At 48.6% G+C, this 144,179-nt stretch overlaps 2 protein-coding genes and 1 non-coding gene across 3 annotated transcripts; 1 reads left to right on the top strand and 2 right to left on the bottom strand.

Annotated features, from left to right (window-relative positions):
* The first annotated feature begins 54,577 nt into the window (after positions 1-54,577).
* On the top strand, positions 54,578-128,610 carry LOC139272251 (matrilin-4-like). Its single transcript, XM_070888582.1, has 13 exons — positions 54,578-54,599; positions 65,662-65,805; positions 70,767-71,066; positions 71,191-71,400; positions 74,575-74,721; positions 80,038-80,607; positions 84,349-84,471; positions 86,914-87,036; positions 107,848-107,970; positions 113,939-114,352; positions 122,685-122,837; positions 125,090-125,182; positions 128,555-128,610. The coding sequence occupies exons 1-13, from the start codon at positions 54,578-54,580 to the stop codon at positions 128,608-128,610; spliced, it is 2,478 nt and encodes an 825-aa protein (XP_070744683.1).
* A 4,240-nt stretch (positions 128,611-132,850) lies between these two features.
* rpl30 (ribosomal protein L30) lies at positions 132,851-139,920 on the bottom strand. The gene is made up of 4 exons (XM_070896666.1): positions 139,703-139,920; positions 137,646-137,791; positions 133,918-134,048; positions 132,851-132,951 (listed from the first exon to the last, which is right to left on the bottom strand). Exons 1-4 carry the CDS (start codon positions 139,721-139,723, stop codon positions 132,902-132,904), a joined length of 348 nt encoding a protein of 115 aa, XP_070752767.1. The 5' UTR covers positions 139,724-139,920; the 3' UTR covers positions 132,851-132,901.
* LOC139279992 (small nucleolar RNA SNORA72) lies at positions 133,542-133,675 on the bottom strand. Its single transcript, XR_011596576.1, has one exon. It is a non-coding gene; the product is annotated as a small nucleolar RNA SNORA72 (small nucleolar RNA).
* Positions 139,921-144,179: the final 4,259 nt, after the last annotated feature.

The following is a 144,179-nucleotide window of genomic DNA, read 5'->3' as shown; positions in this document are numbered from 1 at the left end:
CGGTTGTTGTTCACCCGCTACTTTGGCTTGTTGTAAAGTACCCCTGACCCCATACAATGGTACATCATTGGCCTCAAAAGACCGCTCGCAAGGGTTACATGGGGCACACAATTTATTTGAGCATTGTGGGTTCCTGGCCTTCACCGTGGCTGCCCCTTTACCTTTGCCCCAAACCCAGTCATCTTCCTTGCTGGGTGACACATTCCTCCATTCCGTTGCGGCGACCTTCCGTGGTCTGGACACTTTCTCGTCCCGTGGTCTGGATGCTCTCTCGTCCCGAGGTTTGGACGCCCTCTCATCCGTGTCCGTGATGCCGTGATCTTCCTCCCCAGGTATTTTGCCTCTGGTGTCGGGAAGACGCATTCGGATCATTTCGGCCGGAGTCCCACTCCACATGATTGACCTGGAGCCTCTTCCATCGTCGCGAAGGGGTCGCCGGCTTCGGGTGGTGGGTACCGCGCCTGTACCACTGCTCGGTTGATCTTAACCAGCTCGTAATTGTGACGAGAGGCCTGTGCCTCGGGGATCTGCAAATGGATCTGCACTTCGATGCTTGGTTCAGCTGGAAGAGGGGGTTTGTTTGGTCTTTGGGAAAGGGAGGCCTCGTTCGCCGGAGAAGGTACGAAGAGGTCTTCCCAGTTCTATTAAAGCTTCCCCATCCACCTCCTGCCAAGCAGCGTTGGCCCATTACCTGAAACAATCCACAGTGGTAAATCATGCACCGCTCCCTCATGGAATACTCTTATGTCCGCACTACCAATAACTGGTATCAGTTCCTTGGTGTAGGTGCGCAGCTTTGCCTGAATCGGGATCAGCTCGGGTCGCTGTGCTTTGTCGCTCCACTCGAATGCCTTCTGGCTCATGACTGATTGACTCGCCCCCGTGTCTAGTTCCATGGAGACTGGAGTGTTGTTAAGTTCAACTTTTAACATTATCGGAGGGCTTTTGGTGGTGAAGGTGTCTATCCCATATACTTCCTCTTCATCCTCAGGTTGAGTTGCCTCTCCTGCTCGTTCAGCGTGATCCTCACTGGATCGGTCGTCCTCTCCTGACTCTGCCACGTGGTGAGTCAGAGGTCGTTTGCACATTCGCTGGAGGTGCCCCATTGTTCCACAGCCCTTGCACACAGGGCTTGAATTGACATTGATGATCTCTATGACTGCCCCCGCAGCGCCAACATGGTGCTAATGGATACGTATTCACACCCCACGGCGGACTCTGAGTCACTCTAGGCCTAGGTCTGGCCTCTGCAGTCATGTGGGACCTGCCCTGTACAGTTCTGCCTGCTGCAAACATTATTTTGTGTACGGTGCTCGCCAGTGAGCTTCGATTCTGTGAAGTTATCTGTTTCGTGTTATCGCTGGTGGATATGAAGGCCTGGGCTATCGTGATGGCCTTGCTCAGATCTAGAGATTCGGCAGACAGCAGTTTGCGAAGAATGACCTCGTGGCCGATTCCAAGCACGAGAAAGTCCCACAACATTTCCCCCAAGGATCCTGCAAATTCACACTGTCCCGCAAGGCGTCTCAGGTCGGCGACAAAACTCACCACATTCTGGCCCTCGGAGCGACGGTGCATGTAAAAGCCGTACCTCAGGGTGCTCTCCTTTGGCTTGAGATGTTCCTTAGCCAGCGTACACAGCTCTGCGTAAGATTTGTCCCTTATTTTGACCGGTGCCAGCAAGTTTTTAGGAGACCATATACCAATGACCCACATACAGTGAGGAGAATCACCCTGCACTTGGCCGCCGTCTCAGCCTTGTCCAATTCGTTGGTCATGAAGTACTGGTCGAGGTGCTCAACGAAGGCTTCCCAATCATCACCCTCAACAAATCTTTCAAGAATACCAACGACAGCCATTACCACGTGAAAGTTCGTGATCCGTTACTCGTCGCCAATTTGTTATGTTCAGAATAAATCCACAGGACTATATCGCAAGCTCAAACTGTTGTGACCTTGGTCTCTTTATTTCAGACTCTAGAGTGAGGAAGCAGCATGGTAGATTACCTTTTATACCTGCTTGCCCCAGGGTGCGCAGGTGTGCCCCCTGATGGCAAGTCTTACATTTGGGTAAGGTCTACATACATACATAACAGGGGGTATGAAAGCAGAGACGGTGGTTGTACGGGTACGGGAGCGGGGGGGGGGTGAGTGCTGAGGGGACAACATTCTCTGATCCAGAAGCAGGATCTTGGTCCTACCTCTCATCTGTCATTCGCAGTGGTGCTGTGGAACCCAGGGGTGGAGTGCCGCGCTCAGGGAACACTGGGAGGTCTGTGCCACCAGTGTTTCTGGATATCGCTTCCAGGGCCTCCACCATCTGTGGAACGTACTCAGTCATGGTGGCCAGCTGACGGGATATGCCCCCCAATGCTTCGAGGAGCTGGTCACCAATATCTACAGTCCTCCTGGACAACCGTACCATCTCTCGCTCGTGGAACAGACCTGCCGCATCCACGAGACCTCCGCGGGGTCGGCGCTGTCCTGGGGACAAATGGGGTGCCCTGTGGCAAGGTGCTTGGGGCCGGAACCTCCAGAGTGGAGGCGGGAATGACTGGAGGAGTCCTAGATGGCCTTGGGGTGGAATGGCTTCTGGAGCCTGCCGATGCAGGTTCCTCAAATTCTGCGCTCTCATCCATAGAGAACAGACCCAGGGATTGACGGGTGAGAATCGGAGCTCCTCAGCACCAGAGATAGGATCGTCCAGTAAGACCGGCCCCACGCCCCCACCTTCTGGCCTCGGTGGTCCTGCCTGGGGCCGCGCTGCTGGCTGAGCTGCAAAACACAAATTAAGTTATTAGAGGAGAAGTGGGTGCTAGGGTCACAAGGTGAGTCCAACGCTATACACAGCATATGCACGACAAAAGCACCACCATTCTCAAAATCATCGCAGACATCACATTTCATGACCATCAACACATGGTGCATTGCAATGATTTTCATTAGGCCAGCATTATTCTATGACACTTTTAAAAATTATCTATCATATATGATAGTTCAGATATGAGTGGGTGTGGCATCTATTGACTTTACATAGAAACATAGAAACATAGAAAATAGGTGCAGGAGCAGGCCATTCAGCCCTTCTAGCCTGCACCGCCATTCAATGAGTTCATGGCTGAACATGAAACTTCAGTACCCCCTTCCTGCTTTCTCGCCATAACCCTTGATCCCCTGAGTAGTAAGGACTTCATCTAACTCCCTTTTGAATATATTTAGTGAATTGGCCTCAACTACTTTCTGTGGTAGAGAATTCCACAGGTTCACCACTCTCTGGGTGAAGAAGTTTCTCCTCATCTCGGTCCTAAATGGCTTACCCCTTATCCTTAGACTGTGGCCTCTGGTTCTGGACTTCCCCAACATTGGGAACATTCTTCCTGCATCTAAGCTGTCTAAACCCATAAGAATTTTAAACGTTTCTATGAGGTCCCCTCTCATTCTTCTGAACTCCAGTGAATACAAGCCCAGTTGATCCAGTCTTTCTTGATAGGTCAGTCCCGCCATCCCGGGAATCAGTCTGGTGAATCTTCGCTGCACTCCCTCAATAGCAAGAATGTCCTTCCTCAAGTTAGGAGACCAAAACTGTACACAATACTCCAGGTGTGGCCTCACCAAGGCCCTGTACAACTGTAGCAACACCTCCCTGCCCCTGTATTCAAATCCCCTCGCTATGAAGGCCAACATGCCATTTGCTTTCTTAACCGCCTGCTGTACCTGCATGCTAACCTTCAATGACTGATGTACCATGACACCCAGGTCTCGTTGCACCTTCCCTTTTCCTAATCTGTCACCATTCAGATAATAGTCTGTCTCTCTGTTTTTACCACCAAAGTGGATAACCTCACATTTATCCACATTATACTTCATCTGCCATGCATTTGCCCACTCACCTAACCTATCCAAGTCACTCTGCAGCCTAATAGCATCCTCCTCGCAGCTCACACTGCCACCCAACTTAGTGTCATCCGCAAATTTGGAGATACTGCATTTAATCCCCTCGTCTAAATCATTAATGTACAATGTAAACAGCTGGGGCCCCAGCACAGAACCTTGCGGCACCCCACTAGTCACTGCCTGCCATTCTGAAAAGTACCCGTTTACTCCTACTCTTTGCTTCCTGTCTGACAACCAGTTCTCAATCCACGTCAGCACACTACCCCCAATCCCATGTGCTTTAACTTTGCACATTAATCTCTTGTGTGGGACCTTGTCGAAAGCCTTCTGAAAGTCCAAATATACCACATCAACTGGTTCTCCCTTGTCCACTTTACTGGAAACATCCTCAAAAAATTCCAGAAGATTTGTCAAGCATGATTTCCCTTTCACAAATCCATGCTGACTTGGACCTATCATGTCACCATTTTCCAGATGCACTGCTATGACATCCTTAATAATTGATTCCATCATTTTACCCACTACTGAGGTCAGACTGACCGGTCTATAATTCCCTGTTTTCTCTCTCCCTCCTTTTTTAAAAAGTGGGGTTACATTGGCTACCCTCCACTCCATAGGAACTGATCCAGAGTCAATGGAATGTTGGAAAATGACTGTCAATGCATCCGCTATTTCCAAGGCCACCTCCTTAAGTACTCTGGGATGCAGTCCATCAGGCCCTGGGGATTTATCGGCCTTCAATCCCATCAATTTCCCCAACACAATTTCCCGACTAATAAAGATTTCCCTCAGTTCCCCCTCCTTACTAGACCCTCAGACCCCTTTTATATCCGGAAGATTGTTTGTATCCTCCTTAGTGAATACCGAACCAAAGTACTTGTTCAATTGGTCTGCCATTTCTTTGTTCCCCGTTATAACTTCCCCTGATTCTGACTGCAGGGGACCTACGTTTGTCTTTACTAACCTTTTTCTCTTTACATACCTATAGAAACTTTTGCAATCCACCTTAAGGTTCCCTGCAAGCTTCTTCTCGTACTCCATTTTCCCTGCCCTAATCAAACCCTTTGTCCTCCTCTGCTGAGTTCTAAATTTCTCCCAGTCCCCAGGTTCGCTGCTATTTCTGGCCAATTTGTATGCCACTTCCTTGGCTTTAATACTATCCCTGATTTCCCTAGATAGCCACGGTTGAACCACCTTCCCTTTTTTATTTTTACGCCAGACAGGAATGTACAATTGTTGTAATTCATCCATGCGGTCTCTAAATGTCTGCCATTGCCCATCCACAGTCAACCCCCTAAGTATCATTCGCCAATCTATCCTAGCCAATTCATGCCTCATACCTTCAAAGTTACCCTTCTTTAAGTTCTGGACCATGGTCTCTGAATTTACTGTTTCATTCTCCATCCTAATGCAGAAATCCACCATATTATGGTCACTCTTCCCCAAGGGGCCTCGCACAATGAGATTGCTAATTAATCCTCTCTCATTACACAACACCCAGTCTAAGATGGCCTCCCCCCTAGTTGGTTCCTCAACATATTGGTCTGGAAAACCATCCCTTATGCACTCCAGGAAATCCTCCTCCACCGTATTGCTTCCAGTTTGGCTAGCCCAATCTATGTGCATATTAAAGTCACCCATTATAACTGCTACACCTTTATTGCATGCACCCCTAATTTCCTGTTTGATGCCCTCCCCAACATCCCTATTACTGTTTGGAGGTCTGTACACAACTCCTACTAACGTTTTTTGCCCTTTGGTGTTCTGCAGCTCTACCCATATAGATTCCACATCATCCAAGCTAATGTCTTTCCTAACTATTGCATTAATCTCCTCTTTAACCAACAATGCTACCCCACCTCCTTTTCCTTTTATTCTATCCTTCCTGAATGTTGAATACCCCTGAATGTTGAGTTCCCAGCCCTGATCATCCTGGAGCCACGTCTCCGTAATCCCAATCACATCATATTTGTTAACATCTATTTGCACAGTTAATTCATCCACCTTATTGCGGATACTCCTTGCATTAAGACACAAAGCCTTCAGGCTTGTTTTTTTAACACCCTTTGTCCTTTTAGAATTTTGCTGTACAATGGCCCTTTTTGTTCTTTGCCTTGGGTTTCTCTGCCCTCCCCTTTTCCTCATCTCCTTTCTGTCTTTTGCTTTTGCCTCCTTTTTGTTTCCCTCTGTCTCCCTGCATTGGTTCCCAATGGTGTAAGCTTTACTCACGTGGCATCACTTCAGGGTCTGCAGATGCTTCCGTGACTGTCTGGGTGTGCTTCCCCACGAGTGCGAGCACCCGCTCCTCCATGTCAGTGATGTCGCTGGGGACTGGTGGCCCCCCACCCGTTCGCCTCTACACGGACCTCATCGTCAATAGCTTCTTCTGTAAAAGGTGACAGGACGACATGGCATGAGATCATTGCGTGATATCATTGCTAGGTACTGTCACAGACACTGATACAACACATAACCGACAGATGTAATCATGATTATTATGATTCTTTACCTAAAGACGTACAACGTGACCGCAGGCTTTGAGTAAAACATTCCCGGTAAAAGTGCAAGACCTCACATCTGCTCATAATCACTCATGACTGTGACAAATCAAATTATATAAATGCATAAGTACATGTAAATAAATGTAATATTTACTCTTGCGGATCCCACAAGGTCGTTCCATCGTTTGCGGCATTGGTTGCCCTCATACACCTCGTTGGTTGCCGACGAGACCACCTCTGCTATCTCGGTCCATCCTCTGGTAGGCCTTTGGGGAGGGCTTCCCACACACTCCTTGTGTCAAATCACCCCAGCATAACTCGACCTCCTGCAGGCCTCATTTGCCTCATCTGAGAACCTCCTCGCTCTATTGCGCCCTCCAATGTGCTCCTCTCTCAGCTCACTGCTCTCGTCAGTGTCAGTCTCCACAGCGTGCTGTGTCACCTCCTCTTTTCCCATTATAGGCCAAATTCGGGCAAATATCTGGCTGGTAACAGCTCATTTTTGTTTCCCTATTTGCTCTAAAGCTCTAAACTCTCTCTTCCTCCTTCCAAAGCATCCACACCACACCCACACACGCCTTCAGTACCTCTCAGCTCCCTCTCTCTCTGTCTCCTCTTCTGCACATGCCATAAGAACATAAGAAATAGGAACAGGAGTAGGCCATACGGCCCCTCGAGCCTGCTCCGCCATTCAATAAGATCATGGCTGATCCGATCATGGACTCAGCCCCACTTCCCTGCCCGCTCCCCATAACCCCTTATCCCCTTATCGTTTAAGAAACTGTCTATTTCTGTCTTAAATTTAATCAATGTCCCAGCTTCCACAGCTCTCTGAGGCAGCGAATTCCACAGATTTACAACCCTCTGAGAGAAGAAATTTCTCCTCATCTCTGTTTTAAATGGGCGGCCCCTTATTCTAAGATCATGCCCCCTAGTTCTAGTCTCCCCCATCAGTGGAAACATCCTCTCTGCATCCACCTTGTCAAGCCCCCTCATAATCTTATACGTTTCGATAAGATCACCTCTCATTCTTCTGAATTCCAACGAGTAGAGGCCCAACCTACTCAACCTTTCCTTATAAGTCAACCCCCTCAGCCCTGGAGTCAACCTAGTGAACCTTCTCTGAACTGCCTCCAAAGCAAGTATATCCTTTCGTAAATATGGAAATCAAAACTGCACGCAGTATTCCAGGTGTGGCCTCACCAATACCCTGTATAACTGTAGCAAGACTTCCCTGCTTCTTTATTCCATCCCCTTTGCAAATAAAGGCCAAAATACCATTGGTCTTCCTGAACACTTGCTGTACCTGCACAATATCCTTTTGTGTTTCATGCACAAGTACCCCCAAGTCCCGCTACACTGCGGCACTTTGCAATCTTTCTTCATTTAAATAATAACATGTTCTTTGATTTTTTTTCTGCCAAAGTGCGTGACCTCACACTTTCCAACATTATACTCCATCATGATGACCCTTGAACTCTGAATCGTGGGAATCAAGCATTGCCATAGAAACATAGAAACATAGAAAATAGGTGCAGGAGCAGGCCATTCGGCTCTTCGAGCCTGCACCACCATTCAATATGATCATGTCTGATCATGCAACTACAGTACCCCACCCCAGCCTTCTCTCCATACCCTCTGATCCCTTTAGCCATAAGGACCACATCTAACTCCCTCTTGAATATATCTAACGAACTGGACTCAACAACTTTCTGTGGTAGAGAATTCCACATGCTCACAATTCTCTGAGTGAAGAAGTTTCTCCTCATCTCGGTCCTAGATGGCTTACCCCTTATCCTTAGACTATGACCCCTGGTTCTGGACTTCCCCAACATCAGGAACATTCTTCCTGCATCTAACCTGTCCAATCCCGTCAGAATTTTATATGTTTCTATGAGCTCCCCTGTCAATCTTCTGAATTCCAGTGAATATAAGCCTAGCCGATCCAGTCTTTCTTCATATGTCAGTCCTGCCATCCCGGGAATCAGTCTGGTGAACCTTCGCTGCACTCCCTCAATAGCAAGAATGTCCTTCCTCAGATTAGGAGACCAAAACTGTACACAATATTCAAGGTGCTAAGGACGACGACACTTTACGTCAGAAGGTCAGAGAGATTTAACGCTACCGTCCATTACATATTGCTCGTGGTAACGCCCAATTTCAAAAATGGAGACTAGGTACTTTGAGAATGAGCGACAAGCCGGTGATCTGAAAACCCATTTTTACCGCCCATGCCTGAAATACCGCCCAATTTTGGACGATCTGCACAAAAGTGTAAAATCTAGCCCGATAGCTCCGTCAAAGAGCCGGCACACAGGGCTGAACGGCCTCCTTCTGTGCTGTTATGATCCTATGGCTTGAAAATTAGGAGCGTGTACCCCTTGCCCAATTGTCCAATCTACTCTCCCTTCGAGCAAGAGTCTGAACTGGGACTGCGGATTCGTGAAACTTGTTAACTTGTTTGCATCTTCTCAGGGCCACGCAAACCGCGGGGGCAATTCCACAGTGGTAGGGAGGGGGGGGAGGGACAGTCTGGACAGTCTGAGCTCTCGGCCTAACGTGCCCTCAGCTTGCCACCACTGGTCTCTGCGGATCTCGTGATGAGAGTCCGCCCACATCTCCGCACCATCACCAGCACCACCCACTTCCACCTCCGTAACATCGCCCATCTCCGCCCGTGCCTCAGCTCACCCACTGCTGAAACCCTAATCCATGCCTTTATTACTTCTAGACTTGACTATTCCAAAGCACTCCTGGCTGGCCTCCCACATTCTACCCGACGTAAACTTGAGGTCATCCAAAACTCGGTAGCCTGTGTCCTAACTCGCACCAAGTCCCGCTCACCCATCACCCCTGTGCTCCTTAAATTCCAGGCGTATTCAATATTCAGGAAGGATAGACAGAAAGGAAAAGGATGTGGGGTAGCGTTGCTGGTTAAAGAGGAAATTAATGCAATAGTAAGGAAGGACATTAGCTTGGATGATGTGGAATCTATATGGGTGGAGCTACGGAATACCAAAGGGCAGAAAACGCTAGTGGGAGTTGTGTACAGACCACCAAACAGTAGTAGTGAGGTTGGGGACAGCATCAAACAAGAAATTAGGGATGTGTGCAATAAGGGTACAGCAGTTATCATGGGTGACTTTAATCTACATATTGATTGGGCGAACCAAACTGGTAGGAACACGATGGAGGAGGATTTCTGGAGTGTATTAGGGATGGTTTTCTCGACCAATATGTCGAGGAACCAACTAGAGGGCTGGCCATCCTAGACTGGGTGATGTGTAATGAGAAAGGACTAATTAGCAATCTTGTTGTGCGAGGCCCCTTGGGGAAGAGTGACCATAATATGGTAGAATTCTTTATTAAGATGGAGAGTGACACAGTTAATTCAGAGACTAGGTTCCTGAACTTAAGGAAAGTTAACTTCGATGGTATGAGACGTGAATTGGCTAAAATAGACATGGCAAATGATATTTAAAGGGTTGATGGTGGATAGGCAATGGCAAACATTTAAAGATCACATGGATGAACTTCAACAATTATACATCCCTGTCTGGAGTAAAAATAAAATGGGGAAGGCGGCTCAACCGTGGCTAACAAGGGAAATCAGGGATAGTGTTAATTCAAGGAAGAGACATATAAATTGGCCAGAAAAAGCAGCAAACCTGAGGACTGGGAGAAATTTAGAATTCAGCAGAGGAGGACAAAGGGTTTAAATAGAAGGCAGAAAATAGAATATGAGAGTAAGCTTGCTGGGAACATAAAAAGTGACTGCAAAAACTTCTATAGATACATGAAGAGAAAAAGATTAGTGAAGACAAATATAGGTCCCTTGCAGTCAGAATCAGATGAATTTATAATGGGGAACAAAGAAATGGCAGACCAATTGAACAAATACTTTGGTTCTGTCTTCACGAAGGAAAAAACATATAGCCTTCAAGAAATACTAGGGGACCGAGGGTCTAGCGAAAAGGAGGAACTGAAGGAAATCCTTATTAGTCAGGAAATTGTGTTAGGGAAATTGATGGGATTGAAGGCCAATAAATCCCCAGGGCCTGATAGTCTGCATCCCAGAGTACTTAGGAAGTGATCAGCAGTGGATGCATTGGTGATCATTTTCCAACAGTCTATCGACTCTGGATTAGTTTCTATGGACTGGAGGTTAGCTAATGTAACACCACTTTTAAAAAAAGGAGGGAGAGAGAAAATATAGATCGTTAACCTGACATCAGTTGTGGGGAAAATGTTGGATCAATTATTAAAGATGAAATAGCAGCGCATTTGGAAAGCAGTAACAGGATCGGTCCAAGTCAGCATGGATATCTGAAAGGGAAATCATGCTTGAGAAATCTTCTAGAATTTTTTGAGGATGTAACTAGTAGAGTGGACAAGGGAGAACCAGTGGATGTGGTGTATTTGGAATTTCAAAAGGCTTTTGACAAGGTCACACACATGAGATTGGTGTGCAAAATTAAAGCATGTGGTATTGGGGGGTAATATATTGATGTGGATAAAGAACTGGTTGGCAGACAGGAAGCAGAGAGTCGGGATAAACGGGTCCTTCTCAGAATGGCAGGCAGTGACTAGTAGGGTGCCGCAGGGCTCAATGCTGGGACCCCAGCTCTTTACAATATACATCAATAATTTAGATGAAGGAATTGAGTGTAATATCTCCAAGTTTGAAGATGACACTAAGCTGGGTGGCGCTGTGAGCTGTGAGGAGGATGCTAAAATGCTGCAGGGTGACTTGGACAGGTTAGGTGAATGGGCAAATGCATGGCAGATGCAGTATAATGTGGATAAATGTGAAGTTATCCATTTTGGTGGCAAAAACATGAAGGCAGAATAATATCTGAATGGCGGCAGATTAGGAAAAGGGGAGGTGCAACGAGGCCTGGGTGTCATGGTACATCAGTCATTGAAAGTTGGCATGCAGGTACAGCAGGCGGTGAAGAAGGCAAATGGCATTTGGCCTTCATAGCTAGGGGATTTGAGTGTAGGAGCAGGGAGGTCTTACTGCAGTTGTACAGGCCCTTGGTGAGGCTTCACCTGGAATATTGTGTTCAGTTTTGGTCTCCTAACCCGAGGAAGGACGTTCTTGCTATTGAGGGAGTGCAGCGAAGGTTCACCAGACTGATTCCCGGGATGGCAGGACTGACATATGAGGAAAAACTGGATCGACTGGGCCTGTATTCACTGGAGTTTAGAAGGATGAGAGGGGATCTCATAGAAACATATAAAATTCTGACGGGACTAGACAGGTTAGATGCAGGAAGAATGTTCCTGACGTTGGGGAAGTCCAGAACCAGGGGACATAGTCTAAGGATAAGCGGTAAGCCATTTAGGACCAAGATGAGGAGAAACCTCTTCACTCAGAGAATTGTTAACCTGTGGAATTCTCTACCGCAGAGAAATGTTGATGCCAGTTCATTGGATATATTCAAGAGGGAGTTAGATATGGCCCTTACGGCTAAAGGGATCAAGGGAGATGGAGAGAAAGCAGGAAAGGGGTACTGAGGTGAATGATCAGCCATGATCTTATTGAATGGCGGTGCAGGCTCGAAGGGACAAATGGCCTACTCCTGTACCTATTTTCTATGTTTCTATATGCTCTCTGACCTACATTGGCTCCCGGTAAAGCAATGCCTCGATTTCAAAATTCTCATCCTTGTTTACAAATCCCTCCATGCCCTCGCCCCTCCCTATCTCTGTAATCTCCTCCAACCCCACAACCGCTCCCCCCCGCCACCGCCTCCCCCCCACCCCCACCCCGAGATGTCTGCGCTCCTCTAATTCTGCCCTCTTGAACATCCCTGATTGTAATCGCTCAACCATTGGTGGCCGTGCCTTCAGCTGCCAGGGCCCCAAGCTCTGGAATTCCCTGCCTAAACCTCTCTACCTCTCTTTCCTCCTTTAAGACGCTCCTTAAAACCTACCTCTTTGACCGAGCTTTTGGTCACCTGCCTTAATTTCTCCCTATGTGGCTCGGTGTCAAATTTTGATTGATAACATTCCTGCACAGCGCCTCGGGATAACGATTATGATACAATTGGGATTACGGAGACATGGCTCCAGGATGACCAAGTCTGGGAAATCAACATACAGGGGCATTCAACATTTAGGAAGGGTAGACAAAAAGGAAATGGAGGTGGGGTGGCGTTGCTGGTTAAGGAGGAAATTAATGCAATAGTAAGGAAGGACATTAGCTTGGATGATGTGGAATCTGTATGGGTGGAGCTAAGGAATACCAAAGGGCAGAAAACGCTAGTGGGAGTTGTGTACAGACCACCAAACAGTAGTAGTGAGGTTGGGGACAGCATCAAACAAGAAATTAGGGATGTGTGCAATAAAGGTACAGCAGTTATCATGGGCGACTTTAATCTACATATTGACTGGGCGAACCAAACTGGTAGCAATGCGGTGGAGGAGGATTTCCTGGAGTGTATTTGGGATGGTTTTCTCGACCAATATGTCGAGGAACCAACTAGAGGGCTGGCCATCCTAGACTGGGTGATGTGTAATGAGAAAGGACTAATTAACAATCTTGTTATGCGAGGCCTCTTGGGAAAGGGTGACCAGAATTCTTTATTAAGATAGTGACACAGTTAATTCAGAGACTAGGGTCCTGAATTTGGGGAAAGGTAACTTCGATGGTATAAGACGTGAATTGGCTAGAATAGACTGGCGAGTGATATTCAAAGGGTTAACGGTGGAAAGGCAATGGCAAACATTTAAAGATCACATGGATGAACTTCAACAATTGTACATCCCTGTCTGGAGTAAAAATAAAATGGGGAAGGTGGCTCAACCGTGGCTAACAAGGGAAATTAGGGATAGTGTTAAATCCAAGGAAGAGGCATATAAATTGGCCAGAAAAAGCAGCAAGCATGAGGACTGGGATAATTTTGTAATACAGCAGAGGAGGACAAAGGGTTTAATTAGGTGGGGGGAAATAGAGTATGAGAGTAAGCTTGCTGGGAACATAAAAAGTGAATGCAAAAGCTTCTATAGATATGTGAAGAGAAAAAGATTAGAGAAAACAAACGTAGGTCCCTTGCAGTCAGATTCAGGTGAATTTATAATGGGGAACAAAGAAATGTCAGACCAGTTAAACAAATACTTTGGTTCTGTTTTCACGAAGGAAGAAACAAATAACCTTCCAGAAATACTTGGAGTCCAAGTATGTAGGGGAGGACGAAAACCCCCTCATTTTACCCAGAAGGAAAAGGGCTGTGGGATCGGTCTGTGCTGTGAATTGAAACCGATACGGTTTGACCTTGGCAGAGCAGTGATTGGACGGGGGAGGACACCGGAGGGCCAATGGTGGGACAGAGTCAGCCCGAAGCATGGGGCTTTCAAGCCAATGGGAGAGCACTTGCTGGAAAACTGTGGGACTGACTCATCGCCATTATCGGGCTATTGTCTTCCCCATGTTTACACTATGGAGGGAAATTAGGCAGACCTTCAGAAAACTAGGGAACCCAAAACAGCCCAAGGGCCTACACAATGGCTACAGGAGGCCAACCCAATCAACACCCACTCAAACCTTGAGTAGGTTAACATTAGTTGAAAAAACCCGCAATAATCTAAAACGGCTGCATTTTTCAAAATCACAAAGCCCACCAATGGGAAGGATCGATTTCAGCACGAGAGGCGGACTGGATAATCTGGCTATAAAAAGGGGTTTCTGACGTAGTGTGGGTGGTTCCCTGCCCTCGTGATCCAACAACCAGCAAGCCTCTTGACACCGAAGGAAAACCAGTGTCCGAAGACACCGAAGATAGAAGAAACAAACCACCAGACTGCAGAAGACACAGTAGTGAGTATAACCTCTGGTCCCCAGAACTCCCAACTCAGTTAGGCCAGGAAAGGTGGGAGGTTGGGCATTGTACCGCTAAACTGGTGTAAAGATTTTCGTTGTGTCCGTTTAGTGGGATTTAGGGGGATTGTTTTGTTGGTGTATTGCTGTATGTTGAGATACACCTTGTCAAATAAATTGGAAGCCTAAGTTCCTCTTGGAATCACCTTGTCTCAGTTCTATTGTATTACATCTCCTGATCATGAGTCTTATGTCAGAACAGTGTAAGGGAAGCTTGGAGCGCCTCGAAAATGCTCAACTGTGTGTCACAGGCTAGGGAAGAAGGGGTTAGGAGTGTTTGACACACTCAGGTGCCTCACAGGCTAGGCATAAGCTGTGGGGACGCACAAGTCTCAAAACCCCCTTCATAAGCTGTGGACACAGTCTCTCCAGGGGTGCTCTTGCAGCACTCAGGGTACCTCACAGGCCAGGCATAAGCTGTGAGGGCAGAAGCCCAGAGAGAGACACCCAAGGCACAACAACACTCCCTGAGAACCCCTTACAGAACATGGTGACCGTGGCAGGACATAAGCAAACAGGAGATGTTAATATAACAGATGAGGTGATAAGAGAGGAAACTAAAATGGAGGAGAGAATTTCCTCATACAATTTTGGCAAGGTGAACCTCACCAAACCTTGGGTGCAAGCCCTCACTCGGGCAGAGCGCCCAGTGGATGCTGCTGCCCAGTGGACAGCAGGGAAGGCCCACAACCGCAGGGTGGAAAAGGCCATCTGGCTTATCTGCTTCACCCGCCAAGTCCGAAAGCTCGACCAGCGGGTGAAGGACTTGGAACAGAGTCTTCAGAAATCAGAGGAGCTCTCTGCTATCCGGGCTGCGGTTGGGGACAACCTGCTGGCCGAATTAGCTGTGGAGTAGCAAGGGAAGAGGCAGTTGGAGGAGACCTTCTGAAATAGCCGGGACTATCTTCAGTGTCAGGTCACTGAGGCCAAGGGTAGTGAGGGGTCCCTCCGGGAACAGAACTCTCGGCACACCCAGAAAATTTTGGAACTAGAGAATAAATTAAAAGACGTACAGGCAGCGTACAAAGTGGCCAGTAGCAGTGAGTTTGCAGATCACGGTCCCTGCCAGGCGAGGATTAAAACTCTCACCCACGCTCTATCCCAGGAAAAGGGGATGGTCGCCCTGATAGGACCTGGAGGGTCCACAGGGGACAAAGGAGAGTATTGGGGGTTAGAGGAGAATGCAAAGGCAAGAGACGCCCGACCACCTCCTGAGGCACCGGTGGTTTGTCCTGTGGGGTACCAGGAGGAGCGGGGCACGCAGGTAGTAGCATACCCAGGGCTGGGGGCAGGACCAATGTGTCCCGCTCGGCAGCTGGGATGTGAGGCTCCAGCCGAGGGTCAGTTAAGGGCTGGATCAGGCGACCAGGCACTGTCTGCTGCACCGGGTTTGGTGGGACAGCCGGAGGTAGAGGTACCAGCGCAGAAAGATCCTGAACCAGGGCGGATGTGCCCGGTCAGGCAGCGCAAGTACGGTCCTCCACAGGGAGGTGGCCAAGGTCGGGGAGCGCTGGAGAGCGACTTTATTATTCCCCATGGAGTTCAATCACTCAGGGCCATGGTGGCCCATTTGGCCAAACTCACTCGCAGCAGGGACCCGTCTATCCACTTCATGGAGGTGATGCAGGCAGGGGAAATGAATGGGTGCGACGAGGAAGAGACAGCCAAGCTGCTGCTCTTCTCTCTGGACAGCAAATTATACCAGGCCCTACCGGCAGAATGCCGGAGGGGACAGCGCACATTTAGAAAAAACATAGAAAACATAGAAAATAGGTGCAGGAGTAGGCCATTCGGCCCTTCGAGCCTGCACCACCATTCAACAAGATCATGGCTGATCACCCACCCCAGCACCTCCCCCCCCCACCCTCCACACCCCCCCCGACCCCCCCAGACACAAGGACCACATCCAACTCCCTCCCGAACACATCCAATGAACTGGCAACAACTCTCCGCGGCAGGGAACCCCACAGGCCAACAACTCCCCGAGTGAAGAAGTCTCTCCCAATCCCAGCCCCAAACAGCCCACCCCCCCATCCCAAGAGCGTGCCCCCCCCCCCGGCTCCGTACCCACCCAACACCGGGAACACACCCCCCGCACGCAACCCGCCCCGACCCGTCAGAATCCTTCCCAAATGCCGAACACCCCCGGATGTCAAGCCCCTAGCCCCGGCCACCCCGAACCCCTCCACCCCCGACACCAACCACACCACATCCACCAACCGCCATCTGCGCAGTCAACCCCCCCACCCCACTCTGAACACTCCCCGCACCGAGGCACAGAGCCCCCAGGCCCGCCCCTCCAACACACTTCTCCCCCCCCAGACCTTCACTGCAATGTGGCCCCTCCTGTCCCCCGCCCTGGGTTTATCCGGCCCCCTACCTCCACCACTCTCCCCTCCATCACCCGCCCCCGTCTCCCCTCAACTTCCCTATGCCTCCCCGAACAGGCTCCCAGCTTGGGGGCGGTAACCTTCTGGGGCCGGGAAGTTTAGCCCCCAGCGTGGAAGTCCTGCTCCTGCCGCAGAATTGGCCTTACCACAACTCAATGGAAGTGGAGTGCAATTTCCCACACTCCACTTCCTTTGGGGGCAGTTACCGGGGCACGACAGGATGCTCCTGTGACAGTGGGAACTGGTGCTCTCCACTCTCTGACCTGTGACAGTGGGAACTGGTGCTCTCCACTCTCTGTCCTGTGACAGTGGGAACTGGTGCTCTCCACTCTCTGACCTGTGACAGTGGGAACTGGTACTCTCCACTCTCTGTCCTGTGACAGTGGAAATTGGTGCTCTCCACTCTCTGACCTGTGACAGTGGGAACTGGTGCTCTCCACTCTCTGTCTGTGACAGTGGGAACTGGTGCTCTCCACTCTCTGTCCTGTGACAGTTTGAACTGGTGCTCTCCATTCTCCCGTCCTGTGACAGTGGGAACTGGTGCTCTCCACTCTTCGTCCTTTGACAGTGGGAACTGGTGCTCTCCACTCTCCCGTCCTGTGACAGTGGGAACTGGTGCTCTCCACTCTCTTTCCTGTGACAGTGGGAACTGGTGCTCTCCACTCTCTGTCCTGTGACAGTGGGAACTGGTGCTCTCCACTCTCTGTCCTGTGACAGTGGGAACTGCTGCTCTCCACTCTGTCCTGTGAAAGTGGGAACTGGTGTTCTCCACTCTCTGTCCTGTGACAGTTGGAACTGGTGCTCTCCACTCTCCCGTCCTGTGGCAGTGGGAACTGGTGCTCTCCACTCTCTGTCCTGTGACAGTGGGAACTGGTGCTCTCCACTCTCTGTCCTGTGACAGTGGGAACTGGTGCTCTCCACTCTCTGTCCTGTGACAGTGGGAACTGGTGCTCTCCACTCTCTGTCCTGTGACAGTTGGAACTGGTGCTCTCCACTCTCCCGTCCTGTGACAGTGGGAACTGGTGCTCTCCACTCTCCCGTCCTGTGACAGTGGGAACTGGTGCTCTCCACTCTCTGTCCTGTGACAGTGGGAACTGGTGCTCTCCACTCTCTGTCCTGTGACAGTGGGAACTGGTGCTCTCCACTCTCTGTCCTGTGACAGTTTGAACTGGTGCTCTCCACTCTCTGTCCTGTGACAGTGGGAACTGGTACTCTCCACTCTCTGTCCTGTGACAGTGGGAACTGGTGCTCTCCACTCTCTGTCCTGTAACAGTTGGAACTGGTGCTCTCCACTCTCTGTCCTGTGACAGTGGGAACTGGTGCTCCCCACTCTCTGTCCTGTGACAGTGGGAACTGGTGCTCTCCACTCTCTGTCCTGTGACAGTGGGAACTGGTACTCTCCACTCTCTGTCCTGTGACAGGTAGAACTGGTGCTCTCCACTCTCTGTCCTGTGACAGTTTGAACTGGTGCTCTCCACTCTCTGTCCTGTGACAGTGGGAACTGGTGCTCTCCACTCTCTGTCCTGTGACAGTGGGAACTGGTGCTCTCCACTCTCTGTCCTGTGACAGTGGGAACTGGTGCTCTCCACTCTCTGTCCTGTGACAGTGGGAACTGGTGCTCTCCACTCTCCCGTCCTGTGACATTGGGAACTGGTGCTCTCCACTCTCCCGTCCTGTGACAGTTTGAACTGGTGCTCTCCACTCTCTGTCCTGTGACAGTGGGAACTGGTGCTCTCCACTCTCTGTCCTGTGACAGTGGGAACTGGTGCTCTCCACTCTCTGTCCTGTGACAGTGGGAACTGGTGCTCTCCACTCTCCTGTCCTGTGACAGTCGGAACTGGTGCTCTCCACTCTCTGTCCTGTGACAGTGGGAACTGCTGCTCTCCACTCTCTGTCCTGTGACAGTGGGAACTGGTGCTCTCCACTCTCTGTCCTGTGACAATGGGAACTGGTGCTCTCCACTCTGTCCTGTGACAGTGGGAACCGGTGCTCTTCACTCTCTGTCCTGTGATAGTTGGAACTGGTGCTCTCCACTCTCCCGTCCTGTGACAGTGGGAACTGGTGCTCTCCACTCTCTGTCCTGTGACAGTGGGAACTGGTGCTCTCCACTCTCTGTCCTGTGACAGTGGGAACTGGTGCTCTCCACTCTCTGTCCTGTGACAGTTGGAACTGGTGCTCTCCACTCTCCCGTCCTATGACAGTGGGAACTGGTGCTCTCCACTCTCCCGTCCTGTGACAGTGGGAACTGGTGCTCTCCACTCTCTGTCCTGTGACAGTGGGAACTGGTGCTCTCACTCTCTGTCCTGTGACAGTGGGAACTGGTGCTCTCCACTCTCTGTCCTGTGACAGTGGGAACTGGTGCTCTCCACTCTCTGTCCTGTGACAGTTGGAACTGGTGCTCTCCACTCTCCCGTCCTGTGACAGTGGGAACTGGTGCTCTCCACTCTCTGTCCTGTGACAGTGGGAACTGGTGCTCTCCACTCTCTGTCCTGTGACAGTGGGAACTGGTGCTCTCCACTCTCTGTCCTGTGACAGTGGGAACTGGTGCTCTCCACTCTCTGTCCTGTGACAGTGGGAACTGGTGCTCTCCACTCTCTGTCCTGTGACAGTTGGAACTGGTGCTCTCCACTCTCCCGTCCTGTGACAGTGGGAACTGGTGCTCTCCACTCTCTGTCCTGTGACAGTGGGAACTGGTGCTCTCCACTCTCTGTCCTGTGACAGTGGGAACTGGTGCTCTCCACTCTCTGTCCTGTGACAGTGGAAACTGGTGCTCTCCACTCTCCCGTCCTGTGACAGTGGGAACTGGTGCTCTCCACTCTCTGTCCTGTGACAGTGGGAACTGGTGCTCTCCACTCTCTGTCCTGTGACAGTGGGAACTGGTGCTCTCCACTCTCTGTCCTGTGACAGTTGGAACTGGTGCTCTCCACTCTCTGTCCTGTGACAGTGGGAACTGGTGCCCTCCACTCTCCCGTCCTGTGACAGTGGGAACTGGTGCTCTCCACTCTCTGTCCTGTGACAGTTGGAACTGGTGCTCTCCACTCTCTGTCCTGTGACAGTGGGAACTGGTGCTCTCCACTCTCTGTCCTGTGACAGTGGGAACTGGTGCTCTCCACTCTCCCGTCCTGTGACAGTGGGAACTGGTGTTCTCCACTCTCTGTCCTGTAACAGTTGGAACTGGTGCTCTCCACTCTCTGTCCTGTGACAGTTGGAACTGGTGCTCTCCACTCTCCCGTCCTGTGACAGTGGGAACTGGTGCTCTCCACTCTCTGTCCTGTGACAGTGGGAACTGGTGCTCTCCACTTTCTGTCCTGTGACAGTGGGAACTGGTGCTCTCCACTCTCTGTCCTGTGACAGTGGGAACTGGTGCTCTCCACTCTCTGTCCTGTGACAGTGGGAACTGGTGCTCTCCACTCTCTGTCCTGTGACAGTGGGAACTGGTGCTCTCCACTCTCTGTCCTGTGACAGTGGGAATTGGTGCTCTCCACTCTCTGTCCTGTGACAGTGGGAACTGCTGCTCTCCACTCTCTCTCCTGTGACATTTACTGAGGTCCAGAGGGCCGTCCTTGAGGCTATGGGCTTCGATGACGGCAGTCCTTTCGAACGGGTCAAAAGGACAAGGCAGCTCGCAGGGGAAACCCCGCAGGCGTTTGCGGACAGGCTGTGGTGGTATACCACGCAGCCTGTGGGGAGCTCCTCGACCGGGCGAATCTTTCCGCGGTACAGACTGGTCGCTGGCTGAGGATGCTGGTGGCAAACTGCTTGCCCCGGCTCAAGGCCAGGGCAGAACTGTGGTTCGATTCCCGGGACCCCAACCTCACAGAGGAAGCAGTGGTCAGGCAACTGGCCCTGGTCCAATGGAATGGAGGAGGGGAGGAGGAGAAAACCTCCAAAGATCGGGTAAATGAAGTAAAACCCAACTCGATTCCCAAAAGGGAATGGCACCAGGAGGGTGGCCGCTCGTCTGATAAGGAGGGAGTGTGCTACGGTGCGGGAAAGCTGGGCATTTTAAAAGGGATTGCAGGAGCCCAGTAAAGAGATATGGGGGGAGAAGTCCTTCAGGAGCCGCCCAGAGTGGGGGAAGTGGAGGGAGCTCCTCACCATCCCTAGACCAGATAGTAGCTGCAGGGAGGACAGCGCTGGAGGGGACTGGGAAGGTAGCCACGGCAACAGGCAGGGAAGCACCAGCAACCCTGCCAGTACAGAGGCCGTGACTAGCCCAGACACAGCCTGCATACCTGTGCCCACTAGAATACGACCCCTGGGGACGACCCTGGGTCAACATGGAGGTTGAGGGTGTATTGGGTACTTACCTTTTGGACACTGGTGCTTCCAGCACGATAGTCCATTCGGAGGACCCCTCAACCTCACCTCTATCAAACGGGGTGCTGTATCAACGAGTTGGGTTCACAGGAAATGAGAAGGCTGGGTTTTTCTCAGTCCCGCTCGCAGTTCGTTTGGGAGCACTCCAAACACAATGGAAGTGCGTCCTGATGAACTGGGAGCAGGTGGGAAAAGGGATCTTGGGGGCTGATTTCATCATCGCTCGCCAGATCCTCGTAGACTTGAGGAATCACTGTCTATGGGGCACAGTGGGCACGGGAGCAGAGGGAGAAATCATGGTTATTGATAAGAAACAGGGAAAAGGGACTCTGTGTACAATGAAGCCAAAAGGGGGTTACGACCTGGAGGTTCTGGTCGGTAACACCCCGGCCGAGTACCGGGCCTATGTGCAAGCAAATCTTGCAGCATTTGCCACCCATAAACACGATTGTGGGAGAGTCACAGGAGTGGAGGTTAGAATAGATGGGGATCCCATGTCCCGCCCGCAAAAGCAGTATGGCTTTCCCCGAGAGGCAGAAGCGGACTTGGAGATAGCTTTAAGCTCGCTTGTCGAGCAGGGTGTTTTGAGACCCGGAGCCACCCATGTCAACTCCCTGCTTTGGCCAGTTAGGAAACCGGACAATTCTTGGAGGGCGACGGTGGATTATAGGGTGCTCAATAAAAACATCCCAGCTTGTGCTCCCACAGTAGCGGCGGTTGCGGATCTGATCGGGGAAATCCCTGCATCCGCAACCACGTTCACAGTGTTGGACATATCCAACGGGTTCTGGTCTATCCCTGTACGGAGGGAAGACCAGTACAAGTTTGCCTTCACCTTCTGGGAACAGCAGGTTCTCACCGAAGGGCAGCTTCGAGAGGTGAACCGGGACCACTTCGTCAGGAATCTGTTCGAACAGATTCAACAGATTCACTGGCAGGCGGCCAACAACATGGGTAAACAGCACCGTGCCAATCGGCTGCTGCTGGAACCCTGCAGTCACCATGATTGGGAGGTGGGCGACCAGGTGATGGTGAGAAGCTTCGCCCGGGTCGGGGTATTTGAACCACTGTATATGGGACCATGCAGCATAGTCGACAAGGCTAGCCCTATGGTCTATGCGGTTCGACTGCCTCGCCGGGTGAAGTGGTATCACATTAATCAGTGTAAGTTGTTTGACCCCAAAAGAGGTAAAAAAACAGAGGGGACGAGCGAGGGAAGGGAATGAGGCACTGGGGGAAGAACAGGTCCCGGTGGATTTGGAGGCTCCGGAGGAGGCAGCGGGCCCCGAAGCTCTACAGCCGGGGATGGTTCATTGCTCCTGTAAGGCTATCCCACCACTGGGTAGAGGTTCCCAGCCCACTAACAGAAGTAGTTAGAAAGGTCCAAGGGGAAGCTGAACCTCCCATGGTGGATCAGCTGGGGCTAGCCCAGGAGCTGGAGGAGATAGCATTGCAGCCCATAACGTGGGACTCTGCACCGACAGTAAGGAGGGGTGACAGAGTGCCACAGCCCAGGGCGCCGTGGTCCCCTGTTTACTTAGCTCCCCGCCCCAGACCGAGAAGGCGAAAGACAACAGGGAGGGTGCTCTGTTGCACCAGCAAGGGTCTCCCACCGATTATCTGGGGCTCGGGAGGGCCTTGGATGGCAGCACAAGACTCATTAAGGGGGACTATACGAGCCCCTCAGCGGAGGACATCCTGGTCCCCAGGGTACGGTCAGCCGAGTGGTCGACGACGCCTGTACAGTGACAGGATGTAGCCTGGCCACCCGGGGACGGGTGGCGGTGTATATTTTCCCTTTCTGTTTTGTTACTTTGTGTTGTGAGTTTATGTGTTTAGGTAAGGCAGTGACGGTTGGATACAGCATTTTGTGATTGGAACATGTTACGCGGGCCGAGCCTGGAGAGGTCTCTCAAGGCAAGGCCATGTTCTTCTTGCCTTTCAGATGTCAACACCTCCCTATTGGATGTTAGTGATGCTGGTATCGCTAAGGATCTGCACCGGGCATCGAGGGGACACCGAGGACTCCCTGGTTTTCGGATGCTCTGTGGGCAGAGCGCCGACAGTGACCACAGGAGAAGGGGCTCCGGCGGCGGATGGCCGGGACACCTACTTCCACGAGGGGAGATGGCCTGGGTGGTTGGGATTGAACTCCACCAAGTACTCCAACCACGAAGGCTTCACCTACGGAGAGGCCTCCATCCCCTGCCCGGAGATCACTGTGGCCACTTCCAGAGTGAGAGTGACAGAAGGCAGGAAGGTATGCCTAACTTGCCAAGGGAACATACCTCTAGGACGGTGGAGGTGGCTCAGAAAGCTCAAGAGGGACGTGGGAGCCGACACTCGGACTGGGAACATCTGGATAATGATAGCTACCGAACCATCATGGGGTCATCTGGCGGGATCACGGTGTGCTGGGAGAAATGGTGGGCGTACGACCAAGGAATTTATTTGTGTATGTATGCTTTCTATAGGTGGTAGCAGGATGTTGGGGATGGGGTGGTATGGGATCGCAGCGGGGAGGCGTGTGTGACCCCCAATCCCCGGGTACCAGTAAATGCCACTGAACTTGTAGTTCGGGAAAGAAAACCCCCACCCACGGCCAAGCCCACCGTCCCACACGGGTGCCCAACAACAACCAGGGGGCCGGGGGAATGGTTTAGTGTTGGTCCCTACCGAGAAACTACTTTATCAGGGGGTACACTACGCAGTGGCATCAGTGGTGCTAAATCTGACAGAAGTCCGCCTACCTCCGTGGTGTCCCCGGGAAACCGAGCTGTTATACCAGGCTCTGCTGCGGGAGATGTTCCGGAAGTTCTATGAACTGGACTTCAGGGATGTCAAAGTGACAGACTTGTATAAACAGTGGGATAGGGCCGAACCGGGCAGGCAGAGGCGAGGCACTTTAAATGACATTTTCACGGGGTTTAACACCAGGGCGTCCGCCATAAACAGTTTGGATAACATGCAGCTGGCCCTCCAGATAAATGGGTTAAAGAATCAGCTGCACAAAGTCCTGGGGAACGAGAATACCGTAGTGGGATCCGTGCTCCACGAAGAGGTGGCAATGACAGTTCACTTAAAGGAGATTATCTCTCAATTGGAGGCACAGGCCAGAGCTGTAAACGCCTTGATTCGGGAGGATAGAAACGCCTCCGATCAAGCCGCCAAAATGAGGTGTGCGTGCTCTATGGAGCCTGGTTGCTGGGAGAGGGACGGAGTAACCTCGAGGATCTGAGACAGGGACAGGTCCCCTCCTGGATCAGCAACCAGCACTTAGCAGCACTGCACCCTTATGATAATGTTTTGAGTCCTTGCCAACTTCGTGTAGCGTCGGAAGCCTACCCGGTACCGGTGGACTGTGGAAAGTCAAACAATACCATCATGGGTGTGGTGGTCAGGATGCCCGTGATGGGCGCGTCCCCACGACCAGCACCCCTGTACCGAGTGGAGAATGTGGGAGTCATTCGTGGAGGGGTGCATGTTCGATTCCAAGAGGTCCCACCTTATGTCACAATGTGGGAGCACATTGACAGGTACAGACCTCTCAGGTTGTCGGAGCAGGGGAGCACAGGTAATCCTTTTGCAAGGCCACAATGCGGGTTCAGCACTGCTGGGACAGAGCCTATCAATTGCACAATGGAGATAATGGCCCCTAACCACATGCCTCCACAGGTAGCATATGTAGGCAGTGGGACATTTTGTGTCACCACAAGTGCCCAACGGTATGAACACGGACCGGGAAGGTGGTGTCCAATACCGTACAGCAGCTTTTGCTTTAAACCCAGGGCAGAGGTTCAAGTGGCACACACCAGAATCACACCCATCCCTAAACCTTCCACGATTCACCTCACAGTACAAAACAACCTCAGCCACCTACAACAGTATGTCGCCCATTTTGGCTATCCCATTGCCCCACTACCTGAGAAACTTACAGCCCTCCTCCAGGCAGTGGATTTGTCTCAAAAACATTTTTACACCATGGAGCAGAAAACTGAAATGCTATCAGGGGAGATTGCCCAGATTAAACCCCGAGCATGGTGGGATTTGGGGATACGGGCAGACATACCTGCGTGGATCCGGGTGGGATCGTGTGCCTTAGTAATCGGCCAACTCCTGATTGTAGCTTATCTGCTAGTTACAAACTGTAAGCTCAGGAGAAAAAGAAAAAGAAAGCAGTTCCTCAGGCTACAGACAGGAGAACCGTTGCTAAACACTCAAGGCGTGTAAACAAAGCTTGACCGCGACACTTAGGCGGTTTTGTTATTCCCAGGAATGACTGCGTTTTCATACATGGCCCCTGGGGAGTTTGCAGGGCAGGTTTTTTTGTTTTATGGTTAAGACTGAAATGAGACTCAATGTACAATTGCTGCTGTAACCTTAAGTACATATATGTATATTGCTGTCGTATATTGTAACCTGTTGGATTCTGTGTTTTGTACCGCGTTAAAAGGAATTACGATATATATCGACGGGATCAGTTTAGAGTTAAACTGGGGAAAGTTGGGCAATTTGGGAGACTTAGGGTTTTCTCACTACCCTGAACTTTGACACACTTGAGTGGTGTCTGACTGCGTCAGATGGGGGATTATGTCGGGGAGGATGAAAACCCCCTCATTTTACCCAGAAGGAAAAGGGCTGTGGGATCAGTCTGTGCTGTGAATTGAAACCGAGACGGTTTGACCTTGGCAGAGCAGTGATTGGACGGGGGAGGACACCGGAGGGCCAATGGTGGGACAGAGTCAGCCCGAAGCATGAGGCTTTCAAGCCAATGGGAGAGCACTTGCTCGAAAACTGTGGGACTGACTCATCGCCATTATCGGGCTATTGTCGTCCACATGTTTACACTATGGAGGGAAATTATGCAGACCTTCAGAAAGCTAGGGAACCCAAAACAACCCAAGGGCCTACACAATGGCTGCAGGAGGCCAACCCAATCAACACCCACTCAAACCTTGAGTAGGTTAACATCAGTGGAAAAAACCCGCAATAATCTAAAACTGCTGCATTTTTCAAAATCACAAAGCCCACCAATGGGAAGGATCGATTTCAGCACGAGAGGCGGACTGGATAATCTGGCTATAAAAAGGGGTTTATGACCCAGTGTGTGTGTTCTGCTTTTGTGATCCAACAATCAGCAAGCCTCTCGACACTGAAGGAAAACCAGTGTCCGAAGACACCGAAGATAGATGAAACAAACCACCAGACTGCAGAAGGCACAGTAGTGAGTATAACCTCTGGTCCCCGGAACTCCCAACTCAGTTAGGCCAGGAAAGGTGGGAAGTTGGGCATTGTACTGCTAAACTGGTGTAAAGATTTTCGTTGTGTCCGTTTAGTGGGATTTAGGGGGATTGTTTTGTTGGTGTATTGCTGTTTGTTGAGTTACACCTTGTCAAATAAATTGGAAGCCTAAAGTTCCTCTTGGAATCACCTTGTCTCAGTTCTATTGTATTACATCTCCTGATCGTGAGTCTTATGTCAGAACAGTGTAAGGGAAGCTAGGAGCGCCTCGAAAACGCTCAACTGTGTGTCACAGGCTAGGGAAGAAGGGGTTAGGAGTGTTTGACACTCACAGGTGCCTCACAGGCTAGGCATAAGCTGTGGGGATGCACGAGTTTCAAAACCCCCTTCATAAGCTGTGGACACAGTCTCTCCAGGTGTGCTCTTGCAGCACCCAGGGTACCTCACAGGCCAGGCATAAGCTGTGAGGGCAGAAGCCCAGAGAGAGACACAAAGGCACAACAACACTCCCTGAGAACCCCTTACAGAGGGTCTAGTGAGAAGAAGGAACTGAAGGATATCCTTATAAAGTAGGAAATTGTGTTATGGAAATTGATGGGATTGAAGGCCGATAAATCCCTGGGGCCTGATAGTCTGCATCCCTGAGTACTTAGGGAAGTGGCCATAGAAATAGTAGATGCATTGGTGATCATTTTCCAACAGTCCATCGACTCTGGATCAATTCCTATGGACTGGAGGGTAGCTAATGTAACACCACTGTTTAAAAAAGGAGGGAGAGAGAAAATGGATAATTATAGACCAGTTAGCCTGACATCGGTAGGAGGGAAAATGTTGGAATCATTTATTAATGAAATAGCAGCGCATTTGGAAAACAGTGACAGGATTGGTCCAAGTCAGCATGGATTTATGAAAGGGAAATCATGCTTGACAAATCTTCTAGAATTTTTTGAGGATGTAACTAGTAGAGTGGACAAGGGAGAACCAGTGGATGTGGTGTATTTGGACTTTCAAAAGCTTTTGACAAGGTCCCACACAAGAGATTGGTGTGCAAAATCAAAGCAAATGGTATTGGGGATAATGTACTGACGTGGATAGAGAATTGGTTGGCAGATAGAAAGCAGAGAGTCGGGATAAACGGGTCCTTTTCAGAATGGCAGGCAGTGACTAGTGGAGTGCCGCAGGGCTCAGTGCTGGGACCCCTGCTCTTTACAATATATATTAATGATTTAGATGAAGGAATTGAGTGTAATATCTCCAAGTTTGCAGATGACATTTAACTGGGTGGCGGTGTGAACTGTGAGGAGGACACTAAAAGGCTGCAGGGTGACTTGGACAGGTTAGGTGAGTGGGCAAATGCATGGCAGATGCAGTATAATGTGGATAAATGTGAGGTTATCCACTTTGGGGGCAAAAGCACGAAGGCAGAATATTATCTGAATGGTGTTGCTACAGTTGTACAGGTGAGGCCACACCTGGAGTATTGTGTACAGTTTTGGTCTCCGAACTTGAAGAAGGACATTCTTGCTATTGAGGGAGTGCAGCGAAGGTTCACCAGACTGATTCCTGGGATGGCGGGACTGACATATCAAGAAAGACTCGATCAACTGGGCTTGTATTCACTGGAGTTCAGAAGAATGAGAGGGGACCTCATAGAAACGTTTAAAATTCTGACGGGTTTAGACAGGTTAGATGCAGGAAGAATGTTCCCAATGTTGGGGAAGTCCAGAACCAGGGGTCACAGTCTAAGGATAAGGGGTAACCCATTTAGGACCGAGATGAGGAGAAACTTCTTCACCCAGAGAATGGTGAACCTGTGGAATTCTCTACCACAGAAAGTTGTTGAGGCCAATTCACTAAATATATTCAAAAAGGAGTTAAATGTAGTCCTTACTACTAGGGGGATCAAGGGGTATGGCGAGAAAGCAGGAATGGGGTACTGAGGTTGCATGTTCAGCCATGAACTCATTGAATGGCGGTGCAGGCTCGAAGGGCCGAATGGCCTACTCCTGCACCTATTTTCTATGTTTCTATGTTTCTATGAATGGCAGCAGATTAGGAAAGTGGGAGGTGCAACAAGACCTGGGTGTCATGGTTCATCAATCATTGAAAGTTGGCATGCAGGTGGTGAAGAAGGCAAATGGCATGTTGGCCTTCATAGCGAGAGGATTTGAGTATAGGAGCAGGGAAGTCTCACTGCAGTTGTACAGGGCCTTAGTGAGGCCTCACCTGGAATATTGTGTTCAGTTTTAGTCTCCTAATCTGAGGAAGGACGTTCTTGCTACTGAAGGAGTGCAGCGAAAGTTCACCAGACTGATTCCCGGGATGGCTGGACTGACATATGAGGAGAGACTGGATCAACTGGGCCTTTATGCACTGGAGTTTAGAAGGATGAGAGGGGCTCTCATAGAAACTTATAAGATTCTGACAGGATTGGACAGATTAGATGCGGGAAGAATATTCCCTATGTTGGGGAAGTCCAGAACCAGGGGACATACTCTAAGAATAAGAGGTAAACCATTTAGGATTGATATGAGGAGAAACTTCTTCACTCAGAGAATTGTTAACCTGTGGAATTACCTACCGCAGAGAGCTCTTGAGGCCAGTTCATTGGATATATTCAAGAGGGAGTTAGATATGGCCCTTACGGCTAAAGGGATCAAGGAGTATGGAGAGAAAGCAGGAAAGGGGTACTGAGGTGAATGATCAGCCATGATCTTATTGAATGGTGGTGCAGGCTCAAAGGCTGAATGGCCTACTCCTATACTTATTTTCTATGTTTCTATGTTTTTATGTCCCTGAGAGGATCCTGTTTTCGAAAACTGAACCTCTGTCTGAGGAGTGCACACCTCCCCCCCACCTCCCCCCAACCCTCTCCCCCAACTCCCCCCACCTTCCCCCCAACTCCCCACAACTCCCCCCACTTCCCCCACCCCTCCCCCCTACCCCTCCCCCCCACACTTCCCCCACACTTCCCCCACACCTCCCCCCATCCCTCCACCCCTCTCCCCACTCCACCCCCACTCCACCCTCACTCCTCCCCACTCCTCCCCTCCCCCAGCTCCCCCACCCCTCCCCTCACTCCTCCCACCCCTCCCCCCACTCCTCCCCCACCTCACCCCAACCCCTCCCCCCACACCTCCCTCTCTCCCCTACTCCAACCCTCCCCCCACTCCTTCCCTACCTCCTACCATCTCTCCCCCGCCTCCCCCTCCCTCCGCACCCCCCACTCCTTCCATCCATCACCCACCTCCCCCCCCTCCTCTCCCACCCCTCTCTCCACCTCTCTAAACCCCTCCCCATCTCCCCCCATCCCTCCCTCAAACCTACCCCTTGAAGTGTAACCCAGTCAGTCCCACTCCCCACGCTCTTTCCCCATATCTCTGCAATATTTTCTCTTTCAAGTATTCATCTAATTCCCTTCTGAAGGCTACCATTGGATTTGTTTCCACCGCCCTATCCGGCAGTGCATTCCAGATCCTAACCACTCGCTGCGTAAACGTTTCTCCTCATGTCGCCTCTGGTTCCTTTGCCAATCACCTTAAATCTGTACCCTCTGATTATCGATCCTTCAGCCATTGGAAACAGGTTCTCTTTATTTAATCTATCATAACCCTTCATGGTTTTGAACACGCCTATCAAATCTTCTCTTAGCCTTCTCTGCACCGAGGAGAATAGTCTCCGGCTTTTTGCGCCCTGGGGAAGCTTGCCAACCGGACTGGGGCACGTGCTCTGCCCGTCGGGAAAGAGATGTCGCTGTTCCCCCTGGTGTCGAGAGTCTCGGTGATCTCCCTGATACAATGGTGAACAGCAACCTGGGAGATGTTGCTGATGTCATCTGTTGTAAACGAGCCAAAGGTGGGCAGCGGAAGCGTTACAAGGACACCCTCAAAGCCTCCCTGGTAAAGTGCGACATCACCACTGACACCTGGGAGACCCTGGCCGAAGACCGCTCGAGGTGGAGAAAGTGCATCCGGGAGGGCGCAGAGCACCTCGAGTCTTAACGCAAAGAGCATGAAGAGGTCAAGCGCAGACAGCGGAAGGAGCACGCGGCAAACCAGCCCCACCCACCCCTTCCCTCGACGAATGTCTGTCCCACCTGTGACAGAGTCTGTGGCTCTCGTATTGAGTCATGTTTGTAACTACAATGTAACACCACTGTGTTACTGTATACACTCAACACAGATGCACACCTTGACCACAGGGGGTGAACTTTTGGGAGACACTCCTTACCTGATCACTCAGGTATATAAAGGGAGGTGCCACACAGGGTCATCACTCCTGGAGTGCTGTATTAAAGAGTTAAGGTCACTGAGTGGCCTTGTCCCTGGAATGTGCCTCGTGTGGTTTCATGCTGTAGAGTAAGGACTTTACATTGGCGACGAGACTCGGGAATTCACGACCCACGAGAATGGCCACCGGTAGCACAGATGAACGGTACTGTGTTTGGGGAAGACTGGGACGATTTTGTTGAGAGGCTTCAGCAAAGCTTTGCCACGAAAGACTTGCTGAGGGATGCAGAGGCCGACAAGCATCAGGCTCATCTTTTGACCAGCTGCGGGCCAAAGACTTATGCGCTTATGAAGGACTTACTGGCACCCGAAAAGCCGTCGGACAAAACCTTTAAAGACCTTAGCAAGTTGATTGGGGAGCACCTCAAACCGGCGAGCAGCACACACATGGCTCGACACAGATTCTACACCCACCGACGTGGTGAAGGACAGAGCATACCGGACTTTGTAGCGGACCTCAGGCGTTTAGCCAGACTCTGTAAGTTCACAGACGCCTGCAGGGGGGAGATGCTAAGGGACTTCTTTATCGAGGGTATCGGTCATGTGGGAATTTTTCGCAAGTTAATTGAGACCAAGGACTTGACCTTGGAAGCGGCGACGTTGTTGGCTCAGACTTTCATGGCGGGGGAGGAAGAGATGAAAATGATTTACGCACGCAATTCTGCCTCTAACGCGGCGATGGATCAGGGAGTCAACGTTCTCACTGCTACTCAGAGCCCCGCAGGCAGGCAGGGGCAGTCCGACATTCATCAGGCAGTAATAGACCCCAGAGTAGGACCTCAACAGAGACAATGGCAGGCTGAACGGACGTTCATGCCATCACAGTGGACAATGTGGCCCGGGATGGGACCATTGACACCCACTAATAGGGTACTTAAGAGCAGTCAGAGGGACAGTCAGGGCGGAATTCCTGGTCATAGTCCCTTTGTTCCCAACAATGGAAACTTTAACTCGTGCTGGAGGTGTGGGGGAAAACACTCAGCCAGATCTTGCAGATTTCAAAAGTTTGTCTGCAGAAACTGAAACCTCAGTGGCCATTTAGCTCGAATGTGCAGGAACCAGACTAATATATGAGGCGGATGGACCAGAAGAGGGTTCTTTGAGGCAGGATGACTTTTGGAGCAAATCGATGGAAGCCGAGGTTCAGCGGGTCCATACGGCGAATTTTCACAGTTCATACACCAAAATGCCACCAATGATGATGAGGGTTTTATTGAACGGTATCCCAGTATGCATGGAGCTGGACACGGGGGCCAGCCAGTCACTCATGGGCGTTCAACAGTTCGAGAAACTATGGCCACTCAAAGCCAGTAGACTCAAATTAGAACGTATCGAGACACAATTAAGGACTTACACCAAATAAATCGTTCTGGTGCTAGGCAGTGCAATGTTGGCTGTCCCGCACGATGGCTTAGTGAACCGGCTGCCGCTCTGCATTGTCCCGGGCAATGGTCCCGCACTGTTGGGGAGGAGCTGGTTAGCCAAGATGAACTTGGAAATGGGGGGATGTTCACGCAATGTCCTCGGTGGAGCGAAGTTCGTGCTCACAAGTCCTACAACAATTCGAGTCACTTTTCCAACCGGGCGTCAGGACTTTCAAAGGCACTAAAGTAGTGATACACATCACTCCGGACGCCAGGCCAGTGCACCACAAAGCCAGAGTGGTGCCGTATGTGATGCGGGAGAAAATCGAGAGCGAATTGGACCGGCTGTTGCGAGAGGGCATCATCTCGCCTGTTGCATTCAGCGACTGGGCGAGCCCCATCGTCCCCATTCCTAAAGCGGATGGCTCTGTCAGGATCTGTGGCGACTACAAGGCCACCATCAATCGGGTGTCCCTACAAGATCAATACCCGCTCCCAAGAGCGGAGGACCTTTTCGTCACGCAGGCAGGCTGCAAGCTGTTCACCAAGTTGGACCTCACTTCAGTCTATATGACCCAGGAACTGGCCGACAAATCTAAACTACTGACCACCATCACCACGCACAAGGGACTGTTTGCGTATAACAGGTGCCCTTTTGGTATTCAATCAGCGGCCGCGATATTTCAATAAAACATGGAAAGCCTGCTTAAATCCATCCCTGGAAAGATTGTATTCCAGGACGACATCCTCATCACGGGTCGAGACACTGAGGAACACCTCCACAACCTGGAGGAGGTGCTACGCTGACTGGACCGGGTAGGCCTGCGACTCAAGAAGTCTAAATGCATGTTCTTAGCTCCTGAGATTGAGTTCCTGGGCAGGAGGGTTGCTGCAGATGGGATTCGGCCCACCGAATCCAAAACAGAGGCGATTCGACGAGCACCCAGGCCCTGCAACACATCGGAGTTGCGTTCATTCCTGGGACTGTTGAACTATTTCGGGAACTTTCTGCCAAACTTGAGCACATTGTTGCAGCCGCTACACATGCTGGGGATTGGGTGCCCGCACACGGAGCATGCCCTGAGGAGGTCAGACCATTCCACAGACGGATGGATGAGCTCTCCATCCAAGCCGACTGCCTACTATGGGGCAGCCGGGTAGTCATGCCCCAGAAGGGCAGGGAGGCATTCATCAGGGAACTCTACAGCGAGCACCCAGGCATTGTGATGATGAAGGCCATTGCCCAGTCACACGTTTGGTGGCCTGGAATTGACTCAGACCTGGAATTCGCAGGTGCACGACATGTGCCCAGCTGGGCAATGCCCCCAGGGAGGCCCCGCTCAGCCCGTGGCCCTGGCCCACCAAGCCATGGTCACGCATTCACGTTGACTACGCGGGCCCGTTCACGGGTAAGATGTTACTTATCGTTGTAGATGCGTACTTGAAATGGATCGAGTGCATCATCCTGAATTCATGCACGTCATCCACCACCGTGGAAAGCCTATGTGCGATCTTCGCAACCCATGGTTTGCCGGACATCCTGGTTAATGATAATGGCCCATGTTTCATAAGCTACGAATTCCGGGAGTTTATGTCGGGCAATGGCATCAACCACGTCAGGACTGCGCCGTTCAAGCCGGCCTCCAATGGCCAGTCAGAACATGCGGTCCAAATCGTTAAGCAAGGGTTGCTCAGGATTCAAGGACTCTCCCTACATTGCCGCCTATCGCGCCTCCTGCTGGCCTATAGGTCACGCCCGCACTCGCTCACGGGGGTCCCGCCCGCAGAGCTACTCATGAAACGGACACTCAAAACTCGGTTGTCCCTCATCTACCCAGTCCTGACCGACATAGTTGAGGGCAAGCGCAAGACACAAAATGCGTACCATGACCATAATTTGAGGGGGAGATGTATAGAAATAAATTATCCTGTATTCGTCCTTAATCACGCCATGGGGCTCAAATGGCTCGAGAGTACCGTAATTGACAAAGATGGGAATAGGGTCATTGTGGTAAAACTCAACAATGGCCAGATATGCCGTAAGCATCTGGACCAAGTAAAAAAAAGGTTCAGCATCGACACGGAGGAACCTGAAGAAGACCATGAGATGGAGCTCACACCACCGCCAGCGAACGAGCAACAAGAGCAATCAGAAGAATGCACAGTCCCTGCGGTCAGCCCGGACAGGCCGGAATCACCACAGGTGACAGACACTCACATCAGTGTCCAACAATCAGAGCCCCAACTGCGGCGCTCCACGAGGGAGCGTAGACCACCTGAAAGACTAAACCTATAATCCCAATAAGCCTCTGGGGGGGGGGAAGGTGATGTCATGTTTGTAACTACAATGTAACACCACTGTATTACTGTATACACTCAACACAGATGCACACCTTGACCACAGGGGGTGAACTTGTGGGAGACACTCCTTACCTGATCTCTCAGGTATATAAAGGGAGGTTCCCACGCAGGGTCATCACTTCTGGAGTGCTGTAATAAAGAGTTAAGGTCACTGAGTGACCTTGTCCCTGGAATGTGCCTCGTGTGGTTTCATGCAGTAGAGTAAGGACTTTACATATTGGACTGTTCATCCGCCAGAGAATTCACTTTGGGAGTGGAAGCAAGTCATCCTCGATTCCGAGGGACTGTCTATGATGGTGATGATGTAGCACAGGAGGAACCCATGGCTTAACTGTTAAGGGCCAAGGTGACATTGACAGCCACAGGCAGTGCTGTGCATGCCCTCGTACATATTCATTCACGGGATGTGGGTGTCGCTGGCAAGGCCGGCATTTATTGCCCATCCCCAATTGCCCCTTGTGGTGAGCCGCCTTCTTGAACCGCTGCAGTCCGTGTGGTGAAGGTGCTCCCACAGTGCTGTTAGGGAGGGAGTTCCTGGATTTTGACCCAGCGACGATGAAGGAACGGCCGATATATTTCCCAAGTCAGGATGGTGTGTGACTTGGAGGGGAACGTGGAGGTGATGGTGTTCCCATGCGCCTGCTGCCCTTGTCCTTCTAGGGGTAGAGGTCGCGGGTTTGGGAGGTGCTGCTGAAGAAGCCTTGGCGAGTTGCTGCAGTGCATCTTGTAGATGGTACACACTGCAGCCACGGTGTGCCGGTGGTGGAGGGAGTGAATGGTGAAGGTGGTGGATGGGGTGCCGATCAAGCGGCTGCTTTGTCCTGGATGGTGTTGAGTTTCTTGAGTGTTGTTGGAGCTACACTCATCCAGGCAAGTGGTGAATATTCTATCGCATTCCTGGCTTGTCCCTTGGAGATTGTGGAAAGGCTTTGGGGCGTCAGGAGGTGAGACACTCGCCGCAGAATACCCAGCCTACATCAGATGACAATAGCTCGGTGACAGCCTCCTGGGTGAAGTGCAGGCTCCTCACACATTGCTCCTCAGTGATGTTGAGTTGGGAGAAATGTTCCCTGAAGACCCACTGTGGGTCTGTCCCCCTGAGCTGTGCCTTCTGCCTCCTCCTCCTCTTACCTCTCTCCCAGGTGCTCTCTCCTGTCTTCCTGTCTGCTCCCCCCCACCCCCACCCTCCTTGTCCTCCAGACGCAAAGGCAGCCCTACCAGACAACCTCTGACTGGAAGGAAACTGCACTGAAGGCTGGGCAGCAACAGCAAAGAGTTGTTACGGTGGTTAAGAAGGCATACGGAATGCTTGCCTTTCTTAGCCAAGGAGGATAGACGCACCAACATTAGCGTCCTCGACCAGGCCAACATCCCCAGCACTGAAGCACTGACCACACTCGATCAGCTCCGCTGGGCAGGCCACATCCAAGCACCTTTTAAATGTGGTGAGGGCTTCTGCCTCTACCACCCTTTCAAGCAGTAAATTCCAGACCCCCAAAACCCTCTGCGTGAAGAAAGTTCCCCTCAAATCCCCTCTTAACCTCCACCCAGTTACTTTAAATTTGTGCCCCCTTGTTGTTGACCCCTTTGCTAAGGGAAATAGGCGCTTTCTATCCACTATATCTAGGCCCCTCATAATTTTATACACCTCAATGAGGTCTCCCCTCAGCCTCCTCTGTTCCAATGAAAACAAACCCAGCCTATCCAATCTTTCCTCATAGCTAAGATTCTCCACTCCCTCGTAAATCTCCTCTGTACCCTCTCGAGTGCAATCACATCTTTTCTGCAATGTGGTGACCAGAACTGCACGCAGTACTCCAGCTGCGGCCTAACCAGTGTTTTATACAGTTCAAGCATAACTCCCCTGCTCTTATATTCTATGCCTCAGCTATAAAGGCAAGTATTCCATATGCCTTCATCATCATCATTATAGGCAGTCCCTCAGAATCGAGGAAAACTTGCTTCCACTCTTAAAAATAAGTCCTTAGGTGGCTGAACAGTCCAATACGAGAACCACAGTCTCTGTCACAGGTGGGACAGACAGTGGTTGAAGGTAAGGGTGGGTGGCGAGTCTGGTTTGCCGCACGCTCCTTCCGCTGCCTGCGCTTGTTCTCTGCATGCTCTCGGCGACGAGACTCGAGGTGCTCAGCGCCCTCCCGGATGCACTTCCTCCACTTAGGGCGGCCTTTGGCCAGGGACTCCCAGGTGTCAGTGGGGATGTTGTACTTTTTCAGGGAGGCTTTGAGGGTGTCCTTGTAACGCTTCCCCTGCCCACCTTTGGCTCGTTTGTCGTGAAGGAGCTCCGAGTAGAGCGCTTGCTTTGGGAGTCTCGTGTCGGGCAGGCAGCAGCCTTTCAGGACAAAGCAGCCCTTTACCTATGGCTGCTGGAGGGCCCTTGCTGCCTGTTAGCACCACGAGTTGCTGAGCGGGTTTATTGTGTGCCGAGACAAGCGCTGGGGGGAGGGTAGACCATAGAACCGTCGAACCATAGAACGGTTACAGCACAGAAGGGGGCCATTCGGCTCATCGAACCCGTGCCGGCTCTCTGCAAAAGCACCTCAGCTAGTCCCACTCCCCCCGCCCTTTCCCCATTGCCCTGAAAATCGTTTTCCTTCACCTTCTCATCCAACTCCCAATATCCCAGAAGGATCCTACAACAAGAGTACAAAATATGTGGATGAAGCTTTTTAATTTTCCAACGCCCGCCCTGGACACGCGATCCAATATGGCGGCTGGTGCGTTTCCGGCGCGGTTTGAGCGCGGGCGAGTAGAAAAGCCTTTCAGCCTCTGTGTATTGCACTGTCTAGTAACAGGTAGGCTTAGATTCCTGGGGTGAGAGAGTTGTCCTATGGGGAGAGATTGAGCCGATTGGGCCTGTACTCTTAGAATATAGAATGGTTACAGCATGGAACGGAGGCCATTCAGCCCGTCAAGCCCATGCCAGCCCATTGAATATATTTAAGGTGGAGATAGACAGATTTTTTAACGCTAAGGGAGTCAAGGGTTATGGGGAGCGGGCGGGGAAGTGGAGCTGAGGCCAAGATCAGATCAGCCGTGATCTTATTGAATGGCTGTAAGAATTATAAGTAGAAATATATTTTTAGAAAACCATTTCCACAACTAATTACCCTTGTCAAATGGACACCTCTTGGAATTTCTCTCTATTAAGTTGTTATTTAGTTCCCAATGGTGGTCTGACATTACGTACAATAGTAATCTTTAATATATAGTCAGAAGTATTGCTTTTGAGTAGCAGATGCTGTGAAAACTGCTTGGAACTAGCTATTCAAGTTCATTTATATCGCATTAATCTCTCAATAATTAAATGGATTTACTGGGATTCTATGCCAGGGGCCCAGGGGCAGCACGGGCCCAGCCCACACAGTGCGATATGTGTGCACACTGGGTCCGTGCAGCAGAGCAGGTCTCCAGTCGTCCTGGTTAACCCTTGCCACTGGACCAAGACCTAGCTCTGTCAAGCCCGTGTGGTGGCTGGTGTGCAACGGTCACCCCACGTTAAAAAAATCCACGCACAGGCATCTTCCACCCTTCAACGTGTAGTTCGGGATCTGGAATATTAGGCCCTTCATTGAAACACCTGTGAACTCATCCCTTTTTTTTGGGGGGCGTGGAAGCAAGTCATCCTCGATGATGATGATAAGTGGCGGAGCAGGCTCGAGGGGCCGTATGGCCTGCTCCTGCTCCTATTTCTGATGTTCTTCTGTACTTATCCAATTCCCTTTGGTCAGCCACGATTGAGCCTGCCCCCGCCACCCTTTCAGGCAGTGCATTCCAGATCCTAACCACTCGCTGCGTTAAAAAGATTTCCCCTCGTGTCGCCTTTGGTTCTACCAGAGCACTCTGGTTCGTCCCTATTGTTTCCCTTCAGGTACTTATCCAACTCCCAATATCACAAAAGGATCCTACAACACGAGTGCAAAATATTTAATTTTCCAACACCCTCCCTGCACTTACGATCCAATATGGTGGACGGTGCGCTTCCGGCGCGGATTGGGCGCGTGCGCACATGCCTCCCGCCATATAGGAGCTTGCGGCACCCGTTTTAGGTCCGGATCGCATTGCCCGACCAGAAGTGGTAATGGGACAAGCATCATTCGATCGGCTGAGTAAATGCGGTGCAGTATGTTTAACTGGGCGACAGAATGAGATTAAATGCAGCCATCTCCCTTAAATAGCAGAGGTTGCGATTTGATATGAGTGTTTTAATCATTCATGCAAATACAATTAGCAGCATCAATTTCCATCCGTGAACTTAAAGGATGAGAACTAATTAATCTGTTGGAAGGAATTAGGTTGGCAACCGATTAGAAGGAAGTAGTTTAGCCCATCAGAATGCGTATTTGGGCAGCTAATTTTATCCGCAGATTTTGTATGGAACAGGTTTTAACACCTGGTCTACATTATACAACAACAACTTGTATTTATATAGCACCTTTAATATAGTAAATTATCCGAAGGTGCTTCGCAGGTGCAATTATCAAACAAAATCGAGCCACAAAAGAAGTTATAAGGGCAGAGAACCTTGGTGAAAGAGATAGGTTTTAAGGAGGGTCCAAAGCAGGAGAGAGAAGTAGAGAGGCGGAGAGGTTTAGGGAGGGAGTTCCAGAGCTTAGGGCCCAGGCAGCTGAAGGCACGGCCACCAATGGCGGAGCAATTAAAGAAAGATAGAAAGACTTACATTTATATAGCGCCTTTCACGACCACCAGACGTCTCTGTCGAGGAAACTTAGCTTAAATTAACTCAGGCGGAGACTTTCAGAATTTGCTTCGAGAGAAGTTTATTACTAAAACTAGCAAGATATCTTGGAGAGCCCGCTTAGTCCGTACCAAGGCAGAACTCTGAAGTTAACAGGCAAATGTGCTCTATTCTTATACTATTGAAACAGGAAGTTAATATATCCCGTGAGTACAAAGGTCATCTATTATACATGAGCATTATTCATACATTACAAAGGTCATCCCGGTAGGCACATTTTATCTCTTTCTTGCATAGTTTCTCCCTGTCCTTCTTTTGATACCCAGCTATCTGGATACTCATGTAAACACCAGATAGTCATGTATATAGAATTTTCTGTTCTTTGAGGTTGATAAGGTTCGGTAATTCTCTCCAGCTTCGTGAATTGCACAGAGTCAGCAAAAGTGAACTTAACCCTTCCTTTAACCTAGGACAAGGATTGGGTTTTTCTTTTCTTCTACAGTCTCAAAGCGTCTTAAAGCCAATTAAGTACTTTTGGAGTGTAGTCACTGTTGTAATGTGGCAGCCAATTTATGCACAGCAAGCTCCCACAAACAGCAATGTGATAATGACCCAGATAATCTGTTTTAGTGATGTTGATTGAGGGATAAATATTGGCCCCAGGACACCGGGGATAACTTCTCTGCTCTTCTTCGAAATAGTGGCCATGGGATCTTTTACATCCACCTGAGAGAGCAGACGGGACCTCGGTTTAACGTCTCATCCGAAAGACGGCACTTTGAGCAGCGCGGTGCTCCCTCAGCACTGCACTGGGATTGTCAGCCTGGATTTTTGTGCTTAAGTTCCTGGAGTGGGACTTGAACCCACAACCTCCTGACTCAGAGGCGAGGGTGTAAAATCAGGAATGTTGAAAAGGTCAGAGTTGGAGGAGCGCAGAGATCCCGAGGGAGGCGGGGGGGGGGGGGATGGGGGAAGGGCGGCGGTTGTGGGGCTGGAGGAGATTACAGAGATCGGGAGCGGAACAAGGCCATGGAGGGAATTGAAAACAAGGATGAGAATTTTAAAAAGGAGGCGTTGCTGGACCGGGAGCCAATGTAGGTCAGTGAGCACAGGGGGTGATGGGTGAGCGGGACTCGGTGCGAGTTAGGACACGGGTCAGCGAGCACAGGGGGTGATGGGTGAGCGGGACACGGTGCGAGTTAGGACACGGGTCAGCAAGCACAGGGGGTGATGGGTGAGCGGGACTCGGTGCGAGTTAGGACACGGGTCAGCGAGCACAGGGGGTGATGGGTGTGCGAGTTCCGAAGATGTGAAATACGATGTTTATAATAAATGTTGAGTGTGAAGAACACCGTGTATGAGATTATTTCTGAGGAGGATCCTTCTAAGTTGACATTAGTGACTCAGACCCATTAGACTGAACCTCCACACACACGAAAACCAAGTCCAGGCAGAACTGAGGTACAAGAAGTACCTGATAAAATACCAGCTATTTTGAGCACGGATGGTGTCACCAGCAGTGCTAATATAGCACCCCGACCTCGCCGCTCCTGCTGTACGTGCCCACGTTTCAATCGTCGATCTGGACCTTGATGACGTCACTCTTCGCTGCCTCCCCCAGCCAAAGTGCAGGAATAGCAGGAGCGGCGAGGTCGGGGCGAAGGAGCGGCTAGAGACTGCAGAGCGACGTGATCGGGACCCGGGAGAGGCGCAAGTTTCGGGGCCCAGAAGAGCCGAGGGCCCAGGGGCAGCACGGGCCCAGCCCACACTGCGATATGTGTGCGCACTAGGTCCGTGCAGCAGAGCTGGTCTCCAGTCGTCCTGGTTAATCCTTGCCACTGGACCAAGACCGAGCTCTGTCAAGCCCCGTGTGGTGGCTGGTGTGCAACGGTCACCCCACGTTAAAAAAATCCACGCACAGGTATCTTCCACCCTTCAGGATGTAGTTCAGGATCTGGAATATTAGGGGCCTGTGATAATGCTGATGATGTAGTACATTGACATCAGCTGTTCGATGTTGGCATCAACTTTTACATTTGCTGTCAGACAAAATCTCTGCACAGGGAACGATTCAGAAACAGGGGCACCTAGCGTGACTAATGCTGCTGTTATTCTCAGGTAGTCAGCGAAAGGTACTTTGAACGTCACTCGTGCTAGCAAGAAAGAAAGAGCTTGTATTTGTAAATAGCGTGTCATGTATTCAACCAGCATTGTAACCCATGTATAATCTGACCTAAGTTGTACACTGTGAGAACAATGACCACTAGGTGGTGAACTTATGGGAGACACTCCTAACCTGGACCTTCAGATATAAAAGGGGAAGCTCCACCTACTTTCATCACTTGAGTGCTATGGAATAAAGGACAGGTCACAGACTGACCTTCTCTTAAGCATGGGCCTCGTGTGCATTTATACTGTATAGTAAGGACGTATCATAGCGTTTCATGTCTTCATCCATCACCCCGTGCTCGCTTCCGGTTAAGCAACACCGCGATTCTAAAATTCTCATCCTTGCTTTCAAATCCCTCCATGGCCTCGCTCCCCTCCCTATCTCTGTAATCTCCTCCAGCCCCACAACCCTCCGAGATGTCTGCACTCCTCTAATTCTGGTCTCTTGAGCATCTCTGATTTTCATCGCTCCACCATTGACGGCCGTGCCTTCAGCTGCCTGGACCCCAAGCCCTTCCCTCCCTAAACCTCTCCGGGCCACACTGTCCGCATGCCTGACACGAGACTCCCAAAGCAAGCGCTCTACTCAGAACTCCTTCTCGGCAAGCGAGCCCCAGGTGGGCAGAGGAAACATTTCAAGGACACCCTCAAAGCCTCCCTGATAAAGTGCAACATCCCCCCACCGACACCTGGGAGTCTCTAGCCAAAGACCGCCCTAAATGGAGGAAGTGCATCCGGGAGGGCGCTGAGCACCTCGAGTCTCGTCAAAGCCGCTACATAAACGCAGGTTGTTGTTGAAATGATTGCACAGCGGGATTATCCATCTGTTTAGAGCAGATTTCCGAGAGCATGCAGAAAACAAGCGCAGGCAGCGGAAGGAGCGTGCGGCAAACCAGACTCCCCACCCAACCTTTCCTCCAATCACTGTCTGTCCCACCTGTGACAGAGACTAATTCCTGCATTGGACTGTACAGCCACCTAAGAACTCACTCTTAGAGTGGAAGCAAGTCTTCCTCGATTTCGAGGGACTGCCTATGCTGATGAGATAGGTAAGGATGGAACCAGACGAGTGCAGTCCCACCCAGCTGGATGATGGTGGTGAGGCGTTGGAGGAGGATGGAGTGGTGAACCGTGTCAAAGGCTGCAGACAGATCCAGGAGGGCGAGGAGCGATAGTTTACCTTTGTCACAGTCACACTTGTGACTTTGATGAGAGCCGTACTGTGGCAGGGGCGGAAACCAGATTGAAGGATTCAAATATGGAGTTCTGGGAAAGGTGGGCATGGATTTAGGAGGCGACAACACGTTCAAGGACTTTGGAGAGGAAAGGGAAGTTAGCGATGAGGGAGTAGGTTCCAAGCACAGTGGGTTCAATGGTTGTTTGCTACATTAAAGACGCTATATAAATGCAAGTTGTTGTTGTTGTCCCAAAGCTTTTCCCGGCCAGTGGGTTACTGGCTTGAAGAATAGTCACAGCAACCAATTCTATCATTGATGCATTTGAGGGGAAGCTAGATAAGAACATAAGAAATAGGAGCAGGAGTTGGCCATTTGGCCCCTCGAGCCTGCTCCGCCATTTAATAAGATCATGGATGATCTGATCATGGACTCAGCTCCACTTCCCCGCCCGTTCCCCATAATGCCTTATCGTTTAAGAAACTGTCTATTTCTGTCTTAAATTTATTCAATATCCCAGCTTCCACAGCTCTCTGAGGCAGCGAATTCCACAGATTTACAACCCTCTGAGAGAAGAAATTTCTCCTCATCTCAGTTTTAAATGGGCGGCCCCTTATTCTAAGATTATGTCCTCTAGTTCTAGTCTCCCCCATCAGTGGAAATATCCTCTCTGCATCCACCCTGTCAAGCCCTCTCATAATCTTATACGTTTCGATAAGATCACCTCTCATTCTTTTGAATTCCAATGAGTAGAGGACCAATCTACTCAACCTTTCCTCATAAGTCAACCCCCTCATCTCCGGAATCAACCTCGTGAACCTTCTCTGAACTGACTCCAAAGCAAGTATATCCTTTCGTAAATATGGAAACCAAAACTGAAGCCTTGGATCCCGAATGCTTTTTTTAACCGCTTTCTCAACCAGCTCTGCCACCTTTAACAATTTGTGCACATGCAGCCCTTGGTCTCTCTGTTCCTGAATCCCGTATATGTGGTTCATATGTGACTCCAAACCCATAGCAATGTGGTTGACTCTTAACTGCCCTGTGAAATGGCCTAGCGAGACACTCAGTTGTACCACAAGGGTGGGCAATTAATGCTGGCCTTGTGAATGACACCCAAATCCAGTGAATGTACAAAAAAAAAATGCTGTGCTACATCCAGTCATAGGAACAGGAGGAGGTCACTCAGCCCATCGAACCTGTTCCGCCATTCAAGTCGATCATGGATGATGTGTATCGTAACTCCATTTACTCACCTTGGGTCCGTAACTCATAACCCCAACAAAAATCTATGAATCTCAGTTATTAAATTTTCAATTGACCGCCCAGGCTCAACAGCTTTTTGCAGGAGAGAGTTCCAGATTCCCACTACCCGTTGTGTGAAGAAGAGCTTCCTGACATCACCCCTGAACGGCCTGGCTCTAATTTTAAGGTGATGCCTCCCTTGTTCTGGACTCGCCCCACCAGAGGAAACAGTACCTCTCTATCTACCCTATCAACCCCTTTAATCATCTTAAACACCTCAATTAGATCACCCCTTAATCATCGATACTCCAGGGAATACAAGCCTCATCAATGCAATCTGTGCTCATAATTGAACCTATTTAGCTCCCGGTATCATTCTGGTCAATCTGAGCTCCTTCCAAGGCCAAAATCTCCTTCCTGAGCTGCGGGGCCGAGAACTCAATGTAGTCACTTATGTCGACTGAAGGAACCATGAGGCTGGAAGTTGCCCCCCAACCTATTTGGGGTTGATTATTCGAATTATCGCTGTCTGGCGGGAGTCAGAGGGAAGTGGGGAAAATTCGGCTCTTTAACTGTGACGCCACCTCCCAGCGCTGGGGGGCGCTGTTTGCGGTGGTGTAGGGGTGGGTTCGGGTCGGGAAGGGGGGGCGGAGTCCGTCAGCACAACACTGGGCATGTCAGCGCAGCAGTGATGTTGTCAGCGGCCGGGGACGTGTCGCGCCAACACGTAGCAAGGCCCCTCCCTTTCACTTAAAGGGACGGTGCGCTGTGAGGCCCAGTGAGGCCTCCTGGGTGCCCATTGGACCACCAGGGAAGGGTTCGGCCGGGTGGGTGGTGGGGGGTGGGGGGGGGGGTACTGGGGGACCTGTTGGCAGCCCGGCTGAACCTACTGTGGGCGCCATTGATGACAAAACGGCATCCGCCGCGGTGCGCCCACCTCCTTTAAGGGCGGCCATACCACCCACCCAGTGGCAGCTTCCCACCGTATGAAGCTGTCAGGGGGCGGTCACGCCGTCACAGGGCAGCAAAGGGGCCGCTGCCGGCGGCGGTAATGAGTCGGTACGCGGCCGACAATGGGTCGGAGCGCTGGGCGGGGGAGAAAGTCAGGGCATGGCGGAAACTTGTTCCACCATCCCCCTCCTCACCCCCCCCCCCCCACCCCGGCCTGGGGCCAATTGTGAATGGGTCGCACCCTTCATCTGCCCAATGGTCGGTAAGGCCTCACCGCACCATTACCGGGCCTTAAAAAAGGGGTCAATTTCAGCCCCCCCATGATCACAAATTTCCAAGCCTCACGATCCATTGCTGTAAACAGAGTGGTGCACAACCTTTGTCCAGTGGCCCAAAGGCACATGTTCCGCCAGTAATTGGCTACTTACACCAGGAGGCCCGGAAAATACATGAGGAGGCGGATGAAGAGCATGCAAGGATTTAAAGCCAATCAAGAGGCTCAGGAGATGTTAGGCCCTGGCTGTTGAGCATTCATACAGTGATCTCAGGAATCCTGTGTAACGAAGGTTCAGCAGACTGATTTCTGGGATGAGGAGAGATTGAGTAGACTAGGCCTATATTCTTTAGAGTTTTGGAGAATGAGAGGTGACGTCTGTGATATATTCTTACTCTTCTTCTTAGGCAGTCCCTCGGAGTCGAGGATGACTTGCTTCCACACTAACAATGAGTTCTCAGGTGACGAAAGAGACCAATGCGGGACCTACAGTCTCTGTCACAGGTGGGGCAGACAGTGGTTGGAGGGACGGGAGTTGGGAGCCTGGGTTGCCGTGTGGCTTCAGCTTGCTCCTAGCGATGAGAATCGAGGTGTTCAGCGCCTTCTCAGATAGTTCTTCTACACTTAGGGCAGTCTTGGGCCAGGGACTCCAGGTGTTGGTGGGGATGTTGCACTTTTTCAAGGAGGCTTTGAGTGTGTCCTTGAAACGTTTCCTCTGCCCACCTGGGGTTCGCTTGCCTCGTTGCAGCTCCGAGTAGAGCGCTTGCTTTGGGAGTCTCGTATCGGGCATGCGGACAATGTGGCCCATCCATCGCAGCTGATCGAGCATGGTCAGTGCTTCGATGCTGGGGATATTGGCCTGAGCGAGAACACTGATGTTGGTGCGACTATCCTGCCAATGGATCTTGTGGAGGCAGCGTTGGTGGTACTTCTCCAGTGCTTTGAGGTGCCTGCTGTACATAGTCCATGTCTCTGAGCCATATAGGAGGGCAGGTATCACCACTGCTCTGTAGACCATGAGCTTGGTGCTGGGTTTGAGGTCCTGGTCTTCAAACACTCTCTTCCTCAGACAACCGAAGGCTGTACTGGCGCACTGAAGGCGGTGTTGGACCTCGTCGGCGATGTCTGCCCTTGTAGACAGTAGGCTCCCGAGGCATGGTAAATGGTCCACTTTGTCCAAGGCCTTATCGTGAATTTTGATGATTGGGGGCAGTGCTGTGTGGTGGGGTCAGGTTGGTAGGCGATCTTTGTCTTACGGATGATTAGTGTAAGGCCCATGCTCTCATTTGCTTCGGTGAAGGTGGTGACGATTCATTACTACATGACTACATCACTAACAAACACATTCCACACAAAAAACATAAGAACATAAGAATTAGGAACAGGAGTAGGCCATCTAGCCCCTCGAGCCTGCTCCGCCATTCAATAAGATCGTGGCTGATCTGGCCGTGGACTCAGCTCCACTTACCCGCCTGCTCCCCGTAACCCTTATTGGTTAAAAATCTATCTACCCGTGACTTGAATACATTCAATGAGCTAGCCTCAACTGCTTCCTTGGGCAGAGAATTCCACAGATTCACAACCCTCTGGGAGAAGAAATTCCTTCTCAACTCGGTTTTAAATTGGCTCCCCCGTATTTTGAGGCTGTGCCCCCTAGTTCTTGTCTCCCCGACCAGTGGAAACAACCTCTCCGCCTCTATCTTGTCTATCCCTTTCATTATTTTAAATGTTTCTATAAGATCACCCCTCATCCTTCTAACTCCAACGAGTAAAGACCCAGTCTACTCAATCTATCATCATAAGGTAACCCCCTCATCTCCGGAATCAGCCTAGTGAATCGTCTCGGTACCCCCTCCAAAGCCAGTATATCCTTCCTTAAGTAAGGTGACCAAAACTGCACGCAGTACTCCAGGTGCAGCCTTACCAATATCCCATACAGTTGCAGCAGGACCTCCCTGCTTTTGTACTCCATCCCTCTCGCAATGAAGGCCAACATTCCATTCGCCTTCCTGATTACCTGCTGCACCTGCAAACTAACTTTTTGGGATTCATGCACAATGACCCCCAGGTCCCTCTGCACCTCAGCATGTTGTAATTTCTCCCCATTCAAATAATATTCCCTTTTATTGTTTTTTTTCCCAAGGTGGATGACCTCACACTTTCCGACATTGTATTCCATCTGCCAAACCTTAGCCCATTCGCTTAACCTATCTAAATCTCTTTGCAGCCTCTCTGTGTTCTCTACACAACCCACTTTCCCACTAATCTTTGTGTCATCTGCAAATTTTGTTACACTACACTCTGTCCCCTCTTCCAAGATGGCTCCTTCACAGAAACTGTGGAAATGTATTTTTATCTAAGCTGATATCTCACGGTATGTTTGTGCCCTTTGCAATATATAACAAAATGGAGTCCTGGTCCTTCCAGAAATTTCTGCATAAAGCAGTCGGCTTGCATAAACAGCTAAACCTGGCTTGAAATGGCTGATAGCCACCAGACAGCTAGGAGACAAGTCCTGCTGAAGACAAGTACCCCCCCCATGGTGCTCTCCTATTGTCTATACGACACCAGTTCCATGCCACCCCACCCTTTTCGAAGTACTCAAACCACCAGCCATTATCTCTTGTAGAGACCTCATCCATTTGATGCAAAAAGATAACTGACCAGGAAATTGGACCATCCTGACACAATGCAAGGCAGGTAATAGCTCATTACCACACTCTCATCGAATAATGGCCGGCTGGCCAACTAATAACCCTGACAAAAGGAAATATCTGGAAACCATGTCAGGACAAGGATGTAGTAATTAACTCTTTATCTGTATTCACTGACTGCGAGACAGAGCCAATACACAGGGAGAGGCCATAACTTGGGTTTTACTGTATAAATATCTCGTGAAATTGTACCATTGCGAAGGTGTTCACTTAGCCATTGACTGAGTGAGACCTTTCCCTTGCTAGCAAGTAAATTAAAGAAACTTCTGCCAGAGCTGAAGGTGTCTGAGTCATTTATCGGAGGTCGAGATTTCGACAGTTACTTTTTGGAGGTTCCACCGAGGTGCATACTCTGCCCTGTGAGTAAAATGGATACAGGCATAGTGCCTCTCCAGTGAAAGGCTTCAGTGGCCAAAACAAGATCTTCACTGTTGAATCGCATATGTAATCTGTTGTCCACAGGGGAGGTACTGCAATCTACGAGACTCGACATTTAAAAGCTAAAAATATTTTTTGTGATCATTTCTTTCTCAGCTCGCAGGCAGAAGAGATCTGGTTCTGGAAATATCTTGAAACAGCCCGGGGAAGGTTTCAGTAGGTAAGGTAAAAACAGCGCTAGTCGATCGAAGGTTCTTATGTGATAAGATTAGAAAAAAAAAGGTTCTTATGTGATAAGATTAGGGAAAAAAGTGCTAATCGATCGAAGGTTCTTATGTGATAAGAGTTAAGGTAATGGGACCATAAGTTTTATAAGTTTTATAAGTTTTATTAGGATAAGTTAAGAACTCGGTCTGTAGTGGCGTACAACGCAGACTGAGAATTGATTATTTGTTTAGATAGAGTTTAAGGTTATGATTTGTGTACTCGCATGAATGTTGTTTGTCCTAGTTGTCCTTGTTATACTGTTGTGTGCAATATCTTTGTGCGACATTGCAATTAGAGAAACGGGAAGAGTCACTAGGGAAAATTGTGATTTTGAAAAACAAGGATTGATTAAGAAAAGACACAGTAACTGATTGATCAACTACGGTTGGTTCGTGCCAACATATCTCACACGCCCAGACTGAGCCCGAATTAAGTGCCTTTTCAGGCCACGTAACGGCCAGGAGAAGTGGGCGTAGAGAACTCAGTTGGCCGAAAGGATTGTGAGATCAGAAACTGTGGAAAATCTTAATCATCCAGAATGGGTGTCGGAGCAAGTAAACCACCACCAAAGGGCACACCAGCCCATTTTATGCTCCAGAATTATGATCAGTCTTCAATTGAGCAAAAAAAAAAATGGGTAAAGTGGACTAAGGGTGAAAACAGGCCATTTCCACCCGATGGTTCATTTAATTTAGAGAGAACAACATGTCTAGAGGAGTGTCTTATAAACAGACATCCAGGTAGAAGAGGTAAAGGAAAAAAAAAGGAAAGTAATAGAAAAGGCCTGTGTTCCGATTCTTCAAGCCCATGTAAAATTAATATGTAAAAAAAAAAGAGAACCCGATAGTGACTTATGGATTCAAAAAGAAATAAAGCTGGCCAACAAAAAAAAAGCTTTATTGAATGAAGAGACACTTTTGTGAATGTCTGTCTTTGAATGAGAGTGCTTCTGTGTTTTTTTTTCTCATGTGTCTGGAAACCTGTTTGGAAAGGTTGTGGAACTGCCTGTTTGTTTTAGCTCCACCCACTTTTTCAAACAGAGTGAAGTTTTTTTTTAACCCTTCATAGTGCTGTCCTGTATGTGGGAAGTTTAAGACATTTTAAGTTAGAAACGCAGATGTGGATTTATTCGGAATGTAATGCCTTGGGAAGTTACGGAGCTAGGAAATGCACAAAGGATAGGTTTGTTGAGACATGGTCCTGGTTTAAAAAAAAGAGAATTTATTTGACACGCTCACTTACTTGTCGAAAGAAGACAAGCAATCATTGATTACATTAGTATGAAAGACATAAATTTAGTCTAGGAGTAAGATAAAGAATGGGGAAGGGAAGTTGTAATGCCTTTTTTTTTAAAAAGCCTTTGTGGGTCTCTCGAGGCTGCAGGCTGGGAGAGTACGTTCCCATTGTCCTTGGTGTAAAATCTTGACGCGAAAGCTTCTAGCTCAGTAAGAGGATTTGTTTTTTAGATAAAGAGTGGCAGTAATTGGGATTTTGAGATATTTCAGGTGATCTCCTTGATCAACATTTTGGGTGTATTGGAAAAATCTTGGGTTTGGAAGCCTTTTAATAAAATTATAAAACAACTACTTTACATTCTGTGATCTGGGAATCACTATAAGCATAAATGAGAAGTCCGTGTAACACACCGATTCTTCCGGTTCAGAAGCCCAATAGTGACAAATGGAGGTTTGTCCAAGACCTACAAGCTGTGAATAAATCTACTATATTCTCACAATGCTTAAAGAAGGATTTGGAATGAATTATCCAAGAATGCTTTCCAGAGTCTTAAGCAGTCCCTCACTTCAGCACCAGCCTTGGGATTACCAGATTACACTAAGACATTCAACATATTTGTTCATCACAAGTCGGGTTTTTCACAATCTGTTTTGACTCAGTTACATGGGGACAGGCAGCGACCGGTAGCGTATTTCAGTGCCCAACTAGACCCAGTGGCACGCGGACTACCAGGATGTCTTCCTTCATTGGCAGCAGCTTATTATGCTGTACAACAGGCTCAGACAATAACTCTAAATCATCAAACCATTCTATACATCCCACACTCTGTCGAGATTTTACTTACTAAATGTGCCACCCAACATCTAACCTCTGCAAGAACCACTAAATATGAAGTCGAACTGTTATCAAATCCGAACCTTATTAAAAGATGTACTACCTTAAATCCAGCCACTCTACTCCCCACGGAAGAAGACGGCAAACCCCATTCATGTGAAATGGTAAACGAATTAGTGACTAAACCATGTATCAATTTAACAGATGTACCAATGTGTAACCCTGATCTAGTGTACTATGTTTACGGATCAGCCTTACGAAATAATAGGGGCCAACCTAGAACGGCTTATGCAATTGTAACCCAGTTTAATGTTGTCAAAAAAGCCTCTCTTCCAGACTCCTTTTCAGCCCAACAAGCCGAATTGTTTGCGTTAACTCGAGCCTGTAGTCTGGCTGAAGGACAAACAGTTAATATCTACACCGACTCCAGGTATGCTTTTGGGGTATCACATGACGATGGACAAATTTGGAAAATTCGCGGGTACCTGATTTCTTCAGGAACCACTATCAAAAATGCAGAACAAGTGGAAAATCTCCTGCGAGCCATTCAATGCCCCTTGAAACTTGCCATTATCAAATGCCAGTCGAATGAGGTGGCACTTGGGAACGCCAGAGCTGATAATGCAGCTAAGTCAGCAGCTCTGTCAAAAGGGGGGATGCAGGTGTCATTATTCCCACTGAGAAAAAAATAATTGCTCAGACCCGCCACCCACTATTAATGACGTGCTGGCCTTTCAGACACAGGCCAGTACGGAGGAGGTGTTGACCTGGACAAAGGATCAATGTTATAAAAATCCAGAAGGAATATGGGTTCACCACGACGCCACGTGGTGGCGCCCAGATCCTTACTTCCATGGATTGCCCGATGTGTTCATACATTGACACATGCAGGCAAAGGGGGATTGGCAGGTTATATCTTGGCAACTTGGTATGCACCAGGTATTTTGGCAATTGCAAAACAAACCTGTGAAATTTGTGTTACCTGTCAGACAATGAATCCGGGTAAGACGGAAAAAGTAGAATCTGCCTCCCACCCAAATCCACTGGGGCCTTTTGTACATTTACAAATGGATTTTATTGAATTAGTTATGTGTATGGGATTCAAGTATGTATTAGTTATTGTAGATGTGTTCTCTAGATGGATTGAAGCCTTTTCATGTAAAAAAGCCGATGCCACTACTGTTGCTAAATGTTTGTTAAAAGAAATCGTACCGCGCTTCAGAATTCCTTTCTAGTGATAACGGGTCACATTTCACGGGAACTGTTAGAAGAGAAATGTGTAAAGCTTTGCAGATTAATCAACGTTTTCATTGCAGTTATCATCCACAATCAGCTGGACTTGTTGAAAGATATAATGGAATGCTTAAAAATAAGCTGGCAAAATTATGCAATGACACTGGACTGAAATGGACAGAACTGCTGCCCTTAGCTTTGATGGTAATGCGATCTGCAACCAACGGAACAACAGGCCTGTCACCGCATGAGATAGTTATGGGACGTCCCCAATGACTACCTTTTACAGCACCATTTACTGCAAAACAAATGGACATCCACAAAATGGAGGAAAATATGTTGAATTATTGTATTGCACTAACCAAATGTATTTCCAGCTTTCATTCACAAGTAAAGGAAGCTCAAGTCAAGCCAGGGGAAGGGAAGTGTCATAACCTGGAGCCCGGGGAATTTGTTTACATCAAAATCTTTAAAAGAAAAAGCAGTCTACAACCAAGATTTGAAAGACCATACCAGGTCTTACTGGCGACTAATACTGCAATCAAGGTAAAGGAAAGACCAACATGGATCCATGAGTCCCATTGCAAAAGGGCACCCAACCAGGAGGAAGGGAAGAAGGAACCAGAGGAACAGAAAAAGGAAGACTGAATAAGGAACTGTATGGACTATGGGGACTGATGGTGCTGGGCTTGACAGGGTTTTACTTTGCATTATTGATTATACCAGGGGTACAGACACGCCACCGAAGGGAACTGCAAGTAAGCGTATTTATGGCACTGAGTCATAAGTATGCTCAAGAAAGAAGCTTGTCAAGTTGTTGGATATGTTCCCATGTACCTATCCACTCCGAAGGGGGTATTCCCCTTAGATCTCCCCAGATATAAAAGGGATCAGAGCATCTAGTAAGGAGGAGGAACTGAGGGAAATCCTTATTAGTCGGGAAATTGTGTTGGGGAAATTGATGGGATTGAAGGCTGATAAATCCCCAGGGCCTGATGGACTGCATCCCAGAGTACTTAAGGAGGTGGCCTTGGAAATAGCGGATGCATTGACAGTCATTTTCCAACATTCCATTGAGTCTGGATCAGTTCCTATCGAGTGGAGGGTAGCCAATGTAACCCCACTTTTTAAAAAAGGAGGGAGAGAGAAAACAGCGAATTATAGACCGGTCAGCCTGACATCGGTAGTGGGTAAAATGATGGAATCAATTATTAAGGATGTCATAGCAGCGCATTTGGAAAATGGTGACATGAAAGGTCCAAGTCAGCATGGATTTGTGAAAGGGAAATCATGCTTGACAAATCTTCTGGAATTTTTTGAGGATGTTTCCAGTAGAGTGGACAAGGGAGAACCAGTTGATGTGGTATATTTGGACTTTCAGAAGGCTTTCGACAAGGTCCAACACAAGAGATTAATGTGCAAAGTTAAAGCACATGGGATTGGGGGTAGTGTGCTGACGTGGATTGAGAACTGGTTGTCAGACAGGAAGCAAAGAGTAGGAGTAAATGGGTACTTTTCAGAATGGCAGGCAGTGACTAGTGGGGTACCGCAAGGTTCTGTGCTAGTTACACTGTACATTAATGATTTAGACGAGGGGATTAAATGTAGTATCTCCAAATTTGCGGATGACACTAAGTTGGGTAGCAGTGTGAGCTGCGAGGAGGATGCTATGAGGCTGCAGAGCGACTTGGATAGGTTAGGTGAGTGGGCAAATGCATGGCAGATGAAGTATAATGTGGATAAATGTGAGGTTATCCACTTTGGTGGTAAAAACAGAGAGACAGACTATTATCTGAATGGTGACAGATTAGGAAAAGGGGAGGTGCAACGAGACCTGGGTGTCATGGTACATCAGTCATTGAAGGTTGGCATGCAGGTACAGCAGGCGGTTAAGAAAGCAAATGGCATGTTGGCCTTCATAGCGAGGGGATTTGAGTACAGGGGCAGGGAGGTGTTGCTACAGTTGTACAGGGCCTTGGTGAGGCCACACCTGGAGTATTGTGTACAGTTTTGGTCTCCTAACCTGAGGAAGGACATTCTTGCTATTGAGGGAGTGCAGCGAAGGTTCACCAGACTGATTTCCGGGATGGCGGGACTGACCTATCAAGAAAGACTGGATCAACTGGGCTTGTATTCACTGGAGTTCAGAAGAATGAGAGGGGACCTCATAGAAACGTTTAAAATTCTGATGGGTTTAGACAGGTTAGATGCAGGAAGAATGTTCCCAATGTTGGGGAAGTCCAGAACCAGGGGTCACAGTCTAAGGATAAGGGGAAAGCCATTTAGGACCGAGATGAGGAGAAACTTCTTCACCCAGAGAGTGGTGAACCTGTGGAATTCTCTGCCACAGAAAGTTGTTGAGGCCAATTCACTAAATATATTCAAAAAGGAGTTAGATGAAGTCCTTACTACTAGGGGGATCAAGGGGTATGGCGAGAAAGCAGGAATGGGGTACTGAAGTTGCATGTTCAGCCATGAACTCATTGAATAGCGGTGCAGGCTAGAAGGGCCGAATGGCCTACTCCTGCACCTATTTTCTATGTTTCTATGTTTCTATCTGTCCCCTTTAACGAATCAGAAATGGTAGAATGGTTGATAGTGCAAAATAGGACAAACCTAACCAAGGTGTCAGAAACGAAGGAGCAAACAGAATGGAGGTCAACAGGGTATAAACTTACAACTTCCAGGGATGGTACCAACCAAATTATAATAATAACCGTCAGCCTCCCTTCCTAAGCATTACTCTCAGAATAGGAAATCCTGAGGGTATAATATGCCTAGTGAGTAATGAGACTAAAGGACCAGAAATGGGACGCAGCAAGTGTTCCCAAATGACTAAATGGCAAGCCACAACAAATCCCACTGATGGGAGAAAGATAGCAACCGTTAACTGGACAATGGTCCATAACAAAGCCCCAGGTGAAGGGTGGGAAGGTGAGACCACTCGAGTATGGATGGCGCGAAAGGACCAGGAGCTGATGTCCTGTAATTGCACCTACTTTATTAGTGGCCATAAAGCCTACCCATGGTTACCAGCCAACTGGACAGGGTCCTGTTACTTAGGATGTGTGGTACCCTTTTATCAGATCAATAAAAACTCTAAGGGATGCCTATGGAAGTCATAGAGTTAAACGGGAGTTGACATGGCTAAACGGAATATTCAAGGTAATGGTGCCACCCTATGGAATAGCATCAACTGAATGGCAGTTACGGGAACTGGCTAACTTAGTCGAATCAGTAGCCAACGCAACTTCCCAAGCCTTTGAAGGGGTGAATGATGAAATGGTAGCTATTCGAACAGTGGCTCTCCAAAATTGTATGGCCTTAGATTATCTCCTAGCCAAGGAAGGAGGGATATGCGCATTAATAGGTGGAGAATGCTGTACGTATATCCCGGATAAATCAGAAGAAATCGGCAGTCTAGTTGAATACATTAGAAAAAAGGTAATAGAGTATAAACACACAGTTGGCCAGGACGGTATCACCTTGTGGGGTTGGGCATCGGGATGGTTGGGATCCCTAGGGAGATCTGTGGTACAGGGTTTGATCATATTCCTGCTGATAGTCTTCGCCTTGTATCTATTATTTATCTTGGTTAAGTGTTGCTGTGCCAGGGTGGGAAAAACCATGTTACCTACCGAGACCACGGCTAGAGTTATGGTAGCAACAACTACTGAAGGCTCTTGTGTGGAAATGGAAATAGAGAGACTGTACAAGATCAGAATGGATTAAGTTGTCCTTGTGAAGGACAAAATGGGGGAATGTGGAAATGTATTTTTATCTAAGCTGATACCACATGGTATTTTTGTGCCCTTTGCAATATATAACAAAATGGAGTCCTGGCCCTTCCAGAACTTTCTGCATAAAGCAGTCGGCTTGCATAAACAACTAAACCTGGCTTGAAATGGCTGATAGCCACCAGACAGCTAGGAGACAAATCCTGCTGAAGACAAGTACCATCCATGGTGCTCTCCTATTGTCTATATGACACCAGTTCCACTCCACCCCACCCTTTTCAAAGTACTCAAACCACCAGCCATTATCTCTTGTAGAGACCTCATCCATTTGATGCAAACAGATAAACTGACCAGAAAACTGGACCATCCTGACACAATGCAAGGCAGGTAATAGCTCATTACCACACTCTCATCAAGTAATGGCTGGCTGGCCAACTAATAACCCTGACAAAAGGAAATATCTGGAAACCATGTCAGGACAAGGATGTAGTAATTAACTCTTTATCTGTATTCACTGACTGCGAGACAGAGCCAATACACAGGGAGAGGCCATAACTTGGGTTTTACTGTATAAATATCTTGTGAAATTGTACCATTGCGAAGGTGTTCACTTAGCCATTGACTGAGTGAGACCTTTCCCTTGCTAGCAAGTAAATTAAAGAAACTTCTGCCGGAGCTGAAGGTGTCTGAGTCGTTTATCGGAGATTGAGATTTCGACAAAACCTGTCATCATGTGACTTTGCCACATGACCCTTTTATTGCATTATCACAGTAGTCCACTAGGTGGAGTAGTAATCCACTAGGGGAAGCTATATTATAATCTCATTGAAACGGGGCTTGACAGGGTAGATGCAGGGAGGATGTTTCCCCCCGGCTGGGAGGGGTCTAGAACCAGGGGTCACAGTCTCAGAATAAGGGGTCGGCCATTTAGGACTGAGATGAGGAGAAATTTCTTCGCTCAGAGGGTGTTGAATATTTGGAAATCTCTACCCCAGAGGGCTGTGGAGGTTCAGTCGTTGAGTATAGTCAAGACAGAGATCGATAGATTTTTGGATATTAAGGGAATCAAGGGATATGGGGATAGTGCAGGAAAGTGGAGTTGAGGTAGAAGATCAGCCATGATCTCATTGAATGGTGGAACTTGCTTTGTAGGCAGTTCAGAGAAGGTTCACTAGGTTGATTCCGGGGATGAGGGGGTTGACTTACGAGGAGAGGTTGAGTAGGTTGGGTCTATACTCATTGGAATTCAGAAGAATGAGAGGTGGATTTATTGAAACGTATAAGATTATGAGGGGGCTTGACAAGGTGGATGCAGAGAGGATGTTTCCACTGATGGGGGAGACTAGAACTAGGGGGCATAATCTTAGAAGAAGGGGCCACCCATGTAAAACTGAGATGAGGAGGAATTTCTTCTCTCAGTGGGTTGTAAATCTGTGGAATTTGCTGTCTCAGAGAGCTGTGGAAGCTGGGACATTGAATAAATTTAAGACAGAGATAGACAGTTTCTTAATTGATAAAGGAATAATGGGTTATGGGGAGCGGGTAGGGAAGTGGACCTGTGTCCATGATCGGATCAGCCATGATTGTATTAAATGGCGGAGCAGGCTCGAGGGGCCGAATGGCCTACTCCTGCTCCTATTTCTTATGTTCTTATGTAATCCTACCATAAAAAGCCAGTTGCCTTGTGAGCATCAGAACGTACAAAAATCGACACTGCAAAGTCTGTCTGAAGATGTGCAGTGGAGCACAGCAGCTTTCAACGCCATGCTTTGGAACACTAGTGTGTGAGCTGTGGCTCAGTGAGTAGCACCCTCCCCTCTGAGTCACAATATTGTGGGTTCAAGTCCCACTTGAGCACAAAAATAATCCAGGCTGACACTTCAGCTGAGTGCTGCACTTGGAGGTGCTATGTTTCAGATCAGATTTTAAACCAAGGCCCCATCTGCTCTCTCAGGTGGATGTAAAAGATCCCATGGCACTATTTTGAAGAAGGGCAGGGGAGTTATCCCCGATGTCCTGGGGCCAATATTTATCCCTCAACCAACATCACTAAGGCAAATGATCTGGTCATTATCACATTGCTGTTTGTGGGAGCTTGCTGTGCGCACATTGGCTGCCGCGGTTTCTACATTACAGCAGTGACTCCACTCCAAAAAGCACATCTCTGGTTGTAAAGCATTTTGGGACGTCCGGTGGTCGTGAAAGGCGCTATATAAATGCAAGTCTTTATTTGTGCTCATGTGTATTCTACTGAAAAACAATTTTTTCACATTGAGTTGCTTTCTGCCTAATCGTTTTGAACTTGTGTTTTATCTCTCTAGAGTATTTCTTTTGGCGATCGGAGGGACTTTGAGCTCAATATTTCCATCTCGTCTACAGCTTTTTTCTAGCCTTAATGGAAATCATAATATTGTCCGTGATTTGTCCTGGCAATGTGCGAATGAGCCAGAATGGTCCACTTTAGCAACAAGCAAAAAAAAATGATTGAGGTCTTCTCTGATGGAATAGACGGCTCCACAAACAAAACCAGGGGTGTGTTTTTTTTAAATATATTTCTTAAGAGTGCTTTGCGTTCTGCTTCTGGAGTATTTCCTACTTCATCTCAGCCAAGCGAGGCAGCAACACCTGACAGGGGCTCACGATTCTGAAGTGACTTTGAATACAGTAGCAAAAGCAACTCTTGGTTCGGAGTGAAAGCGGGAGTTTCCACCCAACAGCAGGTACCGAGTTCCATTCACCGGGACTTCTGATCGTTAATGTTAGCTGGACAATACGGCAGAGTTATTAATGCTATCAAAAACAGATTATCTGGTCATTACCATGTTGCTGTATGTGGGAGCTTGCTGTGCACAAATTGCTGCCGCGTTTCCCACATTACAACACTTGAAAAAGTATTTTGTTGGCTGTAAAGCGCTTTAAGGCATCCGGTGGTCGTGAAAGGTGTTTTGTAAATGTAAGTCTTTCTTTCTTCTTTCTGCTAAAATGTTGGCTAAAGTTTCTGAACTACATCCAGCTACATTCTAATGAAAGGTCTGTACTGTTACTTGTGTCTAAGTGACAGAGGATTGTCTTTTCAAAATTCTGGATTTCAGATTTGCGGCAGAATGAATTGGAAAATCCATTTATATTGCAATAAGAGCCTACCTTGGTGAATTTTAACCCAGTCTCTCTCTCTCTCCCAGCTAGTCGGTAATGGATGGGCTGACGGTCTGAGTGAGGGGGAATATGACAGTTCCGATGTTAATATAACAGGATTGCGATCCCTCGAGCAATCGGTTATTTACATCGTGTTTACTGCCAACTGTGTCTTACACCCAAGATTATGTATCGGCCTGTTAACATTTCATTTTATTGTAATCAACAAAACGGAAGCTTGTAGACGTTCAGCCATGTCAAATTAGCATTAAACACCAGGTGGGCAGGGGAAACGTTACAAGAACACCCTCAAAGCCTCCCTGATAAAATGCAACATCCCCACCGATACCTGGCCATATACCACCCTAAGTGGAGGAAGTGCATCCGGGAGGGCGCTGAGCACCTCGAGTCTCATCGCCGAGAGCATGCAGAAAACAAGCGCAGGCAGCGGAAGGAGCGTGCGGCAAACCAGTCCCACCCACCCTTTCCTCCAACCACTGTCTGCCCCACCTGTGACAGAGACTGTAATTCCCGTATTGGACTGTTCAGTCACCTGAGAACTAGCTTTTAGAGTGGAAGCAAGTCTTCCTCGATTTTAAGGGGCTGTATATGATGATGATAAACTCTTACAGTAAGTGACCAAATGCGGTGTAAGTAGAGATGATATTTTATACAGTCATTGAAGTATTTTTTTAACGTAGGAAAATTGTCTTTAACCAACTTGATCGAGTTTTTTGATGAGGTAACAGAAAGGGTTGATGAGGGCAATGTGGTGGACGTGGTGTACATAGATTTCCAAAAGGCGTTCGATAAAGTGCCACATAACAGGCTTGCCAGCAAAGTTGAAGCCCATGGAATAACAGGGACAGTGGCATCATGGATACAGAATTGGCTCAGTGACAGGAGACAGAGAGTCATAGAAACATAGAAACATAGAAAATAGGTGCAGGAGTAGGCCATTCGGCCCTTCTAGTCTGCACCGCCATTCAATGAGTTCATGGCTGAACATGCAACTTCAGTACCCCATTCCTGCTTTCTCACCATACCCCTTGATTCCCCTAGTAGTAAGGACTTCATCTAACTCCTTTTTGAATATATTTAGTGAATTGGCCTCAACAACTTTCTGTGGTAGAGAATTCCACAGGTTCACCACTCTCTGGGTGAAGAAATTCCTCCTCATCTCGGTCCTAAATGGCTTCCCCCTTATCCTTAGACTGTGTCCCCTTAGTCGTGGTGAACGGTTGTTTATCGGACTGGAGGAAGGTATACAGTGGTGTTCCCTAGGGGTCGGTACTGGGACCACAGCTTTTCTTGATATATATTAATGACTTAGACTTGTGTGCACAGGGCACTATTTCAAAATTTGCAGGTGACACATAACTTGTGAACAGCGAACAGTGAGGAGGATAGTGATAGACTTCAGGAAGACATAGACAGGCTGGGGGAATGGGCGGTCACGTGGCAGATGGAATTTAACACAGAAAAGTGTGAAGTGATACATTTTGGTAGAAAGAATGAGAAAAGGCAATATAAACTAGAGAGTACAAAGCTACAGGGGGTGCATGAACAGAGAGACCTGGGGGTACATGTGCACAAATCGTTGATGGTGGCAGAGCAGGTTGAGAAAGCGATTTAAAAAGCATACAGGATCCTGGGCTTCATAAATAGAGGCACAGAGTACAAAAGCAAGGAAATTATGATGAACCTGTATAAAACACTGGTTCGGCCTGAACTGGAGTATTGAGTCCAATTCTGGGCACCGCACTTTAGGAAGGATGTGAAGGCCCTAGAGAGGGTGCAGAAAAGATTTACAAGAATGGTTCCAGGGATGAGGGACTTCAGTTACATGGATAGACTGGAGAAGCTGGGGTTGTTCTCCTTGGAGCAGAGAAGGTTGAGAGGAGATTTGATCGAGGTGTTCAAAATCATGAGGGGTCTGGACAGAGTAGAGAGAGAGAAACTGTTCCCATTGGTGGAAGGGTCGAGAACCAGAGGACACAGATTTAAGGTGATTAGCAGAAGAACCAAAGGCAACATGAGGAAAATGTTTTTTACGCAGCGAGTGGTTAGGATCTGGAATGTGCTGCCTGAGAGGATGATGGAGGCAGACTCAATCGTGGCTTTCAAAAGGGAGTTGGATAAGTACCTGAAGTAAAAGAAATTACAGGGCTACGGGGAGTGGAACTAGCTGAAATGCTCTTGCAGAGAGCCTGCACGGGCTTGACGGGCCGAATGGCCTCCTTCTGTGCTTTAACCATTCTATGATTCTAAGAAGTGTAGTCACTGTTGTGATATAGGAAATGTGGTGGTGAATTTTTGCACAGCAAGCTCCCACAAACAGCAATGTGACACTCTCAGTGGCAGAAAGTAACTCAATGGGCATAATCGCCCGTGAGCCATGAGATTATGGTTCGAGTCCCACTCCAGAGACATGAGCACAGAAATCTAGGCTGACTCTGCAATGCAGCACTGAGGGAGCGCTGTACTGTCGGAGGTGTCGCAGATTTTAAACCTTACCTTGATCATCTCTCATGGGGGGAGGGGGGGGTGTAAAAGATCCCAGGGCACTATTTCGAAGAAGAGCAGGGGAGTTATCCCCGGTGTACTGGCCAATATTTATCCCTCAATTCCCATCACTAAAAGCAGATTATCTGGTCATTATCACATAGCTGTTAGTGGGAGCTTGCTGTGCGCAAATTGACTGCTGCGTTTCCTACATTACAACAGTGACTACACTTCAGAAGTACTTCATTGGTTGTAAAGTGCTTTGAAATATCAGATGATTGTGAAAGGTGCTATATAAATGCAAGTCTGGCCTTTTTATGAAGAAATACATTTGTGCAAAGGAATTCACTGGTGTGATCTATCGATTATTTGGAATTTTAATCAATGGCGTGTAACCGTTGGAATACTAACATCTATAACCAGAGGTCACAAATTTAAGATAATTAGCATAAGAGCTGGGGGGGAGATGAGGAGAGTTTATTTACACAGCGAGTTATTGTGATCGGGAACGCACTGCCTGAAAGGTCGGTGGGAGCAGATTTGATAGTAACTTTCAAACAGGGAATTGGATAAAGACTCAAACGGGAAGCATTTACAGGGATGTGGGGGAAGAGCAGGGGAGTGGGACTAATCGGTTCGCTCATTCAAAGAGCCGGTACAGTCACGATGGGCCAAATGGCCCCTAGTATGATCCGATGATCAAGGTAAGGTATGTAATTGCTGGCATTGGACCATTAACCATTCCCAGACCAAGTATAATACAGATTCTAGCATCCCTGAGCTGTATGTCTCTTCCCCTTCATCCAGCTACACACCATCCCCTCCCACCGCCCCCTCCCGGCCCCAGCACCCTATCTTGGTGGTGATGGGCAGACAGCTGAAATCCTGGGCACTGTAGACGGATGGGCTTGGTACCAGAACATGGAGCTCATGGCAACCAGGAACTCATCAAACGCCAGTGATGCTGCATCAACCTAGTTGCAAAAGTCTCTGGCTCAGTTCCAAGTATAAAAGCCGTTCAGCCTCTGCATATTGCACTGTCCTTCAGATCCTGCAAATCCCCTGGGACGGCACACGCACCAACGTCAGCGTCCTCGTCCAGGCCAACATCCCCAGCATCGAAGCACTGACCACACTCGACCAGCTCCGCTGGGCGGCCCACATTGTCCGCATGCCCGACACGAGACTCCCAAAGCGAGCGCTCTACTCGGAACTCCTGCACAGCAAGCGAGCCCCAGGTGGGCAGAGGAAACGTTTCAAGTGCACCCTCAAAGCCTCCCTGATAAAGTGCAACATCCCCACTGACTCCTGGGAGTCCCTGGCCAAAGACCCCCCTAAGTGGAGGAAGAGCATCTGAGAGGGCGTTGAGCACCTCGAGTCTCGTCGCCGAGAGCATGCAGAAAACAAGCGCAGGCAGCGGAAGGAGCCTGCGGCAAACCAGTCCCACCCTCCCTTTCCCTCAACCACTGTCTGTCCCACCTGTGACAGAGACTGTAATTCCTGTATTGGACTGTTCAGTCACCTGAGAACTCACTTTTAGAGTGGAAGCAAGTCTTCCTCGATTTCGAGGGACTGCCTCTGATGATGCTTGCACCATCTAGTAACAGGTAGGCTTAAATTGCTGGGAAGAGAGGATTGCCCTATGGGGAGAGATTGAGCCAATTGGGCCTGTACTCATAGAATATAGAATAGTTACAGTGCCGAACAAGGCCATTTGGCCCATTGAGCAGTGCTGGCTCATTGAATAATTTTAAGGCGGAGAAAGACAGATTTTTGAATGATAAGGGAGTGAAGGGTCATGTGGAGCGGGTAGGAAAGTGGAGCTGAGTCCATGATCAGATCAGCCATGATCTTATTGAATGGCGGAGCAGGCTCGAGGGGCCATATGGCCTACTCCTGCTCCTCTTTCTTATGTTCTCTCTGCAAGAGCACCTCAGCTAGTCCCACACCCCGCCCTTTCCCCGTGGCCCTGCAAATCTTTTTCTTCAGGTACTTATCCAACTCCCAATATCACAAAAGGATCCTACAGCAAGAGTACGAAATATTTGAACGCAGCTTTTTGATTTTCCAACACCCGCCCTGGACTTACGATCCAATATGGCGGACGGTGCACTTCCGGTGCGGATTCAGCGCGCGCGCACCCCTCCCGCCATATTGGATCTTGCGGCACCCATTTTAGGTCTGGATCACATTGAAAGCCACGATTGAGGCTGTCTCCACCACCCTTTCAGGCAGTACATTCCAGACCCCAAACACTCACTGTGTCGCCTTTGGTTCTTCTGCCAATCGCCTTAAATCTGTGTTCTCTGGTTCTCGACTCTTCCGGCAATGGGAACAGTTTCTCTCTCTCTACTCTGTCCAGACCCCTCATGATTTTGAACACCTCGATCAAATCTCCTCTCAATATTCTCTGCTCCAAAGAGAACAGCCCCAGCTTCTCCAGTCTATCCCTGTAACTGAAGTCCCTCATCCCTGGAACCATTCTCGTAAATCTTTTCTGCACCCTCTCTAAGGCCTTCACATCCTTCCTAAAGTGTGGTGCCCAGGTGGACTCAATACTCCAGTTGGGGCCGAACCAGTGTTTTATAAAGGTTTGTCATAACTTCCTCCTTTGGTACTCTGTGCCTCTATTTATGAAGCCCAGAATCCTGTAAGCTTTTTTTAACGGCTTTCTCAACCTGTCCTGCCACCTTCAACGATTTGTGTACATATACACCTAGGTTTGGTGGGATATGTGGAACATTCTTTGGTCCAGCCCTAATCGGGCCCTCCCTCTATTTCCGGTACATTGATGACTGTATCGGTTTCCTGCTCTCGCCCTGAACTAGAAAATTTCATTCACTTTGCCTCCAATTTCCACCCTTCCCTCACCTTCACAAGGTCCATCTCCGACCCTTCCCTTCCTCGACTTCTCTGCCTCCATTTCTGGGGATAGACTATTGACTAACATTCACTACAAGCCCACTGACTCCCACAGCTACCTAGACTACACTTCCTCCCACCCCGCATCCTGTAAGGACTCCATTCCATTCTCCCAGTTTTTCCATCTCCATCGCATCTGCTCTGACGACGCCATCTTTCACACAAGTGCCTCTGCCATGTCTTCCTTTTTCCTCAACCGAGGATTCCCCTCCTCCGTGGTTAACATGACCCTCGACTGTGTCTGTTAAATATCCCGCAATTCTGCTCTCACCCCTTCCCCTCCCTCCCGGAACCATGACAGGGTTCCCCTTGTCCTCACCTTTCACCCCACCAGTCTCCATGTTCAACGGATCATCCTCCGCCATTTCCACCACCTGCAGCATGATCCCACCACCAATCACATCTTCCCCTTCCCTCTCAGCATTCCGAAGGGACCACTCCCTCCCTGACACCCTGCTCCACTCCTCAATCACCCCCAGCACCCCCTCCCCTTCCCACGGCACCTTCCCATGCAAGCGCAGAAGATGCAACACCTGCCCTTTTACCTCCTCCCTTCTCGCTGTCAAGGGCCCCAAACACTCCTCCCAGGTGAAACACCGATTTACTTCTTGCAATTTATTATACTGTGGGGCCAAAATTCAGCCTCGTGAAAAGGTCTGTTACCTTCGGAGAGCACCAACCAATTGGAGGAGACGCGAAATTGTTCTCGGGGTTTTTTTTGCTCACTTCTGCCCCGCTCCCCCCACTACCCACTGCTCCCCCCACTCCCGCCCTGCTCCCCCCGCTCCCCCCACTCCTCCCACACCCCCCACTCTCCCCTCGCTCCCCTCACTCTCCCCTCGCTCCCCTCACTCCCCCCCCGCTCCCATATTCCACCCACTCCTGCCCTGCTCCCCCCACTCCCCCCACTACCCACTGCTCCCCCCACTCCCCCCACTCCCCCCACTCCCCCCACTCTCCCCTCACTCTCCCCTCGCTCCCCTCACTCCCCCCCCGCTCCCATATTCCACCCACTCCTGCCCTGCTCCCCCCACTCCCCCCACTACCCACTGCTCCCCCCACTCCCCCCACTCCCCCCACTCTCCCCTCACTCTCCCCTCGCTCCCCTCACTCCCCCCCCGCTCCCATATTCCACCCACTCCTGCCCTGCTCCCCCCACTCCCCCCACTCTCCCCTCGCTCCCCCCACTCCAATCCCCACTCCCCCCACTCCTTCCCTGCTCCCCCTGATCCCCCCACTCACGCCCTGCTCCCCCCACTCCCCCCCCGCTACCGCCCCGCTACCCCCAATCCCCCCACTCCCCCCCACTCCCGCATTCCGCCCACACCCTCCCCGATTCCCCCACAACCCCCTGATCTCCCCACTCCATCCCATTCCCTCCACTGCCCCCCGCTTCCCCCACTCCCGCCCTGCTCCCTCCGCTCCCCCACTCTCCTTCGCTCCCCCCACTACCCCCCGCTCCCCCCAATACCCCCCGCTCCCCCACTCGCATCCCGCTCCCCTCACTCCCCCCGCTCCCCCCACTCCCCCCGCTCCCCCCCGCTCCCCCCACTCCCACCGCTCCCCCCGCTCCCTCCATTCCCCCCGCTCCCCCCACTCGCGTCCCGCTCCCCCCACTCGCGTCCCGCTCCCCCCACTCCCACCCACTTCCACCCACTCCCCCCGCTCCCCCCCCACTCCCCCCCACTCACCCCGCTCCCCCCGCTCCCCCCCACTCCCCTCGCTCCCCCCGCTCTCCCCCGCTCCCCCTGCTCCCCCCACTCCCCCACCCCGCCGCGGTATTGTGTGTGTGGCCGTAATGACGCAGTCAGAGCACGCACCGCTGCCTCTCCGCCCCGGAAGTGATATTCAGCATGAAACAACCTGCTTCCTGTCGGTGTCCCCGACAGCTCTTTGTGTTGGATCACTGTGCCTCCTTCCCCCCACAGCCCGCATCAGTGTCTCCGCCTCGGCATCTGATAAACGGGTGGCCCTCCTTGGTACAGGGGCAGCAGCCATGGCCTTCACTGAAATGCCTTACTCCCTCAGGGCCGAGCTACAAACCCCGGCCTTTAAGGTCAAATTAGCAGAAGGTAAATTTCCCTGTGGCAAACTCTGCTCCGAGCTCCTCACCCACACCGTGGCAACGTGCCGATTCCTGCCGGCCAAAACCGCTGGCCGCCATTTTCTTTTTTAATGGCGGTGGTAATGGTGGCCAAACAGCGGTAGGCACACCCCGTTTTGGGCGGAGCTGAATTTCGGCCCTAATGTATTCGCTGCTCACGATGCGGTCTCCTCTACACTGGGGAGACCAAGCGTAGACTGGGTGACCGCTTTGCGGAAACCTCCATTCAGTCCGTAAGTGTGACCCTGAGCTTCCGGTCACCTGTCACTTTAATTCCCTGCTCCATTCCTACTCCGACCTCTCCATCCTCGGTCTCCTACACTGTTCCAATGAAGCTCAACGCAAGCTCGAGGAACAGCACCTCATCTTTCGTTTTGGCACTTTACAGTCTTCTGGACTCAACATCGAGTTCAACAATTTCAGACTATAACCCCTGCCCCTATATTTTTTTCTCTGTCTTTTTTTCTCTCTTTCCCAAGGCGGCCGTTGGTGATTCTGCCATTTGCACCTCCTCTAGACTCATCTTTTGTTTCCTAACTTGTCCCATTACCATCTCCTTTTGCCTCGAACCATCATCCCTTTTGTCTCTCTAATCTCTCCTACCTTCCACCCTGTCACAGACCTTCCCATTTGTTCTTTCCTCCCTCCCCCCCCCTTTCCCGGCCTCTGCGCTTGCTTAAGAACCTGTTACACCTCTAACTTTCTCCAGTTCTGATGAAGGGTCATCGACCTGAAACATTAACTCGGTTTCTCTCGCCACAGATGCTGCCTGACCCGCAGAGTATTTTAAGCGTTTTATATTTATATTTCAGATTTCCAGCATCCGCAGTATTTTGCTTTTGTTCCCCCAGGTCTCTCTGTTCATGCACCCCCTTTAGGATTGTGCCCTTTAGTTTATAAAAATTTACCAAAATGTATCACTTCACACTTTCCTGCATTAAATTTCATCTGCCACGTGTCTGCCCATTCCCCCAGCCTGTCTATGTCCTCCTGAAGTCTATCACTATCCTCCTCACTGTTCACTATACTTCCAAGTTTTGTGCCATCTGCAAATTTTGAAATTGTGCCCTGTACACCCAAGTCCAAGCCATTAATATACATCAAGAAAAGCAGTAGTCCCAGTACCGACCCCGGGGAACACCACTGTATACCTTCCTCCAGTCTAAACAACCGTTCACCTCTACTCTCTGTCTCCTGTCACTGAGCCAATTCCATATCCATGCTGCCACTGTCCCTGTTGTTCCATGGACTTCAACGTTGCTGGCAAGCCTGTTATGTGGCACTTTTATCAAACGCCTTTTGGAAATCCATGTACACCACGTCAACCACATTGCTCTCATCAACCCTCTCTGCTGCCTCATCAAAAAACTCGATCTGGTTAGTTAAACACAATTTGCCTTTAACAAATCCGTGCTGGCTTTCCTTAATTAATCCACACTTGTCCAAGTGACTGGTAATTTTGTCCCTGATTATCCTTTCTAAAAGCTTTCCCACCGAGGTTAAACTGACTGGCCTGTAGTTGCTGGGTTTATCTTAACACCCTTTTTTGAACAAGGGTGTAACGTTTGCAATTTTCCAGTCCTCTGGCCCCACCCCTGTTTCGAAGGAGGATTGGAAGATTATGGCCAATACCTCCGCGATTTCTTCCTTCACTTCCTCATCCCATCCAGTCCTGGTAACTTATCTATTTTAAGTACAGGCAACTTTTCTAGTACCTCCTCTTTATCAATATTTATCCCATCCAGTATGGCCTCCACCTCTTCCTTTACTGTGTCTATGGCAGCATCTTCTTCCTTGGTGAAGACAGATGCAAAGTACTCATTTAGTACCTCAGCCATACCCTCTGCCTCCATGCACGGGTCTACTTCTTGGTCCTTAATCGGCCACATCATCATAGGCCGTCCCTCGAAATCGAGGAAGATTTGCTTCCACTCTAAAAGTGAGTTCTCAGGTGACTGAACAGTCCAATACGGGAATTACAGTCTCTGTCACAGGTGGGACAGACAGTGGTTGAGGGAAGGGGTGGGTGGGGAGTCTGGTTTGCCGCACGCTCCTTCCGCTTCCTGCGCTTGTTTCCTGCATGATCTCGGCGACGAGACTCGAGGTGCTTAGCGCCCTCCCGGATGCTCTTCCTCCACTTAGGGCGGTCTTTGGCCAGGGACTCCCAGTTGTCAGTGGGGATGTTGCACTTTATCAGGGAGGCTTTGAGGGTGTCCCTGTAACGTTTCCCCTGCCCACCCGGCACCCGTACTATACCCGATTACTATTTATATGCCAATAGAAGACTGTTGCATTATTTTTTTGTTAGCTGCCATTCTATTCTCATAACCTCTCTCTGCCCCTCTTATTTTCTTTTTCACTTCTCTGAACTTTCCATATTTAGCCTGATTCTCAGATGCTTTTTCGACTTGACATCTGTCATACATCTGACATCTCTTTTTCTGCTTCATCTTACTCTCTATCTCTTTCGTCATCCGGTGAGAAATATAGAAACATAGAAACATAGAAAATAGGTGCAGGAGTAGGCCATACGGCCCTTCGAGCCTGCACCACCATTCAATAAGATCATGGCTGATCATTCACCTCAGCACCCCTTTCCTGCTTTCTCTCCATACCCCTTGATCCCTTTAGCCATAAGGGCCATATCTACCTCCCTCTTGAATATATCCAATGAACTGGCATCAACAACTCTCTGCGGCAGGGAATTCCACAGGTTAACAACTCTCTGAGTGAAGAATTTCCTCCTCATCTCAGTCCTAAATGGCTTACCCCTTATCCTAAGTCTATGTCCCCGGTTCTGGACTTCCCCAACATCGGGAACATTCTTCCGGCATCTAACCTGTCCAGTCTCGTCAGAATTTTACATGTTTCTATGAGATCCCCTCTCATCCTTCTAAACTCCAGTGAATACAGGCCCAGTCGATCCAGTCTCTCCTCATATGTCAGTCCAGCCATCCCGGGAATCAGTCTGGTGAACCTTCGCTGCACTCCCTCAATAGCAAGAATGTCCTTCCTCAGATTAGGAGACCAAAACTGAACACAATATTCCAGGTATGGCCTCACCAAAGCCCTGTACAACTGCAGTAAGACCTCCCTGCTCCTATACTCAAAACCTCTAGCTATGAAGGCCAACATGCCAGTTGCCTTCTTCACCGCCTGCTGTACTGCATGCCAACTTTCAATGACTGATGTACCATAGCACCCAGGTCTCGTTGTACCTCCCCTTTTCCTAATCTGCTGCCATTCAGATAATATTCTGCCTTCGTGTTTTTGCCACCAAAGTGAATAACTTCACATTTATCCACATTATACTGCATCTGCCAAGCGTTTGCCCATTCACCTAACCTGTCCAAGTCACCCTGCAGCCTCTTAGCGTCCTATTCATGGCTCACACCGCCACCCAGCTTAGTGTCATCTGCAAACTTGGAGATATTACACTCAATTCCCTCATCCAAATCATTAATGTATATTGTAAATAGCTGGGGACCCAGCACTGAGCCCTGTGGCACCCCACTAGTCACTGCTTGGCATTCTGAAAAGGACTCATTTATTTCTATTCTTTGCTTCCTGTCTGCCAACCAGTTCTCTATCCACGTCAATACATTACCCCCAATACCATGTGCTTTAATTTTGCACACTAATCTCTTGTGTGGGACCTTGTCAAAAGCCTTTTGAAAGTCCAAATACACCACATACACTGGTTCTTCCTTGTCCACTCTACTAGTTACATCCTCAAAAAATTCTAGAAGATTTGTCAAGCATGATTTCCCATTGATAAATCCATGCTGACTTGGATCGATCCTGTCACTGCTTCCCTAATGCTCTGATATTACTGTTGTGTACGTATATACCCTGTACACTCAATGAACAGTTACATACGACCATTGAATGTATCTTCACACTGTGTACAATATGCCTGTACCACCAGAGGGTGCAACTGGTGGAGACCTTAAGGTCACCTGCACACCGCAGGTAACCAAGGATAAAAGGGAGCTCACCTTACTGTAACCTCATTCAGGAGCTGCAATAAATGGACTAAGGTCACAACAGTTCAAGTGCAATACCTTACCTTGTGGAGTCATTACTAGAGTGCTTACAGACACAATAATTGGTGACGAGAATACGAATTTCCACACGAGAAATGGCTAACCTTGGCAACTTTCAACAATTTTCTGATGGGGAAGATTGGGATGCCTTTGTGGAAAGGCTCGAACACTATTTCATCGCGAACGACCTGACTGGAGATACACCGACCTCGCTGGCTGATAAGTGCAGAGCTATCCTGCTCAGCAGTTGTGGGCCCACCATTTATGGCCTTGTCAGGGACTTACTAGCCCCAGAGAAGACAACAACCAAAACATTTGCGGAGCTCGTAACGTTGATACAGGAACAGCTCAAGCCTAAAGAGAGCATCCTCACAGCCAGACACTTGTTCTACACACACCGGCGGCCCGAAGGCCAAGAAATCGCAAAACATGCTGCAGACCTCAGACGATTGACTGCACCCGTGTGATTTTGGTGACCACCTCACCGAAGCACTGAGGGACATCTTTGGAAGCGGCCATGAAGGCCTCCTCCACAGGCTGCTCTCTGCGGACACCACGTTCACCCTGCAGAAGCCAATTAACGTGAGCCAGGCGTTCATGGCCTCGGCTTGCGATTCCAGAAGGATGATGACTCAACTCCAGGACTCTAACCCGGCAAGTACAGTGAATCGAATGGCGCCTTTCAGAGGCAAGACTGCGACCCCGAGTCCCGCAACCCTGAGTCCGCCGCAGGGGGTCAACCAGTCAGCCCCATACTGGTGCTGTGGAGGAAATCACAGAGCCCACTAGTGCCGCTACAGAGACTATACTTGCAAAGGCTGTAACACTAAAGGCCATCTCCAGCAAATGTGTAAATGAAATTTTACTTACCGAGTCGCTGAAGAGTTGGCCGATCACCCGGGCTCCAGCGCTGATGAAGAGGAAGCGAGAGTCCAGGAGGCAGCTCAGCCCCAGGAAGAGGTGTACGGAGTGTTTACCTGCTCGACTGAGAGCTCCCCGTTGAAAATAGAAGTCGAAATCAACGGTGTTCCAGTCCCGATGGAGGTCGACACAGGGGCGAGCCAATCGCTGATGAACCAGGTGGCCTTCGAGAAACTCCGGGACAATCCTATTGAACAACCCAAAATGCTACCAATCCAGGCGAAGCTACTCACTTACACAAACGACACCATCCCAGTCGTTGGCAGCGTGGATGTCCAGGTGTCCCATGGCGGCGCGATGCACAAGTTACCTTTGTGGATCGTTGCTGGTGATGGTCCAACGCTGCTAGGAAGAAGATGGATGAAAGAGATCCAAATCTGTTGGAGGTGGGAAAGCCTCCAGGTCCCGGCGATCGACGTCCTACGGCGGCCCCAAATTTGGATCCAGCTCAGCACCTGGAGATCCTACCGTCCAACTCGACTGCGCAGCGACGACACAGATCGCACGACCCAATGGCGAGATGATCCAACCCGAACGACCAGACCTCACCTTCCGGGCTGTGGCAGGACTCCGAAGGAAGAAGATCGACGCAGAAGGTAAATTCCCGGCTTCAGTGGCAGAATCTGGAGAGAAAGAAGATGGCGCCCTCACCACGACGTGAAGCGCCTGAAATCAAGATGGCCACAACCAGACCACGAGGGGCAGTGTTGAGGGAGCAACACGTGATGCCAAGCAGCGAAACGGATTGGGGTAAAGATTGCAAGGCCCTCTTAAAGGGGACCGGCAACCCAGAACAATTAAAGGGACAGTTCCACTTTTTGTACAGCGATGCCAGTGATACTAATGTAAGAGATGTAATTAACAAATGCAAGTATCTAAAAGTTGATCAGCGATGCTGGTAGGATATGTGGAAAAGATGTAATTGATGACTACAAGTGTCTAACTGTAATATTGTACAGCGATGCTGGTAATATACAGGGAAAATATGTAATTGAGGGAAAAGGTGTAATTGACGAATGTGAATTCGTACCTGAGTGCGATCGGAGCCAATGTATCATGAATGTAAACGATGGAATAATGTGTGATGCCGGGTTCAATATGCACGCCGACAAAATCAAGGGCAACCTCCCGTTTGAAGGTCCAGCGGGCAACCCAATCATGTAGCCTGCGCCTCCGTGACCAATGTGATGCACCAGGGAGCGTGGCCACACACAGTGGGAGCATACCCACTGCAGGGCCAGCGATCAGCAGATGGCACAGGCACCACCACTGGCACCCTGCCCCAGATCGGCCCTACCTCTCTGGCCACCAGGGCCAGCACCGGGAGCAAGAGGCCAGCACCCTCCAGCCTTTCCAACGGGACCTGGGACGACCAGGCTCCCACTACCGCTGAAGGGCAGCAGGGAGACCCTGCAGCCCTCAAAGGAGGACAGGGAGGCCACACATTCCTGTGGCTCTGCCCACCACTAGGCAACGGCAAAGGCCCTGAGACTCAGCCAAGGGAGCGATCCGAGCCCACCCAGCTGGCAGGGGGTGCAGCGCCGCCATCAGACAACCTGGACACAGTCCGATTACTCTGGAACTAGCGTCCTCACCCACCTGCACCTACACAACCCAGGGGCAAGACTGTGATACCACGTATGTACATTACCTGTCGTATGTACTCGTTCCACTTCTGCAAAACCCAAACAGTGATATAACCAATCCTACTTTTTTTTCTCCACTCTCTGTACATGTATGTAAATGCAGATGTCAAGCCACACACACGGTCTATGTATGGAGGGGGGGGGGGGGGAAATGGGGGTATGTAGCCATGGACACACAGGGACCACACCCAGAACCCCACTGCACCCTCCAACCGTCCACTGCTGACCATTTCCCAATGTTGTGGCAATAAGGACTTGGGGGTCCACAGGGAGAGAGCCATTCCCAAGCACAAACAACGTGCAAGGGCTTTGGACACTCGGGTTGAGGGCCAGAGCACACAGTGCAAAGGCCAGTGGCACAAGACTTAGGGGGGGAGTGATGTTGTGTATGTATATACCCTGTACACTCAATATACAGTTACATAAGACCATTGAATGTATCTTTACACTGTATACAATATGCCTGTACCACAAGAGGGTGCAACTGGTGGAGACCTAGAGGTCACTGCACACCGCAGGTAACCAAGTATAAAAGGGAGCTCAGCTTACTGTACCTTCATTCAGGAGCTGCAATAAATGGACTAAGGTCACAACAGTTAAAGTGCAACCTCATGGAGTCATTACTAGAGTGCTTACAGACACAACAGTTATATCTTTAATAATTGATTCCAACATTTTCCCCACTACTGATGTCAGGCTAACCGGTCTATAATTACCCGTTTTCTCTCTCCCTCCTTTTTTCAAAAGTTGGGTTACATTAGCTACCCTCCAATCCATAGGAACTGATCCAGAGTCAATAGAATGTTGGAAAATGACCACCAATGCATCCACTATTTTGAGGTCCACTTCCTTAAGTACTCTGCGATGCAGACTATCAGGCCCTGGGGATTTATCGGCCTTCAATCCCATCAATTTCCCTAACACAGCTCTGACTTTAGTTGCCCTATCTTTCCCCCTTAGTGGGAATGTACCTCGACTGTATCTGACAGTTTTGCATGCCAATTGATTCCAATTTACACCGGATTTGGAGTTTAGAAGATTGAGAGGTGATTTCATTGAAACATGTAAGATTCTGAAGGGGATTGATGGGGTAGATGCTGAAAAGTTGTTTACCCTGGCTGGAGTGTCTAGTAACAGGGGGCATAGTCTCAGGAGAGGGAGTCAGCCATTTCTTCACTCAGTGGGTGGTGAATCTTTGGAATTCTCTACCCAAGAGGGTTACAGATGCTCAGTCATTGGTTATAAGGGAAGGGAATAGACAGTTTCTTAACTGATAATGGAATAAGGGGTTATGGAGAGCGGCAGGGAAGCGAACCCAAGTCCATGATCGGATCAGCCATGATCTTATTAAATGGTGGAGCAGGCTCGAGGGGCCGTGTGGCCTACTCCTGTTCCTATTTCTTATGTTCTTATATTCAAGACAGATTATAATGTGGGAAAATGTAAGGTTACCCACTTTAGCAGAAAAAATAGAAAAGCAAATTATAATTTAAAATGTACAAAAATTGCAAAGTGCTGCAGTACAGAGAGACCTGGAGGTCCTTGTGCATGAAACACAAAAAGTTAGTATGCAGATACAGAAAGTAATCAGGAAGGCGAATGGTATGTTGGCCTTTATTGCAAGGGGGATGGAGTATAAAAGCAGAGAAGTCCTGCTGCAACTGTACAGGGTATTGGTGAGGCCACACCTAGAGTCCTGTGCACAGTTTTGGTCTCCGTATTTAAGGAAGGATATACTTGCATTGGAGGCTGTTCAGGGATGGTTCACTAGGTTGATTCCAGGGGTTGACTTGAAGATAGGTTGAGTAGGTTGGGCCTATACCCATTGGAGTTCAGAAGAATGAGAGGTGATCTTATCAAAACATATAAGATAATGAGGGGGCTCAACAAGGTGAATGCAGAGAGGATATTTCCACTCATAGGGGAAATTAAAACTAGGGGAGATAGTCTTAGAATAAGGGGCCACCTATTTAAAGGAATTTCTTCTCTCAGGTACTAAGATAATCAAGGGATATGGGGATCGGGCGGGAAAGTGGAGTTGAGGTTGAAGATCAGCCGTGATCTTATTGAATGGCGGAGTAGGCTCGAGGCGTCTCCTAATTTTCTGTTCTTTTATCTCCTCAGATATGAAGATGGCATCTCGCTGTATCTTTCTCCTTCTTCTTTTGGAAGTTGTGCTGGTTGAGAATGTCGTGTTGGGCAGTAAAACGCAGCTTACAAAGCGATCCAGAGCGAGCAAGGGAGACAAAGCTAATGTCCAGCAAGATATCGGTAGGTGGTGAGATATGTCTTCAGCATTGGTCTGGACAACAGGCCCCCATCGAAATCACTGATGCATCTGCAAAGGGTCTCTGTGTGAGGAAGATCTTACTAAATCACCGTGTGCGGGAACTCTGAGCAAGTTAAAGGGGAAGCAGCGACTTACCTTCCTCCCATGCTCCTTGTGTCCAGGAAAAGGGCTCAAAGTATTGGCAATTGGGAAGAAAATCAACGGACGCTGAACAGGAAGAGTAGAAAGAAAGTGAAAAATGTCAGGGGAGGACTAAAAATGAAGAAGGTGGGTTTTGAGGAGGGTTTTAGGGAGGGTGGTAACAACCCGAGGGGATTAAAGGTGCAGAGGAGATTTACTAAAATGATACCAGGGATGAGAGATTTCAGTTCTGTAGAGAGACGAGGGAAGCTGGGATTGTTCTCCTTGGAGCAGAGAAGGTCAAGGAGAGATTTGATAGAGGTGTTCAAAACCATCTCAGTGGAGTGGATGCAGAGAGAATGTTTCCACTGATGGGGGAGACTAGAACTAGGGGGCATAATCTTAGAATAACCAAGATGAGGAGGAATTTCTTCTGAGGGTTGTAAATCTGTGGAATTCGCTGCCTCAGAGAGCTGTGGAAGGCGGGACATTGAATGGATTTAAGACGGAGATAGACAGTTTCTTAACCGATAAGGGGATAAGGGGTTATGGGGAGCGGGCGGGGAAGTGGAGCTGAGTCCATGATCGGATCAGCCATGATCGTATTGAATGGCAGAGCAGGCTCGAGGGGCCGTATGGCCGACTCCTGCTCCTATTTCTTATGTTCGTAATGTCTCACACCACCGTCACCTTTCCAAACGCGGCGAGCTCCCTTCGCCACGGCGGCTGGTTGCAAAATTGTTCACGTTCAATCCATGCTCACCTTCTCCATTCTGAGTGAGCTGTAATGTGTGGCAGATGGAGGTGAGAAGCCTGGCTAGAGTAGCAGTGGGGAGGCCGAGCCTCGGTGATAAAGCAGCGCGGCAGGGTTGGGTGGAGTGGGGCGGGGGGGGTGGCGAGGGAGCGGGGGAAATCTCAGTGAAGTGGAGGCATGTGTATGAAACAGTTTTGGAGCAGCAGGGAGGTGGGTGTGGAACCTCAACTTGAGCTCTTGCGCTCTTCCAAGCCTTCCTGTAACCATCTTAGAATAACCGAGATGAGGAGGAATTTCTTCTCTCAGAGGGTTGTAAATCTGTGGAATTCGCTGCCTCAGAGAGCTGTGGAAGCCGGGACATTGAATGGATTTAAGACGGAGATAGACAGTTTCTTAACCGATAAGGGAATAAGGGGTTATGGGGAGCGGGCAGGGAAGTGGAGCTGAGTCCATGATCGGATCAGCCATGATCGTATTGAATGGCGGAGCAGGCTCGAGGGGCACAAGAGATTGGTGTGCAAAATCAAAGCGCATGGTATTGGGGGTAATGTACTGACATGGATAAGAGAACTGGTTGGCAGACAGGCAGCAGAGAGTCGGGATAAACGGGTCCTTTTCAGAATGGCAGGCAGGGACTAATGAAGTGCCGCAGGGCTCAGTACTGGGACCCCAGCTCTTTACAATATACATTAACGATTTGGATGAAGGAATTGAGTGTAATACCTCCAAGTTTGCAAATGACACTGAACTGGGTGGCAGTGTGAGCTGTGAGGAGGACACTAAGAGGCTGTAGTGTGACTTGGACAGGTTAGGTGAGTGGGAAAATGCATGGCAGATGCTGTATAATGTGGATAAATGTGAGGTTATCCATTTTGGGGGCAAAAACACAAAGGCAGTATATTATCTGAATGGCGGCAGATTAGGAAAAGGGGAGGTGCAACGAGACCTGGGTGTCATGGTTCATCAGTCATTGAAGGTTGGCATGCAGGTAAAGCAGGCGGTGAAGAAGGCAAATGGTATGTTGGCCTTCATAGCTAGGAGATTTGAGTATAGGAGCAGGGAGATCTTACTGCAGTTATACGGGGCCTTAGTGAGGCCTCACCTGGAATATTGTGTTCAGTTTTGGCCTCCTAATCTGGGGAAGGATATTCTTGCTATTGAGGGAGTGCAACGAAGGTTCACCAGACTAATTCCAGGGATGGCTGGACTGTCATATGAGGAGAGACCAGATCAACTGGGCCTTTATTCACTGGAGTTTAGAAGGATGAGAGGGGATCTCATAGAAATGTATAAGATTCTGACGGGACTGGACAGGTTAGATGTGGGAAGAATGTTTCCGATGTTGGGGAAGTCCAGAACCAGGAACCAGGGGTCGACCATTTAGGACCGACATGAGGAGAAACCTCTTCACGCAGAGAATTGTTAACCTGTGGAATTCTCTGCTGCAGAGAGTTGTTGAGGCCAGTTCATTAGATATATTCAAGAGGGAGTTAGATTTGACCCTTACGGCTAAGGGGATCAAGGGGTATGGAGAGAAAGCAGGAAAGTGGTACTGAGGGAATGATCAGCCATGATCTTATTGAATGGTGGTGCAGGCTCGAAGGGCCGAATGGCCTACCCCTGCACCTATTTCCTATGTTTCTATGTTTCCTATTCTATGAATCTGGCAATTAGCTTAACGTTTATTTTAAGGCCTTAACGTCGGGCGATGGAAATGGTGTCCCGCTGTGCCCTCCCACCAACATTGTCCGTCTCTCCCCTCCAGTACATGGATTTCAATGTCGGCAGATGTGAGGTCATCCACTTTGGGCCTAACAAGCATAGAGCAGGCTACTTTCTAAATGGTGTAAAGCTAAAAACAGCTGAGGTCCAAAGAGTTGGGGGTTCAGGAACATAGATCATTAAAGTGTCCTGAACAGGGACAGAAAATAATCAAAAAGACAGCCAAAAAATTCAGCAGCTGGGCCCTGAGAGTGGGGTGGAATGACAAGGGAGGCGTTCCACACCTCTCTCGGGGCGCTGGGCCGGGGGGGGGAGTAACCGAATATCCCGTGCTAAAGAGCAGGATTTGCAGCGCCCTGAGAGAGACTTCCCGGCAAAAAACAAAAAAATCGGAACAAAAAACATAAAAAAAACATTGCCTGTACACTGCTCGGCCCAAATAAAGTGAAATCGCAAAAAGAAAAATATATCGATCGCACTTACCTCACGCAGTCGTTCCTTCCCTTCGCGCCCCCCTCCCCTCCCCCCCCCCCCCCCCTGCCCCGGGGCAGCTCTGCACACCAGGCTTTCTCCAACGGGGTCACTAGGGGGCGCTGCAGGTGCAGCGCAAACTAATGTTGCCTCCGTGTCGGCACGGACGTTACTGCTCAGCGCCGTCGGTACTGGCACGCAGAATTTACCGAGCAGCGCGAATGCCAACGCTCGCGATAGGGCGGTTTCCCAGCGCATTTCTAGCCCGTATGATTCCACGAATTCTGAAGCTTTAGTCTTTTGAATAGAGCCGGGTATCACCTTGCGTTTAAAGCACGAATGGGTCTCCTGTGTGGGTGTTGGTGACAGTCAGAAGATAAGATGTGGTTTTCTCCCTCTTGTGACTCACCCTTTGCTTTGCAGGATTTCCCGTTTGTCGGCCACCCTGAACAGGGTCTCTGCCTCTCATTCCCACCACAGCAAAGTCTCTGAGTCTCGTTGCCTACGCGCTCCCCCTCAGCAGATCCCCAAGTCTCCTGTCTGCCTCTCCCTCCAAGCGCCATCTCCCTCCCTCTTCCTTGTCCCTCGCGAAGGCCTCCTTCTTCAGCCGCTCTGTCCGGAGGGTCGTACTCCCACTGTTCCCTCCCACCAACACTATCTGTCTCTCCCCTCCAGTACGTGGATTTCAATGTAGACAGATGTGAGCTCATTCACTTTGGGCCTAACAAGCATAGAACAGGGTACTTTCTAAATGGTGTAAAGCTGGAGAACAACCACCAACGATGTGTCCGCGAGATCCTGCAAATCCCCTGGGAGGACAGACGTACCAATGTCAGCGTCCTCGACCAGGCCAACATCCCCAGCATTGAAGCACACACTGACCACACTCAACCAGCTTCGTCGGGCGGGCCACATTGTCCACATGCCAGACACAAGACTCCCAAAGCAAGCGCTCGACTCGGAACTCCTTCACGGCAAGCGAGCCCCAGGTGGGCAGAGGAAATGTTTCAGGGACATCCTCAAAGCCTCCCTGATAAAGTGCAACATCCCCACCGACACCTGGGAGTCCCTGGCCAAAGACCGCCCTAAGTGGAGGAAGAGCATCCGGGAGGGCGCTGAGCACCTCGAGTCTCGTCGCCGAGAGCGTGCAGAAAACAAGCGCAGGCAGCGGAAGGAGCGTGCGGTAAACCAGACTCCCCACCCACCCTTTCCCTCAACCACTGTCTGTCCCACCTGTGACAGAGACTGTAATTCCTGTATTGGACTGTTCAGTCACCTGAGAACTCACTTTTAGAGTGGAAGCAAGTCATCCTCGATTTTGAGGGACTGCCTATGATGATGAGAAAGCTAAAAACAGTGGAGATCCAAAGAGACTTGGGAGTCCAGGTACATCGATCATTAAAATGTCATGAACAGGTACAGAAAATAATCAAAAAGGCTAATGGAATACTGGCCTTTATATCGAGAGGACTAGAGTACAAGGGGATAGAAGTTATGCTGCACCTATACAAATCCCTGGGTAGACCACACCTGGAGTAATGTGAGCAGTTCTGGGCACCTTAGGAAACATAGAAACGTAGAAACATAGAAAATAGGTGCAGGAGTAGGCCATTCGGTCCTTCGAGCCTGCACCACCATTCAATATGATCATGGCTGATCATGCAACTTCAGTACCCCATTCCTGCTTTCTCTCCATACCCCTTGATCCCTTTAGCCGTAAGGAAGGATAAGAACATAAGAACATAAGAAATAGGAGCAGGATTAGGACATTTGGCCCATCGAGCCTGCTCCGCCATTTAATAAGATTGTAAAGTCCTGTCCCCTCAGTACAGATTCACACGAGGCATGTAGTGAAGTCAAGGTCACTCTGGACCTGCACCTTTATTTCACAGCTCTGGAATGCTGCACTTGCCTGAGACCTGTTCTTATATACCTGTCTCTTGCAAGTGCACCCCTGGTGGTAAGGCATGCTGGTGATTACAGGTCATATCTTATTACAGTCATGTATAGCATGTTGGGATACAGTTATATATAATAATGTAAGATACATGACAAAGATCATGGCTGAAATTCGCGCCCCCTGCAGGCGCTAACGGGAGGCGCAAAGCAGCTGAATTTCTCCCCCTATGAAGTGATGGTTTTTATGGTTCTCCATTGGTACTTACGACTGAAGTTTTAGCTTTGTGTATTATTATTTATTTTTGAAGTAAACTATTGTGTTTCCTTCCAGAGAAAGGATGCGTTGGCAAGGCCTTGGACCTGGTTTTCCTCATTGACAGCTCACGGAGCATACTCCCTGCTGACTTTGAGAGAGTGAAGGAGTTCCTCAATAATATTCTCCGGTTCCTGGACATCGGCCTGGACAAGACCAGAGTCGGCCTCGTCCTCTACGGCAGCACCGTCGAGAGCGTGTTCTCCCTCAAGACCCACAGGAAGGTGACGGACATGATGCGGGCCGTCAAGGACATGGTTCACCTGGCCACGGGCACCATGACGGGGCTGGCCATCGAATACACGATGAACGTGGCGTTCTCGACGCAAGCCGGGGCACGGCCGTGGGAGAGGAATGTACCGCGGGTGGCCATTATAGTGACAGACGGAAGGCCCCAGGACCAGGTGGCGGAAGTGGCAGCTCAAGCTCGGGACTCTGGTATCCTCATCTTTGCCGTGGGCGTGGGAAGAGTCGACATGAAGACTCTCCGGCTGTTAGGGAGCGAGCCACATGAAAAGCACGTGTTCTTTGTGCAGAACTTCAGTATGATCCAAACCCTCCTCTCCGAGTTCCAGACCAAGATATGTGGTACGCTTCCAGAGTTTTGCAGTGTCATGTTTTAAGCCGAGTGTTTAAAAGTTATCCGCCTCACAAAAAGTAGCTGGCTCACCCTCGCCTCTGAGACAGAAGGTCGTGGGTTCAAGTCCCACTCCGGAGACTTACAGCACAATAATCTAGGCTGACCCTCACAGTGCAGTGCTGAGGGAGTGCGGCACTGTCGGAGGTACCGTCTTTCGGATCAAACATTAACCCGAGGCCCCGTCTGCTTTCTCAGGTGGATGTAAAAGATCCCATGCCGCTATTTCGAAGAAGAGCAGGGGAGTTATCCCCGGTGTCCTGGGGCCAATATTTATTCCACAACCAACATCACTAAAACAGATTATCCGGTCATTATCACATTGCTGCTTGAGGGAGCTTGCTGTGCGCAAATTGGCTGCCGTGTTTCCCACAGTGACTACACTTCAAAAGCACTTCATTGGCTGTAAAGTGCTTTGAGACGTCCGGTGGTCATGAAAGGCGCTATATAAATGCAAGTCTTTCTTTCTTTAAATTAGATTTGAGAAGTCATTACATAAAAGTCCAACTCTGCCATTAGCTGTTAGGAATGAGTAAGTCTTTTTAAACTTACTGGCCGAGTTCAGTTTGGCCTCCAATACAGATGCATCAAACTCACGACCGTTCAGTTCTATCCAATCAGTATCTCATAGCCCAAAATTATAGTAGTGATTGGCTAGAATTGAATGGTGGTGAGTTTAATGCATCGTTATTGTAGGTAAAGCACAGAAGGAGGCCATTCGGCCCATCGTGCCTGTGCTGGCTCTTTGAAAGAGCGATCCACTTAGTCCCACTCCCCCTGCTCTTTCCCCCATAGCCCTGTACATTTTTTCCCGTTCAAGTATTTATCCAATTCCCTGTTTGAAAGTTACTATTGAATCTGCTCCCATCGTCCTTTCAGGCAGCGGGTTCCAGATCACAACAACTCGCTGCGTAAAAAAACAAATTTCACCATCTCCACCTCTGTTTCATTTAGCATGTTTGGATATGTTGTATATAAGATCATAAGAAATAGGAGCAGGAGTCGGCCATTTGGCCCCTCGAGCCTGATCTGCCATTCAATAAGATCATGGCTGATCTGATCATGGGCTCAGCTCCACTTCCCCGCCCGCTCCCCATAACCCTTTACTCCCTTTCCTGTCTGGCGTAAAAATAAAAAGGGGAAGGTGGCTCAACCGTGGCTATCTAGGGAAATCAGGGATAGTATTAAAGCCAAGGAAGTGGCATACAAATTGGCCAGAAATAGCAGCGAACCTGGGGACTGGGAGAAATTTAGAACTCAGCAGAGGAGGACAAAGGGTTTGATTAGGACAGGGAAAATGGAGTACGAGAAGAAGCTTGCAGGGAACATTAAGGCGGATTGCAAAAGTTTCTATAGGTATGTAAAGAGAAAAAGGTTGGTGAAGACAAACGTAGGTCCCCTGCAGTCAGAATCAGGGGAAGTCATAACGGGGAACAAAGAAATGGCGGATCAATTGAACAAGTACTTTGGTTCGGTATTCACTAAGGAGGATACAAACAACCTTCCGGATATAAAAGGGGTCAGAGGGTCTAGTAAGGAAGAGGAACTGAGGGAAATCTTTATTAGTCGGGAAATTGTGTTGGGGAAATTGATGGGATTGAAGGCAGATAAATCCCCAGGGCCTGATGGCCTGCATCCTAGAGTACTTAAGGAGGTGGCCTTGGAAATAGCGGATGCATTGACAGTCATTTTCCAACATTCCATTGACTCTGGATCAGTTCCTATGGAGTGGAGGGTAGCCAATGTAACCCCACTTTTTAAAAAAGGAGGGAGAGAGAAAACAGGGAATTATAGACCGGTCAGCCTGACCTCAGCAGTGGGTAAAATGATGGAATCAATTATTAAGGATGTCATAGCAGTGCATCTGGAAAATGGTGACATGATAGGTCCAAGTCAGCATGGATTTGTGAAAGGGAAATCATGCTTGACAAATCTTCTGGAATTTTTTGAGGATGTTTCCAGTAAAGTGGACAAAGGAGAACCAGTTGATGTGGTATATTTGGACTTTCAGAAGGCTTTCGACAAGGTCCCACACAAGAGATTAATGTGCAAAGTTAAAGCACATGGGATTGGGGGTAGTGTGCTGACGTGGATTGAGAACTGGTTGTCAGACAGGAAGCAAAGAGTAGGAGTAAACGGGTACTTTTCAGAATGGCAGGCAGTGACTAGTGGAGTGCCGCAAGGTTCTGTGCTGGGGCCCCAGCTGTTTACATTGTACATTAATGATTTAGACGAGGGGATTAAATGCAGTATCTCCAAATTTGCGGATGATACTAAGTTGGGTGGCAGTGTGAGCTGCGAGGAGGATGCTATTAGGCTGCAGAGTGACTTGGATAGGTTAGGTGAGTGGGCAAATGCATGGCAGATGAAGTATAATGTGGATAAATGTGAGGTTATCCACTTTGGTGGTAAAAACAGAGAGACAGACTATTATCTGAATGGTGACAGATTAGGAAAAGGGAAGGTGCAACGAGACCTGGGTGTCATGGTACATCAGTCATTGAAGGTTGGCATGCAGGTACAGCAGGCGGTTAAGAAAGCAAATGGCATGTTGGCCTTCATAGCGAGGGGATTTGAATACAGGGGCAGGGAGGTGTTGCTACAGTTGTACAGGGCCTTGGTGAGGCCACACCTGGAGTATTGTGTACAGTTTTGGTCTCCTAACTTGAGGAAGGACATTCTTGCTATTGAGGGAGTGCAGCGAAGGTTCACCAGACTGATTCCCGGGATGGCGGGACTGACCTATCAAGAAAGATTGGATCAATTGGGCTTGTATTCACTGGAGTTCAGAAGAATGAGAGGGGACCTCATAGAAACGTTTAAAATTCTGACGGGTTTAGACAGGTTAGATGCAGAAAGAATGTTCCCAATGTTGGGGAAGTCCAGAACCAGGGGTCACAGTCTGAGGATAAGGGGTAAGCCATTTAGGACCGAGATGAGGAGAAACTTCTTCACCCAGAGAGTGGTGAACCTGTGGAATTCTCTACCACAGAAAGTAGTTGAGGCCAATTCACTAAATATATTCAAAAGGGAGTTAGATGAAGTCCTTACTACTCGGGGGATCAAGGGTTATGGCGAGAAAGCAGGAAGGGGGTACTGAAGTTTCATGTTCAGCCATGAACTCATTGAATGGCGGTGCAGGCTAGAAGGGCTGAATGGCCTGCTCCTGCACCTATTTTCTATGTTTCTATGTTTCTATGTTTATCGCTCAAAAATCTGTCCATCTGCACCTTAAATAGATTCACTGACCCAGCCTGCACAGCTCTCTGGGGCAGAGAACTCCACAGATTTACAACCCTCTGAGAGAAGAAATTCCTCCTCATCTTAGTTTTAAATGGGCGGCCCCTTATTCTGAGATTATAGTCCCCTCGTTTTAGTTTCCCCAATCAGTGGAAATATCCTCTCTGCATCCACCTTGTCAAGCCCCCTCATTATCTTAAATGTTTCGATAAGATCACCTCTCATTCTTCTGAACTCCAATATGTATAGACCCAACCTACTCAACCTATCCTCATAAGCCAACTCCCTCATCTCCGGAATTAACCTCGTGAACCTTTTCTGAACAGCCTCCAATGCAAGTATATCCTTCCTTTAATGCGGAGACCAAAACTGTACGCAGTATTCCAGGTGTGGCCTCACCAATACCTTGAATTGTACTAATGGTAAACCATTCTCTTTTTTACTGTATGTAGACACGGACCTTTGTGGAGTGACTGACCATGGATGTGAACAGATCTGTATTAGCACGCCTGGGTCTTACATTTGTAAATGTAAAGAAGGATTCATCCTAAATAATGATCAGAAAACCTGCAGAAGTAAGACGGGTTGATGTTTTAAAGTTAAATATCTTTGAATAGATTTGAATATAAACTGTACATTGATGCTACTTGAAGGCCTCGTGGTCCTTATAAATGTTAAAGGTTACGAGAAGATGTGACAATGTGTGAGGGGATCATCAGCATTATAGGTGGTCCCTCGAACAAGGATGACTTGCTTCCACACCATGAAGGACCCAATGTCCCAGTCCTGAACTCCAGTTGAGGGGGTGGAAGATGCCTGTGCGTGGATTTTTTTAACGTGTGGTGACCGTTGCACATTGGCCACCACACGGGCTTGACAGAGCTAGGTCTTGGTCCAGTGGCAAGGGTTAAACAGGACGACTGGAGACCTGCTCTGCTGCATGGACCTAGTGTGCACATGTATCGCAGTGTGGGCTGGGCCCGTGCTGGCCCTGGGCCCTGGGCTCTTCTGAGCCCCATACCCTCATTCGCCGCCCCGACCTTCCCGCTCCTCCGCTGTACCTGGGCCCTGCCGATGTTCCAGCTCCCGCCCTCACCAGCGACCTGGGCCTTGATGACTTCACCCAGTCGCCCACCTCGAAGTCGTCGCACACTGGAGTGGCCGTGCTCCAGCTCTTATACACCCGACCTGTGGTGGTGTCCTCTCGCAGGTTGGGGTGGCCCACGAAAGCTTAGTGTGCACAGCAGCTCCTGGTGTGCTGGGACTGGAAATTCCCTGCCGCCACACAAATTAGCCACACTCGCAGGATAATGAGGAGCTTTGATAGGGCAGAGAGGGAGCAACCGAGCTTTCGCCCCTATATCCGCTCCATTGCCAAGACCGCCTATTTCCGCCGCCGCAATGTCGCCCGTCTCCACCCCTGCCTCAGCTCATCTGCTGCTGAAACCCTCACCCGTTCCATGTTACCTCCAGACTCGACTATTCCCATGCTCCCCTGGCCGGACTCCCACTCTCCATTAACTTCATCTCATCTAAAACTCGGCGGCCCGTGTCCTAACTCGCACTAAGTCCCGCTCACCCATTACCCCCTGTGCTCGCTGACCCGTGTCCTAACTCACACCGAGTCCCGCTCACCCATTACTCCCTGCGCTCGCTGACCCCTATCTTAACTCGCACCAAGTCCCGCTCACCCATTACCCCCTGTGCTCGCTGACCCGTGTCCTATCTCGCACCGAGTCTCGCTCACCCGTTACCCCCTGCGCTCGCTGACCCATGTCCTAACTCGCACCAAATCCCGCTCACCCATTACCCACTGTGCTCGCTGCCCCATGTCCTAACTCGCACCAAGTACCGCTCACCCATCACCCCTTGTGCTCGCTGCCCCATGTCCTAACTCGCACCGAGTCCTGCTCACTCATCACCCACCGTGCTCGCTGCCCCGTGTCCTAAATCGCACCAAGTTCCGCTCACCCATCACTCTCTGTGCTCGCTGCCCTGTGTCCTAATTCGTACCGAGTCCCGCTCACCCATTACCCCCTGTACTCGCTGACCCATGTCCTAACTGGCACCAAGTTCCGCTCACCCATCACCCTCTGTGCTCGCTGACCTACATTGACTCCCACTCCGACAACACCTCGATTTTAAAATTCTCGTCTTTGTTTCTAAATCCCTCCATGGCCTCGCCCCCTCCCTATCTCTGTAACCTCCTCCACCCCCACAACACTCCGAGATCTCTGTACTCCCCCAATTCTGGCCTCACGCGCATCCTGGATTTTAATCGCTCCACCTTCAGCTGCCTGAGCCCCAAGCTCTGCAATTCCCTTCCTTAAACCTCTCCGCCTCTCTCTCCTCATTTAAGACGCTCCTCAAAACCTACCTCTTTGACAAAGCCTGTCCTAATATCTCCTTATGTTGCTCGGTGTCGAATCTTGTTTGATAACATTCAGCATCCTTGCCCAGGCCAACATCCCCAGCATCAAAGCACTGACCACACTCGACCAGCTCCATTGGGTGGCCCATATTGTCCACATGCCCGACACGAGACTCCCAAAGCAAGCGCTCTACTCGGAACTCCTACACGGCAAGCGAGCCCCAGTTGGGCAGAGGAAACGTTACAAGGACACTCTCAAAGTCTCCCTGATAAAGTCCAACATCCCCACTGACACCTGGGAGTCCCTGGCCAAAGACCGCCCTAAGTGGAGGAAGTGCATCTGGGAGGGCGCTGAGCACCTCGAGTCTCGTCACCGAGAGCATGCAGAAAACAAGCGCAGGCAGCGGAAGGAGCATGCAGAAAACCAGTCCCACCCTCCCTTTCCTCCAACCACTGTCTGTCCCACCTGTGACAGAGACTGTAATTCCCGTATTGGACTGTTCAGTCACCTGAGAACTCACTTTTAGAGTGGAAGCAAGTCTTCCTCGATTTTGAAGAACTGCCTATGATGATGATGATGAAGCCTTTGGGACATTTTACTGTGTTAAAGGCACTATATAAATACAAGTTGTGTTGTTGTTGACAGGGATTGACCACTGCAGTCTTGGAAACCATGGCTGTGAGCACGAATGCACCAACATAGAAACCTCCTACATCTGCCGATGCCGTACAGGATACACACTGAATCCAGACAAGAAGACTTGCCGACGTAAGTGTCCATCAAGGCGCTCGCCTTTGCTGAGAATTTAACTCGTATCATCTGTATTTATTTCCTCAGGGCAGGATTCCCATCACTGGTGAGCTGTCTCAGACATCTATTTTGTTTCTCACTTTTCTTCTGAGAATTAATCTGGAACTCCCCTCCCCGCAAAAGCTGTTGAGGCTAGGTCAAGCGACAGAATTTTGTGGAGGTAAGGGTATTAAGAACATAAGAAATAGGAACAGGAGTAGGCCATATGGCCCCTCGAGCCCGCTCCGCCATTCAATAAGATCATGGCTGATCCAATCATGGACTCAGCTCCACTTCCCTGCTCACTCCCCATAACCTCGTATTCCCTGATCAGTTAAGAAACTATCTATCTCTGTCTTAAATGTTTTCAATGCCCTCCTGTATGGCTCAGAGACATGGACCATGTACAGTAGACACCTCAAGTCGCTGGAGAAATATCACTAACGATGGCTCCGCAAGATCCTACAAATTCCCTGGGAGGACAGACACACCAACATTAGCGTCCTCGACCAGGCCAACATCCCCCAGCAATTGAAGCACTGACCACACTCCATCAGCTCTGTTGGGCAGATCACATTATTCACATGGCAGACACAAGACTCCCAAAGCAAGTGCTCTACTCGGAACTCCATCACGGCAAACGAGCCAAAGGTGGGCAGCGGAAATGTTTCAAGGACACCCTCAAAGCCTCCCTGATAAAGTGCAAGATCCCCACCGACACCTGGAAATCCCTGGCCAAAGACCGCCCTAAGTGGAGGAACTGCATCTGAGAGGGCACTGAGCACCTCGAGTCTCAACGCCGAGAGCATGCAGAAATCAAGCACAGTTAGCGGAAAGAGCGTGCGGCAAACCAGTCCCACCCACCCCTTCCCTCAATGACCATCTGTCCCACCTGTGACAGGGACTGTGGCTCTCGTATTGGACTGTTCAGCCACCAAAGAACTCACTTCAGGAATGGAAGCAAGACTTCCTATGATGATTCCCTTATCGGTTAAGAAACTGTCTAACTCTGTCTTGAATTTATTCAATGACCCAGCTTCCACAGCTCCCTGAAGCAGCGAATTCCACAGATTTACAACCCTCTGAGAGAAGAAATTCCTCCTCATCTCAGTTTTAAATGGGCAGCCCCTTATTCTAAGATTATGCCCTCTAGTTCTAGTCTCCCCTATCAGTGGAAACATCCTCGATTAAGGGTGATGGAACCAAGGCGTGTAAATGGGGTTGAGATACCGATCAGCCATGATCTCACTGTAATGTCAGCCGTGGCTCAGTTGGTAGTGATACGTCTTTACTACACAGTATAAATGCACACGAGGCCCATGCTTGAGAGAAGGTCAGTCTGTGACCTGTCCTTTATTCCTTAGCACTCAAGTGATGAAGGTGGGTGGAGCTTCCCCTTTTATACCTGAAGGTCCAGGTTAGGAGTGTCTCCCACCTAGTGGTCAGTGTTCTCATGGTGTACAACTTAGGTCAGATTATACATGGGTTACAATGCTGGTTGAATACATGACATCACCTCCCCCACCAAAGTCTTATTGGGATCACAGGTTGAGTCCCTCTGGTGGTTTACGCTCCCTTGTAGATGGCCTGAGTTGGGGCTCCGGTTGTTGGGCGCTGGCCTGAGTGTCTGCTGTTTGCAGTGCCTCAGGCCTGTCCGGACTGCCCACAGTGACTGGGCTCTCCTCCCTTTGGTTCCGATGTTCGGTCACCTGTGGTGGAGTGAACTCTATATCGTGTTCTTCCTCTGCTTCTTCTATGGGGTTGCTGAACCTCCTTTTTGTTTGATCCACATGTTTGCGGCAGATTTGTCCATTGGTAAGTTTAACTACCAGAATCCTATTTCCCTCTTTGGCAACCACAGTGCCTGCGAGCCATTTGGGCCCTGCAGCGTAGTTGAGGACAAAAACAGGATAATTTACATCAATACATCGCGCCCTCGCATTCCTGTCATGGTAGTGATATTGTGACTGGCGCCTGCTCTCGACAATTTCTTTCATGGTGGGGTGTATAAGGGATAATCGGGTTTTGAGCGTCCTTTTCATTAGTAGCTCTGCGGGTGGAACTCCTGTGAGCGAGTGTGGTCGGGATCTATAGGCGAACAGGAGGCGTGATAAGCGGGTTTGTAGGGAACCCCCTTGGAATCTGAGCATCCCCTGTTTGATTATCTGCACTGCTCGTTCTGCCTGGCCGTTTGAGGCGGCTTGAACGGTGCCGTTCTGACATGGTTAATTCCATTGCCTGCCATGAAGTCCTGGAATTCAGTGTTTGTGAAGCACGGGCCATTGTCGCTGACCAAGATGTCTGGTAGACCGTGGGCGGCGAACATTGCCCGTAGACTTTCTACCCTGGCAGAGGATGTGCTTGAACTTAAAATGTCACACTCGATCCATTTGGAGTAGGCATCTACTACAACCAAAAACATTTTCCCCATGAAAGGACCTGCGTAGTCCACATGGATGCGTGACCAACGCTTGGCGGGCCATGGCCAGGGGCTAAGGGGGGCTTCCCTGGGCGCATGGCCCAGCTGGGCACACGTGTTGCACCTGCGAACACAAAGTTCCAGATCTGCATCTATCCCTGGCCACCAAACGTGTGACCTGGCAATTGCCTTCATCGTGACAATGCCCGGGTGCCCATTGTGGAGGTCTCTGATGAACACCTCTCTGCCCATCTGGGGCATGACTTCCCCACAGTAGGCAATCGGCCTGAATCGAGAGTTCATCCTTGCGCCTGTGAAATGGTTTAAATTTCTCAGGGCATGCCCTGTATGTGGCTGCCCAGTCCCCATTCAGGACACATTTCCTGACCAGAGACAATAGCAGGTCTCTATTTGTCCAGACTTTAATCTGACGGGCTGTCACGGGTGAGCCTTCGCTTCCGAAAGCTTCAACAGCCATGACCATCTCAGCACCATGCTCGGTAGCCCCCTCAGTGGTGGTTAGTGGGAGCCTGCTGAGTGCATCGGCGCAGTTTTCGGTGCCCGGTCTGTGCCGAATTGTGTAGTCATAGGCAGCTAACGTGAGTGCCCACCTCTGTATGCGGGCCGATGCGTTTGCATTTATGGCCTTGTTGTCGGCCAAAAGGGACTTTAGGGGTTTGTAATCTGTCTCCAGCTCAAATTTCTTGCCAAACAGGTACTGGTGCATTTTCTTTACTGCATATACACATGCGAGCGCCTCCTTTTCTACCATCCCGTAGCCCCTTTCTGCCTGGGACAGACTTCTGGAGGCATAAGCTACTGGCTGTAACTGACCCTTGGCATTAACATGCTGCAACACACACCCGACACCATAGGACGACGCATCGCACGTTAACACAAGTTTCTTACATGGGTCATATAGCGTTAACAGATTGTTGGAACATAACAAATTGCGTGCTCTATTAAAAGCCCTTTCCTGGCTGTCCCCCCAGACCCATTCACGACCTTTGCGTAGGAGCACGTGTAGCGGCTCTAGCAGCGTGCTCAATTTGGGAAGAAAGTTACCAAAATAGTTCAGGAGCCCCAGGAACGAACGCAGCTCCGTCGTGTTACGGGGTCTGGGTGTTCTCTGGATTGCTTCCGTCTTGGATGCAGTAGGACTGATCCCGTCTGCTGCTACCCTCATCCCCAGGAATTCTACCTCTGGAGCTAGGAAGACGCACTTCGCCTTTTTCAGTCGCAGACCTACCCGGTCCAGTCTGCGTAGCACCTCCTCCAGGTTGTGGAGGTGTTCTTCAGTATCGTAACCCGTAATGAGGATGTCGTCCTGAAAAACCACCGTCCCTGGAATCGACTTGAGGAGGCTTTCCATATTTCGTTGGAAGATCGCGGCGGCCGAGCGAATCCCGAACAGACATCTGTTGTACTCAAACAACCCCTTGTGTGTCGTGATGGTGGTCAGCTTCTTCGACTCGCTCGCCAGCTCCTGGGTCATGTAAGCTGAGGTCAGGTCCAATTTTGAAAAAAGTTTGCCACCGGATAGCGTCGCAAAGAGGTCCTCCGCTCTCGGTAGCGGGTACTGGTCTTGGAGTGACACCCGATTAATGGTGGCCTTGTAATCGCTACATATCCTGACCGACCCATCCGCCTTGAGCACCGGCACAATCGGGCTCACCCAGTCACTGAATTCGACTGGCGAGATGATGCCTTCCCTCAACAGGCGGTCCAATTCGCCTTCTATCTTTTCCCGCATCACGTACGGCACCGCTCTGGCCTTGTGGTGTACTGGCCTGGCGTCCGGGTTTATGTGAATCACTACCTTGGCCCCCATGAAAGTGCCAATGCCGGGTTGAAATAATGAGTCAAATTTGTCCAGGAACTGTGAGCATGATATTCGCTCCACAGAGGAAATTGCATTGACATCGCCCCATTTCCAGTTCATGACAGCAAGCCAACTCCTCCCCAGTAGTGCGGGACCGTCACCTGGGACAATCCAGAGTGGCAACCTGTTCTCCGAATCTTTGTGGGTCACGACTACCATGGTGCTGCCTAGCACCGGAATGATCTGCTTTGTGTAAGTCCGTAGCTATGCGTCAATCGCCGATAATTTTGGCCTCCTGGCCTTGGATGCCCACAACTTTTTGAACTGTTTGATACCCATCAGGGACTGACTGGCACCCGTGTCTAACTCCATTGATACTGGGATGCCATTGAGGAGCATTTTCATCATTATCGGTAGTGTCCTGGTGTATGAACTGTATACGTGCTCCACATGAACTCGCTGAACTTCAGCTTCTAGCGATTTCCCCCAGTGTCCATTTCTGCAATTTCTGCAGGTACTTTGCTCATCTCTGCAAACTCCGGCTGAATGTATGCCTCCACGCCTCCAGCATGAGTTACGGTTTGAAACAAAAGGTCCCTTGCCAGTCGATCGTCCCTGATTGCCCCTGTTATTGTCTTTGAGTGCACCATTAACAGGTGTTGATGGCCCCATTACTGGCCGCATTGTCCCTTGCAATGGCGTGAATCGCTGTTCAGCTTGCCATTGTCTCTGTCGAACTCCCCCCTCTGGGTTTGACTACATGTTGGGGCATGCCTGACTGCCCTTGTCTGCCTGGAGAACTGTGTGCTGCTTTAACAATGTTGAATCTCTGTCCCAACCATTCCTTAACACAGTACCTCTCGTCTGTTCTGCTAGTGGCCATGCTCGCATGGTTTAAATCCCAGTTTCTTGTCGCCATTGATACGTCCTTACTACACAGTATAAATGCACACGAGGCCCATGCTTGAGAGAAGGTCAGTCTCTGACCTGTCCTTTATTCCTTAGCACTCAAGTGATGAAGGTGGGTGGAGCTTCCCCTTTTGTACCTGAAGGTCCAGGTTAGGAGTGTCTCCCACCTAGTGGTCAGTGTTCTCAAGGTGTACAACTTAGATCAGTTTATACATGGGTTACAATGCTGGTTGAATACATGACAGGTAGCACCCCAATCTCGGGGTCAAAAGGTTGTGGGTTCAGGGACTTGAGCATAAAAATCTAGTCTGACACTCCCAGTGCAGTGCTGAGGGAGCGCTGCACTGTCGGAGGTGTCGTCTTTCGGTTGAGACGTTAAACCGAGTCTCCGTCTGCTCTCAGGAAAAGATCTCGTGGCACCATTTTGAAGAAGAGCAGGGGAGTTATCCCCGGTGTCCTGGAGCCAATATTTATCCCTCAATCAACATCACTGAAAACAGATTATCTGGTCATTATCTCATTGCTGTTTGTGGGAGCTTGCTGTGTGCAAATTGGCTGCCGCGTTTCCTACATTACAACAGTGACTACACTCCAAAAGTACTTTTCAGAATGGCAGGCAGTGACTAGTGGAGTGCCGCAGGGCTTAATGCTGGAACCCCAGCTCTTTACAATATACATTAATGATTTAGATGAAGGAATTGAGTGTAATATCTCCAAGTTTGCAGATGACACTAAGCTGGGTGGCGGTGTGAGCTGTGAGGAGGATGCTAAGAGGCTGCAGGGTGATTTGGACAGGTTAGGTGAATGGGCAAATACATGGCAGATGCAGTATAATGTGAATAAATGTGAGGTTATCCATTTTGGGGGCAAAAACACGAAGGCAGAATATTATCTGGATGGCGGCAGATTAGGAAAAGGGGAGGTGCAACAAGATCTGAGTGTCATGGTTCATCAGTCACTGAAAGTGGGCATGCAGGTACAACAGGCGGTGAAGAAGGCAAATGGTATGTTGGTTTCATAGCTAGGGGATTTGAGTATAGGAGCAGGGAGGTTTTACTGCAGTTGTACAGGGCCTTAGTGAGGCCTCACCTGGAATATTGTGTACAGTTTTGGTCTGCTAATCTGAGGAAGGACATTCTTGCTATTGAGGAAGTGCAGCGAAGGTTTATCAAACTGATTCCAGGGATGGCTGGACTGTCATATGAGGAGAGACTGGATCAACTGGGCCTTTATTCATTGGAGTTTAGAAGGATGAGAGGGGATCTCATAGAAACGTATAAAATTCTGATGGGACTGGACAGGTTAGATGCTGGAAGAATGTTCCTGATGTTGGGGAAGTCCAGAACCAGGGGACATAGTCTTAGGATAAGGGGTAGGCAATTTAGGACTGAGGATGAGGAGAAACTTCTTCACCCAGAGAGTTGTTAACCTGTGGAATTCCCTGCCGCAGAGAGTTGTTGATGCCAGTTCATTGGATATATTCAAGAGGGAGTTAGATATGGCCCTTACGGCTAAAGGGATCAAGGGGTATGGAAAGAAAGCAGGAAAGGGATACTGAGGGAATGATCAGCTATGATCTTATCGAATGGCGGTGCAGGCTCGAAGGGCCGAATGGCCTGCTCCTGCACTTATTTTCTATGTTTCTATTGACTGTAAAATGCTTTGGGAAGTCCAGCAGGCGTGAAAGGTGCTATATAAATGCAAGACTTTCTTTTTTCCATTGAATGGTGGAACAGGCTCGAGGGCTGAATGGCCTCCTGCTGTTCCTGTGGCATGTGTGAAAAATGTTTTATAAAAAACTCTACAGCACCAGGTATTCCCAGTCGGTGTCCCTTCCAAGTACTAACCAGGCCTTACGCTGCTTTATATCGGAGACCAGGCTTTTTCAGACTCATATGGCCATAAAGCCTACTGCACCTGCTATTCCCTGGCAGTCTCCCATCTACGTACTAACCAGGCCTGACTCTGCTTAGTTTCTAAAATCAGACATTTTCAGACTAAGGTAGCCAACAGTTACAGGTTCCATCCCTGGGTGGGATCGAACCACCAAGCTTTCAGGTAACAGCCCAGCACTTTAATGGATTGCACCACAGAGACTTGTGAAATAACTGAGGTTTAAGCTGCAAGGCAGTGCTTTTTTTCAAGCACACTGGCACTTGACTGTGTTTTACAGGTACTTGGCTCAGGTCCTCGATGGTGTAGAGCACTGCAGAATGATGGTGGCTGTCCCTCACTTCACCACAAGTGCACTTCCTAATCGCAAAGCTGCAGTGACAGCAGTCATCGCCTGGACTGGTCTAAGTGCAGAAACCTCTGCAGCGATGTGAGGCTCTGTGAAAGGTTAATGAAAAGGAGCAATGAAGAAATGAACGCTAACAATTTTCGGTTGTCTAACATGAGAACATAAGAATAAGGAGCAGGATTTGACCATACGGCCCCTCGAGTCTGCTCCGCCATTCAATAAGATCATGGCTGATGGACTCAGCTCCACTTCCCTGCCCGCTCCCCATAAGCCTTTACTCCCTTATTGCTCAAAAATCTGTCTATCTCCGCCTTAAATATATTCAATGTCCCAGCCTCCACAGCTCTCTGGGGCAGAGAATTCCACAGATTTACAACCCTCAGAGAAGAAATTCCTCCTCATCTCAGTTTTAAATGGGCGGCCCCTTATTCTGAGACTATGTCCCCTCGTTTTAGTTTCCCCTATGAGTGGAAATATCCTCTCTTCATCCACCTTGTCGAGCCCCCTCGCTATCTTATATGCTTCGATAAGGTCACCTCTCATTCGTCTGAACTGCAATGAGTATAGGCCCAACCTATCTTCACAAATCAACCCCCAACGCCTCAGTTAGCGGCCAGAGGAGGCGTTCATGCAAGCGTTAGAGCTTAGCGACCGGGTGTGCAGCTTTTAGCGCCCCGACGGAAAATTCGTTAGAGGCTCACCGGCGGCGCAAACCGTTAGCGCCCGGCTGCTGACGATCGCTCCGGTCCTGTCGTATTCCTGGTGCAACACCCACGCTTGCGCCCCGGTCGGTAAATTCGGTGCGTGCGCCTCATTGAGCGCCCGCCAATAACAACGTCTGGGAAAACGGTCGATCCCGGCTCGCAGAGTCGTTAACTGGCGGCTACTTAAAGGGATGAGGAAGCGCTTCCCTCGGAGGTCACAGTCAGTGCAACGTTTACACACAGCACGGTGCGTGAGCCTCCGCGTGTGCAGCGGCAGAGAGATATAAAAGTTCAGTTTCAGAAAAAGCGATTGCGAAAACTTTAACGGATGCATTACTATGCCGTGCCTTTAAGACTCGGCTATTCCCAGGATCTAATTCGCCAAATTTACTGACCAAACTCTCATTAGCGCCCCCCCAGCTGTAGTGTGCATCAGCTGATTTAGCGCCCCGTCAGCTCTTCGACCGAATTTCTGGACAGAGGGCGCTAACTTTTTCAAGGCGCTAAATTTACCGCTCCGCCTGGGTTACCGCCCCAAACCAGGCGCGACCAAATTTCTCACCCCATGAATTTAACAACGCAGTTCAAAAACCAGATCGACAGTCAGCACAGACATAAGAACAGGAGCTGGGGTCGTTCTCCTTGGAGCAGAGAAGGTTGAGAGGCGATTTGATGGAGGTGTTCAAAATCACGAGGGGTCTGGACAGAGTAGATAGAGAGAAACTGCTCCCATTGGTGGAAAGGTCGAGAACCAGAGGACACAGATTTAAAGTGATTGGCAGAAGAACCAAAGGCGACATGAGGAAAAACTGGAATAAGAACATAAGAAATAGGAGCAGGAGTAGGCCATTTGGCCCCTCGAGCCTGCTCCACCATTCAATAAGATCATGGCTGATCCAATCATGGACTCAGCTCCACTTCCCTGCCCGCTCCCCATAACCCTTTATTCCCTTATCACTCAAAAATCTGTCTATCTCCGTCTTAAATATATTCAGTGACTCAGCCTCCACAGCTCTCTGGGACAGAGAATTCCACAGATTTACAGCCCTCTGAGAGAAGGAATTCCTCCTCATCTCAGTTTTAAATGGGCGGCCCCTTATTCTAAGACTATGGGCCCTAGTTTTAGTTTCCCCTATGAGTGAAAATATCCTCTCTGCATCCACCTTGTCGAGCCCCCTCATTATCTTATATGATTCGATAAGATCACGTCTCATTCTTCTGTACTTCAATGTGTATAGGCCCAACGTACTCAACCTTTCTCCGTAAGTCAACCCCCTCATCTCCGGAATCAACCGAGTGAACCTTCTCTGAACAGCCTCCAATGCAAGTATATCCTTCCTTAAATCGGAGACCAAAGCTGCACGCAGTAATGCACTGCCTGAAAAGATGGAGGCAGATTCAAGCCCGGCTTTCAAAAGAAAGAAAGACTTGCATTTATATAGCGCCTTTCACGACTACTGGATGTCTCAAAGCGCTTTAGCCAATAAAGTATTTTTGGAGTGTAGTCACTGTTGTAATGTGGGAAAAGGGAGTTGGATAAGTACCTGAAGGAAGAAGATTTCGCAGGGCTACGGGGAAAGGGTGGAGGGAGTGGGACTAGCTGAAGTGCTCGTGCAGAGAGCCGGCAAGGGCTCGACGAGCCGAATGGCCTCCTTCTGTGCTGTAACCATCTATGAGTCTATGAGCATTGGCCATTCAGCCCCTCGAGTCTGTTCCACCATTCAATGATATCATGGCTGATCTGTGTCTGAAATTTTTTTTTTTAAATATATATTTTCTCATAATGTGGGTGACACTGATCAGGCCGGATTTATGGTCTTTCCACAGTTGCCCTTAGAAGGGGCTGGAGGATATAGAAACATAGAAATTTACAGTGCAGAAGGAAACCCAGCTGGTCTGTCCCGGTGTTTATCCTCCACACGAGACTCCTCCCATCCCCCCTCTTCATCTCACCCCATCAACATATCCCTCTATTCCTTTCTCCCTCGTGTGTTTTTTTTTTTAGCTGCTTTAAATGCATCGATACTATTCACCTCAACCACTCCCTGTGGCAGCGAGTTCCGCATTCTCTCCACTCTCTGGGTGCAGACGTTTCTCCTGAACTCCATATTGGATTTATTTATGGCCCCTAGTTCTGGTCTCCCCTGTAAGTGGAAATATCGGGCCCGAGATTCAGTACCGCTGGAAAGCTGGTGCTCCCCCCCCACCTTTTTGTGAAAATTAGCGCCAAAATTTTTCCGTGGCTGGGCCACCCCATATTCAGCTCCAAAAGTGAACAAATGGGTTTCCAGCACTAATGAACCCTTCCAAAGTGGAGTTTTTCAGCGGTGTGGCTGTCTTAATTTGAGCGTTATCACCACTGAGAAATTCAGCATGCCGGTAAGGGTTTGCAGCAAGGCCCTGAGGGGGGGGGAAGGAGGTTGGAAGGTTGGCTGGTGTAAGAGGTGCAAGGAGAGCCAACAGGTTCACTGATATGGAGCTGGAGACACTGATGGACGACACCCAGCTCTTCCTCACCACCACTTCTCTCAACCCAAGACTGTCTGCAACCTTGGCGTCCTGTTAGATCCTGCGCTGAGCTTCAGACCCCATATCCTCCCCATCACTAAGACCACCTCCGTAATATCTCCCTGTCTCCACCCCTGCCTCAGTCCATCTGCTGCTGAAACCCTCATCCCTGCCTTTGTCATCTCCAGACTCGACGATTCCAACGCACTCCTGGCCGGCCTCCCATCTTCCACCCTCAGTAACCTTCAGCTCATCCAAATCTCTGCTGCCCATGTCCTAACTCACACAATGTCCCGTTCACCCATCATCACCCCTGTACTCACCATCATAAGTTAGCTCCCAGTCCAGCAACGCCTTCTCTAGGCCTGCTGTATCAAAACCATCATCATCATAGACAGTCCCTCTAAACGAGGATGACTTGCTTCCACATCAAAAAAGGGATAAGTTCACAGGTGTTTCAATGAAGGACCTAATATTCCAGGTCCAGAACTACATCCTGAAGGGTGGAAGATGCCTGTGCGTGGATTTTTTAACATGTGGTGGCCGTTGCAGACACCACAGGGGCTTGACAGAGCTAGGTCTTGGTCCAGTGGTCCAAAACTGTACTTTTGTGATCACTAGCCACTAGATGGCATCACTGTTGGATGCCGTGTGTGTGCAGCCCAAGTATAAAAGGCCAGCCATTTTGTAGATTAGTCACTTTGGGCCTTAATAAAGCAGAGCCAAGGTCTTGGAGTTAAACAGTATTCAGTCTAACAGTTATTGGACACACAACATTTGGTGACTAGGCAACAAGAACCTTTGCATGCAAAAATGAGCACAATTGGATTGTTGGAGCGATTGGTGGAAGGAGAAGATTGGGCAGACTTTGTGAGCTGTTTGAGCCAGTTCTTCGTGGCCAACAAAATGGAGGAGGTCAGTGACGCAGATCGGCGCCGGGTGGTGTTCCTCATGGTTTGCAGTCCGAAAATTTATGGTCTGATAAAGAATCTACTCCTGCCTGTGAGTCTAACAGAGAAGACATATGAAGAATTGTGTACACTGGTACAGGACCACCTTAAGCCAGACGAAGGCATCATCATCTTGAGATACAGATTTTACACGCACGTTCGCTCAGAGGGCCAGAATGCGGCGGAATTCGTTGCCGACCAGAGACGTCTAGCGGGACCATGTAAGTTCGGGGCTGTGTTGGCAGACATGCTGCGGGACTTCTTTTAATCGGCATCAACCACGAGGTGATCCTGCGTAAGCTACTGGCGGTGGAGACGTTGGACTTGAACAGGGCCATCACGATCGCTCAGTCATGCATGACGACGGATAGAAGTCTAAAGCAGATATCAGTGAAAAATCAAAACTCGGCAAGTACTGTAAATATGATTAATTCGTTGTTCGGCAGAGCGGCACATGGCAAGGCCTTACCCGACTGCGTACACGAAACCTGTGGCTGCTCAAAGTCCGTCACCGGGAATGCATCCGATTTCTCCGTGTTGCCGTTGTGGGGGAAATCACCGGCACCAGCAGTGCCGATTTAAGCAATATAGTTGCAAAGGCTGTCTGAGAGCGGGGCATCTCCAGCGCAAATGTCCGCAGATGAGCAAGCGTGCTGCGACACACCACGCCCATCAAGCATGCACCCAAGCCTCAGAATGTGATGGAGCTGCGTTCGTTCCTGGGTCTACTCAACTACTTCGGTAACTTCCTACCTAAATTGAGCACCTTATTAGAACCACTACACATGCTGCTAAGGCGACAACTGGGTGTAGGGTGCGTCTCAAGACATAGCCTTTGAGAAAGCCACTAATCTGCTTTACTCTAGCAAGTTGCTGGTACATTATGACCCATGTAAACATTTAGTATTGGCCTGTGGTGCTTCGTCATATGGAATTGGTTGCGTACTCCAACAAGCTAATGAGTCAGGTCACCTTCAACCAGTCATGTATGCTTCAAAAAGTTTGTCTAAAGCGGAAAGAGCCTACAACATGATAGAGAAAGAAGCACTAGCCTGTGTGTATGGGGTTAAAAAGATGCATCAGTACCTGTTTGGTCTTCGGCTTGAACTGGTTTGACAGATCACGAGCCGCTCATTTCACTGTTCTCTGAAAACAAAGGTATCAATACCAATGCATCGTCCCGCATCCAGAGGTGGGCGCTGACATTATCTGCTTATGAATATGTCATTCGCCATAGACCTGGCACCGAGAATTGTGCCGATGCTTTGAGCCGTCTGCCGTTGCCCACACCGGAGGTGGAAATGCCACAACCGGCGGATCTATTGTTAGTTATGGATGCTTTTGAAAGTGAAGGAACCCCTGTCACGGCTCAACAAGCTAAGACCTGGTCCAGCCAGGACCCGATTTTATCGGTGGTGAAGAGTTGCATCCTCAAAGGTGATTGGTCTGCCATACCCAAGCAAATGTGCGAGGAGACCAAACCTTACATTCGCAAAGACGAACTGTGTATTCAATCGGATTGTATACTGTGGGGCAATCGTGTTGTTACGCCCAAGAGAGGGAGAGAGAAATTTGTATGTGAGCTACATAGCACATATCCCGGCATTGTAATGATGAAAGCCATTGCCAGGTCTCATGTATGGTGGCTGGGAATTGACTCTAAGCTGGAATCATGTGTGCATCAGTGCAACACTTGCACGCTGCTCAACAAAGCACCAGCGGAATCGCCGTTGAGTCTGTGGTCGTGGCCATCCAAACCATGGTCCACGATCCACATAGACTTTGCAGGTCCCTTCCTGGGGAAGATATTTTTAGTTGTGGTGGATACATATTCGAAGTGGATCGAGTGTATAATCATGTCATCCAGTACATCCACAGCTACCATTGAGAATCTCAGTGTCATGTTCGCGACACATGGTCTGCCTGACATCGTTGTTTGCGACAACGGACCGTGCTTCACCAGTCAGGAGTTTCAAGAGTTCATGAAACTCAATGGTGTCAAACATGTAAGGTCAGCACCGTTCAAACCTGCATCCAATGGGCAAGCAGAATGTGCTTTCCAAATCATTAAGCAGAGTGTGAAGCGAGTAACCCAAGGGTCATTACAGACCCGCCTGTCATGCATACTGCTTAGTTACAGGACAAGACCACGCACGCTTACTGGTGTCTCGCCTGCCAAACTAATGATGAACAGGGGTCTTAAGACCAAGCTAGCTCTTGTACACTCTGACTTGAATAATCATGTTGAATATAGAAGAAAAAATCTACAAGGATATAATGATCGCGCAGCTGTGTCACGCGATATTCCTGTAAATGATCTTGTATATGTACTACATAGAAACATAGAAACGTAGAAACATAGAAAATAGGTGCAGGAGTAGGCCATTCGGCCCTTCGAGCCTGCATCACCATTCGATAAGATCATGGCTGATCATTCCCTCAGTATCCCTTTCCTACTTTCTACCCATACCCCTTGATCCCCGTAGCTGTAAGGGCCATATCTAACTCCCTCTTGAATATATCCAATGAACTGGCATTAACAGCTCTCTGCAGCAGGGAATTCCACAAGTTAACACTCTCTGAGTGAAGAAGTTTCTCCTCATCTCAGTCCTAAATGGCCTACCCTCTACCCTAAGACTGTGTCCCCTTCTGGACTTTCCCAACATTGGGAGCAATCTACCTGCATCTAACCTGTCCCATCCCGTCAGAATCTTGTATGTTTCTATGAGATCACCTCTCATCCTTCTAAACTCCAATGTATAAAGGCCCAGTTGATCCAGTCTCTCCTCATATGAATCAGTCTGGTGAACCTTCACTGCACTCCCTCAATAGCAAGAACGTCCTTCCTCAGATTAGGAGACCAAAACTGAACACAATATTCCAGGTGAGGCCTCACCAAGGCCCTGTACAACTGCAGTAAGACCTCCCTGCTCCTATACTCAAATCCCCTAGCTATGAAGGCCAACATACCATTTGCCTTCTTCACCGCATGCTGTACCTGTATGCCAACTTTCAATGACTGATGTACCATGACACCCAGGTCTCGTTGCACCTCCCCGTTTCTTAATCTGCCACCATTCAGATAATATTCTGTCTTCGCATTTTTGCCCCCAAAGTGGATAACCTCACATTTATCCACATTATACTGCATCTGTCATGCATTTGCCCACTCACCTAACCTGTCTAAGTCACCCTGCAGCCTCTTACCCCTCACAGCTCACACCGACACCCAGTTTAGTGTCATCTGCAAACTTGGAGATATTACACTCAATTCCTTCATCCAAATCATTGATGTATATTGTAAAGAACTGGAACTAGTGGAGTGCCGCAGGGTATTGAGCTCTGCGGCACTCCACTAGTCACTGCCTGCCATTCTGAAAAGGACCCGTTTATCCTGACTCTCTGCTTCCTGTCTGCCAACCAGTTCTCTATCCACGTCAGTATATTACCCCCAATACCATGCGCTTTGATTTTGCACACCAATCTCTTGTGTGGGACCTTGTCAAAAGCCTTTTGAAAATCCAAATACCAACATCCACTGGTTCTCCCTTGTCCACTCTACTAGTTACATCCTCAAAAAATTCCAGAAGATTTGTCAAGCGTGATTTCCCTTTCATAAATCCATGCTGACTTGGACCGATCCTGTCACTGCTTTCCAAATGTGCTGCTATTTCATCCTTAATAATTGATTCCAACATTTTACCCAACACTGATGTCAGGCTAACCGGTCTATAATTACCCATTTTCTCTCTCCCTCCCTTTTTAAAAAGTGGTGTTACATTAGCTACCCTCCAGTCCACAGGAACTGATCCAGAGTCGATAGACTGTTGGAAAATGATCACCAATGCATCCACTATTTCTAGGGCCACTTCCTTAAGTACTCTGGGATGCAGATTACCAGGCCCCGGGGATTTATCGGCCTTCAATCCCATCAATTTCCCTAACACAATGTCCTGCCTAATAAGGATATCCTTCAGTTCCTCCTTCTCACTAGACCCTCGGTCCCCTAGTACTTCCGGAAAGTTATTTGTGGCTGCCTTCGTGAAGACAGAACCAAAGTATTTGTTCAATTGGTCTGCCATTTTTTTTGTTCCCCATTATAAATTCATCTGAATCTAACTGCAAGGGACCTATGTTTGTCTTCACTAATCTTTTTCTCTTCACATATCTATAGAAGCTTTTGCAGTCAGTTTTTATGTTCCTGGCAAGTTTCTTCTCATACTCTATTTTCCCCCTCTTAATTAAATCCTTTGTCCTCCTCTGCTGAATTCTAAATTTCTCCCAGTCCTCAGGTTTGCTGCTTTTTCTAGCCAATTTATATGCCTCTTCCTTGGATTTAACACTATCCTTAATTTCCCTTGTTAGCCACGGTTGAGCCACCTTCCCCGTGTTATTTTTACTCCAGACAGGGATGTACAATTGCTGAAGTTCATCCATGTGATCTTTAAATGTTTGCCATTGACTATCCACCATCAACCCTTTAAGTGTCATTCACCAGTTCACGCCTCAAACCATCGAAGTTACCTTTCCTTCAGTTCAGGACTCTAGTTTCTGAATTAATTGTGTCACTCTCCATCCTAATAAAGAATTCTACCATATTATGGTCACTCTTCCCAAGGGAAGAGTGCACAACAAGATTGCTAATTAGTCCTTTCTCATTACACATCACCCAGTCTAGGATGGCCAGCTCCCTGGTTAGTTCCTTGACATATTGGTCTAGAAAATCATCCCTAATACACTCCAGGAAATTCTCCTCCACCGCATTGCTACCAGTTTGGTTAGCCCAATCAATATGTAGATTAAAGTCACCCATGATAACTGCTGTACCTTTATTGCATGCATCCCTAATTTCGTGTTTGATGCTGTCCCCAACCTTACTACTACTGTTTGAAGGTCTGTACACAAGTCCCACTAGTGTTTTCTGCCCCTTGGTATTCCGCAGCTCAACCCATACCGATTCCACATCATCCAGGCTAATGTCCTTTCTTATTATTGCATTAATTTCCTCTTTAACCAGCAATGCCACCCTGCCTCTTTTTCCTGTCTGTCTATCCTTCCTAAATATTGAATACCCCTGGATGTTGAGTTCCCAGCCTTGGTCACCCTGAAGCCATGTCTCCGTGATGCCAATTACATCATACCCGTTAACTGCTATCTGCGCAGTTAATTCATCCACCTTATTCCGAATACTCCTCGCATTGAGGCACAGTGCCTTCAGGCTTGTCTTTCTAACACACTTTGCCCCTTTAGAATTTTGCTGTAATGTGGCCCTTTTTGCTTTAAATAACATAAGAATTAGGAACAGGAGTAGGCCATCTAGCCCCTCGAGCCTGCTCCGCTATTCAACAAGATCATGGCTGATCTGGCCGTGGACTCGGCTCCACTTACCCGCCCGCTCCCCGTAACCCTTAATTCCCTTATTGGTTAAAAATCTATCTATCTGTGATTTGAATACATTCAATGAGCTAGCCTCAACTGCTTCCTTGGGCAGAGAATTCCACAGATTCACAACCCTCTGGGAGAAGAAATTCCTTCTCAACTCGGTTTTAAATTGGCTCCCTCATATTTTGAGGCTATGCCCCCTAGTTCTAGTCTCCCCAACCAGTGGAAACAACCTCTCTGCCTCTATCTTGTCTATCCCTTTCATTATTTTAAATGTTTCTATAAGATCCCCCCTCATCCTTCTGAACTCCAACGAGTAAAGACCCAGTCTACTCAATCTATCATCATAAGGTAACCCCTTCATCTCCAGAATCAGCCTAGTGAATCGTCTCTGTACCCCCTCCAAAGCTACTATATCCTTCCTTAAGTAAGGTGACCAAAACTGCAGAGTTTTTGCCTTAGGTTTTTCTGCCTTCTACTTTTACTTTTCTTCTTTCTATCTTTTGCTTCTGCCCCCATTCTACTTCCCTCTGTCTCCCTGCATAGGTTCCCATCCCCCTGCCAAATTAGTTTAACTCCTCCCCAACAGCACGAGCAAACACTCTCCCTCGGACATTGGCTCCGGTCCTTCCAAGGTGCAGGCTTGTACCAGTTTGTACTGGTCCCACCTCCCCCAGAACCGGTTCCAATGTCCCGGGAATTTGAATCCCTCCCTGCTGCACCACTGCTCAAGCCACGTATTCATCTGAGCTATCCTGTGATTCCTACTCTGACTAGCACGTGGCACTGGTAGCAATCCTGAGATTACTACTTTTGAGGCCCTACTTTTTAATTTAACTCCTAGCTCCCTAAATTCGTCTCTTAGGACCTCATCCCGTTTTTTACCTATATCGTTGATACCTATATGCACCACGACAACTGGCTGTTCACCCTCCCTTTTCAGAATGTCCTGCACCCGCTCCGAGACATCCTTGACCCTTCCACCAGGGAGGCAACATACCATCCTGGAGTCTCGGTTGCGGCCGCAGAAACATAGAAACATAGAAACATAGAAAATAGGTGCAGGAGTAGGCCATTCGGCCCTTCTAGCCTGCACCGCCATTCAATGAGTTCATGGCTGAACATGCAACTTCAGTACCCCATTCCTGCTTTCTCACCATACCCCTTGATTCCCCTAGTAGTAAGGACTTCATCCAACTCCTTTTTGAATATATTTAGTGAATTGGCCTCAACAACTTTCTGTGGTAGAGAATTCCACAGGTTCACCACTCCCTGGGTGAAGAAATTCCTCCTCATCTCGGTCCTAAATGGCTTCCCCCTTATCCTTAGACTGTGTCCCTGGTTCTGGACTTCCCAAACATTGGGAACATTCTTCCTGCATCTAACCTGTCTAACCCCGTCGGAATTTTAAACGTTTCTATGAGGTCCCCTCTCATTCTTCTGAACTTCAGTGAATACAAGCCCAGTTGATCCAGTCTTTCTTGATAGGTCAGTCCCGCCATCCCGGGAATCAGTCTGGTGAACCTTCGCTGCACTCCCTCAATAGCAAGAATGTCCTTCCTCAGGTTAGGAGACCAAAACTGTACACAATACTCCAGGTGTGGCCTCACCAAGGCCCTGTACAATTGTAGCAACACCTCCCTGCCCCTGTACTCAAATCCCCTCGCTATGAAGGCCAACATGCCATTTGCTTTCTTAACCGCCTGCTGTACCTGCATGCCAACCTTCAATGACTGATGTACCATGACACCCAGGTCTCTTTGCACCTCCCCTTTTATTCCCCTTCTATTCCCCTTACAACCGAATCCCCTATCACTATAGCTCTCCCACTCTTTTTCCTGACCTCCTGTGCAGCAGAGCCACCCATGGTGCCATGAACTTGGCTGCTGCTGCCCTCCCCTGAAGAGTCATCCCCCTCAACAGTACCCAAAGCGATGTATCTGTTTTTCAGGGGGATGACCGCAGGGGACCCCTGCACTACCTTCCTTGCACTGCTCTTCCTGTTGGTCTTCCATTCCCTATCTGGCTGTGGACCCTTTTCCTGCGGTAAGACCAACTCACTAAACGTGCTATTCACGTCATTCTCAGCAGCGTGCATGCTCCAGAGTGAATCCACCCACAGCTCCAGTGCCGCAATGCGGTGTGTCAGGGATACACTTCCCGCACACGTAGTCATCAGGGACACCGAAAGCGTCCCTGACTTCCCACATAGTACAGGGGGAGCATAACACGTGTCAGAGCTGTCCTGCCATGACTTAACCCCTAGATAAACTTAAATTGGCAACAACAATGCTAATGGTTACTCATTGATAAAGAAAAGAAAAAGAAAAACTACTTACCAATCACCAGCCAATCACTTACCCCCTTGGCTGTGACGTCACCTTTCGATTTCTTTCTACTTTTTTGCATCCCTGCTGCAGCTGCACCGGCTGGGCCTCACCACACTGCCACTCCGCCTCCCATCTCCCCGCTGGGCCGCACCACACTGCCACTCCGCCTCCCATCTCCCCGCTGGGCCGCACCACACTGCCGCTCCGCCTCCCATCTCCCCGCTGGGCCTCACCACACTGCCGCTCCGCCTCCCATCTCCCCGCTGGGCCTCACCACACTGCCGCTCCGCCTCCCATCTCCCCGCTGGGCCTCACCACACTGCCGCTCCGCCTCCCATCTCCCCGCTGGGCCGCACCACACTGCTGCTCCGCCTCCTGTCTCCCCGCTGGGCCTCAACACACTGCTGCTCCGCCTCCTGTCTCCCCGCTGGGCCTCACCACACTGCCGCTCCGCCTCCTGTCTCCCCGCTGGGCCTCCCAACTCGATGCTGGGCCTCCCAACTCGACGCTGGTCTCTTGTAGGCCTCACCACACTGCCACTCCGCCTCCTGTCTCCCCGCTGGGCCTCCTAACTCGATGCTGGGCCTCCCAACTCGATGCTGGGCCTCCCAACTCGACGCTGGCCTCTTGTAGGCCTCACGAACTGCCGCTCCACCTCCCGACTCCTCGCCATGAATTATGGTCAGGGACCTAAGTGGATCGCTGGTATTGTCATGGACAAGGAGGGCTCCAGAGTATTTATTGTCAAGCTCAGAAATGGGCAAAGATGCAGGAAACATATGGATCAGACAAAGCTGTGGCACACAGACGAACCGGAACAGTCGGAGGAAGAGACAATCAACGACCAAGAAACCTACCCCCCCAGTCATCAAAGGACTCGGTGGTCATCAGTGAATCGGGGAATTTCAATCCCTGACATGGCCATTGCCACTCCCACCAGGTCAGCCACCCTGCCACCAGTCACAACAGACTCTGAACACTCACCCAAGGCCAGAATTGAACTGAGAGGGTCAACCCGGGAGTGTAAAACACCAGACCGTCTCAATTTGTAAAAGACTGTGTTAATATCTCAGAGTGTGGTATTGTCATGTATGTACTTTTGGGATCACTAGCCACTAGATGGCGTCACTGTTGGAGGCCATTGGGCTGCACGCACGTGTGTGCAGCCCAAGTATAAAAGGCCAGCCATTTTGTAGATTAGTCACTTTGGGCCTTAATAAAGCAGAGCCAAGTTCATACCTCTTGGAGTTAAATAGTACTCAGTCTAACAGTTATTGCTTACACAACAAAAACCATTCATAATCTTAAAGACCTCTATTGAAAACTCAAAACGGCACAAGTCTGCTTTTTGTTTGAGGGGTGGGGGAGATTGTAGTACTGAATTCCTAGGGGTACGTACGGAAAGTCATTAGATGTTCACTTGTGATTTCTTTCAAATCTGTTTATAATACCGTGACTGCGGAGAGAACAGTAACAGCTGCCTTATTGTGTTGTAAATCACGTTATTTTCTGCCCACGTTACAGGAATTGACTTCTGTGTCCTGGCCAGGCACAACTGTGAACATGACTGTGTGAGCACAGAAGACAGTTACCTCTGCAGATGTCGGAAAGGATACATACTGAACCCCGACGGAAAGACTTGCCTGGGTATGTCCTTCGCTATCCACCTCACGACTTAATGGGGCAGAAATTCCGGCCTCCCGGGGTATAGGAGTAGGCCATTCGGCCCTTCGAGCCTGCACCACCATTCAATAAGATCATGGCTGATCATTCACCTCAGTACCCCTTTCCTGCTTTCTCTCCATACCCCTTGATCCCTTTAGCCGTAAGGGCCATAATCTAACTCCCTCTTGAATATATCCAATGAACTGGCATCAACAACTCTCTGCGGTAGGGAATTCCACAGGTTAACAACTCTCTGAGTGAAGAAGTTTCTCCTCATCTCAGTCCTAAATGACTTACCCCTTATCCTTAGACTGTGACCCCTGGTTCTGGACTTCCTCAACATCAGGAACATTCTTCCTACATCTAACCTGTCCAGTCCCATCAGAATTTTATGTTTCTATGAAATTCTTCTAAATTCCATTGAATATAAGCCTAGTCGATCCAGTCTTTCTTCATATGTCAGTCCTGCCATCCCGGGAATCAGTCTGGTGAACCTTCGCTGCACTCCCTCACTCGCAAGAATGTCCTTCCTCAGATTAAGAGATGAAAACTGAACACAATATTCAAGGTGTGGCCTCACCAAGGCCCTGTACAACTGCAGTAAGACCTCCCTGCTCCTGTACTCAAATTCCCTAGCTATGAAAGCCAACATATCATTTGCCTTCTTCACCACCTGCTGTACCTGCATGCCAACTTTCAATGACTGATGTACCATGACACCCAGGTCTCGCTGCAGCTCCAGTTTTCCTAATCTGCCACCATTCAGATAATATTCTGCCTTCGTGTTTTTGCCCACTCACCTAACCTGTCCAAGTCACCCTGTACCCTTTTAGCATCCTCTCACAGCTCACACTGCCACCCAGCTTAGTGTCATCTGCAAACTTGGAGATATTACACTCAATTCCCTCATCCAAATCATTAATGTATATTGTAAATAGCTGGGGTCCCAGCACTGAGCCCTGCGGTACCCCACTAGTTACTGCCTGCCATTCTGAAAAGGACCTGTTTATTCCGACTCTCTGCTTCCTGTCTACCAACCAGTTCTCTATCCACATCAATACATTACCCCCAATACCATGTGCTTTAATTTTGCACACCAATCTCTTGTGTGGGACCTTGTCAAAAGCCTTTTGAAAGTCCAAATACACCACATCCACTGGTTCTCCCTTGTCCACTCTACCGGTTACATCCTCAAAAAATTCTAGAAGATTTGTCAAGCAGGATTTCCCTTTCATAAATCCATGTTGACTTGGACCGATCCCATCGCTGCGTTCCAAATGTGCTGCTATTTCATCTTTAATAATTGATTCCAACATTTTCCCCACTACTGATATCAGGCTAACCAGCCTATAATTACCCGTTATCTCTCTCCCTCCTTTCTTAAAAAGTGGTGTTACTTTAGCTACCCTCCAGTGCATAGGAACCGATCCAGAGTCGATAGACTGTTGGAAAATGATCATCAGTGCATCCACTATTTCTAGGGCTACCTCCTTAAGTACTCTGGGTTGCAGACTATCAGGCCCTGGGGATTTATCGGCCTTCAATCCCATCAATTTCCCCAACACAATTTCCCGCATAATAAGGATTTCCTTCAGTTCCTCCTTCTCACTAGACCCTCGGTTCCCTAATATTTCCAGAAGGTTATTTGTGTCTTCCTTCGTGAAGACAGAACCAAAGTATTTGTTTAATTGGTCGGCCATTTCTTTGTTCCCCATTATTAATTCACTTGAATCTGACTGCAAGGGACCTACGTTTGTTTTCACTAATCTTTTTCTCTTCACATATCTATAGAAGCTTTTGCAGTCAGTTTTTATGTTTCCAGGAAGTTTCCTCTCATACTCTATTTTCCCCTCCTAATTAAACCCTTTGTCCTCCTCTGCTGAATTCTAAATTTCTCCCAGTCCTCAGGTTTGTTGCTTTTTCTGGCCAATTGACATGCCTCTTCCTTGGATTTAACACTATCCTTAATTTCCCTTGTTAGCCACGGTTGAGCCACCTTCCCCGTTTTATTTTTACTCCAGACAGGGATGTACAATTGTTTAAGTTCATCCATGTGATCTTTAAATGTTTGCCATTGCCTATCCACCGTCAACCCTTTAAGTATCATTCACCAGTCTATTCTAGCCAATTCACGTCTCGTACCATCGAAGTTACCTTTCCCCAAGTTCAGGACCCTAGTCTCTGAATTAACTGTGTCACTCTCCATCTTAATAACGAATTCTACCATATTATGGTCACTCTTCCCCTGTGAAGCACCTTGGGGACGTTTTACTCTGTCAGAGGTGCTATATAAATGCAAGTTGCCGTTGTTGTTGTCCCAAAGCTTTTCACAGCCAGCGGGTTACTGTTTTGAAGTGTGGTCGCTGTTGTTGTGTGGGAAGAATGCAGGAAGAATGTTCCCGATGTTGGGGAAGTCCAGAACCAGGAGTCACAGTCTAAGGATAAGGGGTAAGCCATTTAGGACCGAGATGAGGAGAAACTTCTTCACCCAGAGAGTGGTGAACCTGTGGAATTCTCTACCACAGAAAGTAGTTGAGGCCAGTTCGTTAGATATATTCAAGAGGGAGTTAGATGTGGCCCTTACGGCTACAGGGATCAAGGGGTATGGAGAGAAAGCAGGAAAGGGGTACTGAAGTTGAATGATCAGCCATGATCTTATTAAATGGTGGTGCAGGCTCGAAGGGCCGAATGGCCCACTCCTGCACCTACTTTCTATATTTCTATGTTTCAAGCACGGCAACCAATTCTATCATGGATGCATTTAAAGGGAAGCTGGAGAAACACATGAGGTAGAAAGGAATAGGTTATGCTGATGGGATGAGATGAAGAGGAGGCTCGTGTGGAGTATGAACACCGGCACGGATTGGTGGGCCGAGTGATCGGTTTGTGTGCTGTGCATCCTATGTAATTTCCTGAGCCTCCCTCCCCAAACCCAAGAATACTCGAACGTGCTCAACACTCCTCGGCCATTTCATGTACTTTATATTCACCTAGCTCAGGCACTCCCTCTACAGGACGGAGAGCTCACTACAACACTATGCTGGTTAAACACTGAACGTAAATCTTACCTGACCAAGTGGACTGAAACTATTCGAGGGCCTAGTAACAAATATATATTTTTTTTAAGGCCACACCGTATAATTAAATAAATAGGTAGAACATTCTTAAAATAAATTGCTTAGCGAACATTAGCTGGGGAAAACAAAAACCACGTGAATTGCCAGAAGATTGTCATTGGTGCCTGTAACGGTATTCACTACAAGAACTATTCTCACTCGGGCCTGGTATGTGTCTGATTTGAGACTCGGAGTGTGTTTGTGCCTGGCACAAGAGTGGCAGTGTGTGCGAGAGATGGAATACTGAAGTTTTCACTGAGAATGGGCCTGACAGCCATTCCCCTCCCAGTATAGATCAATTTACTCAGTAAACTCTACACAATGGCCTGGAATTTGCACTGGGTAATAGAATCAAAGAAAAATGATGACACAGAAGGAGGCCATTCGGCCCATCGTGTCCGTGCCGGTCGAAAACGAGCTACCCAGCCTAATCCCACCTTCCAGCACTGGGTCCGTAGCCCGGTAGGTCACGGCACTTTAACAACAATAACGACTTGCAACTATATAGCAAGTGCATCTCCAAGTACTTTTTAAATGCGGTGAGGGTTTCTGCCTCTACCACCCTTTCAGACAGTGAGTTCCAGACCCCCACCCCCCCTCTGCGTGAAGAAATTTCCCCTAAACTCCCCTTTAAACTTCCCCCCAATGACTTTAAGTCTCTGCCCCCTAGTTATTGACGCCTCTGCTGAGGGAAATAGGTCCTTCCCATCCACTCTAACGGTGAACGAGCAGCATTGCCGCTGCCGCTTTGAAACTGACCGCAACTTCAGCACGCAGCACATGCGCATTGTCACGCTGAAGTTGCGGGCCAGTCGTTCACTGCTCCGACATTGGCTGCACTGTGCGGTCCCGCCCCCTGCTCCCTCCCCCCCCATCGCCGGCCATCCATGTAAGCAGACAAACTGACGAAAATTTGGGCTTTTCTGCGGTAATAGCGCTGTTAAATACCACCATCAAAAGTTAGGCCTTGTTGACTTCGGTGTAACTTGGGGTTTTAACAGCGTATGGGCTGCTAAACAAAAGTTGTGGCCCTGAAACACTAATTTTAATTTTGTGAGTCAAATTTCTCCACGATAATAAAAATGACAATTTTTTAATGAAACTTAAAATTATATTTTTTTAAGTTTGTTCATCTTTATTTCAGGTTGACCTTATCCCCACGCGAGAGCCCCAAATCTTTGTGTTGCTCTCTGTAACATTTTGAAAAATTCAGAATGAAAGCAGCTTCTTTACTTCCTGGTCTGTAAGAATTCTGCGTTGTGATTGGCTGCTTAGAAGGTGGCCATGGGGGCTCTCGCGCTGTGGGATTCCCACCAACTTATTTATTTTGGTGAGGGGGGGAGCACACAGCCCCTTTATTCGCAGTTTCGAGTACGCCAACGCTGGCCTTACAGGTAACGTTACTTCCCGCTTCACTGCTCTCAACTGCTCGGTGAAAAAGGCAAGCTTCTCGCCACAGGGATCGTGAGATCTCGGCGGGCAGCTCACTTCAGGGCCAGCAGCGAGTGCTGTCGCTTCACTGCTGACCACAACCTCTGAGACATCACACAGAAGGTGCAGGAAATTCAGCCCAACTCACTGGAGTAGGGAATTGCAGTCTAAAATCCAAGTTTTAAAACGTCAAAGCCATCCCATACTGCTTTAGAAACATAAAAACATAGAAACAGCGCAGAAGGAGGCCATTTTGGCCCATCGTGTCCGCGCCGGCCGACAAAGAGCCACACGGCCCTCGGCCAGCAGCCCTGAAGGTTACATATAAACCTATGAACAATGAACAATGGTGGAAAGGTAAAGAGCACCCGGACCAACCAGTCCGCCCCACACAACTGCGACACCCCTTACACTGAAACATTCTACACTCCACCCCAACCCGAGCCATGTGATCTCCTGGGAGAGGCAAAAACCAGATCAAAACCCAGGCCAATTTAGGGAGAAAAAATCTGGAAAATTCCTCTCCAACCCATCCAGGCGATCGACACTAGGAGATCACCCTGGCCTTTTTTGATTCCCTGCAGTACTTACCATTATATCTGCGCTGACCAACAAAAGGTTATCCAGTCTAATCCCAATTACCAGCTCTAGGTCGGTAACCCTGCAGGTTACAGCACTTGAAGTGCCCATCCAACCATCTCTTGAAAGTGATGAGGATTTCTGCATCCACCACTCCTCCAGGCAGCGAGTTCCAGATCCCCACAACCCTCTGCGACATAGTCTTAGAATAAGGTGCCACCCATTTAAACTATGAAAAATGAACAATGGCAGAAAGGTAAAGAGCATCCAGCCCAACCAGTCCACCTCACACAACTGCGACACCCCTTACACCGAAACATTCTACACTCCACCCCAACCGGAGCAACCGGTTACTTTCATAACTGTTAGCCAAAGACAAGATTTCCTAGATCGAGTAGACTAGGCCTATATTCCCGAGAAGAATGAGAGGTGATCCCATTGAAACATATAACACTCTTAAGGGGCTTGACAGAGTTAATGGTGAGAAAATGTTTCCTCTGGCTGGGAATCTAGAACTAGGTGTCATGGTCTCAGGATAAGGGGTCGGCCATTTAGGACTGAGATAAGGAGAAATTTCTTCACTCAGAGGATGGTGAATCTTTGCTATTCTCTCCCCCAAAGGGCTGTGGATGGTTGTTGAGTATATTCAAGACAGAGGTCGATAAATGTTTGGGAATTAAGTGATATGGGGATAGTGCGGGAAGGTGGGGTTGAGGTAGAAGATCAGCCGTGATCTTGTTGCTCAAGGGGGCTGAGGGGTCTTTTACTGCTCCTATTTCTTACGTTTTGTTCTTACTGTCCATTCTTCTGTTTGGCCGCTGCAGAGTGTTTCAATGGAGCGATGGACCTTGTCTTCATCATTGATGGATCCAGGAGCCTGGGGGCACAGAACTTCCAGTCGGTGAAACAGTTTGTCAGCAGCATGGTGGACGCGTTGGAAGTGGCGCCAAACGCAACCCGCGTGGGTCTGGTGCAGTACTCCACCAAAGTGCGGACCGAGTTCCCCCTCCGGCGCTACAGCACGGCGAGTGACGTCAAGGCAGCCGTGAGCCGGGCCAGGTACATTGGCCGAGGACCCGTGGCAGGCCTGGCTCTCGGGCAGATCTTCAAACACAGCTTCAAGGTGGCCGAGGGGGCTCGGGCGCTTGCGGAGAACATCCCGAAGGTGGTGGTCGTGTTCACCGACGGGCGGGCGCAGGACGACCTCGCGGTGTGGGCCAATAAAGCAAAGCAGAACGGTAACGAGCACCGCCGCATTTCAACGTTGTAGCGACAGCTAGAAAGGATGATCCCCCACAGAATCACACAGCACAAGAGGCCTTTCGGCCCATCGTGCCTGTGTTGGCTCTCTGAAAGAGCAGTCCAATTAGTCCCACACCCCTCTACTCTTTCTCTATGGTGCTGCCAATTTTTTCTTGAAGTATTTATCCAATCCAGATCAGATGTGTCAGCTGTGGCTCAGCAGATAGCACTCATCTCTCTATCTCGCTTTCCACCTTTAAGACGCTCCTTAAAACCGACCTCTTTGACCAAGCCTTTGGTCACATGTCATAATTTCTCCTCAAGTGGCTCGGTGTCAAATTTTGTTTGATAATCGCTCCTGTAAAGTGCCTTGGGATGTTTTACTATGTCAAACTCGTGGCTCAGTGGGTAGTACCCTCGCCTCGGGAGTGCGAAGGTTGTGGGTTCAAGTCCCGCTCCAGAGACCTGAGCCCAAACATCTTGGCTGACATTGCATTGTCGTGCTGAGGGAGTGCTGCACTGTCGGAGGTGCCGTTTTTTTTAAAAAAAAGATTACAACAACAATTGCGGTTATATAGCTCCTTTAACGTCCCAAGGTGCTTTGCAGGAGTGTTACAAGCTGAAAATTTGACACCAAGCCGCATTAAGTAGAAATTAGCGTAGGTGAGCAAAGAGGTAGGTTTTAAGGAGCGTCTTGAAGGAGGAAAGAAAGGCAGAAAGGCTTAGGCATTAGACATTAAACCGAGGCCCTGTCTGCTCTCTCAGGTGGATGCAAAAGATCCCGGGGCACTATTTGGAAGAAGAGCAGGGGCGTTCTCCTCAGTGACCTGGCCAAAAAAAGCTGGTGGAGTACAGCTATACTGCATATGCCGAGTCAAGGTTGTTGTAAATTTTGAACATAAACAGAATCATAGTCATACTCTTGACTCAATCTTTTAACTTATTTAAAAGCTAATCATTTAGGAATACTGGTGTCCAATTGTGGATAAAGCAGCACTGAAACAAACTGACATACTCCACAATAATTACCCTATCGTTGTTATTCCCACTCATGAAACTCAATAACATGGCACATTTGCAAAGGACACTTCAGTGTAGTATTGAGATAAAAACAGAAAATGCTGGAAATCTCAGCAGGTCAGGCAGCATCTGTGGAGAGAGAAAGGGAGTTAACGTTTCAAGTCGATGACCCGTTGTCAGATTGCCTCAGTGCCCTTTGGGATGAAACGTTAAACCGAGGCCCTAGTCTGCCTGTCCAGATCGACAAGATTCCAAAAGGCTACTCAAAGAGCAGGGAATTCTCCTGGTGTCCCGATCAATGCCCCTAGACAATTAACTGGCAATTGCTGTTTGCGGGATCTTGCTATGCGCCCGTTGGCTGCTGCGTTTGCCTTGAACAGTGGTTACACTTCAATGTAATACATGGGTTGTAGTGCTGTCTGGGATGTCCTGAGGTTGTGAAAGAAACGATATAAATCCTGCGGACTAAGAGTTTTGGAACAAATTACACGCGAGTTACCAAAGCAAGTCCAATAATATAAATAACGTAACCACTTTCTATGAAGTAACACTATTCAGAATGAATGTTACATCCTTTAAATGTAACTTATTTTCTATTGAAATTGTACTTGTTACAAAACTTACCAAGCAATTAATTCTGCAGTCCAACTGTGCTGGCAGAGGTTACAGAATCAGAAGAGGGTCCAACCCAAAGTCTCGCCCCCCCCCCCCCGCCCCCCGTGGGTGATGTACCCACTCTCTGTCCTCTCCAGCCGAGGGATTTTTGTGGATTTAATTTGTGTGCATAAAAATGTGCTTCCAAAAAAAAACGACTTACCTAATTCCGATATGATATTATTTTCAGAGCCTGATAAATTAAAAGGCACATACAGTAATGATTATTTTATATTGTTACACCATCCTTTACAATGCATTATTGGAGGCCTTCACGATATACTGATAATCAATGGCAAGTTTGAGGCTCCAATGTGCCATTTAACAGGTGGCTGGGACGTTGATCTGGGACTGTGGACTTTCCCAATTTCAGTCATATCCTCAGACCAAAAGCAACAACGACTCGCGTTTCCACAAAACCTTTAACTTTGTACTGCGTGAAGTTCTGGTCACCGCATTACAGGAAGGACGTGATTGCACTGGGGAGGGTACAGAGAAGATTTACGAGGATGTTGCCGGGAGTGGAGAATCTAAGCTATGAGGACAGATTGGATAGGCTGGGTCTGTTTTTCTTGGAACAGAGGAGGCTGAGGGAAGACCTCATTGAGGTATATAAAATTATGAGAGGCCTAAATATAGTGGATAGAAAGGGCCTATTTCCCTTAGCAGAGGGATCAATAACCAGGGGGCATAAATTTAAATTGGTAGAAGGTTTAGAGGGTATTGAGGGGAAATTTCTTCACGCAGAGGGTGGTGGGGGTCTGGAACTCACGGCCTGAAAGGGTGGTAGAGGCAGAAACCCTCACCACATTTTAAAAGTACTTGGATGTGCACTTGAAGTGCTGCAACCTACAAGGCTATGGACCTAGAGCTGGAAAGTGGGATTAGGTTGGATAGCCTCTTTTGGCCGGCACAGACACAATGGGCCGAAATGGCCTCCTTCCATGCTGTAAACTTCTATGATTCTACTCAGTAAAATGTTCAAAGCTGCTTCTCAGGAATATAATCAGACAAAGTTTGACACCAAACTATAGGGCCCAAGTTTCGAGCCGCGCCTAGAACGGCGCAGTCCCGACCTGGACGCCCGTTTTTCGCGCCACAAAGTGCGCCTAAAAAAAACCCTCCAGATTCTCCGGCTCCCTGCAGGTCCTCTGGCCCTCGGCGCAGCGCAGCAGGAGCTGTAGGGGGCGGAGCCAGGTCCCTGCGCTGAAAACAGTGCCGGGACCTCTGCACATGCGCGCTACAGTGGGCACGCATGTGCAGTAGCTCCAGGCACCCATAACTGTGTGGGAGGGGCCTGCAGCACGCAGCCCCTAGCCCTGGCCCAATGGCCTCACTGGGGCTGCGTGAATAAGGCTCCTTCCACGGCCAGCTCCTACTTCCTCCCGACCCGACTCGACTCCCGCTTCCCGCTTCCCGCCTCCGGACCGGACCCGACACCAACTCCGCTCCCCCCCCCACCGACTCGACTCCCGCTCCCCCGCCGGACCGGACCCGACACGACTCCCGCTCCCTGCCCCCATCCTGGACCCGACACCGACCTGACTCCCGCTTCCCCCCGCCCCCGACCCGACTCCCGCTCCCCGCCCCCACCCCGGACCCGACATTGACACCGACACGACTCCCGCTCCCCGCCCCCATCCTGGACCCGACACCGACCTGACTCCCGCTTCCCCCTCGCCCCCGGACCCGACACGACTCCCGCTCCCCCCCCCCGTCTCCGGATCGGACCCGACATTGACACCGACCCGACTCCCGCTTCCCCCGCTCCCAGCCCCCGGACTGGATCCAACCTGACCTCCCTCCCCCCGACCTGACCTCCCTCTCCCTCTCTCTCCCCGACCCGAACCGACCTCCCTCCCACCACCCCCTCCGACCCGACCCAACGCCACCTACCTGTAAATCTGGTGCTGGGGACGGGCCCTGCCCGAAATCTCGGGCCCGGCCCGTTCAGCCTCCCTCCCCCTTCTCCCTCCCCCCCCCCAATCTCCTTCCCCCCCCCTAATCTCCATCCCCCCCCAATCTCCTTCCCCCCACCCCCAATCTTCTTCCCCCTATCCCCAATCTTCTTCCCCCCACCCCAATCTTCTTCCCCCCACCCCCAATCTTCTTCCCCCCACCCCCAATCTTCTTCCCCCGACCCCCAATCTCCTTCCCCCCACCCCCAATCTCCTTCCCCCACCCCCAATCTCCTTCCCCCCACCCCCAATCTCCTTCCCCCCACCCCCAATCTCCTTCCCCCCACCCCCAATCTCCTTCCCCCCACCCCCAATCTCCTTCCCCCCACCCCCAATCTCCTTCCCCCCCCAAATCTCCTTTCCCCCCTCCAAATCTCCTTCCCCCCTCCAAATCTCCTTCCCCCCAATCTCCTTTCTCCCCCTTCTCCCCTTTATCCCCCCATCCCCCCTTCCCTCCCTCTGCTCCCCCCCTCCCCTCGCTGTCAGAAACACAGACAGAAAGACAGACAGAGAGATAGAGACACTGACAGAGACACACTTGGGGGGGGGGGGGGCATCCCAGCACGCTGTTGGAGGGCTCCCGGTGCTGCAGTCGGTAAGTAGAAAATTTTTTATTTATTGATTTTTTAAAAAAATTATTGATTAATTTTTTTTGATTGATTTATTGGTTGATTTATTGATGTATTTATCATTTATTATTGATGATGGCTCTTTATTTGTAAAACTGAAGTGTTTAATTTTTGTAAACTTCCCTTTAAACCCCCCCCACCACCATTCCCTACGCCTGATTTGTAACCTACGCCTGATTTTCTAAAGTGTAGACAAGGTTTTTTTGAGCGTACAAAAATCTTCACTTACTCCATTCTAAGTTAGTTTGGAGTAAGTTTTCACTCACGAAACTTTGAAATCAGGCGTAAGTGGCTGGACACGCCCCCTTTTGAAAAAAAAAATTCTGTTCCAAAGTGAAACTGTTCTAACTGACTAGAACTGGAGCAAACTAAATGACGAAAATTACGATTTCTAAGATACTCCGTTCTACACCAGTTGCTCTTAAAAATCAGGAGCAAATCATGTGGAAACTTGGGGCCTATGTAAGGAGATATGACGACAGGGTTTGGTCAAAATGGTAGATTTTATGGAGCACCTTAAAAGACGAGAGAGCCGGAGAGGTTTTGGGAGGGAATTCCAGAGCTTAGGGCCTTGGCAGCTGAAGGCACGGTCACCGATGGTGGAGCGATGCAGATCGGAGATGCACCTAGAGTTGGAGGAGTGGAGATATCTCGGAGGGTTGTAGGGTCGGTGACAGAGACAGGGAGGGGCGAGGCCGTGGAGTCAGTGTTCCCTTTAATATTTTTGTGGGGTGCACGGCCCCTTTAAGGGATTGTGCGGCCCGTTCAAAATACCGCGGAGGCGCAGGTTTTCCTATTTAAAAGCCGGTGAGCTGGCTGGGCGGGACCTCCAGAGCACTGCCCGGCCACACAACTTAAAGGGAGCATCGCATGGAGGGAACTGAAAACAAGGGTGAGAATTTTTTTTAATCGAACAAGCCCAAGTCCAGGCACCTCCTCACAGGAAGGGAGGGAAAATTCAAAAGCCAGTTACCAAAACTGTTTGTGCAACTTCTGACAGCTGCAGCAACAGCAGTGATGGCATCTCACAGAACATATGCATGAATTAGGAGCCTTTGGGCCCCTCGAGCCTGCTACGCCACTCAATGAGATCATTGCTGATCTGCGACCTCAACTCCACTTTCCCGCCCGATCCCCATATCCCTCGATTCCCTTGACATTCAAAGATCTGTCGATCTCGGTCTTAAATATACTCAATGACTGTGTCTTCACAGTCCTCTGGGGTAGAGAATTCCAAAGATTCGCCACCCTCTGAGTGAAGAAGTTTCTCCTCATCTAAGTCCTAAATGGCCGACCCCTTATTCTGAGACTGTGACCCCTGGTTCGAGACTCTTCAAACAAGGGAAACATCCTCCCTGCATCTACCCTGTCAAGCCCTGTAATAATGCTGTCTGTTTCAATAAGATCACCTCTCGTTCTTCTAAACTCTAGAGAATATAGTCTACTCAATCTCTCCTCGTAGGACAATCCCCCAGGAATCAGTCTGGTGAACCTTCGTTGCACTCCCTCTATGGCAAGTATATCCTTCCTTAGGTAAGGAGACCAAAACTGTTCACAATACTCCAGGTGCGGTCTCACCAGGGCCCTATATAATTGCAGTAAGACGTCTTTACTCTTATACTCAAACCCTCTTGTAATAAAGGCCAACACACCATATGACACAGACGGCAAAGAGTAACAAAATAAAGAATAGGTTGGGCCTATACACATTGGAGTTTAGAAGAATAAGTGGTGTGGAGGTTGGGTCTTCGAATATATTTAAGGTGGAGAGAGACAGATTTTTGAACGGTAAGGAAGTCAAGGGAGCGGGTGGTGAAGTGGAGTTGAGGCCAGGATCAGATCAGCCATGATCTTATTGAATGGCTGAGGGGAATTATCGAGGGGCCAAATGGTCTACTCCTACTCTTTCATAATGCGCAACAAAAATATATTCCAGTGAAAAAGAAGGGCGGTAAGAGAAGGGATAACCAGCCGTGGATAACCAAGGAAATAAAGGAAAGTATCAAATCAAAGACCAATGTGTATAAGGTGGCCAAGGTTAGTGGGAAACTAGAGGATTGGGAAAATTTTAAGCAACAGCAAAGAATGACTAAAAAAGCAATAAAGAAAGGGAAGATAGATTACGAAGGTAAACTTGTGCAAAACATAAAAACAGATAGTAAAAGCTTTTACAGATATATAAAACGGAAAAGAGTGACTAAAGTAAATGTTGGTCCCTTAGAAGATGAAAAGGGGAATTTAATAATGGGAAATGTGGAAATGGCTGAGACCTTAAACAATTATTTTGCTTCCGTCTTCACAGTGGAAGACATAAAAACCATGCCAAAAATTGCTGGTCATAGAAACGTGGGAAGGGAGGACCTTGAGATGATCACTATCACTAGGGAGGTAGTGCTGGACAGACTAATGGGACTGAAGGTAGACAAGTCCCCTGGTCCTGATGAAATGCATCCCAGGGTATTAAAAGAGATGGCGGAAGTTATAGCAGATGCATTTGTTATAATCTACCAAAATTCTCTGGACTCTGGGGAGGTACCAGCGGATTGGAGAGCAGCTAATGTAACGCCTCTGTTTAAAAAAGGGGGCAGGCAAAAGGCAGGTAACTATAGGCCGGTTAGTTTAACATCTGTAGTGGGGAAAATGCTTGAAACTATCATTAAGGAAGAAATAGCAGGACATCTGGATAGGAATAGTGCAATCAAGCAGACACAGCATGGATTCATGAAAGGGAAATCATGTTTAACTAACTTACTGGAATTCTTTGAGGATATAACGAGCATGGTGGATAGAGGTGTACCGATGGATGTGGTGTATTTAGATTTCCAAAAGGCATTCGATAAGGTGCCACACAAAAGGTTACTGCAGAAGATAAAGGTACGCGGAGTCAGAGGAAATGTATTAGCATGGATAGAGAATTGGCTGGCGAACAGAAAGCAGAGAGTCGGGATAAATGGGTCCTTTTCGGGTTGGAAATCAGTGGTTAGTGGTGTGCCACAGGGATCGGTGCTGGGACCACAACTGTTTATAATATACATAGATGACCTAGAAGAGGGGACAGAGTGTAACGCAACAAAATTTGCAGATGACACTAAGATTAGTGGGAAAGCGGGTTGTGTAGAGGACTCAGAGAGGCTGCAAGGAGATTTGGATAGGTTAAGCGAATGGGCTAAGGTTTGTCAGATGGAATACAATGTCGGAAAGTGTGAGGTCATCCACCTTGGGAAAAAAAACAGTAAAAGGGAATATTATTTGAATGGGGAGAAATTACAACATGCTGGGTGCAGAGGGACCTGGGGGTCCTTGTGCATGAATCCCAAAAGGTTAGTTTGCAGGTGCAGCAGGTAATCAGGAAGGCAAATGGAATGTTGGCCTTCATTGCGAAAGGGATGGAGTACAAAAGCAGGGAGGTGTTGCTGCAACTGTATAAGGTATTGGTAAGGCCGCACCTGGAGTACTGCGTGCAGTTTTGGTCACCTTACTTAAGGAAGGATATACTAGCTTTGGAAGGGGTACAGAGACAATTCACTAGGCTGATTTGAGAAATGAGGGGGTTACCTTATGATGATAGATTGAGTAGACTGGGTCTTTACTCGTTGGAGTTCAGAAGGATGAGGGGTGATCTTATAGAAACATTTAAAATCATGAAAGGGATAGACAAGATAGAGGCAGAGAGGTTGTTTCCACTGGTCGGGGAGACTAGAACTAGGGGGCACAACCTCAAAATACGGAGGAGCCAATTTAAAACCGAGTTGAGAAGGAATTTCTTCTCCCAGAGGGTTGTGAATCTGTGGAATTCTCTGCCCAAGGAAGCAGTTGAGACTAGCTCATTGAATGTTTTCAAGTCAAAGATAGATAGATTTTTAAGCAATAAGGGAATTAAGGGTTACGGGGAGAGGGCGGGTAAGTGGAGCTGAGTCCACGGCCAGATCAGCCATGATCTTGTTGAATGGCGGAGCAGGCTCGAGGGGCTAGATGGCCTACTCCTGTTCCTAATTCTTATGTTCTTATGTTCTTATGCTCTTATTTCTTATGTAATATATAACACACTCATGAAACTGTCTTGACAGGTGTCAATATATATGCTGTTGGAGTTGGCAAGGCAATTGAAGCAGTACTGCAACAAATTGCTTCATTTCCACAAGACGAACACTTGTATTATGCAAAGGACGTCAGGACCATGGGCGAAATTGCTGAAAAACTGAAAGCACAGATTTGCAAAGGTACTTCAAGCGACATGCACTGTAAATTCCTGCTAGAATTCATACAAGTAACATTCAGACTTGAGAAGCACCATTCCTGCCATAAGCAAAGTCGGAAGAACATTGGAGAGAGTATTAACAGTGTCTCCAATCAGCTAGAATATAGCAAGTAACTCATTACCCATTTACAGGAGGTATTATTCTTTCCTATAAACAGTTTGGGGTGGAAATGCGGCGTTGATCCGGGTGGGGCGGTAAATTTTGCGCGGGAAATGGTTTGCGTCGCCAGTGACAAAATTCAGCAGCTGGGCCCTGAGTGTGGGGCGGGGCGCTCAGGGAGGCGTTCTACATCTCTCTCGGGGCGCTAGGCCGGCTGAGCAACTGAAAATCACGAGCTAAACAGCCGGCCTCGGAGTGCCCTAAGAGAGGCTTCCGTGGAATAAAGAATTGAAAAAAAAAGCACCCAAAACATTATTGACGCCACATCAACATGAATCGCAAACACAAAGAAACAATCACACTGACCTCAGGCCGACATTCCTTCTCTCACTGTGGCCGCTACAGCTCGGACCGCCCGCTTTCCCTGGCAGTCCCACCAAGGGGGCGTTTCGGGGCACGACACGTCGGGCGCGAATCAAATTTCGAGCCGGTGTGGCCACTAGGGGGCGTTGCACACCGGCTCGCCTCTCCCGGGCGTTACTGCTCCTCACCCCCGCAAACCCGGCACCGAATATCCCGGCGGGTCACTGGATGCTGGCCACCCGCCCGGAAATGCTTTCCGCCGCCATTCATCATCATAGGCAGTCCCTCGAAATCGAGGAAGACTTGCTTCCACTCTAAAAGTGAGTTCTCAGGTGGCTGAACAGTCCAATAGGGGAATTACAGTCTCTGTCACAGGTGGGACAGACAGTGGTTGGAGGAAAGGGTGGGCGGGGAGTCTGGTTTGCCTCACGTTCCTTCCGCTGCCTGCGCTTGATTTCTGCATGCTCTCGGCGACGAGACTCGAGGTGCGCAGCGCCCTCCCGGATGCTCTTCCTCCACTTAGGACGGTCTTTGGCCAGGGACTCCCAGGTGTCGGTGGGGATGTTGCACTTTATCAGGGAGGCTTTGAGGGTGTCCTTGTAATGTTTCCTCTGCCCACCTGGGGCTCGCTTGCCGTGTAGGAGTTCCGAGTAGAGCGCTTGCTTTGGGAGTCTCGTGTCAGGCATGCGGACAATGTGGCCCGCCCAGCGGAGCTGGTCGAGTGTGGTCAGTGCTTCGGATGTTGGCCTGATCGATGACACTAACGTTGGTGTGTCTGTCCTCCCAGGGGATTTGCAGAATCTTGCGGAGACATCGCTGGTGGTATTTCTCCAGCGAATTGAGGTGTCTACTGTATATGGTCCATGTCTCTGAGCCATACAGGCGCCATCATCTCAGGGGTGAAAACAGAGGTGGCAACGAACCAAAAATCCAGCCCTATGCGTTTCTAGATATAATTAGTTGTAAATTTAAGGTTTAAAAAAAAAATCCTGGGAGAGGAATTTTTCAATTTAAATGTGCTGAGAATGTGGAACTCGCTGCCACATGGAATGGTTGAAGCAGACAGCGTGAATGCATTTAAGCAGAGGTCTGATGCATACATGAGGGAGCAGGGAAGAGGCAGGACTGGAAGACGTAATTAGAGTAGGGCGAGATCAGCATGGAGCATAAACACCGGCACCGAATGGCCTGTTTCAGGGCGGTAGATCCTATGTAATTGGTGGGAGGAAGTGTTTGGCCCGGATGCTCCGATCACCATGGTGTGGGGCCAGCCTGATGGGACCACTGGCCTGTTACTGCCCGCCCATCGATTTCTCATGTAACTCCACCTATATGAAATTCGACGGCACGTACGACTGGAGTCGGTGAAAGGCAAGTGCCAAAGGGAATTGCAGACGGAACGTTCAATCTCAGCAGGGGTGTAATAAGAGGAGCCAATGGAAAGGACAACTGGTGGGTGGTTGATCCATCACCGGCCGTTTTACACCCTGTGAACCATCCACACAGTCACTCAGAGAATTGTCAACCTGTGGAATCCTCTACCACAGAAAGGTGTTGAGGCCAGTTTGTTCGATATATTCAAAAGGGAGTTAGATGTGGCCCTTATGGCTAAAGGGATCAGGGGATATAGAGAGAAAGCAGGAATGGGTTACTGAAGTTGCAAAAATGGTGCAGGCTCAAAGGACCTAATGGCCTACTCCTGCACCTATTTTCTATGATTCTATGAATACACGTATATTAATTGTTTACAGGAAACCTGTCACTGGGGGACCAATGCAAGTGTGAAGCAGTTATGACATTCCAGATTCATGCCAATGAAGAAATACGAAGGTTAACCCACAAATATATCCTTTTCATATATCGTGCAACAGTATTTTGTTGATTTTGATTTTCTTCTCCGCCACAGTGAAATAAAATCACATTTTTGTTCTGCGTGGGCAGACGAGTTTCAAATTGATTTATAGACATTTTGATGGCAACGGGCAATGGAGCTGTTGCATCACAGTAGAGGAACAGAGGGACCTGGGAGTGCAGGTCCACAGATCCCTGAAGGTAGCAGGCCAGGTAGATAAGGTGGTTAAGAAGACATACGGAATGCTTGCCTTTATTAGCCGAGGCATAGAATATAAGAGCAGGGAGGTTATGCTTGAACTGTATAAAACACTGGTTAGGCCACAGCTGGAGTACTGCGTACAGTTCTGGTCACCGCATTACAGGAAGGACGTGATTGCACTGGAGAGGGTACAAAGGAGATTTACGAGGATGTTGCCGGCAGTGGAGAATCTTAGCTATGAGGACAGATTGGATAGGCTGGGTTTGTTTTCCTTGGATCAGAGGAGGCTGAGGGGAGACCTCATTGAGGTGTATAAAATTATGAGGGTCCTAGATATAGTGGATAGAAAGGGCCTATTTCCCTTAACAGAGGGGTCAACAACCAGGAGGCATAGATTGAAAGTAATTGGGGGGGGTGTTTAGAGGAGATACGAGGGGAAATATCTTCACCCAGAGGGTAGTGGGAGTCTGGAACTCACTGCCTGAAAGGCTTGTTAGAGGCAGAAACCCTCACATTTAAAAAGTACTTGGATGTGCATTTGAAGTGCCATAACCTACAGGGCTATGGACCAAGTGCTGGAAAGTGGGATTCGGCTGGATAGCTCTTTGTCGGCCGGCGCAGACACGATGGGCCGAAATGACCTTCCATGCTGTAAACTTCTAGGATTTGAAAACAAGGCTGAGAATTGCAGAATGAGGTCCAAATGTAGGTCAGCGAGCACAGGGGTAATGGGTGAACGGGACTTGGTGCGAGTTAGGACACAGGCAGTCGAGTTTTGTATGACCTCAAGTTACATCATAGGAGGCCATTCGGCCCGTCGAGCCCATGCTGGCTCTCTGCAAGAGCACCTCAGCCAGTCCCACTCCCCCGCCCTTTCCCCGTAGCCCTGCAATTTTTTTCCTTTCAGGTACTTATCCAATTCCCTTTTGAAAGCCACGATTGAATCTGCCCACCTTCTCAGGCAGTGCATTCTAGATCCTAACCACTCATTGCGTAAAAAAAGTTTTTCCTCATGTCGCCTTTGGTTCTTTTGCCAATCGCCTTAAATCTGTGTCCTTTTGTTCTCAGCCCTTCCGCCAATGGGAACAGTTTCTCTCTAGCTATCTTGTCTAGATTCATGATTTTGAACACCTCCTATAGGGGAGGGGAAACGGTATGATTCCTGGGATGAAGGGAAATAGAGTAGAATGGGCCGATATTCTCCGGAGTTTAGAAGAATGAGAGAAGATCTCGTTTAAATGTATAAAATTCTTAAGAGGGATTGACAGGATAGATGCTGGGAGGCTGTTTCCCCTGGCTGGAGAGACAAGAACTAAGGGTCAGTCTCAGGATAAGGGCTCGGCCATTTAGGACTGAGATGAGGAGGAACTTCTCTACTTCAAGGGTTGTGAATCTTTGGAATACTCTACCCAGAGGGCTGTGGATGCCGAGTTGTTGAGTATATTAAAGATTGAGATCGATAAATTTTTGGGCACTAAGGGAATCAAGAGATATGGGGATAGGGTGTGAAACTGGAAGTTCAGCCATGGTCTATTGAATGGTGGAGCAAGCTTGAGGCGTTGTACGGCTTACTCCGACATGTTCTTATGAATCCACAGCACAGTACAACAGCAACGTTAACCACCTATTTTTCCTTTAACTACAAATCGAGAACAAAACGTGCACTCAAAGTGTAGAAATTTGTTAACCCTGGAATTGTTGAAGCAATTTATACAAGTACACTGTATGTGATCATTGCACAAAGGTCATCATCAGAGGCAGTCCTTCGGAAGCGAGGAAGACTTGCTTCCATTCTTGAGTTCTTAGGTGGCTGAACAGTCCAATATGAGAATCACAGTCCCTGTCACAGGAGAGACAGTGGTTGAAGGAAAGAATGGGTGGGACTGGTTTGCCACACACTTTTTCCGTTGCCTGCACTTGATTTCTGCATGCTCTCAGTGACGAGACTCGAGGTGCTCAGCGCCCTCCCGGATGCACTTCCTCCACTTAGGGCGGTCTTTGACCAGGGACTCCCAGGTGTCGGTGGGGATGTTGCACTTTATCAGGGAGGCTTTGAGGGTGTCCTTGTAACGTTTCCTCTGCCCACCTTTGGCTCGCTTGCCGTGAAGGAGTTCCGAGTAGAGCGCTTGCTTTGGGAGTCTCGTATCTGGCATGCGAACTATACGGCCTGCCCAGCGGTGCTGATCAAGTGTGGTCAGTGCTTCAATGCTGGGGATGTTGGATGTCGAGGACGCCAACGTTGGTGCGTCTGTCCTCCCAGGGGATTTGTAGGATCTTGTGGAGACATCATTGGTGGTAGTTCTCCAGCGACTTGAGGTGTCTACTGTACATGGTCCATGTTTCTGAGCCATACAGGAGGGCGGGTATTACTACAGCCCTGTAGACCATGAGTTTTGTGACCTGCAAAAAAGGTATAGTATTAGGCGGTCCCTCGTAGCGAGGATGACTTGCTTCCACACCAAAAAGAGCAGAGTTCACAGGTATTTCAATGAGGGACCTGACATTCCAGGTCTACATATTGTAGGGTGGAAGATGCCTGTGCGTGGATTTTTTTAACGTGGGGTGGCCGTTGTACACCAGCCACCACACGGGCTTGACAGAGCTAGGTATTGGTCCAGTGGCAAAGTTTAACCAAGTCGACTGGAGACCAAACTCTGCTGCACGGATCTAGTGCGCACACATATCGCAGTGTGGGCTGGCCTGTGCTGCCCCTGGGCCCTCGCCTCTATTGGGCCCCGATCTCTCACCTCTCCTCCGCCCCAATCAAAAATGGAGCTGTCAGTAACAGGACATCAATTAGTCTCCTCTTATCTTGGAGACATCAAACATCGACACACTCAAATCACTAGGAGTAACATTCCCATTACAGCTGCCTGGATGTCCCACGCAGTCCAGCGCCAGCTTTTCCAAATGGGAAACATGATTATTTTGAATGGGCCGCGCACCCAAAACAAAATAAGGGGAACATTGATGAGGTGCAATTCACATTGGAAGACTCAAAAGTAATAATGGTTTGTCTGCAGATATATTAATCTGCAAATCTTGTGGTTAAAGTTACCTTTCAAATCTCTCCCTCCACATCCTTATAGATACAAAGACGTTTAAATACAATAACCACCTGCAATTATCAGCATTTTAACTTGAGTTCCTTAACGAGAACCACTAGATGAAGTGATGAACAGGCTGAAGACTGTGGAGAACTATTTGAAAGCCAAGTAGACAAGCAAAAGTAATACATTTGCCCTTTTCCTCTGTAAAAAAGACTGTAGTTTGATGCATTGTGTTGTCTTCCAATCTGGTAACCAAACACTCATTATACATATTTTATGGATGCCATGGTAATTATGTCAAAACCGGTAAAGGAAAAATGATATTACTGCCTCTATTACCCACCTTTGTGAAACAAATTGTACATTTTTTTTTACATTTATATGCCACATTAGCAAGTCGGCAACTTATATACTTTTAAAAAGTTAATCTAACACTGCTATAATAAAGTGCCGGAAAGTTTATACTTAAGTTCAATACATCCAGTAAGAACTACCCCACTTCTAGGTTCATCACAGACCAGGATCTAACATTTTAAAGGGCAGAAAATGCTGGAAATATTTAGGTCAGATAGCATCTGTGGAGAAACAAGTTAACGTTTCAGGTTGGACCTCCCAGTTCTGACGAAGGGTCATCGACCTGAAAGGTTAAATCTTTATCTCTCCACAGATGCTGCCCAACCTGCTGAGTATTTCCAGCATTTTCAACTTGTATTTCAGATTTCCAGCATCCGCTGTATCTTGCTTTTGCACTAACATTTTAACAGGATGTTTTACAAAATATTTTATTTTTGAAAACAAGCTATCGTAGCTCCGTATCACTGCAACCTGTGTACTTTATGCATATTGCTATAATTCTGTGGCAAACACTAAATATTATGGGGTGTTTGTCTTCTGCTGCATAAGACATTTCTTCTAATCATTTTTCCACCACTGATGACCCGGTTTCCAAAAAGCGATTAAACATATGCACCAGTCTGTTTATATTAAGTTTAAGCAAATAAAAATGAGGAAAATTTGCCCAAATGCAATGAGTTTGTCTTGAATCCACTTTACAGCCTTTCTCTCCCCAACTCCCACCCCACCCCCCCCACAAAAATATCTAGCCAACAGAATAGGTACAGCAAATGAAAAGGCCAACGGAATCTGCAAAAGGGATGGAGTATAAAAGCAGGGAAGTCTTGCTACAACTGTACAAGGTATTGGTGAGGCCACACCTGGAATACTGCATACAGTTTGGGTTTCCATATTTCAGAAAGGATATACTTGCTTTGGAGGCAGTTCAGAGAAGGTTGATTCCGGGGATGAGGGGGTTAACTTATGAGGAAAGTTTGAGTAGGTTGGGCCTCTTCTCATTGGAATTCAGAAGAATGAGGTGATCTTATCAAAATGTACAAGATTATAAGGGGGCTTGACAAGGTGGATGCAGAGAGGATGTTTCCACTGATAGGGGAGATTAGAACTCGGGGGCATAATCTTAGAATAAGAGGCCGCCCATTTAAAACCGAAATGAGGAGGAATTTCTTGAGGGTTGTAAATCTGTGGAATTCTCTGCCCCAGAGAGCTGTGGAAGCTGGGACATTGAATACATTTAAGACAGAAATTGACAGTTTCTTAACCGATAGGGGATAAGGGGCTATGGAGAGCGGGCAGGGAAGTGGAGCTGAGACTATGATCGGATCAGCCATGATCGTATTAAATGGCGGAGCAGGCTCGAGGAGCTGTGTGGCCTACTCCTGCTCCTATTTCTTATGTTCTTATGAAAAATGGTAGCTAATCAGAAGGTGGGTAGTGGAGTCCCACAAGGATCGTGCTGGGACCACTGTTCACAATTTACATAAACGATTTAGACTTACGAATCAAAAATACAATTTCTAAATTTGCAGATTACATCAAATTGAATGGGGAGGGAGAGAGTCAATACTGAGGAGGACTGCAACACATTACAGGACATTAATAAACTTGCAGAATGGGCATATAATTGGCAAATGAAGACCACCACAGATAAATGTGAGGTATTACGTTTTGGTAGGAAGAATAGGGATTTCATTCATTACTTGGAGGGTGTGAGTCTAGGTGGGGTAGAGGAACAAAGGGTTCTTGGGAGTACAAATACACAAATCACGAAAAGTTGCAACACAGGTTAACAAGACCATAAAAAAAGCAAACCAAGCACTAGGGTTTAGTCCTAGAGGTATAGAATTGAAAAGTAGGGAAGTCATGCTAAACCTGTATCGAACTTTGGTTAGACCACACTTAAGAGTACTGCGTACAGTTCTGGTCGCCATATTATAAAAAGGATATAGAAGCACTGGAGAGGGTGCAGAGAAGATTTACAAGAATGATAGAACACACTAGTATTTAAAGTAACTTCCGCAGTGCAAATAGTGCAACGGTTTAAAATCAAGCTAAACACAATAGTACAAGAAAGCGAATTAAGCAGTCCCTCGTATCGAGGATGACCTGCTTCCATACCAAAAGGGGATGAGTTCACAGATATTTCAATGAGGGACCTGACATTCTAGGTCCAGAACTACATACTGAAGGGGTGGAAGATGCCTGTGCATGGATTATTTTAACGTGGGGTGGCCGTTGCACACCAGCCACCACACGGGCTTGACAGAGCTAGGTCTTGATCCAGTGGCAAGCGTTAACCAAGACGACTGGAGACCAAGCTCTGCTGCATGGACAGAGAGCGCACGCATGCTCCTACGATCCATAGATCGCAATGTGGGCTGGCCCGTGCTCCCCCTGGGCCCTCGCCTCTTCTGGGCCCCGAACCCTCGCCTCGCCTGGGCCCCGATCTCTCAACGCTCCTCCGCCCCAATCAAAAATGGAGCAGTCAGATACAGGACATCAATTAGTCTCCTCTTATCTTGGAGACATCAAACATCGACACACTCGAATCACTAGGAGCAACATTGCCACTACAGCTGCCTGGACATCCCACGCAGCTCGGAGTCAGCTTTTCAAATGGGAGACATATTTTGAATGGGCCGCGCACCCAAAACAAAATGAGGGGAACATTGATGAGGTGCAATTCACATTGGAAGACTCAAAAGTAATAACTTTGTCCGCAGATATATTAATCTGCAAAGATATAGATCAGGGTCGCCGTTCCCAAATCTTATGGTAAAAGTTATCTTTCAAATCTCTCCCTCCACACCCTTAAAGATATGTTTAGATACAATAACCCGGGGGGGACGACAAAAAGTTCTATTGCAACACGTGCAATTATGGACTATTTAACTGTGAGTACAGTACAGTATCAGCAAGGCACTGCATACACATGGCTCATAGGATCAGGTTATTCAGCCCGACTATTCCTCTAATCCACAAGATCATGGCTGACTTATACCTCTGCTCCATATCCCTTTTTACCGTGACCAAGCAAAAATCTATTGATCCCAGTTTTTAAAATTTCAATTGACTCAGCACCCAATCTTTGGGGGTGGGGTAATTCCAGATTCACACAACTACAGAAATTTGTTTCTTTATTTCACTTGTAACTGGTGTCGCTCTAACTTTATTATGCCCCGTCAGTCTACATTTCCCACAAGTAGATAGGATAAGAGAAATGATCAAATCCATTTATCATTTGAAACACCCCGGAATCATACAGCAAAGGCCATTCAGCCCATCACACCTGTACCAGCTCTTTGTGATAATAATAATGACTTATTTATATAGCGTCTTTAATGCAGTAAAACATCCCAAGGCGCTTCACCAGTGTTAGATAAATTTGACACTAAGCATTGCAGTTAGTCCCACTCTTCCCCATAGCCCTACAAATGTTCTCTCTTCAAGTATTGATCCAATTCTCTTTTGAAAGTTATTGAATCTGCTTCCACCACCATTTCAGGCAGCGTGTTCCAGATCACAACAGCTCACTGTGTAATTTCTTTCAAGATTATGGTTCTTTTGCCAATTACCTAAATCTGTCCTCTGGTTGCATAACATAAGAAATAGGAGCAGGAGTAGGCCATACGGCCCCTCGAGCCCGCTCCACCATTTAATACGATCATGGCTGATCCGATCATGGGCTCAGGTCCACTTCCCTGCCCACTCCCCATAACCACGTATAGTTTAAGAAGCTGACTATTACTGTCCTAAATTTATTCAATGTCCCAGCTTCCACAGCTCTGAGGCAGCGGCAGAGGTTACTAACACTTCCGCCAGTGGAAAGTTTTCCTTATTTACTCGATCAAAACCCTTCATTAGATTACTCATCAACCGTCTGAACACAAGAAAATAAAAAAGTGTACAAACCCTGCCCTCAATTTAACCCTTTAGCCGAGACTCATGTATTTCCTGAATCACGTGAATGCAGCTCCAAAAGGCATGAACGTTGATTCCCGTTGACACTACATGTCAATGTTGTGCACATAATTAAAAACAAAAGCAACCGTATGTCTTTTTACAGAATAATTTTATTTGTAAAATATTTCAGAGTCACAGCAAATTTATTTCTCACTGATCTGCTCCGGCATGCTTCTGATGATGTCCGAGTCACCTGAAAAAAGAGACAAGATACCAAATTACACTCAGAAGCCTTTATAGTGAAATGGATCTCCGATCAGTCAGTGCAAATTTCACCCAGAATAACTGGATGTGAAGACTTGGTCAAAATGTTGGCCTTTACCTCAGAAGTGCAAAGACCACCAACGTCATCCCTACACCAATTTATGGATGAGGCTACACCTTGCAACATCTCCACATATTCCACATTAATGCACCAAGCATCAAGAGAATAGCCACGAGTTCGCTTCCAAAAAATCAAAATAAAAATATTCCCAACCGAAAACCAAAAAACCCCCCACGGCAGACAGGTGCAATGTTCCCTCACTTTTTCTAGGTGCACAGCCCATTAAAATGGTTTCTCCCATTGAAAAGCCAGCGAGCGACCTGCACGGGATCTCCGGAGCGCTGTGTGGCCAGAATATTGGCACAATTCAAAGCCCCCGTGCCCGCTGCTCGAAGCCAATCCACGGTATTGGTGAGAGAGACCTGTCTACATCACTCCAAGTCCGTTCCCAATTAAAATGTGCTGTTTCATACCACGTGGAACAAAACCCTTTCAGATGTGAGAAGATTAGATAATAAAGTTGTTGCTGGCAAATATTACAGCAGGACTTTGCGAACTAGCCCCACGGACAATGAGCACAGCATTAATCTAGCGAATGTCTAGCCTGACTTGATCGGAGATAAAAAACCAAGCCAGCGAGAATTATTCGCATTGTAAGTAAATTATTGTATATATTTAAGTATCAACGACTGAGCATGCAAGTGACACACCACTCATTCATATACCGAGTATGTATGCAATTCAGAACAGCAACCAGACATAGAACCCCATGGCTACTTTCAACCTCAGAATATAACAGCATACATTAGAACTGTACGACATCAATCTGATCCAATTCACTGGTTTACTTTCAATGGGCACCCCAAAGAAATGCATGTTTTTGGAAGAACTTACCAGGATCAATGATAGCCAGTGTGCACACTCTGTAGTATTTACCACAAGCTGTTCCTAGCTCAATATTGTTGCCGCTGTAGTGATGCACACCAGTCTTGGCTAACATAGCGTAGTATTCAATCTCTGATTTCCTGAAACAGAAACATTACAATTTCATATCCTTTGAGAGACAAGGCTCTCCATTACAACAGACAAATTACTCCAATGCAAAATGAGGCGCTGCAAATATGGACAACTGAAGGAAAACACCTTTAAAAAAAAGTTAAAGGATTGGCTTTATACCACTAAGTGATCCATCCAAACTTAGCCATTTTGTGTAAAGGAGGCAAAGAAAGCTATTCAGATGTTACCATGGTGCCTTATTAGTAGAAACTTACCCCTCCAGTCAGCAGTGCCGCTGGTTTGGAGCTCTCAAATGGACTGATTTGAGGATATATATTACACTCAGACAATCTTGTGCAGAAACTTGGGACTAAATTTAACACCAACTAGTTACTCAACACCTGCACTGAAACAGCAAAGAAATTTGGCACAAGCAGATCCAAGTATAACTGCAAATTGTAATTTGGACTCAATGGTCATGAACAAGGCCCTCAAATCAATGGAGAGCCACAGAATACCAGACAGACCTTGTGGGCCAAAATACCAATACAAATGTAGAAACTGCCGTGGTCTGTACACATTACTGACTTCCCCAAATGGAGCCTTTTAGCTGGCAAACTTATTTTGGTGGGGTGGGGGTATAAAATGGAGACAGAAAAGTTCCTTGTGCCTTGGTTCACATCTCCTATTTCGCAGTCAAGAGAGAACAATGCACAGTTAACATAGAAACATAGAAAATAGATTCAGGAGTAGGCCATTCAGCCCTTCGAGTCTGCACCACCATTCAATATGATCATGGTTAAATAAGGATGTTCCAAAGTGCTTCACAAATAGACAAATGCTGCAGTGAATTTGCACACAGCAAAGCTTTACAAAGATCTGGTTGTGTTAGTTGGGTGCCATGGGATATTTTAAATCCATCTCAAACAGGTTTAACATCTCACCCAACAGACAGCATTCTAATAATGCAGCATTTCCACAGTACTGCGTCAAAATGCCCGTTTTAAGTGCTGAAATCTTAAGACATTTGAGTGGATATCATGAACATTAATAGCAGCTGAAGAAAATTCTTTGATGTGCAAATATATAATCTAGTCAATTCACCGTAGCAACTCACCAGGGAGTCAAGTCTAAAAGTGGATCAAACGGGGCTTACAGGACCAGGACATATCAAAGTCATTCAGTCTCCATTTAAAGTCACAGTTTATCCTTAACATTCATATTTCAACTATAATCCCCATTGATAAGATTTATGATGGAACCTGCTGTGTAAATTTGTCAACAGGTTTACAGTTAAATGTGGGCCCGAGAATTTATAATGGAAAATATTGACTGCGTAGCTGCAAGAGTTTTAAAAAAAAAAGACAGGCAACTGAGCTTGAAGTAGATTGTAAAAACCAATGATAGTGACCAGTCATGGGTGCCTTAGTCCCCATTATTCACAGAGGCATGCTGCACAATGTGGACCAGAAATTGCGGTCGGAAGCGTAGCTCTGGAGTACACCTCCGACCAGAGAAAAGAATTCCGAAAGTACCTCCTGGTGCTCAGGCTGCAGTCTCGGGCCTTGAGGCGGAGGGCAGTGTAATGGCCCACGGATCCCAGGCAGTTCGGAAGTGCACCTGGGATCATGTGGGCCTGGTCCTCCAACCAAGCAGCAGAATTTCATTTCAATCATTTACGAAGGGAATCCCCTAATGAGATGCAACAGAATCCCGAAAGCTATTTATACAATGTACAGAATTGAAATTTTATTCAGAAGTACCTTCAGTCCACCAACCTCAATTTATTTTTTTGAATTTTTATACATTAGCTGCGTTAATGTATAATACATTAATTTATTAAAATAAACTCACTTTATGCAGTGCATAATATAGGATGTGAAAATGTTTAATTAATGGCTTACCCTGATTCAAACAGGCCCTGCTCATGATTTCCATTAGCAATAATTGGCCAGTCGCTGGGCAAATAGTCCAACTCAGCACCAGCTATTGCTTTGTCGTGGCCCGTGCAGATGGCCTGTCCATACGTACGTAGACAGGCCGCACTAATCCCGAACTTCCAGGGCATTTCAAAGGGAATACGTTGGTGTACTAAGAGTACGCCATCATACACACAAGTTCGGGGCCAGTATTTCCCAGGATAGGAAGGTTATCCTATGAGGAATGTTTTTTTTTTAATTTGCTCATGGGATGTGGACATCGCTGGTAAGGGCAGCATTTATTGCCCATCCCTAATTGCCCCTCAAGAAGGGGGCGGTAAGCCACGTTCCTGAACCACTGCAGTCCGTGTGGTTAAGGAACTCCCAGTGCTGTTAGGGAGGGAGTTCCAGGATTTTAACCAAGCGACGATGAAGGAACGACCGACCAATATATTTCCAAGTCAGGACAGTCTAACTTGGAAGGGGAATTTGCAGATGGTGTTCCCATGTGCGTGTTCTTCTGGCAGAGGTTGCAGGTTCGGGAAGTGCTGCCTAAGAAGCCCTGGCGAGTTGCTGCAGTGCATCTTGTAGATGGTGCGCCAGTGGTGGAGGGAGTGAATGTTGAAGTTGGTGGATGGGGTGCCAATCAAGCGGGCTGCTTTGTCCTGGATGGTGTTGAGCTTCTGGAGTGTTATTGGAGCTGCACTCATCCAGGTAAGTGGAGAGTATTCCATCACACTCCTGACTTGTGCCTTGTAGATGGTGGAAAGGCTTTGGGGTGTTAGAAGGTGAGACACTCACCACAGAATACCCAGCCTCTGACACGCTCTTATTGCCAGTATTTACATGGCTGGTCCAGCTAGGTTTCTGGTCAATGGTAACCGCCAGGATGTTGGTGGTGAGGGATTCAGCGATGGTAATACCATTGAATGTCAAGGGGCGGTGGTTAGACTCTCGCTTGTTGGAGGTATTTATGTAAACACAAGTTGTTATTGTAGTCATTGTCTGGCACTTGTGTGACACGAATGTTACTTGCCACTTATCAGCCCGAGCCCAAATGTCATCCGGGTCTTGCTGCATGCAGGCATGGACTGCTTCATTATCTGAGGATTTACGAATGGCATCAAACACTCTGCAATCATCAGCAAGCATACCCACCTCTGACCCTATGTTGGAATGATGGTCATTGATGACCTTATCGTGTAGAATAGCCCTATATTCTCTGGCGTTTAGATGAATGAGAGGTGATCTCATTGAAACACAAGATTTTGAGAGGGATTGAGGGGGTAGATGCTGAGAGGCAGATTCCCCTGACTGGAGAATCTAGAACTAGGGCTTACAGTCTCAGGATAAGGGGTCTGTCATTTTAGGAGAAATTTCTTTACTCAAGCGGGTTGTGAATCTTTGGATTTCTCTACCCTAAAATGCTCAGTCGATGAGTATATTCAAAATTGAGGCAAATAGATTTTGGGAGTCTCAGGGAATCAAGGGATAGGGCGAGAAAGTGGAATTGAGGTAAAAAGTCTGCCATGATCTTATTGAATGGCAGAGTGGCTCGAGGGGCTGAACGGCCTGTTCCTGATGTTCCTATTCCAAAACAGACTAAATTCTTAAGACATTTGGCTATTACTAAAAGTCAGCAAGTGTATATTTAAAGATGGACATATTATTTTTCTGCTGTTTACTTCTTGAAATGGCTCAGCTTACCTCAATGCTGGGCAGTTGTTGGCAAGAATAACCAGTTTGGCTTTGCCTTGACGAATCATTTTCAAAGTCTGTTTGTAGCCCAGCACATATTTGCCACTTTTCATAACGAGCTGGAGTCTGGAGTTGATGGACTCCAAGGACTTTTTCTGCATTAAAAAAAAGCAAGTCTTTTCTTTAAAAAAAAATCTACGGACACAAAAAGTACACAATACAAAACAATGGAGTTCAATCAACAACTCCAAAACTCTAATGGTCAGATATATAATTTTTCTCTAAATATAGGACAGAGGAAATGTACTACATTAGATGAATATATTTAGAACTACACAGCACCAAAACGTTAGCTAAACGTTATATTGCAGCAGAAACAGCTACTTAGCCCAAATCGTCGACTTTCAGATGAGGGCCAAACCGAGGCCCTGTCTGCTCTCAGGTGAATGTAAAAGATCCTGTGGCACTATTTTGAAGAGCAGGGGAGTTATCCCTGGCCAATCCTTTACAAAGTGGGCAGGTAGTTAGGCTTCACATGCCATCTCAACTGAGACAAGACAAGCAGTCCCACTCTTTCAGGGCTTTCCCCATAGTCCAGCAAATGTCTCCATTTTAAGCACATTCAATTCCACATTTGAAAAAAAGTTACTATTGAATCTGCTTCCACCATCCTTTCAGGCAGTGCGTTCCAAATCATGAGATACGGAATCATAATGGTTATGTTACTGGACTAATGATCTGGAGAAGGCTTCAAATCCCACCACGGCAGCTAGGGAATTTAAATTCAATTAAATAAAACTGGAATAAAAAGCTAGCATTCACAATGGTGACCATGAAACTACCAGATAATGTCCTTTAGGGAAGGAAATCTGCAGTCCTTATAGTCTGGCCTATGTGACTCCAGACCCATAACTGCCTTATGAAATGGCCCAGCAAGCCACTGGACCAACCAACTAAAGAAATTCTGGTTACCACAGGAAGATATCAATGTACTGGTCAGGTGGGCAGAACAGCAGCAAATGGAATTCAATCCGGAGAAGTGTGAGGGAATGCATTTGGGGAGGTCTAAAGGCAAGGGAATACACATTAAATAGTACAACACTGAAAAGTGTAGAGGAACAAAGGGACCTTGGAGTGCAGGTTCACAGATGCCCAGAAGGTGGGTAAGAAGGCATATGTAACGCTTGCCTTTATTATCTGAGGCATAGAATACAAGAGCAGGGAGGTTACGCTTGAACTATATAAAACACATTAGACTACAGCTGGAGTACTGCGTGCAGTTCTGGTCACCGCATTACAGGAAAGATGTGATCGCACTGGAGAGGGTGCAGAGGAGATTTACGAGGATGTTGCCGGGGCTGGAGAATCTCAGCTATGAGGAAAGATTAGATAGACTGGGTCTGTTTGCTTTGGAGCAGAGGCTGAGGGGAGACTGAATTGAGGTGTATAAAATTATGAGGGGTCTGGATAGAGTGGATAGGAAGGACCTATTCCCCTTGACAGAGGGGTCAACAAACAGGGGGCATAGTTTTAAAGTAATTGGGGGGAAGGTTTAGAGGAGGTATGAGGGGAAATGTCTTCACCCAGAGGGTGGTGGGGGTCAGGAACTCACTGCCTGAAAGGGTGGTAGAGGCAGAAACCCTCATCGCATTTAAAAAGTACTTGGATGTGCACCTGAAGAGATGTAACCTGCAGGGCCACGGACCCAGAGCTGGAAAGCGGGATTAGGCTGGCTAGCTCTCGGTCGGCCGGCGCGGACACAATGGGCTGAATATCCCCCCCCCCCCCCCCGTGTCCAAGGGTCCGGGCAACAGCACGGTGCCAGTGAGAGAGAGAGACACCGGGCGAGTACAGGGGGGAGGCCTGGTCCCGGGGTAAAAGCAGGTCCCCCTCCTCCCTCACCCACCCGCCCGTCAGGCTCAGCACTCGGGGGCTGAGGCCTCGGGCCTGCTGGGGCGGGATCAGCGCTGCGCAACCGAGAGTAAAACCCACTCCCCGGCTCCCTTCCCCCGCTCCACGTGAAGGTCTTCCCCCCCCCCCCGGCGCACACCAGGCCCGGGCCTCACCGTCTTCTTCGCCGCCACCATCTTGCCCGCCGCGTCTCGCTTTGATTTCTACGACTGGAACGAGGAGACTCAAGGGAGAGAGTGTGTGAGAGGAGAGTGCGTGTGAGAGTGTTATCGGGGCGGGCAGCCGCTGTGTGTGTGTGAGGGAGGGAGGGAGCGCCTCGCACCGCCAGCCGACACCAAGATGGCCGCGGACACCAAAGGAAGGGGCGGCCGCCCCGCCGCCCGCTTTACAGCGCCCAGCTCTCGCGAGGGCTGGCTGACGTCTCGTCCACTCCCTCTCCCACGGCAAGCCTAGAGGAGGAGCATGCGCAAAGGTGACCCGCACTCGCCTTGGGGGGAGGCGACACGGGGGGGGGTGGGGGGGGAGCCTGAGCATGCGCAAACGTGACCCACACCTTGGAGGAGCATGCGCAAACGTGACCCACACCACGCGAGCCAGGGGTGAGCATGCGCACACGTGATCCACATTGGGGAAGACGCATGCGCACGCGTGACCCACCGGTTGAACGATATCAAGCTCCGCCAAGCTCCATGGCAACGCTGACAGCAGCTCCCAGACTCCAGACTGAGAGAATTGTGACTGGGAGATTTTGCTTTTGCTAATTTTCCTTTTGTTTTTATTTGTAACTTGCATTTTATTGTTTAGGGGGCATTTTCTTAAATTGTTTTCTGATTGATGACACCTACTTGGCAATTAGAAGAATAGAGAATTGAATTTGGGACTATAGAAACATAGAAAATAGGTGCAGGAGTAGGCCATTCGGCCCTTCTAGCCTGCATCGCCATTCAATGAGTTCATGGCTGAACATGCAACTTCAGTACCCCATTCCTGCTTTCTCGCCATACCCCTTGATCCCCCTAGTAGTAAGGACTTCATCTAACTCCTTTTTGAATATATTTAGTGAATTGGCCTCAACAACTTTCTGTAGTAGAGAATTCCACAGGTTCACCACTCTCTGGGTGAAGAAGTTCTTCCGCATCTCGGTCCTAAATGGCTTACCCCTTATCCTTAGACTGTGACCTCTGGTTCTGGACTTCCCCAACATTGGGAACATTCTTCCTGCATCTAACCTGTCTAAACCCGTCAGAATTTTAAACGTTTCCATGAGGTCCCCTCTCATTCTTCTGAACTCCAGTGAATACAAGCCCAATTGATCCAGTCTTTCTTGATAGGTCAGTCCCGCCATCCCGGGAATCAGTCTGGTGAACCTTCGCTGCACTCCCTCAATAGCAAGAATGTCCTTCCTCAAGATGGGAGACCAAAACTGTACACAATACTCCAGGTGTGGCCTCACCAAGGCCCTGTACAACTGTAGCAACACCTCCCTGCCCCTGTACTCAAATCCCCTCGCTATGAAGGCCAACATGCCATTTGCTTTCTTAACCGCCTGCTGTACCTGCATGCCAACCTTCAATGACTGATGTACCATGACACCCAGGTCTCGTTGCACCTCCCCTTTTCCTAATCTGTCACATTCAAATAATAGTCTGTCTCTCTGTTTTTACCACCAAAGTGGATAACCTCACATTTATCCACATTATACTTCATCTGCCATGCATTTGCCCACTCACCTAACCTATCCAAGTCACTCTGCAGCCTCATAGCATCCTCCTCGCAGCTCACACTGCCACCCAACTTAGTGTCATCCGCAAATTTGGAGATACTACATTTAATCCCCTCGTCTAAATCATTAATGTACAATGTAAACAGCTGGGGCCCCAGCACAGAACCTTGTGGTACCCCACTAGTCACTGCCTGCCATTCTGAAAAGTACCCATTTACTCCTACTCTTTGCTTCCTGTCTGACAACCAGTTCTCAATCCACGTCAGCACACTACCCCCAATCCCATGTGCTTTAACTTTGCACATTAATCTCTTGTGTGGGACCTTGTCGAAAACCTTCTGAAAGTCCAAATATACCACATCAACTGGTTCTCCCTTGTCCACTCTACTGGAAACATCCTCAAAAAATTCCAGAAGATTTGTCAAGCATGATTTCCCTTTCACAAATCCATGCTGACTTGGACCTATCATGTCACCTCTTTCCAAATGCGCTGCTATGTCATCCTTAATAATTGATTCCATCATTTTACCCACTACCGATATCTATAATTCCCTGTTTTCTCTCTCCCACCTTTTTTAAAAAGTGGTGTTACATTGGCTACCAGAGTGTTGTAGATGCAGAATTTAATATCAGAGAATTATAGAATTAAGATTTAATTTGATATGTTTCCTTTGTTTTATTTATATTGTGGGTATGTATTGTTTGTGCCCCTTTAAACAAATAGTTATGGATTAATTTTCAAATTTTCCTTTGAATGAGACGATAAACCGAGGCCCCGTCTGCTCTCTCAGGTGGATGTAAAAGATCCCAAGCACTATTTTGAAGAGCAGCACGGGGAGACATCCTGAGGTTGTGAAAGGCGCTATATAAATGCAGTCTCTCTTTAACGAAGGATAATAAGGTTAGTTACTTTGGAGATTCATTTGAGGTCAGGTGATCCGCCAAACACCATGGCAACCCTGAGAGGTTAAGCAGTCAGTTCCCCCAGGCTCAAGGAGAATTCAGGGTTAAACTGATATTTCAATTAATTCTCTAACAAGTGCCCTTTTTGTTTTTTCATGTACAATTTGGTGCTTATTGTTTGTGCCCATTTAAAAAGGAGGCGCTTTGAAAAAAAATACTATTGACTGATGACACTGAGGCAACCCACTGGGGGAGGGGGAGGGAGGTATTAAAGGGAGCGGAGAAGGGGGGGGGCAAAAGGGGGTGGGAATGGGACAAGTATAGAAACAAAAGGTGGGTCAAGAGCAGCTCAAAATGACAACAGCAGAACCACGATCACCATCTGCTGCCCGGAAAAATGGGAGCAGCAGTTATAGCAACATAGAAAATAGGTGCAGGAGTAGGCCATTCGGCCCTTCTAGCCTGCGCCGCCATTCAATATGATCATGGCTGATCATGCAACTTCAGTACCCCATTCCTGCTTTCTCTCCATACCCCTTGATCCCTTTAGCCGTAAGGGCCACATCTAACTCCCTTTTGAATATATCTAACGAACTGGCCTCAACAACTTTCTGTGGTAGAGAAATCCACAGGTTCACAATTCTCTGGGTGAAAGTTTCTCTTCATCTCGCTCCTATATGGTTTACCCCTTATCCTTAGGCTGTGACCCCTGGTTCTGGACTTCTCCAACATCGGGAACATTCTTCCTGCATCTAACCTGTCCAATCCCGTCAGGCTTTTATATGCTTCTATGAGATCCCCTCTCATTCTTCTAAATTCCAGTGAATATAAGCCCAGTTGATCCAGTCTTTCTTCATGTCAGCCCTGCCATCTCGGGAATCAGTCTGGTGAACCTTCGCTGCACTCCCTCAAGAGCAAGAATGTCCTTCGTCAAATTAGAAGACCAAAACTGTACACAATACTCAAGGTGTAGTCTCACCAAGGCCCTGTGCAACCTCCCTGCTCCTATACTCAAATCCTCTAGCTATGAAGGCCAACATGCCATTTGCTTTCTTTACTGCCTGCTATACCTTGCACGCCTACTTTCAATGACTGATGTACCATGACACCCAGGTCCCCTTTTACTAATCTGTCACCATTCAGATAATATTCTGCCTTCCTGTTTTTGCCACCAAAGTGGATAACCTCACACTTATCCACATTATTCTGCATCTGCCATGCATTTGCCCACTCACCTAACCTGTCCAAGTCACTCTGCAGCCTCTTAGCATCCTCCTCACAGCTCACACTGCCACCCAGCTTAGTGTCATCTGCAAACTTGGAGATATTACACTCAATTCCTTCATCTAAATCATTTATATCGTAAATAGGTGGGGTCCCAGTGCTGAACCTTGCGGCATCCCACTAGTCACTGTCTGCCATTCTGAAAAGGACCCGTTTATTCCCACACTTTGCTTCCTGTCTGCCAACCAATTCTCTATCCACATCAATACATTACCCCCAATACCATGTGCCTTAATTTTGCACACTAATCTCTCGTGTGGGATCTTGTCAAAAGTCTTTTGAAAGTCCAAATACACTACATCCACTGGTTCTCCCTTATCCACTCTACTAGTTACATCCTCAAAAAATTCTAGAAGATATGATCTGAAATTCTTGAACTCAATAGTCTGGAAGGTTGCAAAGTGCCGAACTGAAGGATATGCTGATGAAGTAATAACAACAAAATTGCAATTATATAATAACTTTTATTTATATAATGCCTTTAACATAGTAAAACGTCCCAAGGTGCTTCACAGCAGTGTTACAGACAAACAGATAAATTTGACACCGAGCCACAGAAGAAATTAAGGCAGATGATCAAAAGCTTGTTTAAAGAGATAGGTTTTAATGAGCGTCTTAAAGGAGGAAAGAGAGGTAGAGAGGTGGTAGAGGTTTAGGGAGGGAGTTCCAGAGCTTAGGGCCCAGGCTGCTGCAGTTATGATCAGGGATGTTCAAGAGGCCAG

This window comes from Pristiophorus japonicus, chromosome 1, assembly GCF_044704955.1.
Source record: "Pristiophorus japonicus isolate sPriJap1 chromosome 1, sPriJap1.hap1, whole genome shotgun sequence".
NCBI classification, from domain to species: domain Eukaryota; kingdom Metazoa; phylum Chordata; class Chondrichthyes; family Pristiophoridae; genus Pristiophorus; species Pristiophorus japonicus.
Note: the sequence above shows the minus strand (reverse complement) of the source record. Positions and strands in the feature narration are given on the sequence as shown.

Coding starts and splice junctions, on each gene's coding strand:
- LOC139272251 (XM_070888582.1), top strand. CDS start 54,578: ATGGCTAAACGGAATATTCAAG. Junction 87,037..107,847: donor AGACAAGAAGACTTGCCGAC/GTAAGTGTCCAT, acceptor CCCACGTTACAG/GAATTGACTTCTGTGTCCTG. Junction 114,353..122,684: donor CAATAAAGCAAAGCAGAACG/GTAACGAGCACC, acceptor CTGTCTTGACAG/GTGTCAATATATATGCTGTT.
- rpl30 (XM_070896666.1), bottom strand. CDS start 139,723: ATGGTGGCGGCGAAGAAGACG. Junction 137,792..139,702: donor TGGTGGCGGCGAAGAAGACG/GTGAGGCCCGGG, acceptor TTTTTAATGCAG/AAAAAGTCCTTGGAGTCCAT. Junction 134,049..137,645: donor AACAACTGCCCAGCATTGAG/GTAAGCTGAGCC, acceptor TTTCTGTTTCAG/GAAATCAGAGATTGAATACT.